Source organism: Danio rerio, chromosome 23 (assembly GCF_049306965.1).
Source record: "Danio rerio strain Tuebingen ecotype United States chromosome 23, GRCz12tu, whole genome shotgun sequence".
NCBI lineage: Eukaryota > Metazoa > Chordata > Actinopteri > Cypriniformes > Danionidae > Danio > Danio rerio.
Window position 1 is genome coordinate 34,577,898 of NC_133198.1, and position 105,707 is coordinate 34,683,604.

The window sequence follows — 105,707 nt, forward strand, 5'->3', positions numbered from 1 at the left end:
AGTGTTTGCATATAGTTCTTTTTGAAAGCTAAATAAGAACATTCTGTTTTTGTAACCAGAACGTAATTGTTTACAGAACATTCTGGAAGTGTTAGACTGTCTGTTTCAGGTCAGCTACTGTTACCAGTAGATTAAATACAGTATTCAGTGTTGGAAAAAAAAATAGTATATAATGATCTTAAGTCACCTTAAAAAAAATAATGATAATAAATAAATAAATAAATAAATAAATAAATAAACAAATAAATAAATAAATAAATAAATAAATAAATAAATAAATAAATAAATAAATAAACAAATAAATAAATAAATAAATAAATAAATAAATAAATAAATAAATAAATAAATAAATAAATAAATAAATAAATAAATAAATAAATAAGCAAGCGTGTCACTAGTCTTGTAATTGTTGCATTGTTGTAAAGTTGTAATTATTAATTTTTAGCCAACAACAAATCTTATTCAGGTAAATTTCATAAAAGCTCATATTAAGCAAGTTTGCCCTAAAGGGATAATTTACTGAACAATATTTACAACATTATTACATTATTATTACCTTTAATCCACATGCAGGGCAGCATGGAGAACTTGAGGCAAACACAGACATTTGCTGATGCTCTTTGTTTACACAGAAGAGAGAACATGCGTTGTTCATCAAAATGCTAATTGTTGTCATCCTGGATGCTGTAACCTCTAAATATATTGCAAACAAACAGCATCAGTGCACTTTACTATCCCTTATGAAAGTACACAACTGGTGTGACCCTAGCAAACACAGAATGTTCCCTTAAGGGTATTTTTGGATCTTAAATAAGAAAGTTCTGGACATTCAGTTGCTGTGAAAAGTAACTGTACAGAACCTTCCGGTAAACAAGTATCAAACTATTATCAACTATTCGGTATATACTGTCAAGTATTATTAAGTTTTGCTGCATAACTCAAAACTTACCTAGACACACACACAGACACAAATACATATATAAATACACATATACATATATTTATTTGTGTGTAAACAGCCATTTAAAAAATGTTTAAATAGCCTATTTGTATGAATGTGAAATCCAAATAACTTTTTAATTTATAATTTGCAGATATTTCCATCAGTTTTCTATATGGGAAATGTAAATGCATATATAATCTACACTAATATATAAAAATATAAATCTACAATAAGATGTTATATCAATAAGGTATATTACTGTGGCCAGATTTACATACATTTACATATTGGCCTGTTTGCTGCATCTCGGCTCATTTTAATAATTAATCTAATACAAATAAATATCCAAACAGGATTACATAAGGCATGTGTAAATTAATAATGTTTAATCTGATTGAAAGCTAATTTATGATTCTGATAAGGCTACTGACATGAAATCTGGCAGTCTGCTGTTTCACAGATAAGCTGACACTGTTTGAACTGCTGTATGTGTAAAACTTGCAATGGCTGAATTACAGCAGTGGCTTTCCAAACAAACATAACTGTACTTCAACGCACTGCTAATGAATCCACATGCCATGTCTTTGTGGATAATTTAGCACCAGCACCAGGCCTTTCTTGTTTTCATTTAAGAAGAAATCAGTTTTTTCCTCTAGATTCTAGAAGTTTCCCTTAATGATATAGCGCCCTCTAGCGGTCAGTGATGTGCAATTACACTAAAACTGTGAAGGTTGTGCTTTGACAAGGCGTTTTTTCATGCATTAAGTGCATGTGAAAATATTCAATGCATTCAAGTAGAAGAAAATCAAATAAATATAAAATGAATGATAAAATAAATAAATAAAAACATTCCTACATGTTAGTGCAAACACAAATCCTCCACAAACACTAAACGGAAAGAGAAATGTCCATGCATTTGGTGCGTAACAGCTTTATTACGCGTACCCTTACGAAAATAAACCATGGTTTTAAAAGAGGGGGGAGAGGGTGTTACTGTAATTAAACCACATAATACCAGTGGTTCTGTTGCACTAAGCATAGTTTAACAAACCAGAACTCAAACCCCCAAAACAAAAACAGTTTCGACAGTTTATTATAATAAAAGGCATTACTTTTTGCTTTTTGTAAGGTTACATATGCATGTACTAGACGAGTGGTACATTTTAGTCAAGTATTGGGTTAAAAATTGTCTAAAGGTTTTAAAAGCAACACTAGGTGGCGCTAGCTGATCATAAGATCTCAGACCATCCTTCTATCCATCCGTCCATCCATCCATCCATTCATCCATCCATCCATCCATAAAACAAAATAAATAAAAGTTCTTTAATGATTCATCATGGATGGTTCCATAAAGGACCTTTTACATCTAAAGCAGAGATGCCCAAGTAGGGCCTGCATGCCAAAGTTGGCCCATTTTAACCTTTGATATGCCATCCTATCTGAGAATGATAGAGGGTTTAACTTAAATCATCACTTCTAATTTGGCGTAACATTTTATGTTTGTTTTATTGCTGAGCTGAAAAAAACTGAAATGAAATGGAAATGAATCTGTGTTTAAAACCATAAATGAGATTGTTTTTGTTTATACTGTAGTAAGTAGGCTACATTATAAAATGTAAAAAATATATATATATTGAAAAATATTATAAGTTCATGTAAAGCAACGATTTTCAATATTATTATTATCTTTTTATGTTATTAAATAAATAAGGAAATTACCCATGGCAACTCTATTTACCTTCGGCCCACTAGTCTCCATAAAGTTTGTTTTTCGGCCCTTCATAAAAAAGAGTTTGGACACCCCTGATCTTAGGATCTTTACAATGCACAGAAAGTGCTCTGGAAAAAAGTTGTTTGGTTAATAAAAATATTTTTCATACAAGGAAACAAAATAAGGCTATTTGAAGAATCAGTCATTAAAAAGTTTCTTTAGGAAATCTAAAATTCTTTCCACTGCATCAATGTGTTTCTGCAAGTTATTGACATTCTGTATTGTATACAGTGCTATATTTAATCAACTTTGAATCTATCATCCATCCATCTATCCATCCATCCATCCATCCATCATCCATCCATCCATCCATCCATCCATCCATCCAACCATCCATCCATCCATCCATCCATCCATCCATCCATCCATCCATCCATCCATCCATCCATCCATCCATCCATCCATCAATCTATCTATCTATCTATCTATCTATCTATCTATCTATCTATCTATCTATCTATCTATCTATCTATCTATCTATCTATCTATCTATCTATCTATCTATCTATCTATCTATCTATCTATCTATCTATCTATCTATCTATCCAGATATCCAGATATCCAGATATCCAGGTTATTGCAATGCAGTGTTGTTCCATATAAGATAAACAAATTCAGATTTTATGACCAAACTTATCGGCAAGTTATTGCTTTGCTATACTATAGTGTTATAGTCACACAGCCATGTTAGTCTGTTAAGAGCAAAACAAGTATCCTCCTGTCTATGAAATCTCTTTTATCCCATTTTTAAGTTTACTTTTACCAAAGTACCAGTCACATCGCTGATGCGTGACCTAGTTTTAAAGCCTCAAGTGCTGCGCTTCTGGTGAACTTGCTCAGAACATTACCTTGGGTCTCAGAAAAGCCCTTCCAGGAGCCGCAGTTAATACACGCAAACATTGACAGATGCCAGAGAAATGAAATTATGGCTGGTTGAAAGTTCAGTCTGCAAGACTGGCGTGACCGCTGGCCTGGGAACAAAACAAATGACGCACAATACGGTCCTAAAAGCGACCTTTGACCAGCCGAGGTGACGTCGGATGACGTTTCACAACATGTGATGTTGCCTTTTACACAACAGTTCTGTCTGTTTCTTAAATCTGATGGGCCAATAGCCGTGTGAAATTCTGCAGATAACAGCCTCTTCACTCTTGTGTATTACTCCGCCGACATACAGCAACAAGTAGAGGACACTCTACAGTTTGACAAATATTGCTGCTATTGAACAACATAATGTACTTTTGAGGCTTCTTTAGTTGAGAAGGTAGTTGTTTAGACTGCAACTATGCAGTTTATTTTTAAGGAGAGTGCCTATTTTTTTAAATATTTATATTTCTGCACACATCCCAAGTCTCTCGGAAGTTTGTGGGTTCGGGGAGTCTCTATGCATTTGCGGGAGACTCCCGGATGCCCACAAACGAGTAATAATCTCCCTGAAATCACCTGTCTCTCCTTGCTCTGTCGTAAAATATGTTGCATACCCCTTTTCACCGCATTCATCCCAGCTATTCAGGTACGCGCAACTCACCCGCACCGCTCTTCAGGTACATCGTACGCACATGCCCCCACTGCTCTTCAGATAAGTCGCACGCAACTCACCCCCACTGCTCTTCAGATACGTCGCACGAAACTCGCCCCACCATGTCAGGTACATCACACGCACAAGCCCCTACGGCTCTTCAGTTCCATCGCGCACCATCAACCCCCCCCCTCCTAAGCAGCCATTAGCCTGTCACTGAGCAGACCAAAGACGGTTGACGTTGTTCATTCACAAGATGGACACAGATACCGCATAATAATCCCTGTAATAAAATAAGCATCTCTGTAGACTGATGGCATTTCATGCCGTTCAGACTTATAATCTTAAAATGTGAGCAAATCACCTTTGTCATTACTTTAGACAGAACGCTAGAGAATCATTAAAACACTAGCTCTAAAGTGACGTCTGACTTCAGCTGCAGATGTGAATGAATGGCGGAAGTAGCTGCTCTTACGAAAGGATTTTTAGACTCCGTGTTTGATTTTCTGTTTTAGACGCACGATCATGCTGTTGAACTGTTGTATAAATGCATTATCACACTTGTAACAGTGCGACGTGGCTGTATATTGTCACTGATGGGACAATCGCACACCTCCCACTTGTGCAGATACAGCCACATCGCACTGCTACTGATGTGATATTGCTTAGTAAACGAATAAATGTATATGCTCCGATGTGTTGTTTGTCACAACATTTCGTCGTCCACAGCAAAACACAAAGGCAATTTAGGGGAAAAATAACCATAAAGTTTTATTGCGAACCAAACAAGGTCACATAATTCAAACATTTTACAATTTTACAGTACATTTATAGTTACATATAAGCATACCCTTTTAAGTTTTTGTTCCATATACATTAAAACTAACACAGAAGACCTCAAAATATACAAACTTAAATAACCATACAGTCTTGTTCAATGGAATGTGTTGCTGAGACAGACTGGCCCGTTTCTGGATTACTGTACATCCAAGGAGGCTGGAAGACTAAAGTGAGCATTTCTACACACATTAGCAGCACATCCTTCTAGCACCTTCTGCTCAAGTCATAAACAAGGAAAAAAAAAGCATTAAAGGAAGTGCTCTTTAATTTAGGAAGATAAATGTGCAAAAAATTTGATCCCAGATGCGTAACTGAAAGGTCACAAAAACATCAGATGCTGATATATTTTAGTGGTTTTAGTGTCACGTTGACTGTTTATACCTGACATGGACTGACATGCCAGATCACATGATTTAGACTAAACAAACATTTGAACAGGGGTGTTAAAATGAAGGCACATACACACACACGCACCCACAAACAAGCATTCAATCCATCCAAAACTATGATGTCTAAAAAATGAAACGCAAGTAAGCTTTGAAATAAATCTAGTACATAAACGTCCATCAGCATCAATCTTCTCTCTCTTTTTCCCCATCTGTCACAACCCAGGGTGAAAGCGGAGGAGAAATCGTGCATTTGGATGAAGAGGAAGAGTCTTCTTCTTTAACGTGTAAAACTCAGGCCTTTCAATAAAGGCCTTTCGAGCTGCCGTACGCCATGTGCAAATGCCCCCGATCTGGAGGCAGGGAAATGAGACGGGGTTTGCTTTTCTCATAGTGATGCACTACAGGTGAGATTCCATGGGACAGCATTTCCCTGGTAAATGAGCTACAGGTAGGAGTCCATGGGATGGCGTTTCTAGGGAATGGGCTACAGGTAGGAGTCCATAGCAGGGGCGTAAGAGAAGCCCAGGAAAGCCTCGGTCGCTTCAGTGATGCTGGACGTGACCAGAGCGCTGTCCGGCGAGCAGCCGATTGAATTCGGCACTGGCTCATCGGTGAACTCAGGGTCAAAGTGTCGCAAGTCGTTAGGCCCCGTCTGAAACAAAACGATGTCAAAATGACATTGATTAGAAAGTGCAATATTTGCAAAGCGGCTAGCATGACTGGGAAGTTTTTATCTCTAACATCCAGTGCAATGTGCTCAAAACTCAAAGTCAGCAAAGAGAAAGAGCAGTGTGACGTACCACATTGGGGTTGAATGGTGGCGTAAGCTTCTTGGCATTCAGATCGTCCCAGTTGATGGGAGAGAAGAACATGTGGTTCTTGATTTCAGTCTACACAAGTAAAACAGAAGATTCATTAGACACAATAGCAAAAAACACACATAATAATATAAAGAGTAATGTTTAGTATTATTATATAACATTTTATACATATGTAATGCTCAGCATACGCGAGAACCTCATTTTGAAAATTAATATATTTATTAATTTCTAAGTGAACAGAAGTTATATTTTGGTGCATTTTAACAAAACAAAGTAATTAAAGAGATACATTTATTAAAAATATATTTTAGTCATCGAAAATCTTTCGAAATAGAAAGATAATACAATTAAATTCAATCTAAATATTGCAGTTTTTTTTTACAAAATTTCAACTAATGTATATATATATATATATATATATATATATATATATATATATATATATATATATATATATATATATATATATATATATATATAATTTATTTTTATTTTTTTCTCTTGATTATATAAATTTGAGTGAACTCTTTTTTTGGACTGTGATAGTTCTGTGTTAGATTAGCTCCAGATTTGGCTTCAGTACTGACTAATCTAATGTATAAATACAAAAAAAATATTGGGGTTCCCAAACTTTTCAGCCCGCAACCCCAAAATTACATTGCCAGCGACTCACGACCCCCAATATCCTCTGAGGTGGTTTTAATGTATAAATCTTACACACAATGGCGGACACATACCAATAGGCCAATAAGTCTATTAATCATTTAATTTTGTTAAACGCAACTCGGAGACCATCCTCCATGTTCAGTTGTGGCCTGTATTTATTTTTAATGTATGGTAATGGCATAAAAAAGTCAGAAAGTTTAACCTGGAGTTATAAAAATCAACTTGCTGTGTCGTTAAAACAACGTAAATCACCCCAGGATTCAATTAAAAAAAAATTTTTTTAATGTTTGTTTCTAACATTTTAACAATGTTACTATTAACTACCATTTTGTTCTGCAGTAGGTTATGGATAAAATATGGCAATTATGATAGTTTAATAAAATGAATTTGATTTATGTAAATCGCCAAACAACTCCCCCTTTTTGTCCAAACAACTTATTGGGAACCACTGCTGTAGAAACTATTCATTTAAAAAATACATTAGTGAGGGCTGTACGTATATATGCTGAGCACTGTATTGCAAAACTTTATATTACTTATTATTTTATAATTTTTGTAATATTATTTATAATATTCAATCAAAAACCCTTACAAAGTCATCAGTGAAGCCCAGCCTTTTGGTTCTGTCTTTTTGCAGCAGGCCCTCCAGCAGGTGTCTGGCAGCGTTGGAGATGTTGGGTTTCAGCTGCAGTGGCTTGTTCAAAATGTTATCGTACATCTCTGCTGTGTTACGACTGTAGAACGGAGGCTGTGGAGAGAACATAAAAACAGTCAGCCATCTTCTAAAAAGTCAGCTCAGCTTATAAGCTAAATATGTGCAGTTAAATCAGGTGTGCGCTGAATTTTCGGCCACTAAACATTATTGTGATAAAAACAAAAATGGCAAACTTTCCTCCACTCGTTCACTGTCTACACAATTTCACTGTCAATGAAATGTGGTTATTTAATGGTCGTTCAATTCAGTGTTTCCCAACCCTGTTCCTGGAGGCACACCAACAGTACATAGTTTGGATGTCTCCCTTATCTGACGCATTCCTTTTAGGTCTTAGAGTCTCTTCTAATGTTCTGATGAGTTGATTGATGTGTGTTTGATTAGGAAGAGGTTGAGAATGTGTACTGTTGGTGTGCCTTCAGGAACACGGTTGGGAAACACTGGTTTAATTTAAAAAGTCTTAAATAATTCGTTTAGATAATAATAACAAAGCTTTTCAGTTTTAGACTAAGTGCGTCAATCATTTTTGGCCTAGAATTTTCATTTGGGTGCATCCCTAAATTATGAATCATTGAATCATTAACTCACCAGGCCATATAACATTTCATACAGCACTGCGCCCAAACACCACCAGTCCACCGTTCGGTCATACGGCTGCTTGTGTAACACCTCCGGTGCCAAATACTGCAAGACAAACAGAAAACCCTTCAAAAAAGTTCACATACTGACTCCAGTTCAGCTGCAGTGTTTAAAACAAACTTCTGTGGACCAATAAAATGAAGTCCAGTATTCACCTCTGGCGTCCCACAGAAGGTTGACGTCGTTCCATTGGGCTCGATGTTCTCTTTGCACAGGCCAAAGTCAGTCAAGATGATGTGCCCTTGAGAATCCAGCAGAATGTTCTCGGGCTTCAGGTCTCGATAGACGATGTTCAGTGAATGCAGGTAACCCAAAGCACTGGCAATCTCTGCTGCATAGAAGCGAGCGCGCGGCTCCAGAAAGCATCGCTCTCTTTGCAAGTGATAAAACAGCTATGGAAGCACAGGGAGAAAGAGGAGACAGATTAGACTGTGAGTTCCACATCCTGAATGGCATACTTAATCAAAGCTTTCTAGACTCTCTACGATCCCGAACAATGGCAGGAAATGAGAACGTCACCCCCCCCGGCCCCTCAGAGACGTCTGTTGGGTTAGACCCAGTCTAAACCACCGCAGCTGCTAAATCTGGCTCTCCCACCTCACACACTTTCCCCTCCCAGCCATTTCCTGATGAGAGTTTCCTATTCAGAGCCCAGGCGCTCCTCTCATGACAGGATTTCCTTTTTTCTGTCTGCATCTACCTCGCTGTCTCTATTTTCTGTCACTCTCTCTCCTCAATCCTGATTGTTTGTAATGTCTTGCTTATTAAAGTACACACCTCTCCTCCATTGATGTAGTCCAGTACGAAGTAGAGTTTATCAGTGGTCTGGAAAGAGTAATGCAGGCCCACAAGGAATGGATGCTTGACATTCTTCAGTAACACATTGCGCTCTGACATAATGTGTTTCTCCTAAGGGTCAGAGGTTAAGAGGTCATGCATACTTACTGATTGACAAAAAGCTTAAGTGAATAGCTGTGTGCGTGTGTGATCTCATACCTCTTTTTTCTTTAAGATGGCTTTCTTCTGAAGCACCTTCACAGCATAAAACTTCTCATCGCTCCGGTGTCGTGCCAGGAGAACCTTGCCGAAGCTACCCTTTCCGATGACTTTCAGAAAGTCGAAGTCTGATGGTTTGGCGGTGGGGTTTGAGGAAGGGCCGAGGTTGATCTGCTGAGAGGGACTTGGCTGAGGAGCAGAGAGATATCATTGGATTAATAGGATTCAGACATTGTTTTGGAGTGAGATGCAGGCTGCATATAAACATGTTTTCTGCTGCTATAAACACAACATAAACACAAGCAGATTTACCGGAGGGGAAGGGTTGCTGTTCATTAGCTCCACATCTTGTGGTGGTGTCAGGTTTAGGATGGACTGAACCTCAGGACTGCAAGAACAACAAATCAGAGATGCACAGTGAGAAAACAAACGAGGATAAATCTATAAACAAGACAACTGGAAGTTAAAATAAATAAATCAATAAATATAATAATTAAAATAAACAAGAAATACACAGTTTGAATAATAGTTAAAAAAGTTATTTAAAACAATTATTGTTTTAAATAGATGTTTAAATCAAAAAGATGTATAATTGCTTGTTTTTAAATAAATGAGAATAGTTTAAATATAATAAATTATAACTGCATGTTTTAATAAAACAATTTGAATGAAATGACATATCAGTAATAATAATAATATACATGTATTCTATTTATTGTAATTTTATAGCTGAAATACATTTGTAAACATGCAATAAGTTACAAATAATGTGCATGTTTACAAATGTATTTCAAGTATAAAATTACAAAAAAATCGATACAGATATGTTATTTTTACTGATTTGTTCTACATGTGCACAGTTCCTTTCAGCATTTACATTAAACAAACTTACTGCTTGCATGCATAGGAGTTTGCAGAAAGCTTCTGGATGAAGTCATTCAGTCCCATCTTTCTCTGCTTCATAAAAGCTGCACATGAAAGACAAAACAGAGAAAGAAAACCTCCATTTAAAAAGCAGAATCACTTAATATTCTTCCCTTCTCTCACAAAAGTTGGCTCAAAAGATTCCATTCATCTGAAAAAAAACAAAGCGTACCACTCAGATTAGCTACTAGTCCTCTTGTTTTAGAGTAGGTCAAGTCTGGAGCTGAAACGCTCGTCTCCGTTTGGATTGTCATGGCTGTAGTTTTCCACTCTGGGCCCGAGACCAAAACGACACAAAGCGCTACTGAACTCCTACACTACAGTCCCAACTATTTAAAACACCGGAGGAGGAGCGTATGGATCGCGTAATGGGCGTGGCTTGTGTGGTGTTCTCGCACAGGGGGCGTTTCTTGACGCAACTCTCTGTTTGAGGAGGCGTGGCTTTGTGCATGTTCCTCAGCAGAGTCAAGCGTGACGTCTTTGAGGGGCCAACTGTGAGTGAAGGGAACATCAGCTCGTCACGCCCCGACAGTCTGATGTTATGTTACTTAACTTACAGTTGAAAACAAGATCTTGCCGGATCTAATAAGCGCAGGACTGCATGTTCTGTTGAGAGGAACGATCAAAACCAGAGCAAACCTGATCCAAATAGTACTGTACATTTTTTTTTATAAACAAACCTGCTTTGCTCCCTGGAATAGTCATAATACAGACGTCCCAGTCTTGTTGTTAACCAAAGCTACTTCAGAATAAACAGTTCACTACAGCTAGCCTACGAGTGCAGAAGTCAGTAACAATAGATTCCTTTGCAAATTTCTCTTGCTTTGTACCTCACGTTTTCCCCTCAAAGTCCCATTTCAAGCGTTGTGACAGATGACGCATGAATGAGACAAAAGAAAGGGAACTTGAGCCAAACTTGAGGACTCTCTGGAAAAGTACTGACTGGAATAACGCAGAAAGAATCATTCTTTTGTGTCAGATTATTTCAATGAATCAGTTGGACGATTCAATACCTGTGTTGTACCGAGAAACGTACCCTGCCACAAAATGCACACCCTCATAGACTTTCATTTGCACTCTCAGTCTATATTTAAAAAAATCAAAGGTCACAATTGATTAAAACGTAAAATCCTAATTATTTTGATGGATAAAGCAAGGAAGTGAACGCATTTTAAAACGCACTAGTTTTACAAATAAATGTAAAATAATAACATTGACTGTAGTGTAGCCTTTAGGCTTTTTGGTGGGTTTAAAACAGACATTTAGGCTATGCAACACATTTACTTTTACTTCTGTAAGGAAAGGGTTCCATTCATGAAACTCACCTCAGTCACTATCATTATCACAGTCATTATAGTGTCATATAACTCTATTAATATACAATATAACTGATTGGGCAAAACGTAATTAGTAGGACAAAGCTAGCTTATTATAATGAGCAAAATGAAAATGCAATAATCTTAAATTTTGGCCATACATGTGAGAGTTTACAGCAATAATCTACACCACAATGTCACGTAAATACGTTGAATCTCTTTTGAATGGGTGCTCGAATCGAACTGTTCGAAAGAACCGATTCGGGGATTTGAGTCAGACTTCACTTCATTAACTCTGCTCTAAGAGATATCAAACTTCTGCATTCATTCCTTGCCAAACAAAGCATGTTAGGGAATTTACGAAAGATTATGAAATGCCCTATTACACAAAGTTATGCAATGAAAAAACCGCAGACGGTTAATTAACTGTGCCAATCATGAAACTTAATAAGTTAGAATAAAAGCTGAGAACATAAGCCGCAAAAACATTTAAGCTCATAAATGGTTGGGAAGTCTCACAAATAATTTCGACTTAACCACTTATTACCAATAATAATATAAGAAGGTAGGCTATCTCTTTTAAACAGTAGACAGTGGAACTGAGCAGAAAACATTAAAGCTAATAAAAACATTCAAAAACACCAGCTGCTTTCAATGCATTTGCGAGTCTGAATGAACATGAACAAGGTCAATCAAACAACATTTGATTTCATGTGTATTTGTAGCGCAGTTTATGCTATATTTTGCATAAACTACCGTAATGTTTAACAGTTCTTATTATATTCCACGTTTAATACATCGTTATACTATAATTGCTAACAGGTCAGACATATTAATCAACATCAGACGTGTATTGTATTATTTTTCTCAAGAAAAGTACGAACCTTTAAATTCCGCCGAAGTTCTCATTGTGCTGTTAATCCTAGACTAGTCTCTTCTGAAAGCCGAGAGTGACTTTTCATATGTTTGATAAAGGCTGAGCCAAGTGCCCTTATCATCAGACTGTATCAATATAGCCCAGATACAAGTACAGTGTTAAAACCGGGTCACTGCCCGGAAGGTGATGCGCCTATGTCTCCGGTACATAAAAAGCGGACACCTACAGTGGACCGTAATTGTCAAAAAACAATTCCGTACATTTCCGCGAGAGCTTAATTCGGCGAGATTCAACTTACATGTCAGCGGTGAGGTTTTGTCTTTCATAGGGTCAGGGAAGAGAGTAAGGTGCCGCGCACTGGCTTGATGAGGAAGTTTTAAGGTGAAAGAAGAAATTTGTGAGTCCGCCGCATTCCACCGGGCTGATCTGACACCGGAGATCTGTGGGGCGGAGCTTCTCCAGCCCAACAATATGCTGCACTCTGAATGCGGAGCCACGGCTAAATGAACTTGGAAGCTGACCGTGGAAACAAAGCCAGCTGCCTACCTGAATGGGCATCATATGCTCGTGCAACTCAGCTGAGAACAACTGAAGGGTTTTCAGTAAGACTAGAGTCCGGCCCATAGCCAGCCTGGTGTTTATTTTTTCTTAAAAAGTAGACCTTTTTTGCAGTTGTTCGCCTCGTTTTCTATTTAGTTAGGAAGTTTTAATGGGTTGACATTCATTTATTTTATTTTCTGCTTAGTCCCTTTATTGATCTGGGTTCACCACAGTGGAATGAACCGCCAACTTATCCAGCATATGTTATATGCAGTGGATGCCCTTCCAGCTGCAACCCATCACTGAGAAACACCCATACACTCTCAGTCACACTCATACACCACAGCAAATTTAGCCTACCAAATTCACCTGTAGAGCATGTCTTTGAACTGGGAAACCAGAGCACCTGGAGGAAACCCACGCGAACACAGGGAGAACATGCAAACTCCACACAGAAACGGCAACTGACCCGAGGCTCGAACCAGCGACCTTGCTTTCAGGTGACAGTGCTACCCACTGTCCCACCGTGCTGCCGTTTTAGTGACATTTTAGCACTACCTTTTTGATGGACTCGCAGGTTGGATGATCATCATAAGCACACTTTATGATGTATCCAAAACATTTCCTAAAGATTTAGAATCAAGAAATATGAGAATAATACTTGTTTTTTTAAATACAAATTTAGTACATTATATTTCATTAGAAAATAAAAATATGAATCTGTTAAAGTTTTCAATTAAAAACTAGCATATTGTCATTTGAATAGCACTAATTTAAATAACTAACTGGCCAGCACATTTAATTTTCCTTAGTGACACTGATGTGACAGTCAAAAGAGTATTATGCTCGGTGTCAAAGCCTTCTTCGATGGGTTATTTTCACAATTTATTATGACATAGCAGTCAAAATGGGACAAATTAGAATGGCCTTTAAGAATTGCTAAAACTAAAATTATCCCACACAGTATCAAGTCAGGGGCTATTTGTCACACTGTATAAGATAAGCTGACAAAATGAAAATGCAAACGTTTATTTAAAGGTGTACATAATGAAAATGTGGAAATGCATTAATAAAAAAGGTCAGTACATCGAAAGGCATACCATGAGCTTCAAACACCATTGTTAGATTGTTCTCATGTAAAACCTGTAATTGTAGAAGCCCAGTGAAAACAGGCCCATGTGAACAAAACATAGACTGTTACTTTGCACATGGGATCATTAACATGCACATCTTAGGCTACATTTGATTGACTACAATGTTCACCCTCACCAACCCCACTCTTATTTTTTATTTAGGCTTATTTTAAACTTATATTGTATGTATGTGGGACTCTTATTTTGAACAAAACAGAGAGACTAAAGCCCATCATGCCAATCTTTACATGTACTGTTGAGTGTGTTCAATGCATTTATGCACAGTGTCATATAGCTCAGCTTTAGTGAAAGGATGGCAATACACTTTATTAATCTCATCTATGCAAAGATTGATATTACTTTCTGTCTGTGTTTTCATCTACATTAAAGCAGTGGTCTCAAACTCAATTCCTGGAGGGCCACAGCTCTGCACAGTTTATCTCCAACCACCTTAAACTCAATCCTGCTTAGTAGTCTCCGGTAGTCTTGAACAGCTTGATTATTTGGATTAGCTGTGTGTTTGATTTTTGGAGCAAAACTGGGCAGAGCTGCGGCCCTCCAGGAATTGAGTTTAAGACCCATGCCTTAAATCTTCAAAATACAACTCAAGCTGCATCTCTGTTGGTCCCTTTTATAAAGTATGATTAAAATTTAGCCTGTATTTCCTCTGGAGGAGCTCACTCACTTCAAATCCTTGTTTTACATTATGCAAAAATCATAATCATCTGACAATATAACTGTCAGAATGGCTTTTTCAGTTTTGCCACTTATTGTTCTGTTTATTCTCATACAGGGAAAAACAGAGAGCAGTGTCTATGAAGACTTGAAAATGCGCAATATGCAGATATATGTCTGCCGTGGTCCAGATGTGGTGGGCATCATCATTGAGGGCATCCCTGTGCTTACTCGTCTTGGAAACCCCGCCAGGGCTATGAACTTGCAGTATCCACCACAACTCAGCAAAACATTTCAGGTGTTTCAAAGACATTTTGTGGGACTTGACACACTGCGTCCAAAGTCTTCCTCCTGATTCATGACACAAAAACTTCTTAGTTAATTAGTTGCCGCTCAGAGGTTCTGTTTCTTTGCTTCATCACTTTTGTTCAATGGACAGTTTGACTTGGAACAATGTGGTAGTCACGCACCGACTTCTTCAGTTTCTGGATAAGTCTGCAGCAAATATGGGCATTTGATTTGCTTTTGTATATATGGGGCAAAGTTTGTTTTGTTATGTCAAATGCTGAGATCGGAGGCACTTTATTGTTTTTATTTCAATGTTGTAGTACATATGAAAATGTACTGTACTGCGTACACAACAGGCATCAGTTGGACACCTCAAACCCCCATGAGGATCCACACACACACACAAACACACGCTCAGTTTTAATGGGTAAAGTTTAGAAGGGATACAGCTGCAGATACTCGCATCATTCATTCATTTTCCTTCAGCTCAGTCCTTCATTTATCAGGGGTTGCCACAGCGAAATGAGCCACCACCTACTCTGGCATATGTTTTACACAGTGGATGCACTTCCAGCTGCAACCCAGTTTTGGGAGACACCCATACACACTTATATACTATGGCCAATTTAGTTCATCAATTCCCCTATCGCACCTGGAGGAAACCCATGCCAACATGGGGAGAACATGCAAACTCCAAACAGAAACACCAACTGACCCAGCCGGGACTCAAACCAGCAACCTTCCAAGGCCACAATGCTAACCACTGAGCCTACTTGCATAAATATAGCATCATTTTTGTGACATTGTACAACAATTATATGTATATATTTACCGTACTGTGAGGGTTGGGCTTAAGTTTGGGGTAGACCTTATTAAAATACTGTTTACTGGGTAATTTAATAAATGATACGAGTATATTACTGCTTTTACACTGTGAAGGTTGGGGTAGATGTTAATAAAATGTATTTAATTCAAATTTTATGGGTATTGTAATACAGAATCTAAACTATATGATAACAATATTATTAATTCCTCACGTCTATATAGCGCTTTTCTGGGCACTCAAAGCGCTTTACACACATTGAGGGGAATCTCCTCATCCTCCACCAGTGTGCAGTATCCACTTGGATTAGGCGACGGCAGCCATACTGCACCAGACTGCACACCAGCTGATTGGTGGAGAGGAGACAGAGTGATGAAGACGGTGATTATATGGGGATGGTCAGGAGGCCGTGATGGACAGAGGCCATTGGGCAGATTTGGCCAGGATGCCAGGGTTAAACCCCTACTCTTTTTCCAAGGATATCCTGGGATTTTTAACGAGCACAGAGAGTCGGGACCTCGGTTTAACGTCTCATCCGAAAGATAGAATGGTTCACTTGTATCGCTTGTTACAAAAATGTTTTCAATTATTTTCTTAAATTCATGAATGAAAATATACAATTACAATCAGGAGATCAATATAAGAGAGATATAAGAGAGGGAAAATACAAGTGACATTAACAGCAGGTAATGTCACCTGTAAATAAACAGGGGAAAAATAAACAGGGGGGCTAATAATTCTGACTTCAACTGTAATAACAAAAATTGGACACATTTTTTGTTGTTGCACATACAGAAGGATTTAAGCAGTCAACTTCAATCAGAAAATGTGGAAAACAAAAATTCCTAACAAAATAAAAAAGATAAAGATAAAGTCTTAAGATTCATGTGCAAAATCTACGTAATAATAAATAATTTATTTTAAACTTAAAGATAGGAGGAGTGTTTAAATAATAATGCAAGTCAAACCAAAACTTCACACATTCACACATACAAAATAAAAGTTTTACAGTTTCATCATCCTTACCACAAACTGGAGAACGACTCGGAATATCAACATATTTGTAAATAAATGAGATTTTTATTGCAGTATTTTAAAATGCCTTTATTTTTATTAGGAAGAAAGTATTTATAAGGCAACAACCAAGCTTTTCTCCAGTCTACATTATTAACTAATGCAACCCAACAGAATCTGCCTCACAGAACAATACGATGATTTTGCTGAGGAATTAAATGGATCTGTTCATTCATTCATTTCCTTTTCGATTTATTCCCTTTATTAATCAGGGGTCGCCACAGTGGAATGAACCGCCATCTTATCCAGAATGTTTTACTCAGCGGATGCCCTTCTAGCTGCAACCCATTACTGGGAAACATGCATACATTCTCATTTACACACACACACTCGTACACTACGGCCAGTTTAGTTGATCAATTCCCCTAAAGCGCATGTGATTGGACTGTGACCCAGCCGGGACTTGAATCAGTGACCTTCTTGCTGTGAGGTGATTGTGCTACCCACTGTGCCACCGTGATGCATAAATGATTATGTTTATTATTTTAATGTATTGTATATGACTATTGCCCAGATGCATTACACCAGTGGGGATATCTCTACGAACAGTATTATAATCTCTGAAGTGAGTAGGAAAGTCACGAACAGTCATAAAGCGTTCATAACACAGTAAGTTCCCCAAATCATCAAGTACAGAAAATAATCACTTGTAACAACAACTGCTGGCTGCTGGGATTGACGTCATTTTTGGAAGGCGCGTGCTGCTGGGATTGACGTCATTTTTGGAAGGCGCGTGCTGCTGGCCCTGACGTCACTCTCGGAACACGCGCGGGTTCTTTTAAACCGTCATTTCTCTGTCGGATTATCAAACTTACATTCCACTTTACTGCTGTTTACACTGTTTCCCAGCGCGCGATGGCGAAGACGATTGCGAGAACTGCGAGGTCCATCGCGGCCCAGATAAACGAGTGCTGCTCCTACATCCACAGCAAATACCAGCAGCTGCAGGCCTTCCGCCGACAAGTCAAACGGAGGACCAGACCCAAGCACTGGGACTGGATAGAAGACTTCGAGCTCAAGCACGAGCTGCGCTTCCCCACCCGCGGGCCCCGAAACCTGCTGAAGCTGCGGAACCTGCAGCACTTCCTGCGGGAAACCGAGCAGAACTGGTGGGACTTTCGGCCTCCGCGGGTTCCCGGGAGACCGCACCGCGTGTTGCGGATAAACCTCCGGGACCGGCCGATCAAAGCCCTGCTGAGCACCGAGCTTTTCCCTCCGAAGCCCGTAGACCGCACCGAGAGACACTACTGCCGGAAACTGCTGCTGATGGAGCGGCCGCTGGAGATCAGCTTACCGGCAGACATACTGGAGGAGATCCGTGCGCTGGAGCATCTGGAGGAGGAGCAGGGGCTACCGCCACACCTGCACTGCTCATCCGGTCAGGAGGACTATTATTCCGCGGATGAAGAGTGAACTTTAATAAAGCACACTGTAAAAAGTTCTTCAAGGGTGTTGTCCATAGGAATTCATTTTAAAAAGTATATTTCTTCCAATAAATTGATTACCTTTCCATTTTGAATTAATTTAAGTTTTACATAAGTAAAAATTGCGATTGTTTTTGTAACTTATTATTACCCATCAAAAAATTGTGTTTTACTGACCTTCAAAATAAATTGCTTCTACAAAACTCCATTTAAGTGTTTATATCCAAAGTAAAACTTCACGACCCGCCCACATGACGCAGCACGCATGCAGAGCAACGACACCGTTGCTCATACCTGTACCGGACCAGTTTCGACGTTCTGTGGAGTTTTTGAGGGCTTTATACAACGTGCAACACATGTAAGTAACTATTTACATTGCATAAAGTTAGGTTTTAGCCGACTGAGCACGCATTTATTGCACTGTAAAATGTAAACAAGTCGCCTTTCATGACAGTAACGGTTAAGTTTGTCAGTTTTGCAAGCGCCATGCGGCCTTACCGAAAGTACGGAATTTAACATTAATCTTGAAACAACTATCGCAAACGTAGGAGGACATTATATTTTTACCACCTATCTCTGTAATGTATCATAAAAATTGTTAAAGGTTTAACTTTATCTTTTGATAATTTGTTTGAAATATTTTAATTTGCCTTAAATCATTTGTTCAATTTAAAAGACTAAATGTTTATTTGCATTGCAATATTATCAATGAATCTGATGTTTACCTAAACTCTTCTTTTAATTTGTGTTGCTTTTTTAGAGAGATGTCAGAAGCATAAATGACATGATGGCTAGGACATATAGCTGGGGGAGAATGGAAGTGGTTGTCCAGAGCCCAGATGTGCAAAAATTAAAGAAACATGGCCTGCCCAGGTAAATGATTTATCAATGACATGCTGCTTGGCAAATAATGGTGAACAAAGATGTTTATGTGATGCTAGACACTTTTTGCTGAACACATACTGAAAATTTTACCTCACATGTTTTATGGAGGATTTCATTACATAGGAATAAAAGGTTGCCAATTCTTTACACATTTGGTTCCAAATAACAGACAAACAATTGATGTATTACAGATAAATGAAGAATTCCAAAGGTGTACTGGTGTTCCACAAGAATCGGTTTTTATGTCCCAGCTGGACAAATACACTCCAAAACTTCTTGACCTGTTTAGTGCGAAGGGTGCAGCGACTGGTGAAAACATCAATTGGAGTTATTGGAACTGATACAGGTAAGGCAAACATGGTAACAATGTGGCTGATGCATGTTTATGCAATAAGTACTTTATTTACTCATCTTGCCTAATAGGTAAATAGTGCAAAACAAAGTCATTAATTTTAAGGGTAAATATAAAAAAAGCGTGTGTGTGTGTCTCTGTGTCTGTGTATATGTACAGTATGTGCGTATATATATATATATATATATATATATATATATATATATATATATATATATATATATATATATATATGTATATAAATATGTATGTATGTATGTGTGTGTATATATATATATATATATATATATATATATATATGTATATATATATATATATATGTATGTATATATGTGTTATTTGTGTATATATGTATATGTGCGTGTCTGTGTGTGTGTATATATGTATGTATGTGTGTGTGTATATATATATATATATATATATATATAGATATAGATAGATAGATAGATAGATAGATAGATAGATAGAGTTGAACTCTGTTGAATAGGTTGTACAGAACCACACTGATAATGACATTTTACGTTTGTAGTTATATTGCCTGCAATATTCAGTTTTTTCATTATTCACTTACCAACTATAGGATTCAAGTACCTCTGTGGTGAGGAAGAGAGACGTGGCTCTGAGATGCCTCATTGAATACATGGGAGAGAGTGGGCAAAAGCTGATCTCTGACTACTATGTAAGTATTGTTTAAAAAGCATAGTTTGACTTTTTTGGGAAAGGCACACATTCCTCAGATATCAATCTTATGTCTGACTGAATTATAGTACAAAGATGGAGCTCTGTCAAACATTCGAAACACGCCTACAAACACCTAAATGAATATGCAGGAACCAGGGTCCCAAGTTAACCTTTTGGACTTTTAGTTGCTTGTAGACTGGATTTAAAAAATAATGTCATTTTTAACTGCAGTTTCACAAAAGTAAAATCCTTGTTTTACATTATGCAAAAATCATAATCATCTGACAATATAACTGTCAGAATGGCTTTTTCAGTTTTGCCACTTATTGTTCTGTTTATTCTCATACAGGGAAAAACAGAGAGCAGTGTCTATGAAGACTTGAAAATGCGCAATATGCAGATATATGTCTGTATATGTCACACTTAAGCTAGTCTGTTTATGTAAATTGCTCAGGTCAAGATTCACTGTATTTTATTGTTAGTGTACAGATTGCATTTAAAGGTCTTCTATGCTGCGCTTAAAGATGAGGTTAGAAGTTTCTGTAATTTTTAATGTTAATGTTTACAACATTAACAATAAAATTGATTATAGAAACTTTTGATTATAAATTGATAATAAGTGCACCCAGTTGTTTGTGTATGGCAAATGTTAGAGTAATAAACATTTGACAAATACCTCTCTTTCCTTATTAAAGTTGAATTAAAAAATAATTTGTATAAACTAAGAGTAATAGAGAAAATGATTTAATTAAAATCAAATAAATTAATTTTTTTATTTTAAATGTTACTTATTTTAATTAAGTATTATTTGATCAATATACTGATCTTTAACACTTTGGTTAAACTCAAAAATTTTGCTTTATATTGTAGACTCTACTTAATTTTTTTGCAAACAGTAAAATAATAATATTGATTTTTACCAAATCAAAATAACAAGAAGTTCACTAAACTTACAAAAAGTAATTGGAAAATGTTGCCTTAATTTTTTTTTAAGTTTTATTTAAATAACACTTTTTACAGTGCACCAAGGATATCTTTTAAAGCCATTTGTGTAAGAACATCTTACAACATTATGCAACAACGTTTTATAAACAGCAATTACACAGGCCACACAGAGGTTGCGAAACAATCGAAAGTACAAAAGGCAGCACTCTAATACAACATATCCAAAAATGTGAAGTTATCAAACTTTTTTCTGACTGCCAAAACTACTTGCTCTGGAACAAATAATAGATTAATTAAAACAAATTCCAGAAGAACTGGCTGAGGAAAGGCTGTTCTCAGTGGGGTGGCACTATCTTTATAAATAACCACTATAGCACTTTGCTGTGCTGTGCTATTAATTATTTTGGCCCAAAGATACTGTAATTTGTCAACTGTGTGAATAAAATTAAAAACATGTGACATCTTCTATGTGACAAGGCGCAGTTTCTTCTTCCAAACATCATGTTTCTGTATGTCATCACCAGTGTTAGGTAAGTTGCTTCAAAAGTAATTAATTACTCTGAAATAAAATAAACTGATTAATACAGAACAGCTGAATTTATGCACAGTGTTTTAGGCAAATATATTTTAATAGGTAAGTTAGTAATTACATTACTTAAAAAGATGAAAAACATTTTTTATCGGCAGAAAATTTGTGTAAATGCAGCAACTACTAAAAAAAGTAACCCAGGCTCATTATTAATGCGTACCCCTATACACATTTCTAGAGATCACGAAATACGTCCCAGGAGGTACGCTTTTTTAAAGTTTTTGTTTTCAAAAATCCACCAGAGGCCGCTGGGTACGCTTTTTCAGATCTCAAATTTCATCCGCTGACCTCAAAGATCTCCGCTGTCGACTAATGATTGACTGACCGACCGACCAACTGATCCACCCACCCATGTCCTTCTATAAACCCAACCGATAGTGTTTTCAAAAGCACTGATTAACCTGCCCAACTCCTTCTGTAAACCCAATCAAAAGTGTTTTCAAAAGCAATCCAAAAAAGAAAAGCCCTTATCTACTTGTTTATAAAAAATTTTCGCATTCGTTTTTGTTTTACCAGCTTTCTGGAATCGTTCTTCACCAGACTCAAACACCGTCATCATGGTCAACTCCTCTCTGCGTCTCAAGTCCACCGATGATGTACACAGCAAGCCATTGGGTAAACTACTAACAGCATTAAAGTCGTCCACACAAAAGTAAGTGGTCAGCTGATAGTGCAAAAAGAAACAGAAGCTTTCGCGGTGTCATACCGCCCCATATCGTTCACTTTAAAGACGAAATGCAGCCATCTGTAGCTCTGGCTATGTTATGATGATCAACGATCTCGTGGCTGCAGATCGTTGGTAAACAGGCACCTTCACCTGGACTACAATTCTGTCACTTAACGAATGACAAATTCCGTCATGCACTTCATACACACCAGTTCCTGTTTCACTTTGATTAAACGCTCACACTCACAGCTGGAGGATCGTTATGGACTGATTTCATGGATTTTAAATACAGTGCAAACAAACACATATTTGCTGAGTCTTGTTTATCTGTACTGTGAACATTACAACGCATCTCTTTTGCCTTGCCATGTTTTCACCCTCGGTCTGCTTTATTTGGATTGTGCTTTGCTGGATTGCCCTTATACATCTGTTTGTTCTTGTGTTGATCATTGCTTGCCTGACCATTCTCATAATAAATCCTGCATTTGAATCGGCAACTCTGTTGTTAGCGCCCATCACATTACAGGCTACATAATTCACGCTCTCTAGAAATGAATATGGGGTACATTTTCACAATGAGCCTGTGTTGCAACCAATGATTCATTGGATATGTAGTAATGTTCAATTTAATTTGTTTGTTTAAATTTAGCCCACATAAATTGTTTGAAACCACTTAACTTAAAAAAATGTGTAAATCCTATGAATCATTTTCTTCAGTCTAATTAAACCCACTTACTATACATTACACTAGTAGTTTCACAAACATTTTATGCAATATCTTAAACCTTTTCAACTTTTAGTTCTCAGTTAAGTACTCCCACATTTGACTCTCTGCCCCTTCAGTGTCCTTGTGCTCATCTCCTCCAGATCCTCTCTTTCAGTTTCACATTCTTTGTGTAAATAGGAAGTTGTGTGTGAGTGAATGGAGGTCTGGGAGAGGATAGAGAGAGCACACAGAGATCAACAGGGCTTCAGGCCTAAGTGTCCCAACGCTTTGTTTATTTATGTTGGAGGATGAGGATTACGTAAAATCTCATTTAAATGAGGCTAAGCATTCAATACAAGACCAAAACATTATGCATACTAATGTGGTCTTGAATCATAAACTGGTTTCAAGAGCATTATGCAACTGCCCTCAGACACACACATTCACATATTCACATGAATGCATACCGAAGTGTGTATATACACACACACCTGCAGTGACTCCGCCAAAAGACACTGAGGGTTATGAGATCAGGTAGACAGATTTAGCATATGAGCAATGTACCATGAATAACAAACAAACACATTAAAAACGTAATGTAGTTACAGATTCTCGGGCCTACATGGGGATTGTGCTCCATTATGAAACTGCTAAACATCAGTGCTCGCAAAAGCCATAATTTTTGGGGAAAGTACTTTAAATCCAGCTTGTCAGTCACATTTCACACTCTTCAGGACACTGTCAGCTCTCTGTACCTGTCCTATATGCTCAGCGTTGAGTTATGACAGGACATAAATGGAAAAACAACTTTCCACAGAAATAAGATAACAGCAATGAATTGATTATTTTTAGTGTTTTTCCCATGTGCCTTTTTCAGATAAGCTTATCATCATAGCCGTTAAATGACTGCTATTATACAACCAAGTCATGGTTAGTACATTTAAAAAAATATTATATCAGACCATTTATGTGTGTGTCATTAATTAGAGGCCATTCTGAGTAATTGAAATCATTAAAATAAGCTGTTGTTAGTTCTCAGTAACTCTAGTCTTTATCAGTATTGCATGATCCTAATATCTTATTTTTGTGGAAACCATTTTTCTGTCACAAACAGGAAGCTTAAAAAACAACCTTTATTTAACGTAGAATATTTTGTTAATTATATTCTACAATACTAATTCTTGCTTAATAAAAGTATGATATAGTATTATATCATACTATTTTTGGGTGAGGCATTAATTAGAGGCCATTCTGAGTAATTGAAATAATGAAAAATAAACGTTCACACTTTATTTTGATTGTTGGTTTGTTCAGTTTAAGTTACATTGCACCTACATGCCAACTAATTTTCATTAGATTATAAGTAGACTGTTTTGGTTGGGGTTAGGGTTAGTGTAAGTTGACATGTACTTGCAAAGTGTCTTATAGTCAGTTAAATGTCTGATGAAGGAGCAGTACCAACAGATATTAAGCAGGCAGTCTACTAATACTCAAATGAACCACCAAAATAAGTGTTACCAAATATGTTGTCTTTAGTTCTCAGTTACTCTAGTCTTTATCAGTAATGTATGTTCCTATTTTCCTAAATTTGTGAAAACCAAATCTGTGATAAACAGGAAGCTCCAGAGAACAGCCTTTATTTAACATAGATTAGTTTGTAGTATAATTATATTCTACAATAACACATTCTTGCAGAATAAAAGTATAAATTGATCTAAAGTAAAAACAAAAAAAAACAACATTTTTTTTATATTCAATATCTTTTCATAGCTAAATAATTCGTGCAATACAATACATTTCTACATGTTGTACAAAAGAAACATTAAAAAAGCCTAAAATTGATTCATTCTGGCAAACATAATGAAAATGTATTATATTCAGTCCTTTAATATTAGAACCATCCAGTGTGAGGTTCCTCTAAGGCAGGGATTCTCAAACTTGGTCCTGGAGGGCCGGTGTACTGCAGATTTTAGCTCCAACTTGCCTCAACACACCTGCAAGCATGTTTCTAGAAAGCCTGGTAATATAAGAGCTTGATTAGCTAGCCCAGGTGTGTCTGATTGGGGTTGGAACTAAAATCTGCAGGACACCGGACCTTCAGGACTGACATTGAGAACCTCTGCTCTCAAAGTAAAACAATGATGCATTGTGTTGCTAAAATGGTTCCCACATAGATGAAAATTCTGTCAACATAATCTTCTTTAACATGAACATTGCAATAGTTGATGTCACATTGTAAAGAAACACTATATGCAAGTGCACAAACAATCTTGTATAGTTCAACTTTTTTTTTTTGTAGTTTAGGTCACAGTTCATGCTATAAACTACTGGTTTATTACACTGTAAAACCCATAAATTTAAGGTAACTCAAACCATTTGAGGAAACTGATTGCAACAAACCAGTTTAAAAACTGATCCTAATGAGTTCTGTGAACTTAATCCATTTGAGTAAATGAAGAAATTTAAGCAAGGTAAAACCCAATAAATGAAGATACTCAAACAAAATGAATACTGTAAAACCAAATAAGTTAGGGCAACTCAAACCGTTTGTGAAAACCGATCGCAACAAACCATTTGAGTTAAAAAAAACAATCTATGTGAGTACTGTGAACTTACTACATTTAATTAAATTAACTCATTACTTAGTTCAAAACTCTTTTCATTAGAGTAGAACTTACTTTCAGTAAATTTTGAGTTAACTACACTCATTTAATTTAATAAAGATAACTGTTGGGTTTTACTATCATTAGGATATGAATTGTTCATTTATAGTTAAAAAGTAGGACCTGATTCTGCATCACTAATCCTACCTAAAACCTAAATCCAACTTGTACCTTACTAACTATTAATAAGCAGCTAATTGGTAGTTTATTAAGCTAGTAGCGTTGGATAATGGTTTGTTAATACCGTGATTTATGACCTGAACTAAAGTGTTACCCATCATGAAAATGCCTATACACTCACATACACATGTGCATGACAACATGTTTTCTGAAAATCTTGGTATTAACTACAATGCTATCATTTCTAAAAACATGCGCTTATAAATACATCATCAAAAGTCTGCATTTTCAGGCTTCCAAAATGCTACTGTCATCAAAATAAATGGTCCAAGGTAAATACTGCATCAAAGTTTTGTTTTTAGGTAAAACGGTGTCATGTTCACACACATTCCTAATTGAAAAATACCCATATATGTAAATCCTCATTCGTCATCAATGTCAAGGGCAGTTTAGCAAATACGACACGTTCACAAGCACTTCATGAAAGTGCGTGGTGTATTTGTACCACTATCAGATGACATCGGGTGTTTATGATTGAATAGTGTAGGAGGGTTTTATGCTCAGAAGTGCTGTTTTGAGCGCTTGCCTAAAAATAGTAATTAAAGGTTCAACTCTAAGCCTACATGGATCAAGGTGATTATGGGTTATGCTCATTCCAGCAAGAGAGATAAACACAAGGAGAAGAAACAAAACAATGCTCAGAGAAAGAGACAGAACTTTGTAGACCGATAACAGAGAGGTCCTAAAGTAATGAATGAGAGAAGAGATACAAAGAAAACGAGAGAGAGAGAGAGAGAGAGAGAGAGAGGGGGAGAGAGAGAGAGAGAGAGAGAGGGGCCATGAATGAAAGAAAAGAACTGGTTGAAAAAAAGGCCAAACTTACTGGTGTCAGACGAACAACAATAATCAGACTCAGGGTCTCCATGGTAGTAGAGGTCCATTGCCTGGAAAAAAAAGATGTAGGTCAGAGAAATGTGTCTTCAATGAAAACAATCTTTTGTAGTGCAAGTATAGCATGTCTCCTGACTTATAACCCATTTCATGTCAGAACGTGGATTGGGTCCTTATGGAAATTAGATCACTAGATGTGATACGTTTCTTTACATTTGTTTTTAGCAAAATTGCATTTCTAACATCATTGGAAGTAGGACTTTGCTTCATTAATATCGAATTTAACTTTGCTCACATAAAGATGAGTGCCGAGGAAATAAAATTAAAAAAGTGTAATGTTATTTTCAAAAAACCTGCATGGTGAAATTGTTTTTAAAAGTTTACATTTTCAGGCCCCCGAATGCTGTTAATGCAATAGGCATAGGGCCAGATTTATTAACAGCTTGCACCAATACAAAATATTTTTTTTGGATTTAAAACAGGGGCCTGTTTCAGTAAGAAGGTTCAACCAACTCTGAGTTTAAACTTGAACTCTGAATTGACTTAGTTTTCAGTTTCAGAACAGCTGATCTGAGTTAGGTCAATCAAGTCTGAGTGGACTAATTCAGAGTTAAGCTGTGGTCACACTGCACTTTTCTCCCCATAGACTTCCATTCATACGCACACGAATACTTCAGACAGGAAATGCAAGTTCATGTTTCGCAGTTCACTGCGGTGCAAAGTTCAAGCTTTGGTGACCTGCAAAATCGCATCACTTGAGTGCCTGAGACAAATCAAGGATCAAAACATGACCTCCCTGTTCAGAAATTTAAAATATGGAGCAATCGCTCACTTTTTTAAATGTCTAATCATCTTGTTTATTCCTGCCCCTTTTCACAGCACCGCACAACAGAATTCTGCTTTAAGCATGCACACCGTGACTATAAAAAGGCATTATCAATGGGGTGCAGATATTACGAGTAATCATGACAACATCTGAAAAAAGAGATCAGCATTTTTTTCTCCAGCTGAACTTGATGTGCTAATGCAAAGTTATAGCACATATGACCATATATTTAAAAAAAAAAGCAAAAGCACTGCATCAGTGAAACAGAAACAGTTAGTGTGGGAAAACAGCTGCTCAAGTATGCTCAAGTTTACATTTAAAATATTGAAAGTATTTAGATTTTTAAGTGTAATAATAAATAAGTCATGTAATGTGTGAAGTTTATTGACTTTGGACTTGAAAAAGTGGGGTATTGGCCATAATTTTTAAGTTATTTAATATGTAATTGCTTTAAATTACTTAAAATAGAATAATGCATAGTTTCTAAAACAAATTTGACAAAACAAGAAAACATATAACCTTAGCCTAACGTTTGGTAGAAATGTTGAATTTGAAGTTCCCACTTTTACACATGTTGATCAGTTTAAGATAAAGCGTCAAAAATTGTGTTTTTATAAGATCTACAAGTGCCTGCCTTTTTTATTGATCAATTGTTTTTAGAACAAGCAATAATTCAATATATTCAATATATATATATATATATATATATATATATATATATATATATATATATATATATATATATATATATATATATTTATTTTTTTTATTTTTTATTTTTTTTGCAGTTATATCAAAGTTAAGCTTAAACTATGGTATTAGTTAAACTATTGTCCCAATAAAGGACAAGCCATTCTCGTAACTTTGTTCTTTGTGTGACTGAAACGTTGCCAATGAATGACTAAGGCTAAGGCGAGAAATACCGCTTTGTCTTTAAAAAAGGGGAGGAGACCAACAGAAACTCAGAGTTTAGAGAATAAAACCTGCTCCTGACCAGGTTAGGGTCACAGAGTAAATTAACCCCGTACCACTGAGTTAAAGTTACCTCTCTTTCAGAAACAGGCTTGACTTACCCTGCTTTCTCGAGTTTGACAAACCTGCCATTTTGAAATGGAAAGCCCAAAGTTTCTACTTAACCTACTTAGAGTTTTTACTTAACCTCCTTTCTGAAATGGGGCCCAGAACTGTTGTTTCGTTTGTTCGTTTTTTGGAACATTTTTAATTAATAACATTTTTGTAGAAAAATTGCATTTCTCACAACATTGGAAGAAGGACTTCACTTCATTAATAATGTACTTTAGATTTGCTAACAGAAAGATGTGAGCCTGGAAAATTAAAAAAAAGTTTTATCACAAGCATGCACACTCATTACAGTGAAATTATGAGTTTCATATGAACTGTCACATCGGTCTCGAAATCATGTGACATCTGGCAGACAGTTTTTTGCCCAGGCAGCAAGCTTTGAGTGTGAACGAGAAAGGACAAACGGGAGCTTGAGAGAGAATGACAGAAAGAGCAATTACCCAAATCCACTTCTTTAATAAGCTCCCTGGAGAGCCAGCTAACAGAATGCTGAAATATGTGAGGGACAGTATTAACATCTTCACACGTGCACCTACGCTAAGCTTTCCCAGCCCATGTGTCTGGCTGCTCATTTATCTTGTGTAAACAGCTAAGTGGCTAAATCAAGCTCAGGCCAGAAAGACTGAAGACAAATGGAAAATGTGCTCAGTCTGAACAAATAATGTTTGCATGCGTTTCACAACATTTGACAACCAGAAAGTGTCTAAATATTTGTGGTGCTTTATTAAATCCACTGATTAATGATAAAAAAAAAATCTTTTTGTGAAATACCGGGTTCGAGAAGCACAATTTATTTCTTTAAGTAAAAGTTATAAAGGTTCAAAGACCAGAGTGCACGTCAGATAAATTAAATTATTCATTCATTCATTCATTTTCTTTTTGGCTTAGTCCCTTTATTAATCTGTGGTCGCCACAGGAATGACTGCATATGTTTTACCCAGTGGATGCCCTTTCAGCTGCAACCCAACAGTGGGAACCACCCATACAGTCTTGCATTCACATTCATACACTACGGCCAATTATTCAATTCATCTATAGCGCATGTCTTCTGACTGTGGGGGAAACCGGAGCACCTGGAGGAAACCCACATAAACACGGGGAGAACATGCAAACTCCACACAGAAATGCCAACTGGCCCAGCTGGGGCTCAAACCAGCGACCTTCTTGTTGTGAGGTGATTGTGCTACCCAGTGCACCACCGTGACGCCAAAATGAAACTATTGTCCAAAACAAAACAGCAAATTCTGAATCGTATGAAGGGATCCTCAGTAAATGCAGTTTTACTTGTTGCACAAACATGTTTATGTTTGTAACATATTTGCATGATGTCAGTCTATGGTCTGCAACATCTAACATGTATTTTGATCTTTTTTTAGATTTGCTGTTCGGAGTGCTGTTTTCTGCACAGTGAAGGAAAATCCACTTTGAATGTGATTTTATGCCATCATTACTGTTCATGTTCCTGTGTTTACAGGTGCAGAGAAAGCTTTCGCAGCAGAAATTCGAATATGACAATGAGGATTTGGTTTCTGTCACACACTGTAACTAGTCCAATCTAGAGCTGAAGGTCTTTGGGCTTACCTTCTTTTTTTTTAAAGAGGCTTGACTTTATGTTTTGGTTGCACCGGCAACTACAGCGAAGTCTTAAAATTTTGCATGCACACATTTGAATATTTTCAGGCTGTAAATGAGTTTGGGCTTTTTACAAAGCTGTCAATCAAAATATTGAGCTCGGGCTGAATTCTGTTGGGCTTCATTTTTTAATGCCCGATTACAGCTCTAGTCCAATCTCAACAGACTGGTCTATCTGACCAATCAGAGCAGGGTAAACTCTCAGAGAGGAGAAGTATACAGTGAGGAAATCATTAAACAAATCATTCTAGACAAACGAAATAGCTAATGCTGATGATGATGTATATTAGGAATGTCCCGATCAGGTTTTTTTGCCCTCGATTCCAAGTCATTTGATTTTGAGTATACCGATACCAAAACCCATTTTGATTCTTCTATATTACATTAATAAATTAAGAAGAGCGAAGGAACAGATCCAGGATGATCCTTATTTTTAATTGAATTCACCTTATTTTAACAATCAACAACTCTGTTAACAAACAGAGCACTTCTGTGAGGTAGCTTGAACAATTAAGTAATAAATGACATCAATTCTTCACTTTTGGACTCCAAGCTGCTTCCGAGTTCTACTTTGCCGGCATTTAACCCATAGCGTCTCTGCAACAAAGTGATGTCATGCCGCATTCTTTGCTGTTTCTGTGTGAAGTCAAGAAAGAGGTCTAACTCTGTGCCACTGCATAATCTGTTAAAAATAATGAGAATATATATATACTTGAGTCCTGATTGGGAGGTAACGTTCGATTTCGATCAAATCTGAAACTGCGGGATTGGGCTCCATTTCTGATCACATAATAGGATCTGGATATCCCTAGTATATGTCATGAGAAAATGTAAATAATTCATTTTTAGACTTTGAAAACATTGTAACCTATTGTAGGAAACCACTGAAGGAAAATTCTGAATGCGTAACAGCAAACACTTTAAATACAAAGCTGTATTTTGTTTTCTAATGCAAATACGCTCATGCGTTTGTGCATTAGATATGTAGCTGGTATGTGTTTATGTGCATGTGATAGTGTTTTAGTGCTGACCTGTGTGCGCTGACGTGGTTGCCAGGCTTCTTCATGCCCGTAAGTGATGTACGGTCCATTGCAAATGCAGCATTCCAGCAGTACAGGGCTTCCCAGCAGGGGCGACATTGTCCAGGGGCAGATCACATGCCCCTCTGGCTCTACCTCCTTCACTTTACTGTCGTTGAGATGTCGACTGAGCATTTTCCACTTTCTCGCCTGTGGTGAAACAAAAACGAGGTAGGACAAGCTCAAACAACTGATGGAAGAGGGGAAAATGTGCACGGACCAAATTTCTTTAGTAAATAAAAAGTTTCAAACAATCTATCTGAAACAGATCTATCTAATATGATTGCCAGGCCAGTAGGCAGCACTGTCAGTTAGTAAAGAAACATTAGATGTCCGTGCACTTGCAGTCCTGTGGTCCACAATTGTTGTATTAGTTGTAGATATGCATATTTATGGACTGAACTGTAATTCGCATGCTCATTCCATTATCACTTTAACAATTTTGGCTTTGGTAGTGTACATAAATCGATAGCGACATAATTTTCAAAAACACTTGCACCTTGAAACCTGTTTTCAGAAGTTTTACATTTTCAGGCCCCCTGTTTGATGCAACAGGCCTAGGGCAAAATATATACTAACAGCTTGCGAGAGGAACACATCGTCCAACATAACATTTTTAATTTGCTTTAGGAAATGTAAATGAGATATATCTATGTTTGATCATAAGCTCTCTGCAACTATCACATGGTTGCCCACTGAAGCTAAGCAGGGCTGCGCCCGGTCAGTACCTGGATGGAAGACCACATGGGAAAGCTAGATTGCTGCCGGAAGTGATGTTAGTAAAGCCAGCAAGGGTGCTCAAACTGCAAACTATGTGTGTCCTAATGCCCCAGTATAGTGAAGGGAATTCTATACTGCTCATTGAGTGCCTTCTTTCGGATGAGTCTATCTGTCCATCATGACCTATCATGATTGGCTTCATCACTCTGTCTCCTCTACAGCTGATGTGTGGTCTGGCTTTATATGGCTGCTACTGCGTCATCCAGATAGATGCTGGTTGTGGATGAGGAGGTTCCCCCCAAAAATGTTTAAAAAAGCGATTTGAGTTTCCAGAAAAGCGCTATATAAATTTAAGGATTTATTATTATTATTAATATTATTTTTATCATCATTTTAATTGTTTATTATCAGTAAATCATCTGCAGAAATATGTACGCCCATCAGCGCTGTTTGGGAATTGCAGTCTAATGCAAATTTGCCCTGTGTGGTGAAAAATATTTAGGAAAATGAAGTTGTTCGCTTAATATTCCTATTTTAATGTACAAAGACCTGTGTATGTGAGACAGTTTTATGCCACAAAGATGGCAATAATTGTTTACAAAAATTCTAACAACAGTAAATATGTATACTGTTTTTGTACTACATCTAAAAGTAATGACTATATTTTATCATTTCAAAGTTGGGGTAAGTAGGACTTTCCAACCAAGGCTCATTCTGAAAACGTACCACTATATACATTTCTGTAGAGTGCCAAATATATCCCAGGAGGTACTTTTTAATGCAGTTATTGTTTTTGCGAATCCACCAGAGGCCGCTTTGTATGCTTTTTCAGATCTCAAATTTCTCTCATGAGTGCCATTCGCGCCTGATGTTCTCACGTAAATCAATGGGCTCGACTGACAGACTGACTCACTCTCATCCTTCCCTAAACACAACTAATATTGTTTTCAAAAGCAATCCAGAAAAAGAAAACCCCTCGCCTGATTTTTACCATATTCTCACCTCGTTATTAACTTGTTTATTTTACTTTTTTCCATTTGTTTTTTTCTTACCCGCTGTCTGTAAAAGTTCTTCTCTGACATACATGGCGAACTACTGGATAAACTGGTAACAGCAGAAAAGCAGTCCATATGGAGGTAAGCGGTCAGCTAGTAAGTGTAAAAAGGAACGGCATTATACCTCCCCGTAGAGTTTATTTTAAAGATGAAATGCTGCCATACGTACCTCTGGCTACATAATTTGAGATCTCCAGAAATGTATTTAGGGCTACTTTTTCAGAATGAGCCTAAATTGGACTTTTCAAATAAACAACTGATTTTTTACTTATTTAAAGAATACATGATATAAAGTGACATTTTCATCGATTTATCGTCATTGATATAATATTAAAATGTACTAGATGTTCTTTTTGTTTTTAGAAGAAATGACTCACAGTAAACTTAGCACTGAAACAATCTCTCTGAGGCAATCTGCGATTAAGTGTCTTGTTCAAGGCCATAATCATAATAGTTTTTGAACTGACTATTGGGAAGTTCAAAACAACAAAAAATAGGTTTAGTTAGCAGTTCGGACTTTAACCACAACGTCACACGACCCACTGAGTAAGCATGACATGCAAAAACAACACAGTGAGTGAAACAATAAAGCATAATAAACAGAATCAACCATTTTGCTGCATTACCATTGTCATGTGCTTTTCTCAGTGAATAAATAAACAATTAAAAAAGGCATCCATCGTCTCAGGCGTCAAAGATTTATGGGATAATTAACAATACACTAAGAGTACACTATTAGTAATCGCAATGATTATTAACATGCACTGCATTCCTTATCAGATAAAATACAGTTTTAAAAGTGTCTTTTAAAGTAAGTTCACCCCTAAAGGTCAGATCTAAATTCAACTGTAACTGTTGATAAAAGCTCAAGGGTCAGTGAAAGACGTCACAGAACTGACTCAGGCTCAGTCTATAATCCACAATAATCAGCAAGACACGCACTTTGCTCTTTGATGCCAGGAATCAAGCACAGATTCCAGAGAAAGGTGATCCGGGAACTGTAACCAGCCTTTCTTTAAGTCTAGTCTTGTGCTCAAGCCTGGCCCAAATATTTCAACATCAAAAGCTGCTGATTATGTAAGCGCACTTAACAGGAAAAAAATGTTAAGATAAAAAAAATGGTTAATCAGCAACTCTCCCCTCCCCCCGCCATGAGTTGGTAATTTACACGCGAGGCTTTTTGCACTGCTATTGTAATTGTACAGTATTTACCAGGCAGAGATTTTCTTGTCAATACAAGGTTGTTGTATTTATAAAGCCCTGAGGTGTGTTTGTGTGTGTTTATGAGTGTATATGTTACCAGGGTGGGTAATATCATGCTTTGTTTGAGGAGATTAGAACCAAACTTTTGTATGGGATTGGCCTGTACAGTATGTTGGATTCCCTAAAGGCTTTTGTCTCTCCCTCTGCACTGCATCTTGAAAACACAGCTGGGACAAACGCTACTGAAAGTCCCCAGTCCTTCACCCTCTTGACATCAAAGTCTTTTGGGAAGTTGTTCTGCACATATGTCATGCGTTATGCAAAATGTTCCAGGCAAATGGTTTAAAATACATGCATTTACATGCGCTTGTCTTTGCTAAGCATTTAATTTGAGCAACTTGGTAATAATATACCAAAGCAAGCAAATTTGAGTATTTAGTCATTTACCAAACTGGATTTTGTATTCTTTTACTTATTCTTTTTACGTGAGCTATAGGTGAATTGGGTAAGCTAAATTGTCCGTAATGTATGAGTGTGACTCAGAGTGTTTGGGTGTTTCCCATCGATGGGTTGCAGCGGGAAGGGCATCCGCTGCAAAAAAACATATACTTTATAAGTTGGTGGTTCATTCCCCTGTGGTGACCCCTGATTAATAAATATATACAAAATAAATATATACAAAATTCATTATTGAACTTAAATGTCGTACATTAATTTAATCAATGTAAAGGCATTAAAAAATCTGATGTTTTTGCCACACAAACAATCGCAAAATAGGTCACCTAACAGAAAATGAAAATATTTACACTTTAATATAAAACATTTTTCACACTACACGACCATTTAGTTTATACAAAACTATTGGAGGCAAAAAATAGACAAATCTATGCAGAAGAAAAAAAAATATCAGCTTATAACTTAAACTTTGGCCTTTCATATAAACATCTCAACCTTCATTTAACAAAAAGTTCATGAATATATCAACTAACATTTATCAGCTCCATAAAGGCTAAAAATATTTTATGAGTGCTTTACAATGTACGCGTCTCGTCCCTCCAACCCAACCTATCTTAATAATGACATACAATACTATAAACCTCTGCTATTTTCATGTAAAGCCATTTTAAATTAACCCAAACAAACCACGCCATAAAAGGAAAAAAAAACCTTTATAAATCATATTTAACTCTTGAGATCATCCCCAAAGGCAGGTTTTCTGAGATTTAGCTCATTTCGCTGTGGCTGGTTTTGTTTTTGTCCCTAAAGTACAGCAAAGTAAAGCCCTGAAACGCTAAATCCTGTAAGCACAATTAAAGCCGCTCTGAACCAGGAAAGTATTCCATTCCTATAGAAAAAAGGTATTACCTCCCTCCTAAAACCTATCAGCGCGCCGCTGTGCTTCTTTGTAGCAGGATTGCAAAGCGATTCAGGAAAGATTACAGAATGATTCAGGCCTTTTCTGCACCAGCTTGTTAAATATAATAGCTCCTTCAACATGACTGTGAGAAAATATAGAAAGCAGGTGAAGGTCACAAACTTCCTCACAAGAACTTCTACCCAGCTGACACTGCTGGCCCACGCTTAGTCGGTGAGGGAGAATTTGGCTTTGTGCCACCGTAGGCTGGCACAGGACCAGAGAGCTAAACATGAAGCGGTGTCGATGAGGGCTGCAGAAAGACATGGCCCAAAACAGAGATAATGAATCAGCTGAACAAGTCTGACCGTAACTGACGCCGCTGTTGTCACTTCTGTGTGCAGTGTGTTTTCCCTGGAAACCCAGTAACCATTAACCTCATTAACCCTGAGCTGAGATTCATAAGGGACAAAGGGTTACAGAGCCAGAGATGAGACGCGTGAACAAAACAGATGAAAATAGTTCATTGCTAATTGGTCCATTGTTGTCTTGAAACTGTGATTTTATAATCTTAATGACTTGCATGACATTAATGCTGTTTTGTACTAGTTGAAACATGTAAAATAGATATTATTTTATTTATGTTATATTCATAGTAGATATTCATGTTATATATAATTACTAAAGCAATATTTTACTTTTTCATTTAGGTTAACCCAATGTACTATAACTAAAAATTACTCACTCACTATCTTTCAGCTTAGTTCCTTATTTATTTGGGGTCGCCACAACAGAATGAACTGCCTTAAGAATGTAAAAAATTAAAATATATTATAAAATATAATATAAAAGTACCGGTTATAAATTTACACTGGTACAGGCTTTTAAAGAGATGCTCCACAGTGTATTTTTATAGCTTGGCTGTGTTCTTAAAATGCAAAGCAACCTGTGCTCATACGTCATTTGTAGAAAATCACACAATTTTTAAAATATTTCGTAATATATTTTATATTTTTGTATAGTCATATTTCCTAGTTCCTCTAAAAGGCTCGCCCTCAAGAGGCTCTGATTAGTCAGCTAACATAATGTGCTGTGATTCACGGATTGGCTCCACGTCACTCCCCTACAAGCACGTGCTTTCACACTGTAAAAGCAGTCGTATCAGTTTGCCTGAATCAGACAGAAAATGAGGAGCACACAGTTTAGTCTGCTCTCTAAAATAAAATCTGTTTATAAATAAAGTTGATTTTATTACGTTTATTACTTTATTACGACGGTTGATTTTATTGCTAAGGAGATCATGAAATCTAAGACTTTCACCTGTTTACATAATCCCCTACCGACTATTTTAGTTAAGTCCTGTATTAATTCACTCTCATCCTTCATAACATCTATTGTCTGTTCTTCACTATCCACTGCTACCGTTCCTTCATCTCTAAAAATAGCCTCTATCACTCCAATACCTTAAAAGACTGGTGCATATCCCAATGATCTAAACAATTTTAGGCCAATTGCTAACCTCCCCTTTGTTTCCAAAATATTGGAAAGAACAGTAGCAGCTCAACTTCACTCACACCTGCTTACTAATAACATCTATGAGCACTTTCAGTCTGGATTCCATCCCAAACACAGCGCAGAAACAGCCCTCACTAAGGTTGTTAATGATCCTCTCTTAGCTGCTGATTCTGGCTCTTTGTCTATACGTATTCTTTTAGATATCACCGCTGCTTTCGATACCATTTATCATTCAATATTACTGGATCGACTGGCCTCAATTGGAATCGCTGATAATGCCCTCTGCTGGTTTACATCTTGCTTAAGTGACAGAAAAAAGTTTGTCCAGGTAAAGAACAGTCACTCTGATGCAGTCTCAGTCACTCATGGTGTTCCTCAGGGATCTGTATTGGGTCCTCTTTTATTTATTATTTACATTTTACCTTTAGGTCATATATTTCATTCCTATGGCATAAATTTTCACTTTTATGCTGATGATACTCAAGTTTATATGTCTACTAAGAATGCTCAATCTCACCCCCCCTCCGATCCTACTAAATGTCTGCGAGATATTAATATGTGGATGACCAGTAACTTTTTAAAGTTAAATGCCAGTAAAACTGAAGCCCTTCTGGTTGGCTCTAAATCGGTTCTTTCTAAAGCTCAATCCTTTACTATATCTATCAATAATTCTCCAGTAAAATTTACAGCTCATGTTAAAAGTCTCGGGGTTATACTAGATAGTATGTTTTCGTTTAATTCACATATCAGTAATATTTCACGATCTGTATTTTTTCACTTGCTTAACATTGCAAGACTGCGCCCTTCACTATCCCAACAAAATACTGAAGTGCTTGTACATGATCTGGTTACATCAAGGATTGATTATTGCAATACCCTCCTATCTGGTATCCCTCTTAACCAACTTCACAGATTACAGTTAATCCAGAACTCAGCAGCTAGTCACCCGCTCGCGTGCTTCTGAACACATAACTTCAATTCTCTTTCACTTGCATTGGCTTCCTGTTTTTTATCGTATATAATATAAAATTATTTTATTAACTTACAAAGCTCTTCACAACCTGGCACCCGATTACCTCTCTGATCCAATTTTAAATCCCAGGTAAAAACCTTTCTGTTCAGAATTTCTTTTAATGACTTTATGGATTAATACTATGTTTTATTACTCTTCTGTTTTTATAATGTGTTTTTATAATGTGCCTGTGACATACTGTAAGGTGTCCTTGAGTGCTATGAAAGCCGCCTATAAATAAAAGGTACTATTATTATTATTATTATTATTATTATTATTATTATTAGGACCAAGTCACAAGTCTAAAGGTTGATTTAAACTGTTTTCTCTCGAATTGATATATTAGAAATAGCTTCTATTTCTCACAGGTGAACAATAGGATAAACTGATCACCTCAGGTACACCTCATGTGCTTTATTAAGTGTTAAATGCTAATAATGTGAGTTTGAATGGCATTTTACATGACACATATTGCCATACTACCGAAAGTAGCAGCAGATAGAACTGTGAAACAGTGCAAACTAACACATACTTTATCAGTTATTCAGTATCTACATTTAATAATGTTAAAGAGGATTAATAAGTATTAATTAGATTGTAAACCTTATCATTTCATGAGTGCATATTCTGTGCTTCTGAATGCCTGTATTTAAATTAAAGTGGCTAAAGTGGCATTTGGCGGGTTAAAATAACTAAACCAAAGACAGCGTTCTGGCACGTAACAGACATTTTCAAAGCAGAATATCTGACTTCAGCATTGTTTTTCAGATGAACAAGAATGTTCACTTGGCATGTTTATTAAATATCTGCAAACATAGTATTTTAATGCTTTACAAGAGTTAAAAACTTACATACAGAACACTTAACAAAAACTAAAACACCTCATTTTAAAATGGTGTTACTTTAGAATGTCAGTGATACTAAAATAACACTGCAAAAGTCCACAACATCTCAGCAGGAAGAGGAGAATCTTTGTTTAATCTGTTTTTTTTTTTTCTTTTAAAATCTGAGTCAAAGCTCTGGAATCCCAGTGACTGACATCAAAACAGCTTAGAGCTTACTGGAACTAATGACACACACGCCGATTGTGGACTGATGATGGAGAACTGTGTGTTTTTGTGGTTGGGTTTGCACAAAACAATATTTATAGCACACTAGTTGCTCTTTCATTGCTCAGAAGCCATCAATGGATGTATCTGTTTCTCCTTAAAATAAATTAAAACAGAAGAGTTTAAAGCAATACAACTATTGTGGTTCGTTAGTGTCAGATCAGTTGGTCCTGGGAGAATTTATAGAGAAATGGTAACTTTTGACTTTAGATTGATTCTGAGGTACAGCTAAGGCATGAGAAACATCCAAGACAACTCCAACAAGTTTCCCTTATCGTCATTTCCATCTAGGAGCAATAAGTCAGAAAGTAACAGGTTCGCATTTCCTGTATTTTTGATGATGTTCTGCAGAAAAATGAAGATGTTTTGAGAAATATACCAGCATTTTGAGATATTTTCAATAATAAATGCTCACATTTCTTGTTCATGCATTGAAAATCAGTGGGGTTTGTTGTTTTTTCAGTTAACCTTTGTAACATTGTTGTTTTAGTCAAAGTCAAAGTCAAAGTCAGCTTTATTGTCAATTCAGCCACATGTACAAGACATACAGAGAATCGAAATTGCGTTACTCTCAGACCCAAGGTGCTTAACATTAATATAAAATATATATATAAAAAATAGTAGAGTTTAAGAAAAAAAAAGAAAATTTAAATATATATAATATATGTCCTGTAAAGTGCTTTGAAATATGCATATTTATTTGATGTTTGACATAATCTCAACCTAAAAACGAAAAGAGGGTTGGACACATTTATAGTCATTAATACTGATACTATCGTTTAAAAAAAAACATCCATTAAAAGTAAAAGGGATCCAATGCTATTTCTTTGTAAAAAAAAAATAAATAAATAAATAAAATCCTTAAAATTGTATATTATCCTGACTTCTGTTTTTGACCACAGAATAACAGTTAATGACATCAAGTGTTATTTTATTGCAAGCTTTTTTTTTTACACCTTCAATAAATATCTATTTTGTCCAGTGTTTACTTTCTTAAGATTATTTTCATTCAAAAACATTTTTTTTCAATTGGTTTGGTGTTGTTTTGTGTTGTGTTGTGTTGTGTTGTATGCCATTGGCTTTGAAAGGACAACATTAACAAAATATATCTTTAGTCTTATTCATAAGATAGAAAATCATTGATTTGATATGCCATGAAGAGGGCGATTAAATGATGCTAAAATTTTAATTTACAGGTATACACTACTGGTCAAAAGTTAATTTTTTTTATAAAGAAAACTATTCTGTTCATTAAGACGGCATTTATTAAATGTAAAAAAAAAAAGTTAAATAGTTGAATATTTATTACAATAAAATAAAAACTGCTTTCTTGTTGTCTGTAGTTTCAAATGGAATTATTACTCCAGCCATAATTGCTTTTATTACTATTATATTATTAATAATAAAAACAATAATAATAATTAATATTAGAGTGATTTCTAATTTCTCAAATTCATCTTTAAAATCACTGGAATAAATCATTATATTAAATGATGAACTACTTTTAAACAGTTATTTTATAGTGCAATAACATTTCACAATTGTACAATCTGTACTGTATTTTTGATTAAATAAATGCAGCCTTGGTGAGCTGGATAAGCTGATTATAAAGCATTTAAAAATCCTACTGACCCCAAAATTTTGACCGGTAGTGTAAACATGTTTAATTATCTACAAGAATCAAAAGGTATTAAAATGAATAATTTAATTGACTTCACTTTAAACCCTCTAGAGTTAAATAAGTCTTAATGCTCAATATCATCACAATGGCAGTAATAATCTGCTTGATAGAGTAATTATTTACCAAAGACTTCAAATATATCACACAAGATCTTATTTCAGCCTCACAACACTAAAACAGCCCCCTCAATTCTAAAGGCCAGAGCAATGTGGTTAATCAAACTTGATGCTCATATTTTAACCTGGTGAAAGCTGGCACTATAAAAACTGGCCCTGCATGTGTGTGCGTGTGTGTGAGACCTCATGAGCAATGAGTCATCGATGCAACCCCCCTGCTCCTCGCATCTTTCAGCCACATTAATTCCACAACACAAACAAGCACACAAACCCTCACGCCGAGCCAGAAGGAGCCCCACTGCTCTCCATATTTCCACAGGGCGTGAAAGAAAAATCTCTCCAAGCAGCATCAACTGTAAAACACGATCATGGTCTTCCTTTTAAAAAAAAAACAATGATATATTTATCCAAATTCATCACACATGATGGGGAGAGAGAGAGGGAGTTTGGAAGGATTTTCATTTTACAAATTTATCTTGGTACTGTTATATACAAAAACAAAATGTGCTGCTTGTTTGGATTTTGTGTTTTACTGAGATGAAATCTTGTGAAATATTTAATTAACTTTATCCTTTTGTGTTGGGATGACATATTTTTTGTTGGCATTACTAACTGGGAGACAGACGTGTAGTTCCTATCATGTATTTAAAGTGGAACTAAATTAAGAGGGGAAAATGTTGACAATATCTAAGAATGCTGAATTGTATTAACCCAATGGTATTGAATAGTGTATGTACAAACCTAACTGCTGGGTTAAAACATGTATTAAAAAATTAAATGAATGTTGGGTTACTCCATAATTGAAGTGGGTTAATACAAACCACAAACTAGAGTGTAACCTTACATTTAGTTTACTCTTCACTTATTTTGGACAATTTGAAGTTTAAATGAAGGTTTTGAGTTAACATCCTAAAAAAACTCTGTGCTGTTGTAACCCAACGTTGGGTCAAATATGGTCAAACCAAACTTTTTTGGAAAAACAAAAACATGATTTCAATTTCAATAAAAATTAACCCAACACTAGTTTACAACAACCCAGCACTTTTTAGAGTTTACCACTGTAAAAGTAGAGCTCAGAATTAGTTTACTGATGGCTTTATTAACAACAATACTAATTGTCAGTACGCTCACATCATTAGGATCAATTAAATTAGAAATTCCAAGAGTTCAGTCAAAGCAGGTTGAATTCACCTTCAGCTACTACACCCCCCACTGCTGGAATCAGTTTTCAGAAATCAGATGTAACCGCCAACTTATCCAGCACATGTTTTACGCAGCGGATGCCCTTCCAGCTGCAACCCATCTCTGGGAAACATTCATACACTCATTCACACACATACACTACGGACAATTTAGCCTACCCAATTCACCTCTACCGCATGTTTTGGACTGTGGAGGAAACCCACGCAAAAGCAGAGAGAACATGCAAACTCCACACAGAAATGCCAACTGACCCAGCCAAGTCTCGAACCAGCAACCTTCTTGCTGTGAGGTGACAGCACTACCTACTAGGCCACTGCGTCGACTATTTGTTTTATATTTATAGATTTTTTGTTTATATATTGCAGTTTAAGGACAGGTATCCTGTGTGTTTTATAGCCAACATTTCTGTGGCAAGGGATTCTCAAAATCAAAGAAAAAGCTTTGACTCCCACCCCCCAAGAAAAAAAAGTGGGCTCCCCCAAAGGCCACTGTATAGTTCAAACACTGCCCCTCCCCCTAGCCCCCCCAGCACTCCTTTAAATTTTTTGTATGATTAGCAATTCTTTTGTGTATTGGCTTTTCTTTTTGAATCACCGAATGCCTCCTCAATTGTAAGACGCTTTGGTCTAAAATGTCTGCTAAATGACTATTTGTAAAAGTAAACTAAAGATAATTCAATAAATTATGGTGGTGTTAGGGTCCGTTGGCCAAGACTGAGTTGAAACAACGTCATTCAATTGTGTGTCATAATTATATGAAGTTACACAAATGATAGACTTTTTGAACATTTAAATGATTAGCAAGCAACTTGCACTGACAATGATGAGGAAGGCAGGTTATGAGGATGAACAGAATGATATATTAGTCTGAGGTTGCTGAATGAATTCAGTCATTCACAGTCGCCGCTGCTGCTGATTCTGTCATTCTCAGCCTGATATACTAGGTTACATAACATCACCCTCAGGACCGGCCGGACACAAAATGATGTGTCATCTCTCTCGGTTTCTCTCTCTGCCATAATATTTCCTCTTCCCCTCTACTGCTCTCCCTGTCAGGACACATATATTTTTAACCCAGCCTTAACCTTGATATACAAGCCGCCCATTGTGGCTCCTACACAAAATTCATGAATAAAACAGTGCAAGCATTAGTATTGTGGTTATCTGAGAACTGCTTATCTATCTGTGGTAAAGCAGAGGAGAAGTAAGAGGTTATAAAATCAATCACACACACAAAATCCCACCCACTTTTTAGATGCTTAGTTTAGACAGTGATTTGTATTAGACACTGTTCATTAGGACAGATTTTTAGTAATCCAATAATAAGCGGATGACACTAAATACAGAAGTAAATGGTGTAAAATCTTTGGAGAATGCCCAATTTCAACCACTTTCAGCATCGATATCGCAACATGTGCATTCAGAATAGTCGCATCACAGTATCTTCAATGTTGAGTTGATATTATAATAAGACTATACAGTGTTTTTTTGCATTACATTTGCTTATTTAATTACTGTACTTAAATTTGATTGTTTAAACTACTTTCACAGAAAACCATAAAGCATTTCTTATTTCTCTTTTATCTTTGCTCTGTCTTATATATTTATGCTTTCAATTTGTTTGGTTCAATCAGCCACATAATGATTCAAGTCAATCTTAATTAACAATTTAATTCTAGCTATTCAAGTCATCTGCTGTAAAATTGTATTAATATCGCAATAAATATCACACAAAAAATGCATTTTCGCAATATAAGATTTTTCCATTATCTGGCAGACATAATTAGTGAACTAATGCAAGGAATAATACCGCTGGGTTAGTATCATGCTTTTAACTTTTACCATTTTTTGCTGTTTAAATTTTCAACAAAAATTTAGGCCCTTTGCTGTTTACAATTAATTAATTTATTAATTAATTGCTACGCCTGGGAGACATTATTAAGACATGGGATCAGCTTTCACTGCTATGCAGATGATACTCAATTATATATTTCAACTAAACCTGATAAGATATCTGAACTGTCTAAGCTAACTGAGTGTATTAAAGATGTTAAAGACTGAATGACCAACAATTTTCTTCTCTTAAACTGAGACAGAACAGAATTATTACTTATTGGGCCTAAATCCTGTACAGATTAGAGGGATACAAAGTTAGTGTTAGCTCTACTATAAAAGATCTGGGTGTCATATTAGACAGCAATTTAACTTTTGAAAATCATATATCCCATGTCACAAAATCTGCCTTCTTTCATCTGAGAAATATCGCTAAATTACGAAGTATGCTATCCATCTCAAATGCAGAAAAGCTAGTCCATGCTTTTATGACTTCTAGGCTGGATTACTGTAATGCACTGTTTGCTGGATGCCCACTGTCTTCTATTAGCAAACTTCAATTAGCACAAAACGCAGCTGCCAGAGTTCTTACCAGGTCTAGAAAATATGATCATATCACCCCAATTTTATCCTCTTTACACTGGCTGCCTGTTAAGTTTCGTATTGAATTAAAAAAATTGCTTCTTATATATAAAGCTTTAAATAATCTAGCTCCTGTTTATTTAACCGACCTTAGTCACCCAAAGCGTATGTAGATTTAGTTTAGCTTTACGAATGGCTTATATGCACAGAAGTGTTGTTCAGCCACTGAAATCTTCTGGCAAAAGATTGATGTGACTATTTTCAGCTTCAAAAGGAACCTTTTACAGCATCGATGATGTTGACTTTTATGTAGTTTAACAACAAAACATCAGAAAATAGCACTATTCCACCTAGCCTGCTTTACTGAGGTGGATTTAGTATTATATTTACATTGGTTCATTTTTAAACAGTGACAACCTGTGACACGCTCCCTATATTGTTTACCATCCACTCTGAATATTCGGTCTGAAATAGCATCCAAGTATGACTTAGTAATAAGTCTAATTCCTGCACCCCGCCAGCCAACCACTAAACATACAGTAGTCGCTCTAGGACCAAGCACATAAGAGAGTAAGACCAGCGATCCTTGCATGCATGAAATATTGCACATTATGACAAGTTTTGCTTGCTACACAACTGAAACATGCTAGATATAATACAGTTTTTTCATTGGGAATTGTAGTATTATAAAGCACTGTAAAATTTTCTAACTGGCGAATGACATGATCTAACATAGTGGGTTGTCTACTGTCATCTTTAAGGTGTGCGCGTTCGTGTTTCAGGAGACGTGGCTTTGATTGGCAGGGGAAGGACTGTGTTTCAAAGATATAATGCTAAACGTTTAGCATTTTGGCAGATCACCTACTACACCTTTAATTCCAATATAACAACTAAATTCCATTTAGACCATTATGTAAGCCATTTACACTGTCCAAACAACTGCCACTTTTTGTGAGTTTCTGGAAGTCACTTCATTAAAAATTAGCAAAGATTCATCTCTTTCTCTCCAAATATGATTATAATAGTTGATTAAATCAAAGCTGATGAAATTCTGTGATGTTTTGTTGTGCCATCCGCTTTGAGTTAATGTAAACCATACCATTATACTTGATAAAACCACAGGTATTAAATGAATCAAAATCCAAGTCATCACCCCCATGCAAGCCAAAAACAGTTCCTCATTGAGCAAAGGCTAACTTTAGCTCTTCATTTCCATCCTGTTAGTTTTCCATCCTATTAATTTCCATGAAGCAGTGACATAATCAAATGATATGCTAATACTAACCAGAGCCTGACCTGTGTGTGCGTCTTGAAGTTTGTCACATAAAAAACCCTCCTCAAATAGAAACACATACAATGGACTGCATTTCAGACTGTTACATAAAGCGTAGCGGGCAGAGATCCTGTCATGTGTGATCTCTGTAAAAACCCAGACTCCCTCTGAGCTCTGTGTCATCTTTCTAATACTCACTGTCCCTCACAGCCAGTCAAACAGTTGGAGGAGAAAGCGCTAGTCATCTCACCAAGTCCAACCCTTAGAAGCTGTTTAGCATTGCTAAATGGAAAGACAACATGCTTAGCCTGATAGCCTCTTATGCATCCCCACGGCATGCTAAGATTAAAAGCCTGCACCACAAGGGATACAAATAAACAAACTAAATGGAGAGAAATTACGTCTAGGGCATTTTCTAGGTCCTGAAATATAGATTCTGCAGCCGTTGCTAAACTCTTTTTTATGGTTGTGATTCATTTCACGTTTGCTGTAAACTGCAGTCTGCCATCCAAAGTTACAGCAATTCTGTGTTATTTAGTATCATTCAGATACTCTTTTTAAAATTAGAAATGTTTTAACAATTGTGTTTTTGTCACTTATAGTGAGTGACATCACTGTGACGGGTAGGGTTAGGGGTGGGGTTAGGTGAGCGCATTACAAAGCATTGGATACAGCTCAGATTGCACTGCACCAGGTCTACATCCAGACCCCTCTCAAATATTCATTCATTCATTAATTCATTTTCCTTCGACTTAGTCCCTTTATTGATTTATGGTCGCCACAGCGGAATGAACTGCCAACTTATCCAGTATATGTTTCATACAGTTGATGCCCTTCCAACTGCAACCTAATACTGTGAAACATCCACACTTATTCACACACACACAAACACACACACACACACACACACACATACAATCACACACTACAGTCAATTTGGTTTATTCAATTCACCTATAGCACACGTCTTTGGACTGTGGGGGAAACCGGAGAACCTTGAAGACACCCACACGAACATGGGGAGAACATGCAAGCTCTATTTAAAAATGCCAAATAACTCAGCCTGGACTCGAACCAACGACCTTCTTGCTGTTAGCCATCAGTGCTAACCACTGAACCACTCTGTCACCCATAGGTATATAATACACATTAAAAACAAATATTTTAGATTTAGCTCATTATAATAACCTTGACTTGATGATCACAGCTTTACTGCTGCAATCCGAATACCATACCTCTGCCAGTTACAAAAAAAACAACATTATTATTTAAATTCTGGAAACAAATTATAAACAATTGAGTAAGATTTATTCATATTCTGTACAATGAGGTGATATTCTACTCCCCCTTAAATTCATTCTTTCATTCATTTTCTTTTCGGCTTAGTCTGGAGTGGAATGAACCGACAACTTATCCAGCATTTGTTTTATGCAGTGAATGCCTTTCCAGCTGCAACCCATCACTGGGAAACACCCTAACACTCTCATTCGCACACATACACTATGGACAATTTAGCTTATTCAATTCACCTATACACATGTCTTTGGCCTGTGGTGGAAACCGGAGCACTCGGAGGAAACCCACGCCAACACGGGGAGAACATCCTTAAATTATCAGACATTTAAAAGTGTAAACACATTTAGAAATTACAACTTTGAACATTCAGAATGACATTAAGAAATAACACTTTATTTTGGTGGTTCATTTGAGTATTAGTAGACTGTCTGCTTAATATCTGTTGCTACTGCTCCTTCAACAGACATTTAACTGACTATAAGACACTTTGCAAGTACATGTCAACTTACACTAACCCTAACCCTAACTTAACAGGCTACTTATAATCTAACGAGAATTAGATGGCATGTAGATGCAATGTAACAAATGGACCATCAAAATAAAGTGTGACCAAATATTTATATCATTCTCTATTGATGTTTTACATTGTGATGGATTGGGACTATTTTAATGCAGACGTACAATTTGAAAAAATGGTTTCAGTCTTTTTGGAATAAAACTTCCCTGAACACAAAAGTGCTTCCTTTAATGTCAAAAGCAGTTTTGTCATGAAAAAGATCTATAATCTGCACATGCAAAACAGTCACTAAAAATAAAAATCAAACAAAAAACTATATACAAAGCACCATAGTTTTTGCATTTGAACTTGTGATCAAGTGAACTTTATGAATAGGTAGCAGCCATACTGTCCTCACATCAGTTTCAGAAAAAAAAGAAAAAAAATGAAGTACTATAAGTATTATCAAAGACTACAATACACAAGACTTGTCACACATATAGTTTTGAATGGGGAAGAGTGTAATGGTCAATATGGTGAATGAAGCCCCACCTTCTAGTAAAGGAGCCAATCAACAATCATTATTGACTGAGGATTCTCCTGCAAGGCTTCAAACCAGACATGAATGTCTGCATATTTTGTGTGATTCGAATGTTTAGAAATAAATGTAAAGAGACAGTTGTTGTTTAGGTTTATTTAGTGATTCCTAACATGTAACGTAATAGTAAGCTTGGCAAGCAAGTTTGGAGAATTAGATGCTTCTCTATTCAAACACAATGCCGGAGCTTACTACCCGAGAGGCGTTTCAAAGATGGCCACAAAGTGAAATGACTTTCCTTAAAGGGACTTTGGTATTTTCTACTAACACAAAAATAGCTATTTTTATTTATTTTTAAAATGTAAAGCAGACAAGCAAGACTTTAGATGCCTAAAATCTTCAGAGTCACTGGTGTAAGATGAATAAACACTTAACAGATGGTTAGATAGGTTAATAAAACGCCTGACCTTGCATGTCTTGTTCTTATCCGGCTGGCAGGGTGTGCAGGGGGCACAGGGCTGGCAGAGTGGGCTGGGCGGGTGCGGGAGGTAGTATCCTCCAGGACTGTAGTGGCAGCAGCCGTAAGGTGCAGGGAAGTGTGTGTACCACAGGTCCTGGCCCTCTTGACATTTGGGACAGGGAGACAGAAAGCCCTTCGCCTGGACCTTCTCCACATTCACCTTGGGATTCCTCATCCACCTGCGCACCTGAAGGCAAAGCATGACAGAGTTTGATATCTACACATCACATAATGGATGATGGCGCATGGAAATTGTGTGGTGATGACCAGTAGGTTGGGGGTTTTACAAATTAATTCCAGTAAAAAACATCTACTGATATATATCAGTATGGTTTACATGACATGATAATAAAACTAACATCATCTATGATGAATATGTGAATTCCCAGAGGAAAATGTTATGCTTATAAGTCAGGATATTTAATGATATTCTTTTATATTTTACTTCAAAATCAGCCTTTTATTCTCTATATAGCTCAAAATCCCTTATATATATAAAACAGTAACAAATGAGACTGAAGACATTTAGGGCCCTATCATACACCTGGCATAATAAGGTGCAAGACCTGTTTGCCACGACGTGCTATTTTCAGAACAGCACAACCCTAATTTTCTCGTTTTGCTCCACATTGTTTCAACAGCAAATCCATTTGCACCACTTTTGTATTTGAACTAATACAAAATATCAATCTGAGTGTTGTATATGTATATCGCGCGACTTACTCACTCCTACACCTCTCCGAGGCATCACTCAAACATGTCAGTTAACTGGACAATTTCACAAACATTGTTAAATCGCAAACTTTAGACAAGAGCATTAAACAAGCAAAACACATTCTCTCAGACTAGCCCTCGCAAGAGAGACTGTCCTCACAGAGACCCACAGAAAGAATAAGAGCGAGAAGTGGCGAGAAGGAAAGAGACAGAGAAAGAGAGAGATCGCCATTGCAGTTTGGGCTCGGCTTTTAAACGCTACGCCAACCAGCGATTGGTGGCGCAAACCCAGCGTCAGCGGCCAACGTCATCAGCACGAAATGCGGATCCTCCAATGCCGTTCGTACCTGTAACACATGCATGAAACGACACACCCACATACAAACGAACGCACACACTTATCCAAAATACGTTCTGCAAGGGAACGTTACAGTGGACTCATGGATGCTCCGGTCTAGAAAGGAGGTGTGTTAAGGTGCATTGTTGGTGCGTTGTTATTTAAAGGAACTAAAACAAACTGTGCAATAGACCAGCTGAAAGCAGGTCTAAAGTCCAGCGCACATCGCGGTAGTTGTGCGCCTCATTTAAACGTTGCTTAATAGACACAGGATGTACAGCAATACATGGCAACTTGCTTTTGTATAATGTTATTATTATTAAGATTTTTTTATTATATGCATATTAAAATTTGTTTTATTAAAAAACAATAATCTGTCCACCTGTCAGGTTTTAGACCATACGGGCATAGGATGTGTGTTTGGATATAACTCCGTTTTTTAACCACACTTTGTTATTATTGGTCATTTATTAATTTGCTGGAAAATAGAACTTAATTTAGAAACAGTTTTAAAACAAATCTTTGCTCGTAACAAAATAATTAATTATGTAGGCTAATGGATGTCTTCAGTGGAGTGCGTACAACACCATTTCCTAAACCATGAAAATGAGTAAGAGATAAGCAAAGGCCGATTGAAGGAGGCTGATTCTTCATCCTCTCGTTACATATGGTCTGTTTAATTGTTTTCTCACTAGTGAAACGTTCAGTTTTTCCACTTAAAGTCCACCGTGTAAACAGCTAATGCGCCATGGCACGGCGCAACTGAATCTTAAAGGGAATGGGGGATGATGAGACTTTGATTGGTTTAATGCATCTTATGCTCAAAACACACCAGAACTTATTAAGAGAATAATCTCAACCTTGTTAGACCATGTGCCGCAACGCAGAGCGTATTTTTCCGTCCTAAAATAGCAAAAGTGTATTCGGACACATCATTAATGCTTTTGCACCATGTGCTTTAGACTTTGCGCCTAGATCGTTAAAATAGAGCCCTTTAAGTTAAAACAATACAATGTGAAAGAGATGTGAAGCAAAAATAATAACAATAAATTCTAATAAAAATAAACAAAATGTAAACGGAAATGACGCTAAGAAGCATTAAGAAAAATATAAACATGTGAACTTAAGTGAAATTATTCAAATAAAATACAAATAACATTGTTTCTTAAAAATAAGAAAACAAGAATTAAAAAAAAACATTCTATTATGAAACATTACATACAATACAAGCAAAATGGTAAACTGGAGAACAGAGTTAAAACAAAACTATTGAAAATATAATAAGGAAAAATAGAAAATTATCAGGAAAATAAAATGTAAAATATTCAATACATTTTTGCATAATACTTAAGCATTAAATTAATCAAATTATGTAAAATATAAAAAAATATTGATGTTAACAAAATAATTTTACATAAATAATACAAAATATAAAATGATGCTCAAGACCAATGAGCTAAAACACAATCAAGTTAAAAAATAATAATACAAAAAAATTAAAAACCAGATTATGACCAGGGGTATTACAAAGACTTATTAAATAAAACAATGTAAAATACAGAAAAAAAATAAAGTGAAATAATAATAAAAAGCAGAAAAATAAAATAAAGAATAAAAAAATACAAATAAAATGTGGTTTAAATGTAAATAAAATGCCTTTATTAAGATGCATTTGCATTTAAATAATACAAATAATTAGAAATAAATGTACTGAAAACATAGTTTAAGAAAATAATGTAAAAAATAATAAGAGTAACATATTTCTATCCCTTTAGATGAGACATAATGTGAGATTGCATAATATTCACTGTACAACTTAATCTCATCTAGCAGAAATGAACTGATCTTCTATCTATGTGCGCTGGAGCACTGCGTTATGCAAAAGAGTCCATCTGTCAAATATCGCGCTTTTCAAAGCATCTCAAAAGATCATGTGGAAACATCTTGAGTTGTTTATGGTTTGAGGCAAATCTGCGAATGTGAATTTTGGATGGCTGCATTTTGTTCCAGTACCGCCAGATTACACAGCAAGCGGCGTCTCGGGGTTGAGTCTTTACAAGCTCAACAATGAAATGTGAAAGGCGTCCTCCATCGCCAGCAGTGACTGACTAAAAGAGGCAGGCCACGGGGTCATATGTCTTCTTTGTAGTTTACAATGTATTTAATGACTTCAATCCCTTGAGTGAAAAGCAATTTTCTAGGCCCCAGGAAATCCTGGAGCTCACGGGGAGCCCAGGCTGACAGATTTCCACTTCCCGCTGCAGTCCATCTACAGGCCAAAAACAATCTCAAAATCTATATGATCAGACCTTTGTTTTTTTTTTTATCCAGTGATGAAAAATATATAAATCCCTGATATTAATAAAAACATTGATTTCTAATGTCCTACATAAGTAAACAATCACAATGTATAGTCAGCAATCACAACAAATCACTGCTCACTTGGACGCTATCTTTAATTCTCCCTCTCTCTCTATCTCCTCCTATCTCCTTTGATGGGATTTTCAAAGTTATGTCATCACATGTGTTCATCAATGTGGCAGAACACGAAGACTCGGAGTCTCTTTGCTTTAAACTTCAAAGAACTTCCTCATCTCTTCATATACTGTATATTTGTTGTCTTCTGCATTTGAAATATTTAATATTAATAGTGTTACATGATTAAATTTGAACGACAAAAACTCCAAGTAGTTTTAGTTTAACAATAAAAATAGAATAATAAACAAATAAATTAATGTATATATATAATTTTATTGACCTTTATTTATAATGTTTAATGGGATTTTTCTCACATGATATTCATTATTATTACTGAGTTTCAGTCTTATATACTTTATTCTTCTACTTTATTTTTCTTTATTCTTCTTAGGAAAAATACAATAACACATTTACCACAATACTGGTCCTATATTTCCTTACAGGTCACATTAACAATAGCATATAAAGATCAGCTTTTACTGTGTAAAGGCATAAGTGCAATTCATTTCTCCTAACATTGCAGGTATTTGTCTATTTGTAGTTTTAAAGTAAAAGTCATCCTGTTTATATTTTGAACATTAAACACAATATCCAACCATTCAGATTTTGTAGGGGGTTTGAGTTTTAGACCCTTCCGAGATACAGTTTTCTTACTGGTTGCTAGAAGCTGGCTGCAATATTCCCAGGTAAATTGTTGTAAAAGAGAAGCCTATTCCATCATTACAATTTTACTTGCTTTACTTGCATTCCTGCCAGTATGACTAAATGGCTGGACAACATTAAAATATGAGAAAATGGTTTGCTACGTGTTCCCCACATTTTTTCCAGCACTACTGAGTTTCAGTCTTAAAAAAACTGTACAGAATAAAGGAGTAAGTCATCTGTTAAACATGAGCAAATAGTGAATTTATTATCTGTTAAGCATTAACTCTTCATTAATAGACGGTAGTAAGCAGTTTATAACTGCAGCTGCAAAAGCTAAATTATAAAGTGTTACCGAAATTATAATATTAATAATAATAATAATAATAATAATAATAATAATAATAATAATACATGTTATTTGTATAGCACTTTTGCTACATGCAACTCAAAATGTTTTACAAACATAAACAAATACTAAGAAATTACATCAATATCAGAAAAATATTAAACAAAAACGAATAAAACAATACAAAAAGACCAAATGTATAAACAAATAAAACAAAATTTTAATACATTATCTGAATTTATACACTATAACATCAAATCTAATCAGTTGTTCATGTTCATTTAATTTTAGAAGACAAAAAGTGCTAATGCAACACCAACTGTTCAAAAACTATATAAATACATAATTCATTCATTGTTTTCATATATCTACAGTAAATAGAGATTTGCATAAACTACAATGTTATCAGTATTAATTTTATTTGAAAAAGCAAAAATAACCATTCAACATTTTTAACATTAAAAAACATAAGTATTATATTACAAACATACATGCAACTCAAAGCGCTTCACAAACATAAATAAATGATAAGAAAAAAAATCTATATCAGGTAAAATATAAAAATAAAACAGGTAAACCAATACAAAAACAACAAATGTATAAACAAATAAAACAAAATATTGTTACATGATGTGAATATTTTCATTATAACATCAAATGTAATCAATTGTTCATGTTAAATTAATGTAATTTTAGCAGACAAAAAGTGATAAATTAAACTAAATGTTCAAAAACTATATATACAACATGGTTCATTTATTGTTTTTATACATATTATTATTATTATTATTATTATTATTATTATTATTATTATTATTACAATTATTATTATTATTATTATTATTATTATTATTATTAGTAGTAGTAGTAGTAGTAGTAGTAGTAGTAGTAGTAGTAGTAGTAGTATTAAAACCTTGATTTTATCAGGAAAGACACATTGAGATTAAAAATCTCTCTTACAAGAGCATCCTGGCCAAGATAGGCAGTACACGTGTCACATGGGTCTAACAGACAACAAACAAACAAACAAAAACAATTAACAGTTAACATGAATCACACATTGACAAACTATTCAAAACATCTAAAGACTGTGTTTCAATTTCCTAAATCATTTAAACTCTTTTTAAAAACATTTAGTGAAATCAATTATTTAACCCTTTAACTCCCCCACTCAGAAAAATGTTTGGATAGCATTTTTTTTACTCCTAATGCTGCTAGTTGACACTCTCAATGCATTTTTTACCATCACTTAAAAGTGCAAACTTTTTAGTTAACAAGCAAGTGGATAATTACACCAAATATTTAACATCAACAATCACAAACATCTTGTCTCATGTCATCTTCATCAGACATGCTCTTCTTCAGTGCATCAGCCATGTGGGTTGTGTTATTGTTATGAGGTATATTGTCAGGCAAATGAATCACTTCTTACAGGAATCAAACAGTCAAGCAGCAGCAGCTCAATAAAGGCCTTCAAACACACCGACTCCACTGATGACTCAGCAACACTTCCATCAAACTTCAGTCACAGGAGAAAAACACCAGTGTGTGTGTGTGTGTGTGTGTGTGTGTGTGTGTGTGTGTGTGTGTGTGTGTGTGTGTGTGTGTCTGTGTGCTGCTCAAGTTAACAAACCCACAGGAGCCAAACCAGGGTTGTGTTAATGCTACACACGTACGAGACAACACTGCGAACTGACCTACAAAAGACAAACATCAACCTTGGCTCTCCAGAAGATTCTTTCTCTCTTTGTTTTGGTGTACACAGAAATACATAATAATCCCACAAAACCATCTCACTGAGTCACTCTCTCTCTCCTTCACTCCATCTGCTCACTGTGTGTGTTTATGTGTGTGTGTGTGTGTGTGTGTGTGTGTATGTGTGTGTGTGTGTGTGGGAGTCTGGACTGAATCCCAAACCACACACACTTTCTCATCTATAACCAAAACAAATACATTCGATTTAAGTAAACACTCAAGAGTGGTCAACACAACGGTCACAATTCAAATCTGAACACTATTTATTTTATTGCAAACACAGTAAATCCAGAAATATCCCTAATATTAGTATGTACGTCTGGAGTCAATCTTGCATTTAGGACTCAAACAGAACACATCTCAAAATAATAATAATACTGAGGTTCATATTTGATATTTAACTGTGTGCTCATTTTTACTATTTTCTACCTTTAGACTATCTGTGCACATTAAAAAACAAAATCATATATGTCTATATTGTTATTTAATAATTTCTAATAAAAAATATTTTGTCTTTGTCATGATGACAGTATATAATATTTGACTAGCTTTATGCAAGATCCTAGTATTCAGCTTAAAGTTTGATTTAAAGGCTTGGTATAAATGCAGTTTATTAACTCATGCAGGCAATGGTCAAAACTAGGGATGGCTGATGTGAAACTAATGTTTTGACAGTGTCGAGATCCCGAACCGGAAGTGTTTCGAAACACTGCACTGAGGCATGATCCGAAACACCATGTGACTAAATAGATTTGGCATCGTTCATTTCATAAGCATTTCAAGACCTGGGGAATCTGCGTTTGACTGACAGGGTCGGAAATAAACCTCCGTCTCATGTAGCCTAGTGGACTGTGTGCACAAAGTAACTTTGTCAGACAAAATTGGTCCAAGTTTGAATCCCGACATGTACAAATAATCTGAAATTATGACGACGTATTTTAATGTTACTTTTTATGACCAAAACACGACATATTTATTCAAAAAGTGTTCGTTCAGACCAATGTAAAAAAAAAATGTTACAAAAACAGAGCCTTTAAAAACAAACCTGCATCACTCTGAAATCGAACCCATTATCTCAAAATTCTAGTGTGGAACTCTCACCGCATCACTAAACTCTACAACGTGGGGTTTAATACCTCAATCTGCTTAACTGTTTCTTTGCTGAAGCCGTTCCAGAGCAATACATAAAAATTACCACTAGGTGTCACTATAAAGATGGGTTTCGAAACATTTCGAAGCTTCGAAACATTTGTTTCAACTGTTTCAGTGTTTTATGACGCCTCGCTTTGCCCAACACTAGTCAAAACAGGAACAAACAGTATCATGAAGAAAATCAAAATCATCATCGTGGTCAAAGGAAAAGAGGTTAATACAAGTTGCAAAACAACATAAACAAGAAACAAGGCAAGAGTCAGAAAACAAGGCGAGGCTAGACAAGCGAGCGCTTTGTAATACTACAGGATAACAAGACTCAGAACTGTGTGTGTGCAAGTGTGATGCATAAATAGTCCCGCATATCAGTCCATGGTGAGCTTCCAGCTGTGTGTACGTAATCAGTGGTAATCTGGAACTGGTGTCTGAGTAAGGTGACTGATGGGTAATGTAGCGCAGTTCAGCGGCAGAATTGTAGTTTAGTGATAGTATGTGTTTCCAGCAAACTACAAGGGCTAGATCACTGGGGATAGTGACAGAAGGTTAACTTAGTTAGGTTAATTAAACAAGTCATTCATAAGAGGCTAATAATAATTCCCAAGAGAATAATAATAATAATAATAATAATAATAATAACTATTATTATTATTATTATTATTATTATTATTATTATTATTAATAAAATACATTTAAAAGTTTTTAATGTATTAATGTATAAATTGCTTTCTATTACTATTTTATTACTATTAAAAAAGTACTGTGAAAATTTCCTTGCTCTGTTAAACATTGCTCAGGAAATATTTGGAAAATACAGTATATACACACAATATACAGAATAAACAGAAATTTTATTTGTTATTTAAACAATTCTTAACTTGTTGCCTAGAATACTATCATTACAACCCTGTCTGAAAAAAACATAAGCACAATAAACCCAGACAAACTGTTTATACAATTTGTCAACACCCCCTATATCCTCAAATGAAACACACATTGCCAGAAATACTTTCAACAGCTAGAATTCTGTGCTCTTGTAGCTGTCGATCAAATTACATTGAAGTAAAGAAGAAGAAACACTCGGAACCCTGACTCAAACTAAGTTTATCTACATAAGCGGCATATTCCAACTCATCACAACATGTTCACTAGCATCTTCACCTGAATGACACTTTCACAAGTTCATCACACACACAAACAAACAAACACTCACCTTCCTCTTGACGAACTGGAAAGCGGAGCACTTCTTAAAGGAGAAACTCTGCTTCTCTGCATTATGGACCAGCCTCATGGCTTCTGTCCGGCCCGCGCACTCTGCGGACCCCAGTGTGACGTCTTTCACAAGGAGAAAACAACACGCTTTAAAAAGACATAACAAATAGTCTTGCAAAATCTAACATACGCCTTTGACTGTGCTCATACCTGTGCTGTCGTCCTCTCTGCTTCCAGCCTGTTATTATTATTATCAGAGCTGATGCTGCGAGTCCGTCCTGATGATTTTGATGATGATGATGCTGGATTTCACAGCATATATCTGCAGCTCTGTCACTATGTGTGTATTAGAAAGAAAATGAGACGAACGCAGAAAGCGAGATGCTGCTAATGCTCTCAGTCTCTCCTTCCCTCCCTCTGTTTTCTGCAGCAGTGGATGATGCTCTCTCTATCGCAGCGTCTCTCTCCCTCTCTCACTCCCTCCTCCTCCTCCTCTCCGCCGCTCTGATTGTGTGAATGGAAGGATGAGGCGAAGGATGAATGAAGGCTGATGGATTGGATGGGTGTGTTTTAGTGCTCTCGGAGGAACCGCTGCAGTGCTCGTCTGACTCACGCTCTGTGTTTCTCCTATACCTGTCCGCGTTTCTCTTGGTCAAGCATTGGTTGTGAATGAGCAAAGGGGTGAATGAGTCAACAGGTTCGTCATCTTGGATGGCGGAGAAAGGGGAAGGAGGATGATAATGATGATGATGATGGAGAGAATCGATTTTCCAATGTTAAAGATGTAAAGATGAAGAGACGCATTATCTGATTGTCCTTCTGAGTCAGTTGTAAGTATATGAGGAGGCTGAGAACATTTCAACACAGTCATTGGAAGATTGAAGATGGATTTTTTTTGTGGTTTACATATGTTGATAAATAGTGATCTGAATAAATTGTTTAAATATGATAATTTATTAAATAAATATGAATGAAATAGTTTTTTGGAATTATAATGTATTGATTGCTTAAATCACATTCTGTATTAATAATGAATACAATTCACAAAATGCACTCTAGTACCATTTCTGAGCAAATATGGGCTTAATTACTATGGAAATGAACGCATATATTAAATCTTTATGCAACTTTTAAGTCACTGGATCAAAAACAGGAGTGTAAATACAATTTAATAATATTATAAATAACCCTTGTGGACTGTTCAAATTTACTACTCTATTTTTCGGGATGAAAACATCCACTGAATTAAACTACTGTAAAAATGCATCAGGTAATTTTTTTTTCAAATGTTTTTGGTTAATCAACACTAGTCCTGATAAAAACTACTAAATTGTTTAGAAAATTACAGGATTTTAACTCTTTAATTGGCAAGTTCACAAATGATGTCATTGATTTGGTGAAAAAAAAACACTAAAAATGACGTATTTTCAATATAAAAAGTAATTGTGTACTGATTTTTTTGCCTTTTATCACAGTATTGGACACGTGAACCATTAGTAACAACACTGGCTTTGATGCATTGTTAGATAAAAAAAATTTTCTCCCTAATTTACTGTTGGCTGTTTTTGGTCCATTGACCTCCATTATAACCACATTTGATGGTGCATGGGTACACAGTCTTTGTTTTTGTTTACTCCATGTAGTTCTGATGCATATTTTGATTTTCTCAGACACATCAAGGTAAGAGCATAAAGGTCACTCTCACACGCTCAGACACACACAGACACACACACAAACACACACACACACACACACACACACACACACACACACACACACACACACACACACACACACATTATTCATTTTCTTTTCGGCTTAGTCATTTTACACACACTTTAACTAAAAAATTCAGAAACTTTGCTGTTTTTTGCACGGGGTTAATGGTGCCAACTGATGATCAACAGTAAAAATGACTCATTTTACCTCTTCCCAACATTGAAAACCAACAACAATCAAAAATGCATGATTAAATGGTGTGGTTAAAATGTAAGTCAATAGCCCCTTTCACAGAGTGATACCGGTAAATATTGGGAAAATTACCCGAATGATTTTACCGGTAAATTACAAAATGTGCTGTTCACACAGGCAATGACGTTCCTGAATTTTTCCAGAAAAGACCATTCACACATCCATTCCAAAATACTAGTAAATTCTGACATCATTAACCAAAATTAGCTAAAAACAGCTGCAATTGTATTTGTAAACGTAACAGGGACTTGGCTTGATGGTTTCACTTTTATTTAAAGCTTTAGCATTCATGCAGCTTATCAAAGAGACTACCAAAGGCAGAATGCACATGTGTCATGCAGAGCTTGAAAGTAAACAAACAGCGCTTTATCATAAGCATTTAAATGATATTTTTTTACACAGCTGGCTTTAAGAAGGAACATAGAAACGTCATGTGACTAATTGCTAGCAGCTAAATGTGTCTGGAAAAATAATCAAAGGCTTTTTATTTTTATAAACAACGTATATATGAATGCGTCTGAATGTTCTTATTAGCTGGAATAGACCTATTACATTCTAAGCATGAACGCGCTCTTCCCGGAAATCTTCCTTCTGCATTCACACAGATCAGCATTCTGGCAAATTACAGGGAATGTTACAACTTCTCTATTTTCGCAAAAATACTAACAAATTTACCGGTAGTTAAAAAAGGGCCTGTTCACACATATAGACCTTTCCGGAAAATTGCCAGTACTTTTCCAGTTAGAAAATAATTTTAAAGTTAGAAAATATTTATAATGTTAATTCAGTTCATCAAAAAGCTCAAATTAAAACAATAAAACTATGAAAACATTCACAAACAAATTAAGTAAAATCAAAAAACACACAAGTAAAATGTAAACAAATTCAAACTATTAATACAGATGTATAGGTTGTCCATATTTCACCCAAGTTTATGTTGAAGCAATCATTTTTAAGAAAACAGGCTATTAAAAAACACTGACTAAACTGTCACGCATGAATTAATTAAATGAGTGAGTGAGTGTTATTTATGAACTGACAGTTTCCACTAGCCTGGCACTGTGTATTGTGGCTAATTTTTATTCATCGTGCAAACACAGCTGGCAAAAGAATTTAGTGAAATCTCAGCGGTCATTTACTTGATTAGTGTGGATGACAAAACCTGAGTAGCCCATATGACTCACAGCTCCAGACCAACATCAAAGACATCTGAATCTCATGCGCGCACACAAAAAGAAAAATATTTTCTTCTTTTTTGCAGATGAAGAAAAGATAAAACGCCAAACAGAGGCAATTTCAAAAATTATAGATAAGGAGAAAACGCATTTCCCATCTTGACTGTGAGAGCGGTCTTATTAACTATAACAGACTGGATCCTTTCATTCAAGAGCCAACCTGAGAATGAAAGAAAGAAAACCGCCTTTCATCCCTAACAAAAGAGGTATTCATTTTATGCATATCACTGATCTTGCTGTCTGCTCTGCCCAATAAAACCCAAAATGCCCTGCAAAGAGCAAGAAGCCAGCACAGAATAAACTGCTGTTGAAAAAATAAGATTATTACATGCATTTTATGGCTGGTAATACATCAGACTGAGTCTCGTATAATATAACCAGCCTCTCCAAGACATATGAAATGCACACAAAAAAACAAGCAATTTCAAACATCCAAGAGTCAGAGAAATGTGCCAAATTTTCTGGTGGGTTGTGATATTTATATTAACATTGTATAAAAACAATATATAGTTAGACACTAGGTGGACATATAGATTTACATTAATGCATGCATTCGTGTAACACAATGACACACACATTCTAGTTTGACAGCCCTTTAAAATGCAGATTTGAGAGTATGGGCTTTTTTTAACGATCTAGGTGCAAAGTCTAAAGTGCATGGCACAAAAGCATTAAGGACATGTCCGAATCCCCTTTTGCTATTTTAAGGACAGAAAAATATGCTCTGCGCCCCAGCATTAATCCAATGAGAGTCTCATCTCACACACCCTTTAAAAGTCAGTTGTGTCACGCCATGGCACATTTGCCATTTACATGGAGAACATTGTAAGTGATCAAACAGATCATCTGTGCAAGAATAAAAGGTCCCACTTTATATTAAGTGTTAATAACTATTATGTACTTACACAGAAATTAATAATTAGTTACAATGTATTAATTGTATAAATACATGTATTTACTGTGTACTTATGCTTGATTAAATACCTGTATGTAATTACACCTGTAATTAACTTCTGTAATTACATTTGTAAATACACTGTTGACCATACTTTACACCTCAACACACCCTTAAACCTACCCATACCACCAAACCCGTCCATAACCCTACCCCTATCCCAACTCACGAGCACCACAAGTGTTCCCAAATACATTATAAACACAGTAAGTACGATGTATTTATTTTTTGATGGAAGTACATAGTAGTTAAGGACACTTAACATAAAGTGGGACCGAATAAAACATTTCTCTACTCTATTCGGTCACTTTCTCTTTACTTTACTTTCACTCTTTACTTTACTCCTTTACTTTTGTGAAGTAGGGAAACGGTGGAAACTCACTCCACTGAAGACATCAATAAGCCTACACATTTAAATTAGTTTGTTAAGCTCAAAGATTTGTTTCAGAAATATTTCTACATTCAGTTATATCCAAACACACGTCCTAATCTAATGCCCCATATGGTGATGCATACTTAACAAAACCCGACAGGAGGACAAATCTAAACTTGTTTATTCTAAAAGAAATATAAATATGCATATAATAAATACTTCTAACAATAATTACATTATACAAATTGTCATAAATAAACTGAAAAAGCCCCCGGAGATGAAAAAGGCATGGAGGTAGTGTTTTTATATTTATGTACAAAATTAAAATTTTGTAACAGTTTAATCCTATATTTTTTTCATATGTAAAGATATTTGTGTATTGCTATACATCCTCTGTGTATTAAGCAATGTGTAAGCGTTTAGACCTGCATAGGTGAATAAATTACGTGCTCTACGCTAGACTTTAGACCAGCTTTTATTTGGTTATTGGGTCTATTTCAGTTGTTCAAAATAGCTACGCGCCAACAATGTGCCTTAACACATTCTTTATAGACCAGCATACCCATGAGTCCACAAAGCGTAGCAAATGGATTTGCTATTTAAACAACATGTCACAAAACGCGAAAATTACTGTTGTGCTGGTGTGAAAATAGCAAAAAACGTGCCAATCACGTCTTGCGCCTGTATGCACCGGGTGTACGATGGGGCCTTATATCTTTAATCTTTAAAATCTCTGCATGGACCAAATATCACTGCTACTGGATTGTACCTTTAATCAATCAATAGTTGTATACATATATTTAGTAATCAAAGCACAGTGTAGCAGAAGGCATTTATTATTTATAGAGTAGCTTATTCATCAGCACACTACACTGGCCAAACAGTCATATGAATTAAGTTTGTCAGGCACAAAGGGTAGAAGCCAAACAAACGCAGCTCAAGAAAGATCTCTCTTTCTGTATGCAATATAAGTCAGCAATTTGACATAAACTGACACATAGAATCAATGTATTTACTGTCAATTATGATCAACATTCATTTGTCTCACTTCAAGATATAATAGATTTCTGCATCAAATTAATATGGGGGTTGTGCAACGCAAAAACAAATTTGAAATGTGTCTTCTATTTGACCCAAGAAAGCAAAAACATACGCAATTTTAACTAAATCATCTTCAACAAAGGTGTTGTGTTCTGTTTGTTTGCAGAAGATGCTCTGATGTGTTACCCTGTAATCAAAAGTGATACATATTACGCACATTAAATGATACTGATTATAAAGTTAATAAAGTAGGTGCAGGATGCAGGTTTTTTTCTGGTGCATAGCCCATTTATTTATATAGACTTGGTTTCACAAACAGGACTAATTCTTATAGTTAAATTTGTGTATTTAAATAGCTTCAATAAAAAACACATTACTGGTGTGCATCTGAAGACAATAGCTCTGGTGTATTTTAAAATATTGCATTGCAGGTTTTAGCTAAGACAGTTCAAACAAACAATTTAATCTATAAGACCAGACTTAGGACTTCAGCCTTGTCTGTGAAATTGGGGAGAGGGTTGGAATTAAGTTTATTATGGGTTTGTTCATATTTGCTCGTTATTTCAAGCAAGATCTGGCAACAATAATGAATCAATACTTAATTTAGTTTTTGAAGTCAGCCATGACTCCCATAAATTCCCATCAAACTGTGTGACTATAAAAAGATGAACTGACAACCAAAATTAGCTGCATTGTGCTGCCATTGAAATCCCATATTCTAATTAATAATGTGGCCAAAATATTGCTAAGATCTTTACTGAAGCTCCTATAAGGCTTTACCTCAGAAGAAGAACAAAAACAGATAGCTTCAACTTGCTTTTGACTTAATATCATAGAATCAACTGAAATAGGAGATCACCTTCTATTCTGTGGGGAAATATCTATCTCTAGCTAATGGAAATGAAATACACAGAATCATGACTAGTCATACTTATTTCTAATCAAGTGTTCTGGAGATAAATGTTCCCGTTTCTCACATCATTTCATATAAATGTTTAGTCATGCTCTTCCATATCCGTGTGAAATGAAATTCGAGTTGTGCTTCGTGTGAAATGATTTTGAGCAGTGTTTTGTAAAAAAAGATTAGATTATTTGTTGAAGCCTTCAATATCCCAGTCCAAAAACACCACAGGCAGCACGATACCAACAACATCATTTGCCCTCTTCTCTCCTCTACTTCCAAATGCTCAGCGTCTTTTCAAAGTTACTCTTGCTCTCGCACAAACACACACACACATACACACATAAAAGAGAGAGCGTGAGCCTTATAAAATAAACATGATTCTCCGCTCATCTCTCTCTGTGCTACAGGGAAGCCGAGATATCTTTGGGGATGCAGTCTCTCTCTCTCTTTTCTTTTTTCTTCCTCTCTTCACCCTCTCAGAATAGCTTCTTTCCCTCACGTGTTGATGCTGCTTCACAGCCAAACAGAATAAGCTACACGTGAGAGTGTGAAATTTCACTTTAACAAACCTGATATGTGAAATGTATAACGTGAAATCAGGCCAGACGGGTGGGAGTACTGAATCGGAAAGATAGACTTACACAATTATGAATTCAAAATAAAAGAGATGTACAACTTTGCTGCATTTTTGCTTTTAAAAAGTTTATAAGGCAGTGATGTAAATGGAAAGAGGGACAGATTTATAAAAAACATGCACAAGCAGAAACTCCTTTTGATGTCAAAACCTGCTCTCAGTATTTTATAGACATGCAGCTAAAAATGATCATCGAAAATGTTTTTGTATCTGAACTTATTCCATATGCAACAGGATTGTCTCAAGTTTGCAGTATCACTTTACTGCCATTATTTGATGCCCAAAGTTGACCTAATGTTTGTTTAACTCCATTCATTTATTCATCCTCATACTCATATCATTCCAAACCCAAAGACTTTTTGTTGATCTTCTGAACACAAATGAAAATAATTTTCACATGTAAATCTCCCACTGACCGCCCTGCATGCCTTTTTTAAAGTGACCACTATTTAAAACGCGTATCTTTGAAGTTTTTATGGCTACACGTCAAGTTTATCAAGTGACAAACCACCAAACCAATTTTTCAAATATGTGTAAGAACATAAAGCTGGCACAGTAGGAATTCATTCAGCACTGGCATACAGCATGTGTTCCAAACATGGCCCAAGTTTGGCAGAGGTGGCACCATCTTTAAGGGAGGCACACAATACTAAGGCCAGATGTAAAATGTAATATTTGGCCCAGTTGTTAATAATTGATATGTGGGCTGTGTAAGTTTGACCTGTCTTAAAATACATTTTTATTATTTTTGAATAAAGAAAAAAAATTCTACCAATCAGGTTGCTTTGAGGAAAAAGTACACCCATAGCATGGCTAAAGTGCAATGCTTCATGGTGTAAGAAATCTCACCCGACCCAACTTCCACTCTAAATGGCGTGTTGATGCTCATTTCCCAAAGGGTTTGAATTATGATAGAGAGGTAAGTGAACAGTTTGTTGTCTCTGCATTGTTTGAGATGACCACATCTTGAGCAAATGGTAGCAACTGTAGAATGGGGATGGGGCACAGAGAACCTTCTCACAAATGGTCTGGAAACTGGCCCAGTTCATGCCTAGTTATGGGTTATTAACTTGGCTGTAATTTGGTCCAGATATGGTCTATGTTTGGCCCTTGTCTGGAAGTCAGACTTGGTCTATTTATGTACCGTAATTCACTGCGGCATGTGGGCCAGGCAAATGCTGATTGTGTGGGCCAGAGAAATCTTGCTAGTGGGATATTATTTGATCCATGGTGGGTGCCACCATCTTAGACTGCGATAAAGTGGAGAAATTACAGCTGCTGGATTAACAACATGTTAATTGTCCTATGAAAGTAAGGCCGAGTTCAGACTGCATGATTTTAGCCCCGATTTTGACTTGCCGACAGGTTTTGAGAAATCTCACACAAATGCCTGAAATGACAAGCAAATCAGTTCTTGTTCACATGAGGGAAAAATCACAAAGTTCGAACTTTATCAAAAACGCCATCTGAGAGAATTACTGATGAGTCACTGATACCATTGAGATATTAGCATGCTAAATATCTGGAGATGTTGGTGATTCAAGTCATGCCATGTGAAATGTGTTCTGATTGAAAATAACATTGGCAATTACCTACAGCCAATGAGAGAGCAGCATCCACTAGTATGGGTATCTGCAGGCCAGTGGGAGCCTGATGGAGAAGTTAAGGGCTTCTTTTGGTATATTTGGACACAAGAAATGGAGGAAAATCTAGTGTAAATTTGACAGGAGCGATGTGTCTGTTTGACTTGTCATCTCAGCAATACCACAAACGAGTCAAAGAAAGAAAAAAAGATTTGGAGAAATTGCTAATTCCTTTGAAAAGCAAGGTGAGCTAAATAAGTGCATTTTCTACCCCACTAAAGGCTTTTTTCTCATTATGTAGTTAAAAACAAAAGATATATACTAGGTGTAAACAAAGCAGTGACAAAACGCTAGCCCAGATGGTCATGCAGTATGAAAACATCTGTGATGTGACTACTTTGAAAATCGTGCAGTCTGAACTCTGAGTGAACATTCTAGTAACCTAAACTGTCTGTATCTGATGTGAATAAATCACACATGTTGATTATGTTAAAAAAAAAATATTATTGCAAAGGTGTTAAAGGGTTCAATCAAATCTGAGAAGTTTCAATCTCTCTTTTGACAGTGTTCACCAAAAATGTTGATGTTTAAAAATGTTTGTAAGAGCTCAAAAATAAATAAATCCATGTGAATTAAGCAGTTTAATTAAATTCTTCTGGAAAGACATGATCGCTTTATCAGATGAATAGATATCATTTAGACTTTTATTTACATGTTTGTTTAAATTTTTACAGTATTCAGATTTGATCACAGAAGCTCAACAGGCTTGCTTAAAGTGTGAGAACAAATCAAGTTTATCCTTGCATTTCACACCCCAAATTTGAGCAACTGTAAGAACTGATGCTCATTCTCATGAGTCAGTCATGCACTGTTGTTCTTCTGTATATGTTTGTTGTTCAATGTTTATATGCGAATAAATCCAAAATGAAATCTGTTGATCCAATCAAGTGATCATCTCTGTTTAGATGACTTGGATTAAACAGCTGAGTTCATGCGGATTTATTGTTTAATCTATCTATGATCCTCATAAAACGTCAGCATTTCGATTGGCCCAAGATTTTGGCTTGATACACACTTGAAGATTCTAAGATACATTTTTGGCCTGATTTGCACACTTTAATGATCTGACTCTTTTTTTTGCACATATTCCTGTAAAGTCTGGTGTTGTCTTAATTATTTTATTGCTTGGAGCCTCGCCAATCCCAGTTCTTGATCCCAACACACTTGTTTAGATGGCCTCCTACAGGATACCCACTACAGCCAATGAGAGAGAGCAAACTTCACCAACTGGATATTACACATTTTTGCAGAAATTTTGAAAGCCACAATGTCTAAAAAGGAGAGTTTTGACAAATAAGTTTGACTTGTACAATGTCTATAGCATCATCTCAGTAAAAACTCACATTAGATTCTTTTTATCTTTAATATTTTGCGTGTTTGTGTGTGACGAGACCCAGATGATGACCTCAATCATCTTTCAAATTAGTTTTTTTATGAAACCACATTCGATTACGCAATTTTATGTGAGATTTTATGTCTGTTCAATTGCAACTGTAAAATCATTACTATCGGCAAGTGTGTGTATTCTTGCAGTCAGGATGAATAGTCTAGTTTATGTATGTTTGGAAAATTAGGGAGTCAGATGGAGTTAAGTTTAAAAAATGTAAAAACTAAAAATAATTAGTCAATTTCATAAATAAAATTAGATTAAAATAATCTAGATTGTTAAAAAAATACTCCTTCATGTTGTACCAACACAATTTGATTAAGTGAAGTTTATTTATAAACTAATTTTGAGAAGATCACGTGCTTATGATTGCTTGCAGCAGGTCCCGCATTATTTAAATCAAATCAAATCATGTCAAATCACTTTTTTTGTTATATCATCAGCAGCACGTGTGCTATGATGAGTGAAAAGCTTAGGTGCTGGCTCCAGACAGTACAAAAACAACTACAGTGCAAAATACACCAGCATACAGCAAATTTATGATTCTTTAAACTGACGATTCCTAAGCCACATTAAATACCCTGTTCCTTACAACAACCATATTGGCACTGCGGCCCAGTAGTTATCACTGTTGCCTCAAAGCAAGAATGTGACTGTTTCTAGTCCTTACCAAGCCAGCTGACCTTTCTGTGCGGAGTTTACACATTCTCCCCGTGCTCATGTGGCTCTCCCATGGTTTCCCCGTTTGCCTCCCACCTATTACAGCTGGGGAGTTCTCAAGATTTATCTGAGCTCAAACTCCCATCTCGCACTGCAAATGGGAGGGAGCCCCGGGCTTTAGGAGCTTGAGCATGCCAAACAAGCTTTGTCATCAATCATCAGGTAAGTGTGAACTCTTGAAAGTAACTTAATCGCTTTTACAATTTTAAGTGAATTGAACATAAAAAATTAAGTTGTCCCCCAAAAAACGTAAGAATTGTGTTGATTCAGCTCATTTTAAATCAGCAGTTTGAACAAGCAGCAAGAGTAATTTTTTGAGTGCTGCATTTTATCTAATTTATAAAAGACATTAATATACAAGAAACGATCAAATAAATGGATTAAAATATTCTAAAAAGATTACAACTGTAAAATTATTAAATAAGTCATTAAATGACATTAAAATAAATACTATATGCACAATTACATTCAAATAATTCAATACAAAATAGATTCACATAAATACTAGTTACTAGTTGCGTAATAACACTCGATTAAATTAGAGATTGAAAAGGTTGAAACCCCTGGTTTACTGCATAAAAGGATTTTCACACGGAGGACAGAAATCTTAAACTTAACATTATCATTAGTGTTCTCAAAATAAAGGAAACTGTTGTTATGGTTCTAAAACCACACAAGGGTGAGTAAATGATAACATGAATGCTTCTTTTGGGGTGAACTAATTCTTTGGTTTCATTTGTGCTTGACATGCAGTGGAAGTTGTTGTGGGCAAAGGAACACAGGAAACAGAAGAGAGTATTTTCTCCACTAGACAATGCTATTTTCACATTATTTTTAACTCAAACTGCTCTTGGGTAATTGCGTTGGTGATTATGGAAATGAGGTGCCGCCTCAATGTTCATTAGGGCTGCATGATATTGAAAAAATTTAACATTGCAATATTTTTATTCTGCAATATACAGTGTATTGTGCTATGAATACAATTTTACTAAATAAATGTAATATAAACTTGGAACGAATTTTTCATTTTAGATTGATTGGGATAATTCTGTAGGGGAGTGCATAAAATATAATACACTCAAATTCAATAAAGACAAATAAACAAGTGAAATAAACAGCATTTTGTTGTTTTCCGAGGAGTAGAACTGTAGATTTTGAATAACCAAATGTAAAATAATACTGCATAGTCTTTGTTTTATAAACTTTTATTTATTCATTCATTTTCTTCTCGGCTTAGACCCTTTATTAATCTGGGGTCACCGCAGTGGAATGAACTGGTCCATAACATGTTTTACGCAGCGAATGCCCTTCCAGCTGTAACCCATCACTGGGATACACCCATATACACTCAGTCACACACATACTCTACAACCAATTTAAGCTTACCTAATTCTGCCAATTTTAGCTTACCAACCTACTGTATAGTGCATGTCTTTGGGGGGAATCAGAGCACCCGGAGGAAACCCACGCAAACAAGGGGAGAACATGCAAACTCCTCACAGAAATGCCAACTGACCCAGCCAAGCCTCGAACCAGCAACCTTCTTGCTGTGAGGTGAGAACGTTACCCACTGCGCCACCGTGCTGGCGTTTTATAAACGATTCAATAAATTGTTATTAATTACAAGTTACAAACGGTTCATCTCCTTATGCCTGAATGCTTTTAAAACCCTCACACAGTGTCAGGCCTCAGAAAACACTTGTGAAATGATTGATTAGAATCCAGATACAACATTGCACACACTCGCGATATGTCTATTGCCAATGATAAGATTGTGATATTAAATATATATTGTGCAATCCCAATGTTCATAAACCTCCACTTTATTATAACACTGCAAGAAGTAGAGGTGCTCTGATCGGTCGGTCAGAGATCGGTATCGCCGATAATCACATTTAATAACTTAATCGGTACTTGCCAATCTGGCCGATCTCATGAACCGATTACATGTACTTGTTTACGAGTTTACAAGTGTGAGCTATTGCAGCTATAATATATACAGATGTGGAGCGACCTCTGTTTACAGTCTATTGGTGCGACTCGCTTGAGTGATGGTCTGTTGTTGCAGCCACTGTATATCCAGGGTTTTGAGCTGCTTGAGCTGTTTTATATATTATTTTCTGTAAAGCTGCTTTTGGCCATGATATGCTCACACCCGAATGGTTATAAGAGATGCGTTATATGCTGCATTCTTAGTTTATTCTCTTAGATATGGAAACATCTTCACTGAAGTATTATACTTAAAGGGAAAATGTGCTTTATGCATTATGAAGCTTGAAGCATCAGAATCGTTACTCAGTATCGGCCGATCACCATGACAAAGAATCAATACTCAGTATCAGCAGCACAAATCCTGATCGGAGCCCTGATCCCTAAAAAGCAATTAGTTCCTTTACTTAAGAACTGAGTAAACATATTGTAACTTGGAACTGTTAAGTTGACTTATAATAATGCACAATTCTTTTCACAATTCATGTTTTTAAGTCTAGAGTTTTCTCACATTTATTACTCAACCATTGGCTCAAAAAACAAGTTTAATTACTTTATAAGTTTAATTTTTTCTAAAGTAAAGTACAATTATCGCTTTTTACATTGTCATTAATCACTACTGATATTACTGATACTGATATGGAACTGCATTAATTTGAGTTGTTTAGTATATCTGGTACATATTTCTCAGGGAATAAAGAGAAAGAGATGGCATGGATGAAAGGTTGACAGGTGGAGTGGGGGGAGTAGCTATGACTGATGCATTGGCTCTATGTGTGTGTGTGTGTGTGTGTGTGTGTGTGTGTGTGTGTGTGTGTGTGTGTGTGTGTGTGTGTGTGTGTGTGTGTGTGTGTGTGTGTGTGTGTGTGTGAGAGAAATAAATGACTGCAATAGAAGGGATTCAAAGCTGTTGACAAGAAAGCAAAGTAAAAATGTAATTTCTAGCCCACAATATCCACCAATTTAAGCATGCATTGGCACCCCTCAAAATAGACAATTGCCGAACGCTGTTTAGCGCAGCTAGCGAGATGAAACGGGCGGCATCTTTAGCTGAACAGCCAGTATGTGTCAGCATGTCAGATTTTCAAGCATGATGAGTCATTAAGATCCTGAATCTCCCAGGATTTAGTGTTCCTCTGACTTGTGCGGTAAAAACGAGACGAGTGTGGGAGTGAAAAGAGCAGAGACGCATCATGAGGCTTCGACTGGGGCACCTGTGATAGCAGAGTGTGTGTGTTGGTGTGTTTGACACTTTCCCATATGCACACACACATTTTATTCTCACATTCTTTAAGGGTGTAAAGACTGACTTGCTCTTCCAAATACAGGGGTGCAAGACTTGACTCGATTTCTAATTTTCTCCTTTTGACGGTCTATGGTGAGTTTTAAAAAGGCAGACTCAAAATGTTTAAATTATATTTTTTTTATAAAAAAATAACAAACTTGCAGTCAAGTAGTTATTGTGTAGCATACTTAGGAGTGCTACAATATACTAAGAGTATAGTATACTGAGGAGAAATAAAAATAGATTTCAGAAATCCTTGGTATTAAAACCTTTTTTTTTTAATGATCTGAATTAATCAGTTTAATAAAGAAATTAATCAGATTTTGAATCACTTTAAAAATAAGTTTAGGATAAACTCATTTACATAAATTAATTATACATACAATCCTAAGAAAGGGCAGAAAAAATAAACGTAGTAAAATAAATCAGACTTTTCTAAAGGTATATTAGAAGACTGAAGTCTGGATAAGGATTCATTCAAATAAATCACTGTTTTCTAATATTATGAAGAAGGCCTGCTGAATGAATAGATTCACCAGAATAAACCATTAGAATTAATCACTCTTTTATCATGTAACGTATGCAAAACAAGGTTATCTGAAAAAATCACTTATAAATCTGAGACATATCTAACAATCTATTATACAGTTAAAGTCAGAATTATTAGCCCCCTTTGAATTTTTGTTTCTTTTTTAAATATTTCCCAAATGATGTTTAACAGAGCATGGAAATTTTCACAGCATGTCCAATAATATTATTTCTTCTGGAGAGACTTATTTGTTTTATTTCAGATAGACTAAAAGCAGTTTTTAATTTTTTAAAAGCCGTTTTAAGGTCAAAATTATTATACCCTTTAAGCGGTTTGTTTTCGATAGTCTACAGAACAAACCACCATTATACAATAACTTGCCTAATAACCCTAACCTACTTGGTTAACCTGATTAACCTAGTTAAGCCTTTAAATGTCACTTTAAGCTGCATAGAAGTGTCTTCAAAAATATCTAGTAGAATATTATTTATTGTCATCATGGCAAAGATAAAATAAATCAGTTATAAAAATGAGTTATTAAAACTATTATGATTAAAAATGTATTGAAAACTCCCAAGAAATTGGGGGAAAAATAAACAGTGGGCTAATACTTCTGACTTCAACTATACATCTCTGCAATAACTCTAATAACTTATTCATAAAGTAATCTGGAATTGCAAAGAAAGGGTTCTTGCAGGACTTCCAGACTTCGTGAAGATTATTTGGATTTATCTTTAATGCCTCCTCCTTCATGTTACCCCAGACATGCTCAATAATGTTTATGTCTGGTGACTGGGCTGGCCAATCCTAGAGCTTTTCGGGAACTTTGATGTTGAAAGAAATATCCATGTAGTCACTCTCCAAATATTCTGTTTTGTAACTGTGTCTTATCTTAAGTTGTCCCTGTACTAAGCGCCTTGACGTTGCGCCTTGACATTCTTGAGCACTGGATAAAATTGTTCTGCTTAGCTGAGCTGAATATTTGCACGTATTCATAGCCAATGTAACCCTGAGTATGATGTATAAAAGCTGGGAATACCCCAGTCTTCTTTAGAAGAGAGCAATAAACTGTTGGATTCACATCTCTCAGTTGTTGTTGCCTTCCTGGAGCTCCAGCTTACTGAGGAAACACACAGACGATCTGCAATTTATCCCAACAGATGTGGAGGCTGAAGTATGAGAAGGAGCACTATCCTGCTAAAGAATTTCCCTTCTCCTGTGGTTTGTAATATAATTGGCAGAACAAATTTTTTAATACCTCATGGCTGTTGCCATCCACTCTGCAGATCTCTTGCATGCCCCATTCTGAATGTAACCCCAAACCATGATTTTTCCTTCACCAAACTTGACTGATTTCTTTCAGAACCTTGGGTCCATGCGGGTTTCAATAGGTCTTTTGCTATATTTGTGATGATTGGAATGCAGTTCAATAGATGATTCATCAGAAAAATCGACCTTCTGCATTTTTCCAAAGGATCAACTAGAAGTCAAGTTGTTATTTGTTGCTCTTACAACTGAGATTGGCGACAAGACTTTTGTCAGGTAGTGTGCAAGGTGATTTCTGTACAATTTCAAAAAGTAAGCATGGTAACCAACACTGAATGTGTTGTTTTTGATTATCATATGATAGTCCAAATCTATTTCTCAGCAACTAAATAATAAACCTAAAATATATTGAAACATAAATACAGAATGGATAACATAAAAAAGCCAACTCCGCATTTACAAATGACCCTCTCCCTCCACAATTAAAACACGTATATTACAAAACCCTCAAAATATAGATATTTAATAGTATATATTACTATAAATTATAAATATTTATATAAACAGAATACTATTAAAAATACTACACATCTACTACAATAAAAATGCTAAATTAAAATGTTTACTCACCCTATTTGATCCCACTAATGAAAGCATGTCCAAATATTTCCTGGCATAACGCAACATTCTTTACATTAGTGGCATGATTAGATGTCTTTCCTAAATATACATTTATAACCCCATTAAAAAATCCATTTACACTCATTCAAAACCATTTTGAAGAGAATTGGACAGGCTTAAATGTCAGCATATGCGTACAGCAGCTGTTTTATCTCAGTGAGCATCAGGAGGATTGTTTGTCTGACTTTCACATTCTCTGCACATGGACAGAATGATTGAGGGACAGACAGATTATGGCCTGACTGACACAACAACAGCCTGCATGAAATGAACGCCATGTGTGTTTGACTGCATTTTATGCTTCAGACCGTGAAAGTGACCATGTTAAATATGACACGAGGTTAAGACACAGACATATGCTGCAGCACAGTCCTTACCTTCTCTCTTATCTATCTTTTCTGCCTTTCTCCCTCTCATACACACACACACACACACACACACACACACACACACACACACACACACACACACACACGCCTGTCAGGGCATGTGTATGTCTTCTGTAAATCCCTAAACTGTTCGGCATTTCGGAAAAAGGTCAAAGAACAAGATAAGACAGAAAGAAGGAAGGAAGGAAGGAAGGAAGGAAACTATGACTGATTTTAAGCAGGAGGGATATGGTGAGGAGAATCCCATTACTTTGGTATAGTCTATATTAAGCTTTTCACAGTTTAGCTTTAATGTCATATAGAAATATGCATTTAGGATTTTCCACTCACCCACAGTCATTCTTTCAGTTCAGATTATAATTAATATCATACAAAACTTCATTCATTAGATTGAAAAAATCTTTAAAAGACTATTTATGAACTCAGTGTTTGCATTTCAAGTACTTCACACTAAAACCACTCATTTAACTAGTCTGATTATCAGTGAAATACATAAAACTGAAATCTGAAAACTTGAGAAAAAAACATATATTTTTACTAAATATTGTTTACTCATAATATATTAATTAAATAATACTCTTTGCTCCAAATGATACTCTGAAGTCTAATAAATTGAAACATCATTACAGATAAAATTGAGTAAATTTGAATCTACGTCACAGCGATTAGATCTTTGTGTAAATTCCAGCATGTAGACTGGCTGTCTGTACCGACTTCTTTGAGCTTTCATCAATAATTCAAGAGATAGACTTGGTTAAATACAAATAAGCGCTCTATTGTGAATGTGGCACAACGTCATTGATATGCATAATAGCTTTGAGGACTGTTTTTACCTGTTACAATGTTCAGATGGCGAAGAGACAGCACGTCATGTTTCCAATCATAATTAAAACAAGCGAAAGAAGAATTATGTGGAGACATGGGTCATCAGTGTTGCATTTATAAATGTGCTGCAACAAAGGTTTTGTTTCCATTTCCCTGCTATGAGAGAGCAGCTGGACTCACGTGTGGATTACAGTGGTCTGCTAACACGCGGAAAAAACATGTTTGTAGGGAACATTTTTCACCCCAGAAGCTTTACGCATCTGGAAAAGGTGAAATCCTGGATTTGCCGCTCATCTCCATTTAAAAAAATCGTGGTGTTATTTGTCCTGTCACTACAGATTAGGTAAGTGTGTGATCAGTGATTCTTTGTTTATGTTTATTCAGACAAAGTTAATTAGTATCGTCTGCAGTACTCTTTCAGTTTTTAAAGACATACCTTAGTCAAAATGATATAGTTACTAGTTGATTTCTAATCAACTTTACATAAAGCCACTACAATATAATGGACTGAATGATCCGCTGTAAATGCTGCTTTCCAAATGTAAACATGTAAACTATTACACTATTACTATTATTATTATGTAGGATTTTCACCGCATTTTGTGACAGAATAGTCTATACACACACAGCTTTCTGACGCTACCTACCCAGTGTGTCTAAGTTACAGAAAAATGCAGAGGCTTTTTTTTCTCCCATTCACCGTGCAGTATCATACATTCCAGTAAAATTACACTCTTCCAGCGGTTCCTCGCATCCAATATATTGTTTGTCACAAGGGGCATGCAAGAAATACAACTTAATGAAAGTGAAAGTGGCAAACAGCAGTCAAAGTCGACAAATCATGAATTGGGCAAACATGGTAAACATGGTCACTGTCTTTTTCCCGTGTGTGTGTGTTGCTCTGCCTCTGTGAAAATCAGGGAATGCTTGAACTGGAACTCCTCTGTTCATGCAAATCCTTTCCTCTTTCACCACTCAACACTCCCACCTAAACAAAACTTACCCACTTTCCTGACTTTTTTTCAAACTAGAGGCGTGAAAACACCCTGCTAAGACAGGGGGGTTTCGTGGTCCTTTACAATGACCAGTAAATTACCATCTTGCACAGAGTAAATTTTGATATTTACAATCCAGGAGGACTTTAACACACCAATAGTTCTCTGGTTTCCATCCACATTTATTGGGTCAGATAATTCTTTAAAATCACTTGCAACTTTACTTTTTTTTTCTCACAGATTTTTACTGTAAACACGCCAAAACCTTGCAATGTGATTTGCACTCAGTATGCAGCCAATGAGCAACTTTTTGTAAACTAGATAACAGCATTTGACTGTAAGAGGATTGTAGCTGGACTTGTTTCAACGCTCATTTGTGGAAATACATCCACTGGCTTACAACTGATGACAAGGAGTCACTCACAGCCCAGACAAGACCGTACAAAGGGAATATTTAACCAAGATAGAAAAGCTAGAGAGAGAGAGAGAGAGAGAGAGAGAGAGAGAGAGAGAGAGAGAGAGAAAGAGAGTGATGAGTCAGAGAGATGAAAACAATAAATTTGAGACAGAGCAGAAAGGACGGCTTGTGTTAAAGTGAATTGGATATGAGCAGAGAGCTCCCAAAGGACACGGCCTGGATTCTCACTACCGAAAAAAAGAGAAACACACCTCAGCCTCACAGCTGATTGGTCCAAAGTCACCCCAAATTAACCGTTCCATAGGCGTCTTCATGCAAAGGGCTAAACTGTCCAATAACGAGAACAGTTAATGATAAAGTTAATGGCACAAGGAATGATAGAGGTGAACATCTTTTCGACAACTCTCTCGCTTTTTCTCGCACAGGCATGTCGTTCTCGCAGTTCCTTGAAACCTGTCAGATCTGTAGATTTTACAGCCTGAAGTGGGATCTTAACCTACTTTCTCTTCGCTGCAGTTTTGTGGCATCAGGTTAAGAATGCAAAGGATATTACACACACACACACACACACACATATACACACACACACACACACACACACACACACACACACACACACACACGCACACACACACACACACACACACACACACACACACACACACACAGACCCTTCATTGTTTCCTGAAGGCTTAGTGGTCAATCATTGTCCAGTGTGTGTGGAATGCCATTGTACAACCTTACATAAGTCAAGAAAGTCTTCCTGGCATTAGAGCCAGTGCTGATAACATTCCACTGCCCTTCAAAATGACCTTCAACACACACACACATACTCTGACTTCTGCTCTTTTATGATCTAACATGGATCTTTGGCTTACAAAGCTACGAGGATGCTTGAGCATGATTGGAATGTGTGTTTGAATGGATTTGATTGAGTGTGCATGTGTTTTATTATGCTATGCACTAGGGGTGGGAATCACAGGTGTTCACGATAAGATATTATCATGATATTTTGCTCTTGATAATGATATACCACGAAATCAGCAATTCTGCGATATATGATAAGAAAGCCACAATATATTACAATATTTATAAGTGGAAGGAGAAAAAAAATGCAAGTTATAAGATGTTTTTCTTTCATTAACCGCACATATTATAAAATCGCAACAAGTGCACAGGTGGTGAGTAGTTTGTGATTAAAAGAGTAGTAGTTTGTGATTGAAAAGCTCTAAATTAGACATATTGTACAAATTACATTTAACAAAAAAACTGTCACAATTAACAATAAACAAATTGACAATACCTGCTAGTTTTCTGTAAGCTTAAGACACTCGCTTAGCCCTGTGTGTACTGCAGCCAAAGTGGTAAATGGCTTAACTACAAGACTAATGAATTAATTTAGATTTTTTGTACATTTAAATAAATATTGATACTTGAAGGTATAGTATCGATAATATATCACGGCTGGAAATATCACAATATATCCCCATATTGATAATTTGTTTCATCCCAACTATGCACTATGCTTCTGATTTAAATGTGCAAAACTGGATATTTATAATTTTAAAATAAATAAATGAAGCATGCAACACAAAAATAATTTATTTACAGTGCATACAGAAAGTATTCATAGCACTTCAATTGTTCCACATTTTTATGTTACAGTCTTATTCCAAAATACCCCATAATGACAATGTGAAAAAAGATTTTGAAATTGTTGCAAATATAAAATAAAAAAAACTAAAAAATTCTGATGCACCTTTGGCAGCAATTACAGTCTCAAGTCTTTTTGAATATGATGCCACAAGCTTTGGCACACCTGCCTTTGGGAATTTTTGCCCATTTCTATTTGCAGTACCTTTCAAGCTCCATCAAGGTGGATGGGAAGCGACGGTATACAGCCATTTTTAGATCTCTCTAGAGGTGTTTATAAGGATTTAGGTCTGGGCTCTGGCTGGTCCACTCATGGACATTCACCGAGTTGTTGTGAAGCCATTCCATTGATATTTTGGCAGTGTGCTTTTGGTCATTGTCCTGCTGGAAGATGAACCATTACCCCAGTCTGAGGACAAGAAGGTTTTCATTCAGGATGTATATTGCTGCATTTATCTTTCCCTCTATCCATACAAGTCTTCCAGTTCCTTCTGCTGAATAACATCCCCACAGCATGATGCTGCCACCACCATACTTTACTATAGGGAGGATATTAGCCTGGTAATAAGTGGTGCCTGGTTTTCTCCAAACGTAACGCCTGGCATTCACTCCTAAGAGTGACAATTTTAGTCTCATCAGAGCAGACATCTTTGTTTCTTATGGTCCGAGAGTCCTTCAGATGCCTTTTGGTGAATTCCAGACAGGGAGTGGCTTCCGTCTGGCCACTCTACCATACAGGCCTGATGGGTGGATTGCTGTAGAGATGGTTGTCCTTCTGTAAGGTTCTCTTCTCTCCACAGAAGAACGCTGGAGCTCAGACAGAGTGACCATCGGGTTATTGATCACCTCCCAGACTAAGGCCCTTCTCTCCCGATCACTCAGCTTAGATGGCGGGCCAGCTCTAGGAAGCGTCCTGGTGGTTCCAAACATCTTCCACTTACGGATGATGGAGGCCACTGCTCAATGGAACTTTTAGAGCAGCAGATTTTTTTTCTGTAACCTTTCCCAGCCTTGTGCCTTGAGAAAATCCTTTCTCGGAGGTCTACAGACATTTTCTTTGTTTTCATGCTTGGTTTGTGCTTTGACATGCACTGTCACCCCTGGGAGCTTAGACAGGTGTATGCCTTTTCAAATCATGTCCAATCAGCTGAATTTACCACAGGTGAACTCCAATTAAGCTGCTGAAACATCTCAAGAATGATCAGTGGAAACAGAGGCTGTGTCCGAAACCGCCTACTACTCAGTAGGTATACTACATTTGAATTTTTAACGTACTACTCGGCCATTAGAAAAGTATGTTCTATACAGTATGAATGTGAAAAGTATGAATGGAATTCAGACGTACTACATCCGCCATTTTGTCATGGTCATGTGACCTACCTGTGTCAGTATCGTCGCCTCACTTCTATTCATGAATTCTCTCACGGGGCATTATGGGATAGCGCAGCGAGCATGGGAAGCGCACTTCAGAATCTCGCCGGAAGTAGTAAGTCATCGGGGTACTACTGATTTTCGAATTCGATGAATTCGGACATAATGTACTACTCGGCTCGCATACTGATTTCTGCATACTATATAGTATGGAAGTATGCGGTTTCGGACACAGCCAGAATGTACCTAAGCTCAATTTAGAGCTTCACTGCAAAGGCTGTGAATACTTATGTGCATGTGATTTTTCAGATTTTTTATTTTTAATAAATTTGCAACTTTTTTTCACACTGTCATTAAAGGTTATTGTGTGTAAAATTTTGAGGAAATAAATTAATTGAATCCATTTTGTAATAAGGCTGTTACATAAAAAATGAATGCTTTCCGGATGCACTGTAGGTATATGATAAAGAATTATGATTCTGGATAAAATAGGAATTTGTTTTTGCACAATATAGAGTTCAGGATTCAAAGCCACTGGAAGAGCATGTACTGCAGAATTAGGAATACAAAATTTTTAGCATTCATTCATGCTTTTTCCATTGGCTTAGTCCCTTATTTATCAGGGGTCGCCACAGTGGATTGAACCGCCAACTATTCCGGCATATGTTTCAGCCACAACTCAGTACTGGAAAACTTCCATACTCTCTTGCATTCAGACACACACTCATACACTACGGCCAATTCAGTTCATCCAATTCACTTATAGTGTCTTTAGACTTTTGGGGAAACTGGAGCACCTGGAGGAAACCCACACGAACACGGGATGATTATGCAAACTAAATACAGAAATGCCAACTGGCTCAGCCAGGACTCAAATCATTGACCTTCTTGCTGTGAGGCAACAGTGCTAACCACTGAGCCACTGTGCCACCATTATTAGTGTTGAATTTTTATTTTTCAAATATTTATATAATGTAAAATACAATATGTAGCCAGGAAACATTCACACAAATTCAGTTTTACCAGGGTTTTTTCCGCGTAGATAATAATGAAATTGCCACCTCTATCAAATTTTGTTTCCGTCTCCAACTTTTGAGAAAAACCATGCAAGCAGACAGAGCTACTGATAGACCCAATGTGATTCTCAAAGTCATGTATTTAATTACATTTGATATCATTTAATGTCAAAATAAGATAATGTTGTACTTGATAACATTAGAAGAATAATGCAAAATGTATTTGTTTCAAGAAGCAAATATTTAGTAATCGGAATACCACCTCCCCCTCATTTTGAGCCAGAAAAAAACACAGATTTTCCTATAAGATATTTTATTTGTAGAAGATTATTATTTTTGTTTGGAGGCTTTTTTTATTTTTTATTTTTTTAAAGTCGATATTATTAGCCCCTTTTATAAAAGATTTGTTTTGGCTACAGAACAAACGACTGCTGCCCAATGACTTGCCTAATTAACATACCCAGTTAACCTTACTAATTAATTAATTAATTAATTACTTAATTAATAAAGCCTTTCAGTTGCAAATACTAGTACTTTTCAAAACAACTAGTAAAATATTATGTTTTGTCATCATGGCAAAGACAAAAGCAATAAGTAAATATAAATTAGTTATTAAAACTATTATGTTTAAAAATAGCAGAGCATATTTGATGCATAAGAAGTTAAATGCACACCTGTAAATCCATTACTTCTTTCCTAAAAGGAAACAGACCTTTAACCTACTGTTTACTGCAATAATTATATTACAAGAAGTTATATTGTTAAATATTCAAATAAAAAAATGTTTTTTATGTTTTATTTATGTAATTTTCCAGCCAGGTTTTAGTGAACTTGCAATATTGTTAAAAACACAGAAGCTCTTTCAGTTCTTATATGTAAAAGTGCTTAAATACATGCAAGACCATTCAAATATTTTGCTCATCTCAAACTAACACAAACACTTGTGATCAGTTCATGATATCGGCCAGATCAGCGAGTACTGATTGAGTCATTAAATGTTATAATCGGCCGATATCGATCTACAGCTGATCGATCAGAGCATCTTTACCACCAACACAATATGAAAAACACTATATGCTTCAATAAAAATGCACAAGTCTGTACAGTATAGCATTAAAGAACACATTACACTAGTTTAAGACAGCAAGAAAAAGCTCTATTTTAGACACTGTTAAATATAAATCACCAAAATTTGATTCTGACATTGCATAATGCATAATGATAGTGTTTTGTTACTGGTTATGGTTATTGTGTTGAACTAATTACAATTACTTAGAAGCTTTTTTGCTGTTGTTGAATAATTTACATTGTGTACGTACCTCACAACAATAGTTTTGTCGCTCTTTTCATCAGACATGGATGTCAGCTGCGGTAGAGGTCCAGCAGGATGACTCATCGATTCCCTTTAGCATCAGTGAACATCCAGTACAGTTGACTTTGACATCCGGAGTTCCAGCTTCAGGCCGCACAGAGCTTTACCGGGACAGGATTTACAAAGCTTTATAGGCCTAAGGTCCTTCTACTGCAAACCAGAAAAGACTTATTCTGCAGTAAGAAAACAGAGAAAACACAGAAGTAGTTGAAGTATTGAATCACAAGACAGGAACGTATATAATCAGATCATCCAAAATATACCATAACAATTACAATATTCTAGCTCATTATAATAGCTAAGCTATACCCCTCACTAGCCACTTTATTAGGCACACCTGTCCAACTGCCTGTTAACACAAATTTCTAATCAGCCCATTACATGGCAGCAACTCAATGCATTTAGGCATGTAGACATGGTCAGGACGATCTGCTGCAGTTCAAACCGAGCATCAGAATGGGGACGAAAGGTGATGTAAGTGACTTTGAATGTGGCATGAAAATGGTCCGAAAAAAAATCCAGTGAGTGGTTGTTCTGTGGGCACAAATGCCTTGTTGATGCCAGAGGAGAATGACCAGACTGGTTCGAGCTGATGGAAAGGCAACAATACAAGCACAACACGTCCAACCTTGAGGCGGACGGGCTTCAGCAATAGAAAACCATACCTGGTGCCTCTTCTGTCAGCTAAAAACAGAAAACTGAGGCTACAATTAACACAGGCTCACCGAAATTGGACAATAGAAGATTGGAAAAATGTTATCTGGTCTGATGAGTCTCCATTTCTGCTGCCACATTCGGATGATCGGGTCAGAATTTGTAGTCAACAACAAAAGCATGAATCCATCCTGCCTTGTATCCGAAGTTTAGGCTGGTGGTGGTGTAATGGTGTGGGGGATATTTTCTTGGCACACTTTGGGCCCATTAGTACCAATTGAGGATCTTGTCAATGTCACAGCCTACATGAGTATTGTTGCTGTCCATCCCTTTATGATTACAGCGCACCCATCTTCTGATAGCTACTTCCAGAAGGACAATGCGTCATGTCATAAAGTGCAAATCATCTCAGACTGGTTACTTGAACATGACAATGAGTCCACTGTACTCAAATGGCCTCCACATTCCCCAGATCTCAACCCCATAGAGCACCTTTGGGATGTAATAGAACTGGAGATTCGCATCATGGATGTGCAGCCAACAAATCTGCAGCAACTGTGTGATGCCATCATGTCAATATGGACCAAAATCTGAGGAGTATTTCCAGTACTTTGTTGAATCTATGCCATAAAGGATTAAGGCTGTTCTGAAGGCAAAACAGGGTCCAAGCTGGTACCAGTAAGGTGTACCTAATAAAGTGACCGGTGAGTGTAGATAGATAATGCCTCAGGAAATAATGATCTGACTGTTGTCAGCCAAGCTTTGTGTATGATTTGGAGGATCGTAAGTGTGTGTTTTAGAAGATGGAAAACTGTTTGTTGTCAATGGATGACTCAAGTGTGTTACTTGAATGGTTATTCATGTGCTAATGAAGAGTTTAGTCAAATTTCTCTCTCACTCACACACACATGTATGAATCAAAGCTAATTAGTTAATTTCATCCTCTTGTTACAGCTATAAAAGGAAACATTTTTAATTCAGTGCTGTATCTATTTGTGTGTTGGCTGTTCAGTATTCAGAATGTTTTCACATTGAAGTCATTTGTATGCTCACTGTGTGTTTTTACCTCTTATGCAAGCGCTCCTCTGCTCATCCTGTGTGCTGATTGGCCAAAACTTTACGTCACGCTATATTGTAGAGCTCTCATCTGAGCACAGAAAGATACAGGCCACACGTGGAAACAATGGTATCCAGGCAACAATATCACAGCAACAGCATCCACTTCTCATTGGGCAGAGTGAAACAGTCAAGTTTTCTGAAGTGGAGAAGTTTCCACACTCACAATCTATGTGGTGATTGTTTTGAGGTATTTAAGGAATAATTCAGGCAAAATTTTAAATTCTGAAATAAAGAAAAGTGATTATTCAATCAACCTGTTGTATTTAATCAAGGGAATACAAAAAAACATACTAAATTTTAATAATCTTTTTTTATATCATGTCTATTCAATAAAGCCACAATTAGCTTAATGTAATACATAAATTGCATCAAACATTACTGATTCATTATTTGCATCACTCGAGCTATACAAGCTGCAGAGGAGGTGAAAACATCAAAGAACAATGACTTTATTTCTCTCATGTAAAACTATTTTGTGGCTTTTAGCGGCTTGGAAAATAATGGCAGAGATTTATGGATCACTTTTATAGTGCAGTTTTGGAGCCTGACAGCTCACTACTCTTGTCTAGAACAACATTAGGTTTAATAAATAATGACATAACACTCTTTACATCCCATTTTCATTTCTTTCTGCATGTTTGATAAAGAAACAATAGATTAAAATGACATAATGGCAACCAGTAAGGCCAAAAAGAATATTACTATGGAAATCTCCCTGTACTATAAACTTACTCGATTTATAGGTCTGGTTATCAACAGCAACTGCATAAATATGTGTTTAAGGTCTCTTGGTTCTTTGGATCTTTTTCTCATTGTCATCATTTTTTTGCAGGTTTGATAAAGAAACAGAGGGAAAATTACATTCTGGCAATCAGCATTGAGGCAAAAAGCATCTTATTTGTAGAAATGACCCTGTGTTTAAACCTACTTGATTTAAACCCCTGATTTTCAACAGCAACTCTATAGGTCTCTTTGTACTTGGACAAAGAACAAATATGAATTAATTTTGGTCTGATGTGAAACACCACCTCTCTGCAATATATATTTTAACATAGCAGCAAATAACAAATCATATAAACTGATTTAGGGTCAGACTCAGCAGATTTCAGAGTGACTTCAGACAAATCATTCTGGCAAAAAGAAAATCTAAAAAACAAGATCAGAGGCAAGAATAAAATAAAGTTTTGCTTGTTTATTACATTTTAAGATGCAGTTATTGCTGGATGCAGCATCAACGCAATAGCATCAAACTCAATTTCTGGAAGGCCACAGCTCTGCAAAGTCTAGCTCCAACTAGCTCCAACTCACACCTGCTTAATAGTCTCTATAGTCTTAATCACCTTGATTAGTTGGATCAGCTGTGAAGCAAAACTGTACTGAGCTGCGGCCCTCCAGGAATCCAGTTTGAGACCTGTGAAGTAAAGGGTCTTGAATCCCCCCTTTCAGTTCAAGTCAGCCTCAGGCCCTTTTTACACTAGTACGTTTTAGTTTTAAAATGGCAGTTTAGAACGTAAACCATCCACATCCACATTGGCATTTTACGTAGCGTTTTTGAAAAGATTTCCATCCACACTACACCACTGAAAAGACACATCACGTGACCAAACACACACTCTGGCATGTGCTGCAGCGTATGTGCACATCAGAGCCCAGGCAGTCAGCAAGTGCCTTGAGCACAGCTCCCCAGGTGAGAACAACGCACGTCGGACTGTTCATGAAGGATTTACCGCTGGATGTCATCTCACTAAAGTTGTTAAAAGTGATATTTAATTCATCTTGTCTCTATCTAACAACTCTTTGGTCTTTGGCTGAGTGCAAAGATAAGTTAGGCTAATATATTAATTTATGTAACCTTTAAGCTTTGCCTATATTTCCTATATTGCATACATTTATTGTATTATTGATTATTAAAATTGATATTCAGCAAAGGAGACAGGATATCTTTCATGTTTTTCATTGAAAATGAAAAGTGGCAGTTTTGCTAAAGGCTCCACTTTGTTATAAATATGCATACAGTGAAGATGACGGTCATATAAATATGTAGCTACATGATGCCTTAACATTTTTGGTGTCTGTTAACTTGTTAATATTAAAATGAAATAAGCAGTTCTTTATATCACGTTTTCTTTTTATTGTTAAGACAATGTAGCCAGGGAGATGTAAATGACTTTAGAAACTCCTTCTCGGGAGTTTGTTTTCTACATCAAACATACAAAGTCTTAACTTACAAGAAAAGGATGCAAGACTGAACTTTGTGTACTTAATATTGAGAGAAAGCCCTAATCAGATCAGGTGAATGTTGGCAGCCAGGCCTGTTTTTAGTCTCTGTTTTCCCCCATCCACACTAGCACGAAGCAACAGCGTTTTAAAATGAGAACGGCCTCTTCAGTGTTTTTACAACGCTCCGTTTTCGGGGTTCAAAAACTCCAGGGTAGTGTGGATGGAAGCAGGGTCGGAGTGGGACTCCTTTTCAGCCCTGGAGTTTCAAGCCTTAGACCGGCCCACCTCAGTTCACTACTGACTATATTAAAATAAGGTTATTTCCAATTCAGTTTTTAATGACTATCACTGCTTTTTTAAGGAAACAGTTGCTTTAGAACTTCAAATGTTTTGCAAAAATATGAGAAGATTAAAGGTTAGCCAAGTCTCCAACACAATTCTTTAAAACATTTTAATGTCCTTTCCTATATCTGAATATATACTGTGTGCAAAATTCTTTATGGATATCCAGTCATTTGTAACGGTGATCACAAAAAAAAAATTATATTTACACCTACATAAGTAACCCAAACAGTTTTATACACCTTAACACACACAAAAAATAAAAAATAAAAAAATAAAAAAATTATACAAGTAAGGTCAAACACGGGTCGGCGGCGTCGTAACGCAACATGCTGACCACTGGATTACAATGGCACCATTATGATGGTGCGTCTGGAATATTAATGATTTTATTAATGAAGTGAATCATCTAGTTTTCATTGAGCAAGTGTAATATTCATTAATATTAATAATTCAAATTCTTATTTTCACCAAGGCACGGCTGTTTGGGGTCGAATGACCTGCAGGCTGTATTTTGGGGCAGCGAGAAAATGAAAAGAGCGGAGCTGTGGCAATATAATGAAGCTATGGTCAAATAAATAAATAAATAAATAAAGTGCAACTGCTGAAAGTGCAAGCAGCTAGGGACAACAGCCCTCGCGGCCAAAAAAACGGACCGACCCAACGGGAGTTCTCCCGGTTCTCTCGATTAGTCAATCTGGGCCTGGATGGAAGGCAAACCTGTAGCAAGAGTTATGTGTTTTAAAACTAAATCATATTAGTGTAAACGACGCCTTAGAATCTATTTTTTAAAATGTTATGGGCATGGAGTGCTGTGAGATATAGAGGACTGGGCATGGCCGGCAGAGCAGCTTAAATGTCTGTCTATATGGGCCTGTGATCGAAAAGCACATGATATCATGAATAATTAAGAAGCAGGCTCTTCTCATAGGATAAGAAAAGTCAGTCTATGAATAATAATTAGGAACCGATGCATCATCACTGGACAAGCAAACCTGGAGGATGAAATTAGCTGACTAAAGCTTAAAATTAAAATAGTTTTCCCCACAATTGATGCTCAACACACTTAAATCTGTTAAAATCTTTATACATTTTCAATTATCTCTTATCTTCATTGTTTAAAATTCAAAAAACAGAAAAATTACCAACAAAAATCCCCAACAGATACATGCGTCTACTGCAAGAGATTTAGTTGTTACACCATCTTTTATTCCTCTCCTGTTTGTCTCTCTTTTATGGTTGCCTTCTTTTATTTTTAATCTGCAGAGTATCATCTGTAGGAACAAAAGCAAGCTAGTGAAATAAATAAAAATGACGGTAAGACATTTAAATTCCAATATCGCGTCCAGTACCAGACATTCAGGGCTTAATGCTGATCTGATCCTTAAAACACAGACAAATTACTGCCGTGAATCACTGCTGGTGGAGATCCTCATGTAACCTGTGTTTGGGGGGGAGGGATGCTGTGTTTGTTAAGAGGGCTGAAGAGACGGTAAGTCAGCCGGTTCCCTCAGCCCGAGGCCCAAGAGGCAGGAGGAAACAGGCTGTCCTCTCGCTCTCTATCAGCTAGGCTTACGTAAGACTGACAATCAGCCTTTACTTTATCTCCTACTGGTGAGCGAATATCTTATTTCCGTCTTCTGCTGTAATTCCTTAAATTAGTCTATCAATTATTACTTTGCTTAACATTGAAATTCACTTTTTTAAAACTAATGGAGTCCATGATTTCTCTTCTTTACTTTCTATGGTGCAGTTTGCGGTGGATTCCTGTGGTGTATTTGATTACAGTGTCTGGTTTGGTCCACTTTGACGGTCACTGGCCTCTCAGACTGCATGTACACAAATCAGACCACTAGCAACGGGATCCTCACTCCGCAAGCACATTACACAACAGCAAGGTCAAAATATATGTGCATGTCAACACTGAATTAGACAGCACTGGACATGATGAAACATCTTGTGCAACATCGTAACGATGTGTCTATTGTCCATGTGCATTTAATTTAGGGTTACAGTTACTTATTTGTATATATATTTTGCTATGTTTCTGCTTATCTTATTTTTTCTGGGGTTTTTCTTCGCCATACACTATTGTGGTCCTCTAGCTGGCTCAATTAAGGTTTGTAGGGCATCGTTATATTGTAAAACTGCACTGGAGATATGTGTATAGTGACATACTCTGTACTCCATACTTAAAATGATTGACTTCTCTCGGACATTCAAGCTTTTCTTCCATTATAATATTGGTACCAACATGAACATTTATTATAAAGATATTAAAGAGGATGTTGCATGTTTCAACTCTTTAAAAAAAGTTCACAAAAACGCCACTAATGAAAATTTTAATAATCTAAGGAATCGTGCACTATAAACAAGCTTTTTTTTTAAATGGAAAATTTTTAATGTCGTTCATTGAACTATTTATGTTTCCATCCACCTATTTGGATAAGCACATAAGAATGGTTGATGGAAACGGCAAGATGCGCATAAATTGTGAAAATTCGCATAACTGAGTAGGATAAAGTTTTTATTCTATAAGAAAAAATGAGCATAAACTACGATGGAAACACTTTTACCGAACAAATTTCAGTATGCGCATTAAAAAAGTCATAGGATTTTGTTATAAGAGATCAAATGGAGATAAAAATGTGTGTGAAAGGACAAACCAGCAGGCTAAGCACATCGTAAAACATCTGAAATGCTGTTTTGGTCATTATAAAACACCGAAACTATTTCAGTATTAGTGTTGTTTGTAATTACCTCCAGAACTGTCTCACGCCTTCAAATGCCACCTCGAGCTTATTATGTTTCAGCACAATAAATAAATAAATGTGCAAGTCATTTATTTAATAAAGAAAAAATTCATGCAGCTTCTCTTACCTATTCTGTTTTTATTTTTGATATTTGACACCGGTTAATCAGGAAATACCCTTTTTCCGTTCTCTTTGACTCATTGGATAGAAACACTGCTTTATTTGCATGTCTTTTATGTGATATCCCAGTTTTGCTTCTTTGGATGGAAACATGGCTAATGCCAATAAAGAATCATCCCAGCTGGCACAGGACGTAAACATGATGTCAGAATGATGTACTCTAATGTTTTGGGACATTGCATTTTATTTGGAAATGAAAATCAGGTTGACGCCAGATATTAATGTAAGGCCGGCACCAATGTCCAACGTCAGGTAAAGTTTACATTTTGGTTACGTTCCAAGGCAACAGAAGACCATAAAAATATCAATGTGTAATAATGTTACAGCTTGAAGTTGTGTAGACGATATCTATACGATGTCTATCAGACGTTGGATTTTAGTTTTTAAAGCTGATGAATAAATATCAGTATTTTACATTAATATGATGTTGATTTAAGATGTTGATTTAACATTGGATTTTGGTCACTTTCCAACACAACCTAAAATCAACCAAATATCAACATCGTTTGATGTCGTTAATGAACGTCAAAATAATATTGTTCTTAAATGCTGGCGACCTAAATCTAACCTAACATTAATGTCTTATGAGGTTGTGTGTCTGCTGGAATTATTTTTAAGAGGTTTCTGGAACAAAGTAACTTTATGCCAATCAGACCTAAGAGTCTTATTCTATTGTTTATACAGCAGTAACAAACCTCCTGAAAAGTTCATCCTGTACAGAAATATCTACTAAATACCTTCCACTTCCTTAACATTTCATTGTGAAATCACCAGTGTGTATTGTGACACTGTCGTTTATCACATCATTTCTACATTCTGTACATTTCTTCCTGACTCATGCACAGTGTGTTTGTTCTGCATCTGTGCAAAAGAATGACGGTGCTGATTTAAGCCATGGATTTCTTCATAACCTTAGTAAACAAACACATTAGACTTGACTAAACTTTCAGAAAAAGGAGAAAACCTTTGAACAAGTCAATCTGAGTTAGAATGCTCACCTTAAAGTCTCTACATAGAGTTACTGAGCATGTTCACCATTATCGCCTGGGAAAAAGATAAAGTTATATGGACACAAACTGATCTTTTGTGACAATATTTGGGCATGTTATCATCACCAGCCATTTTACAGTTTATTATGAACACAGATACATTTAAAATTATATACAGATGAATTAATCTATTAAATCAACAAAGGTGAAGATCACATCAAACCACTGCTTTGACCAAGAAAAAGTTACTAATCAATTCAATATAAATAATACTTCAACCTAGAAAAAAAGCCTGTTCACAGTTTATTTTAGGCCAAACTGTACAATAATTATGTATAGTTACTTCCAATACATCCCATCATGTGTTTTCTTGATTTTGTGTCAGATTTTTACTGTTGCACTGCAGTTTACTTATTAAAATGCTAAAGCAGAAAAACAAAGTGTTAAAGCATGGATTTTAAAGGGCACCTATGGTGAAAATCATCTTTTGGAAACTGTTTGGACCGAATTGTGTACAGGTATAATGTGTCCACAGTCATATTGGGGTAATAAACACAATAAGTGTCTTTTTTAAAAACAGGTGAGCAGGACGTGAGAAAAGTAACTGAAATTAAAAGATCTGTTCAGCACTCTGTGATCATCAATCCTTATCAAATGTGATTAAGATTGAGTTTTACAAACATTTTTTTTAAACAGTGCATGTTTGTAATGAATTACAGAGATTTTACCACCTCTACTTTATCACCACAGGTGCATGTCAGTACAATTTTAAAAGAAGATGCTTCAATCCCTGTTTGTGGACGTTAAATCAGGTTTATTTTGTACATTAACATAACGGATATCCACACAGCAGTGAATATTAACGTGTATACTGTCACATTTGCCATGCAAAAACAGTGCAAAGTTAAACGTGCGTGCAGTGTGTGTCTGTGTGTGCGTAAACTTTGTAACGACGTTGTGTGACATTCATTGTTGCAGAAAAGCTTGGATTAAATAAATAAATATATCAAATACTCATTGGTTCAATAAGTTTTTACTGTAGTATTTCCACAAACATTACATGAGATCTGCTTCCTTCATGTCTGTCACTGCTAATTATCTGACAAAGCTGAGGTGGAGATTGAATAAAAAATCTGATGGGTGTTTTGAGCTGAAACTTTACAGACACATTCTGGAGTCACAAAAGACTTATCTTAAATCTAGGTGCCGTTTAAATACTTTTATTTTAATCCTACTACAACAAAGTTATTATTTGTAAACTTTAAGGTACAACTGGGTCATTTTTACATGTGGTTATTTCAGATCTTGATAAATCATATCAACATATCACAAAAAAAATCTTTGAATTAAGCAGTTACTTCCTTATTAGAGGAGAATCGAGGCTGTACAGTGAGATCATCGTTCTCATCATCTCCTGATTTCCTCAATCATTACAGCCATGAAGCTGATAGAATCCTTCCTCACACACACACACACATACAGTACACACACAGTCAGCAGTCAGTATGTCTCTACTCTTGGCTTCTTTCAAGCCATTCCAGGCCTACGGTGGCTTTAAAATAGCTCCACTCTATGGACAGGAAAAGGGGTGTGTTTGGACAGGAAGTAGCAGAGAAGAGCTGGAGACGGCCGTCTGCACAGCACAGCTAGAGGGTCAAGAGTCACACACAACTCACAATGCACAGCTCTGCAGGAAAAGGACATACAGTGCAGTCTAAAAGTCTGAGATGACCAGTGGTAATGCTGCGGTTCTTAGTTTTTTTTTTCTTTGATTTCACATAAAACAGCAGAATATCATAACTAGTAAAAATGCTTTAGGGTGGCACGGTGGCTCAGTGGAAGCACTGTCAACTCACAGCAAGGTCGCTGGTTCAAGCCCCAGCTGGGCCAGTTGGCATTTTTGTGTAGAGTTTGCATGTTCTCCTAGTGTTCGCGTAAATTTCCCCTACAGTCTAAAGACATGCGATACAGGTGAATTGAATAAGTTAAATTGGACGTAGTGTATGTGTGTGTATGCTAGAGTATATGGGTGTTTCCCAGTGCTGAGTTGCAGCTGTAAAGGCATCCGCTGCATAAAATATATGCTGGATAAGTTGGCAGTTCGTTCTGCTGTGGTGACCCCTGATAAATAAAAAGACTAAGTTGAATAAAAATATTATTGCGTTTAATAACATTGTTATTAGGTTTACATATACTAATATAAGCTTACAAGCTCTAAATAATGTTGTGATCACTTTTAAAAATATGTTTTACAAGTACAGGGTCAGAATAAGAATGTAGTGTCATTTTTATAGAAAATCTGTTTATATAATGGAACATTATCTATAATCGGACAATTACATTTTTTTGAGTTTTAAACAATAAAGCTGTCAATTTACTTGCACTTAATATTATTTCTATGTGTATTACCCCTTTTGGTAAAAAATTATAATAACTCCACACTATGAACCATTTATTAAGCATTAGCAATTAGTAAATTCATTATTTGATAAGCATTAACACTACATTAACAAATGTTAGTAAGCAGTTTATAACTGCATACAAACGCTCTATTCTTGACTTATGAGCACACAGTTGGTCACAATTATTAGCCCCCCTGAATTATTTGCCCCTCTGTTAATTTTTCCCCCCAATTCCTGTTTAACAAAGAGAAGATTTTTTTCAACACATTTTTAATCATAATAGTTTTAATAACTTATTTCTAATAACTGAATTATTTTATCTTTGCCATGATGACAATAAATAAATATTGACTAGACATTTATTTTAAAGGCTTAACTAGGTTAATAAGGTTGACTAGGCAGGATGATAGTGTAATTAGGCAAGTTATTGTATAACGATGGTTTGTTCTGTAGACTACGGAAAAAATGTATAGCCTAAAGGGGCTAATCTTTTTGTCCTTAAAATGACTTTAAAAAAAACAACTGCTTTTATCCTAGCTGAAATAAAACAAATAAGACTTTCTCCAGAAGAAAAAATATTATCTGACATACTGTGAAAATTTCCTTGCTCTGTTAAATATCACTCATTCATTCATTTTCTTTTCAGCTTAGTCCCTTTATTAATCAGGGGTCGCCACAGCGGAATTAACCGCCAACTTATCCAGCATATGTTTTACACACATTGGGTGCTCTTCCAGCTGCAACCCATTACTGGGAAACACCCATACATTCTCATTCACACGCAAATACTACAGACATTTTAGCTTACCCAATTCACCTGTATCACATGTCTTTGGACTTGTGGGGGGATCTAGAGCACCCGGAGCTGTTAAACATCATTTGGGAAATATTCAAAACAGAAAAAAAAATTCAATGGGGGCTAATAATTCTGACTTCAACTAAATATAATGTGCTTGATTTTATTTTTATACTTTTTAAATTATTGTTTGAATTAATAAATTAACTATTTCATCATTTACAAACTAGTTATTTGAGAGCAGTTGGTGGTTATTAAGGATTATTCAGAATGCAAAAGTAAATGATTAATAAACTATTCAAATGAACATTTATATATCTTATTATTCAAGCATATAGTATGTTAATAAATGCTTTATTAACTCAACTTCTCCCAATTGTGTGAACTAATCTAATAAGGACTGTTTATGCTTTATAAATCCCTTATAAATGACAATTGAAGGCTTAGTTATATTCTAAAAAGGAAAAAAAAAAGCTACTTTATTAATTAATAAATTAAAAAATAAATCTTTGCAATCTTAACTGAAATAAAATTACTGTGCAGTTTAAACTTTGCTAAATAACATTGAAATGCTGTATAATAATATATCATTAAATTGTTATATTGTTGTTGTTTTATCCAATTTTATGTTATATTTTGACACTCCTGTTATTCTGCAATATTCAAACTTTATTATTAATATTAAATTAACTTTAATATTAAATTATTTTTAGATAAGATTGCAAAGATGTATTGTTCATTTGATACTGAGCCTTAAATTGTCATTTATTAGGGGTTTATGAAGCATAAATAGCCCTCACTTTAGATTAGGTCACAAAACTGCATGAAGTTGAGTTAGTAAAGCATTTATTAACAGAAACAATTAATTATTAGTATATGCCTGAATAACAATATATTAATGTTTATTTGAATAATTTGTAAATCATTTACGTACTCAATCTGAATGTTCTTAAAACCCCCAACTACACTTAAATACAAAGGATTTGTAAAAAGTGAAATACGTAGTCATGAAAAAATAATCGGTTTAATCACAAAGTAAGAAAGTACAATTATTAAGCACATTTTAAATATGCCCATAAGAGCATTTTCATTCGCAGTTATAAAAAGCCTACTAACATCTAATAATGTAGAGTTTATGCTTATGTATTCACTACTTGCTAATGCTTACTAGATGATTCATAGTGTGTACTTATAAAGTGTTACAATCTTTGAAATTAACTAAATTAATTGGAGCATTCATCATACAGTATACACAAGCGTATACACATAATTTGTGTAAATGACAAAACACAACAACTCCAGCCTTAAGCAGTATCAACATCAGACTCTCACAAATGTGTCATCACTCTTTCCTGTCTTTTTCATTGGCAGATTGTTGTTATTTTTGGTGCCTCTTCAATGTTGGACAAAGGCAAAGTTTGACAGTGCAATCCTGGTGTCTTTTTTAGTTAAGAATACGCTGGGAATTATCCAGGAAACCGACTTCTGACAGCTGAATGTCTGTTGGCAGATTTATGAGGGCTCTAATGACCCCATATATGTGTAAGATCAGGCTTCTGTGCACGATGAGTCAAAGGCCATCGTGAGTCATTTAGCGGTGGGGTGATTTTTACAAAGAAATGTCCTGAAAGGTCATGGGTCACCCCTAAATCAAAAAGGACATATTGCGCATGAGGAAAATTACAACTATTTTAGGGTAGATTTTCTAGGCATTACTGTCATACCATTGTAGCACATTTACATGTAATTACTTTGCTTGCATGGGAAAATTTTTTATGTAGTTACGTGAACAACCCAAGTTCATTCTGAAAACGTATCTCTATATACATTTCTAGAAACTGCAAAATATGTTCTGGTGGGGGTGGGGGGGTAAGGTTTTTTTTGCAGTTTTTGTTTTTGCGAATCCATGAGAGGCTGCTGTGAACACTCTTTGAGATGTCAAATTTTTCTCGCGAGTGCCATTCAAGCCTGCTCTTCTCGCATAAATCCACCAGAGGCCACTGTTGGCAGACTGTTTGACTGACAGATAGACTGACCCACCCTCCTCCTTTTTATTGATTGACCTGCCCACCCACTTCCCTAAACCCAACCAACAATTTTCATAAGCATCCCAGAAAAAGAAAAGCCCTTATCTGACTTTTACCACGTTTTACCAAATTCCTGTCCTGTTATTTAATTGTTTATTTTCTTTTTTGGATTCTGTATTGGTCTTTTCCATACGTACATCTGGCTACATAATTTGCAGTCTCCAGAAATGTATACAGGGCTACGATTTCAGAAAGAGCCTATGTTGTATTTCGACTAATGAGCAGTATTTCAGCTTCATCCGAGTCTGTCTCTGTGCTGTTTATCTGACGTATCGCATGATGAGTATCAGAAACGCTCATGGGAACGGTGGGCGGGGAGAAGCAGCTCATTTGCATTTAAAGCCACAGGCTACAAAAACAGCTACAATGTACTCAGTCTACAGAATAGGCGGATTATGGAGACTATAATAAATTATCTGATAGGTATTTTGAGCTGACATTTTACACACATTCTGGGGACACCATAGGCTTATTTTACATCTTGTAAAAGGGGTAAATAGGTGTACTTTAAGCGGGATCATATAATTGCATACGCGGTAGGAAAAGTAATTATTGACCTGGAAAAATTATATCGATTATAGGTTCTGAATTAATCGCCCAGCACTAAACAAGACAAAATACAGACACACACAAAAAAACTTTATTTAAGCTTTTTTTTTTAAATAAAGTGCATTTTAAAAATATTCAGTGTTATGTCAATTATGTAACAAAGCTGGTGTCACAATGAAAAAACAATCCCAAAAATAGGTAGTTTTGTGCTTTTGTTTGTTCAAATGTGTTTTTCTACACAGAGGTGTTGTCACAATGAAAAACTAACCATAAAAATAGGTAGTTTTGCGCTTTTTTTATGTTGAAATGTGTTTTTCTAGCAGAGTAATGACCTCATTAGCAAATAAAGCAACTGGCAGAATCTCGTTTTAAAACAACAAACCACACGTTTCTCTCCCTGCTCATTTAATGTGACTGGTCACCTATATTTGTAACCTCAATTGACCCTCAAAACATTTCACAAACATGTACTATCCATCAATAAAATGTGTAGGACAGGCATGTATTTTTACTCACGTGCTGGCATACCCAACAAAAACACAGCCTGGAAGGAGCCTGTCCTTTGCATATGGTCCGGTGACGTACGACAATACACACACTGAAAATCAAGCAAACATAAGAAGGGAATTAATGATTAGTAGAGGATCAATGAAGAATTTGGGAAGTGATAAGGAGGTTACTTTCAAAACAACAGTAAAAAAAACACTGCGTCATGCTGAGAGCAATATAGATAGCATCACATAAAGCTATGTATACACTGACTGTGAGGAAAACTCTATCTAGGCTGGTGAGATAAACATTAGATGGTTGTATTGGGTGGCACTTGAGAGCTTTTGGGAGCTTGTGCCAGTCTAGATTGACGTTTGGCTGTAGGAGGCCCTCTGAGATGCCCACTCATGCCTGTGGGTCAGCTGACTAGGGTGGAACAAAGTGTCTTTTGTTCACTGGCATCTTTTGTACTAGAACCACCTCCGTTTACAGAGGAAACGAACGACAAAAGCAAACCCGTTTTATTATGTGGCACGCACAACACACACTTTTTTTTTGGCTATGACCAGCAGTGATTGGTGATGGGCACACTTTGTACCCTGAGTAGTTCCTGAGAGAAATCCTTTCCGGGGGCAATCTTTCTTTCTGTTTGTCTCCACTGCAAAATTTAATTGCTTGGCCTTCCTTATAAGCATGCAAAATAACTGCCTTAGTAAGTAAACATAATCATTTGGCTCATTTAAAATCGGACAAGAAAGCTCAATGAAAGCACTTCTACTCAACTAAGTTTACACATCTCAAAAAAAAAACTTGCTTTGAAATGGCAAGATTTAAGTTTACGACAATGATAGAATATGCACAGCTAGAGTTTTTCAGCCAATCAACTTCTGGTGAAAGCTTTGTGTGATTATTTTCATTTTCAAAAGGTTCCTTTCACAGCATCAATGTTGTAATGTAATTCAAATTTAACCAGTTAAGCATCTGTTTAGCTGTTAGAGCATAAAAATAGAATAAAGACCGTTTAAACGCAGGCGCCATTAGCAGCAGGCCAGTGCAAAAACTCCATTGAAACTACTAGAGTAAAATTGATTTCTATTAAAGACATGATGCAGAGAAATATAATTTAATGCAGTGCTTCTTGTTTGGTCTGATATCCCACTTTATATCGAATCTCAGCCAGGCAGTGCAGATCACTGTTTTTTTTTTAAGAAATCAGATCTTAAACGCATCGATTTTGTATGAGATGACAATTCACCGGAAGGCCTGGGGCTGGCTGACTGAAATTAAAAATCTGTGTGCATTTAGCCCATTTACATCGACGATTGAAACATATTAGTTAACTAAATTAAACAGAAATAGACATAGACATTAAAAATTAAATAGATATACATACATAAAAAACATTGTAAGAGTCATAAAGGTTAAATGCAGAAAGGGTCACTTACTAAATAAACTTAATTCTCACTAGTAGCTCTATAGGCAACTTTGTAGTGAAGTTAGTAAGCCATGTGACGTCAGTATTTAGAAGAGGTCATGGCCCATTGCTTGGTGTTTTTACCTGTCAAGCAGAAGAGAAGTAAATCCAACATCTGTTTTTTCGTATATTTATGCTTTTTTCCTTCCTTTATTGTCTTTCTTTCTGTTTCCAAACGGACGTTTAATTATTTAAGGAACTGATGATATTTTCAACGCTAACTGGCTTGAATCCGCCTCAGTTACCGGTTGACCTTATATGGAGTTCCTGTTATGAACGACCTAAATGACTGACAGGCAAAATTTGTAAACAAAACAAATAGTTGAATCATCAGAATCATCATTCATCATTCTAAGCTCTTTGACTTAAAACGTGATCGTATTAAAAGCATGGTCAAATTATTAAAACTTATTTATTTATTTATTATTATTATATAGTCGTAATTCGATTAATTTTAAGTTGTTTTAAAAATTTAAATCACAGCTTTTTATTAAGCTGTTTTCTTTAATGAATCAAAGTGTAAATTAATCTTTCCATTTGTCTTTTTTAATCCTATTAAATAAACAGAAATTTGACACATTTTTAACAAATTTTTGACCATTTTGACTCATTTAAAAAGCCTAATTGAACTAAAAAGCCTAATTAAATTAAATTGCAAATGTAAGGAGAATATTCTCAAAAATCATAATAATATTCTCTTTAAAACCTGATTTATGGTGCAATTAATGTGATTCAAACTAGAATAATTTCTAAAGTTTATTTAAAAATAGAAATTGTTTTCTTTCTTGGGGTGAAGTAAATTATGGAACAAATGTATCCTTCAGTTTGTCTTTTTTCATGAAACTTCATGAAGAATGATAAAAACAAATCTGACCATTTTTATATAAAAATGCATGATTTGTATGTAAAATTAATGAAAAAATTCTCAATAATATTTTAATAATATTCTCTTTAAAAAATGATTTACAGTTTAAATCAGAGATGTCCAAACTAGGGCCCACAGGCTAAAGTTGGCCGATGGTAACCTTTGATTTGGGGATGGTTTAGGGATTGTGAATTCAAGTTTAAAGTAACCCTTTGTTTGTTTGTTTGTTTGTTTGTTTGTTTGTTTGTTTGTTTGTTTGTTTGTTTGTTAAAAGCTAACTGAAATTAAATGTTTCAATTAAATGGTGTAAATGAATCAAATTTTGTTTAAATGTACATACAGTACTGTCACCTGACAGTCCAGAGACTTTGGTCAATCAAGTCAAAGGCAGATTCTGCTGGACTGTATTCAGCATTGAACTCCACTGAGTTATTAATGTGATTGTTTTTGTTTTTTGCAATAAGTTATCGTTTAAAACCTATACTGCATTAGTTAATACCATTTAAATGAATGTTTCCTTTTTTTCTGAAATATGAAACCGATTAGGAAATTACTCTGGCAACTTTAATGTATTATAGTTTGGTATATTTACCTTCAGCCCACGGCTCTCGATGATATTTGGTATTTGACCCTTCAAACGAAAAAGTTTTGGCACCCCTAGATTAAATAAATGTGATCCAACAGATTAATATTAAGTGAAAAAATTTGTGTTCAAATTAAAATCACATACTTCCAGCAATATTCTTCCTTGAGGTGAAGTAAATCAGGACACAAATTTATCCTTAATTTGCTTTTGTTTTTTCTCCATTTTTAAAATAAATACAAAATTGATGTTTTAACAAAAGTATACTTTAATAGTAGATTTTTTCCCCCCATTTTTGTCTGTGGCATTTGAAGACGCCTTTGATATCTTCCCTGCAGTGTATTGTGTCTGTGAGTGGGTGTGTTTGAGGGGACAATGCAGGCCGTGAAGAATCTAAGGAAATGCTGCCTTCTCTACACGCTTTGTTCAGGTCAGGAAATCAGCTGTTGCATGTTCATTGAATGCAGTAATAATATAGACACATGGACTCTCATACACACACACACACTCCTCATGCAGTCCCTCACAGAGACTGCCTGTCTGAGGCGGAAGGAGTATAATAGACTAAAAGAGACAGTAACACAAAGCATCCACACACACACACAGGGGAAACACAGCTGTAGTCTTCAGCGTCAAGACGTCTCCCTCGTGCCTTACGAACGACACACACCTAAACACACCCTTCCAGCAATGGAGTCAAGATGTCTGTCTTTACATAAAACACAACTGCAACACTAACATGCCTTCAGTCAATCAGTCAGAGTAAAACAATTTGTACATCAAATAAATGTATACAGACATCCTGGAGACTGAATTTCCAACCTTTGTGTTTGCATGTCAAATCACACACACATCTAGATGCAGAATGATGGATATTTCTGTGGATTTGTGTGTCATTCTGTCCCGGGGCAATAGTAATCTTCTCTGTGCAGATTAAATAATGATAAGGTTCATGTGACGCTAAAGCAAGCATTATGCTTTGAAGAGATTTTGAATATCATCATGCACAAATATTTCTAAAATGCATACATATTTTGGTTACTACTATAAACTTATATTTAAAAAAAAAAGTTTAATGAAACAGAAATGTTTGAGAAAGTCTTTTAGAAAGAGAAAATACTGGTTAAACTTTATGATATGTTTTCAGATGTAAGGAATATAATGTCTAGGCTTTTGTTCTCGCAGAATAAATCCTGATGGACCTGGAGGACTTTATTCTGCAAAAACAACCACCTAGATGTGAATGTTATTCCACTTGTCACACAGGTACTACTTGCCACAAAAGTAAACAATAGGGTATATGCAGAAGGAGCCACAGCCATATCACCCTGCAGCCTAAGACCGGTTAATCACTGAAGCAAAGCAGGGCTGAGCCTGGTCTGTACCTGGATGAAAGACCACATGGGAAAACTAGATTACTGTTGGAAGTGGTGTTAGTGAGGCCAGCAGAGGGCATCAACCTGTGGTCTGTGTGAGTGATAATGCCCCAATAAAAGTGAAGGGGACACTGCACTGTCAGTGGGTGCTGTCTTTTGGATGAGACATTAATCCGAGTTTTTGACTCTCTGTGGTCATTAAAAATCCCATGGCACTTCTCGTAAAGAGTAAGGGTATAACCCCGGTGTCCTTGCCAAAGTCCCTCAATCAGCCCTTATGATGATGGCCTCCCAATCATCCCGATGCATCCACCGAATTGGCTCTATCACTGTCTCGCCACTCCACCAATAGCTGGTGTGTGTTGAGCGCAATGGCGCAGTTGTCCTGTGGCTGCCGTCGCATCATCCAAGTGGATGCTGCACACTAGTGATGGTGTGGAAAGTGGAAAGAAGTGACAGGAAAGCATGTAAATATCTATATGAATGTTCTAGCTGACAGTCACGATGAATCTTAAATAAGAGCCTGTGTCATTAGTTTTTAGGGGTTGTCATCTGGGAATAACCTTGAAATGCCGTGTTTGACCAATCAGAATAAAGCACTCCAGAGAACCTTCTAGAGGGCATCCACTGCGTAAAACATATGCTGGAACAGTTGGCGGTTCATTCTGCTGTGGTGACCCCTGATAAATAAGGGCCTAAGCCGAATAAAAATGAATGAATGAATGAATGAATAAATGAATGAAGGAATGAACGAACGAATGAATGAATGAACGAACAATATATAGCCATCTAATAACCATATGCTATAATCCGATCATCTGTAAATGACAGTAATCATTAATAGCAGTGTTTACTAAACTGGAGATAATAAAACGTTCATAGTAATTAATAAAATCCTAAATATGTCAAATTAAATCCATCTATCCATCCATCCGTCCGTCCGTCCGTCCGTCCGTCCGTCCGTCTGTCTATCTATCTATCTATCTATCTATCTATCTATCTATCTATCTATCTATCTATCTATCTATCTATCTATCTATCTATCTATCTATCTATCTATCTGTCTGTCTGTCAATCCATCCATCCATCCATCCATCCACTTAAATCTCATTTTTAAATCAGGATTTACATTTACTACAGATTTAACATTCTATTTACATTTCTATTTATATATAAATAAATGTATAAATTCATATATTTTATTAAAAATATAGATAAATATGCATTTAAAATATATTTTTACTCTATTTAAAATATTTTAATAAATACAGTACTTAATTTTTATGTTTTTAAACAAATTAAAAAGTTTACTCTTAAATGTTGTAAAAAATGAAAGTTTTGTGATGAATAACAGAGGCAAATGAATTCAATTAGAACACAATGAAGAATGTAAAAAATTGCATTAACTTTCGTGTGTGTAACATTTTTAGTTTCTTCATTCAAATATCACAATGTTTTAAAGATCAAAGTGCACAACAATTAAAGTTATTGTCTCCAAAAAGACAGACTGGATTATGAACTGCCTGAAATGACTCATCTGCAATTCCTGAAGAAACCTACACATTTTCACATTGTCAGCATAATATGATCTTCATTGCCTGCCTGTAAACTGTGTCTACTTTGACCCTCAAACACTTTGTTTTCTGAGGCCAGGAGGATTTTGGTTAATACTTAAGAAATATTGCTGGATTAGTTTTTTCTGTGCTGCAAATCAACTTTCATGCACTGTCAAACTGATTCCAGCTACTGTTTGTATCACTGCTTACAAGTGCTAAAGAAACCTCTGGAGCTAAAACTAACATAAACTGAAAAAAAAGCTTGATTGCTTGTTTCAACTACTTATTTAAAATGAGTCGAAACAAGACAAATCTTTTTTTTTTTTTGTGGGGACCGCTTAATTTATGTTCAATCTACTTAAATTTGTAAAAATTGTACTTAAATGATTTGATTAAATGATAATGATAATGTTTGTACAGTATTTATGACATACGACATTAAAAGTCCCCTGAAATTAAAATAACATTTTTTAGATATTAGTATTGTCAGTTTTTATAAACTAACATGACAAAATTCACGTTTAGAAGATAAAAAATGTATATAAGCATATAAAGCTTCTAGTTCACACGTCCGCCTAAATGGATTAACATTTATTTTCACCTCATACTTCAATTTGTCATCAAATTTTGACCAATCAGATGCTTTCTAGTATCTGAAATGCCCCACCCCCTCAAGACATTTTAATGAGCTTGAGCTCAAACACTCTCTCTAGAGTGATCATAGAGCAAAACACTATTGGTTGTTTTACAAAAAGGGGAGGAGATACACTGTCTCATTCTAACTTTGTGTTTCGGTTGAGATGACATCAAATATTAAAGAAAAATGCACATTTCAAAGCACTTTGCAGGACCTTTAAGTGTCTGATCAATCACATCAGACTGGACCATGTGACAAATTAAACAAACCATTTTAGGCACTGTAGCTAATACTGCAATGATGTAAACCTACTGTAAAGTAAACCTTAAAAAACAGATCATATTAAAAATGTGCTAAAAAAAAAAAAAAAAAAAAACCTCATATTGACTGACGATCCTTTTAAATATTGGGTTTGCCTCTATGGTCAATTTGGCCCAGATGAGAATGTAAATAAAAGTAATGACGCATTCAGTATCTAGGACAAGGTCAGCCAGTCACCTTTCTGCTAGCAGTGGGTGTGTGTGTGTGAGGGGAATGTTAAGAGAGGTGTGTCGCTGTCCACCAATTCAGAGAGAGGTCTTGCTGTCTGCCCGTATTCATCAAAGAAACCTAATGAAGTCTCCTTTTATTCAACGGTCAATCATCAATTCTGTGAATAGTCTTTGAAGGATCACATTCATTAGGAATTCCCTAAATTGTCACGATAACTTCCCCCCATTAACAATGGGAATTACGCATGAGCCGTTATCATTTCATCATAATTGCCTGTATTGTTTACACTGCAAGACAAATGTCCATTCATCTGAAGTGTGTAAGTGAGTTTTGGAGTCACTCGAGTGCATTCAGGTGCTGACTAACTTTCTTTTCAGAGGGTTGTGCTGGTTCACTGTGATGCAGAACTTTCATAGATGGATTCTGATGTCATGTTACATATGTTAAAACTGCATCTTTGTGTCATATGACTAAATGTGTGGGAGAATCTTGTGTGTGGGACACCTCTGGCTGATATATTTAATGATGAATGGAATGAAGCTTTAATCTAAATGATGAAGTTATGTGTTTTGGGGTTAGAGTTCAGTAAAATGCTATGAAATATTATTCGAGAAAAAGAATAGAAAATAAAAGTTAGGGTTAGGATTAATAATTAAATTATTGCATATTATTTATTATTGTATGTTTATTGTACATTATTTTAAATCATCTTGAGGAAGTTTACGGTACCTCCATTTAATGATGCCTTTCCAGCTGCAACCCATCACTGGGAAACTATAGGTGAATTGAACAAGCTAAATTGGCTGGGAGTATGGGTGTTTCCCAGTGTTGGGTTTTGACTGGAAGGGCATCCGCTGTGTAAAATATATGATAAGTTGGCGGTTCATTCCGCTGTGGCAACCCCAGATTAATAAAGGGACTATTAATCCAAAAAGAAAATGAATGCATGAAAGATCCAAATGAATACTTCGTCCCAAAATATTTGTACCACATTAAAATGGAAAAAAAAAAGTGTTCAATTGTTTCAATATCTAAATTACAAAACTGGCACACATTTGAGTCACCAATATTGAATTTTAACCTTAGAAATTCTTCATTCATTCATTCATTTTCTTGTCGGCTTAGTCCCTTTATTAATCTGGGGTCGCCACAGCGGAATGAACCGCCAACTTATCCAGCAAGTTTTTACGCAGCGGATGCCCTTCCAGCCGCAACCCATTTCTGGGAAACATCCACGCACGCATTCACACACACACTCGTACACTGCAGACAATTTAGCCAACACAATTCACCTGTACCGCATGTCTTTGGACTGTGGGGGAAACCGGAGCAGCTGGAGGAAACCCACGCGAAGGCAGGGAGAACATGCAAACTCCACACAGAAACGCCAACTGAGCAGAGGTTCGAACCAGCGACCTTCTTGCTGTGAGGCGACAGCACTACCTACTGCGCCACTGCCTCGCCCCCTTAGAAATTCTTTTGCCAGATAAATGTGATTCATAATTTTAAAGTGCACTTCTTTACATTTAGGATTAACAGGATATGAAATAAATCTTTTTCTAATATCATACACATTTTTCTTATAATAATAAGACAAAATATAAGCTCTCCTAACAAGTCCTGGAAGTTATTAGGGGTTATTACACTAATTCATTTGATTTACAAGAATCTTTTTTAAGGAAAGTGGTTCCAGACCATTTATACGGGCTGAATTTTAACAAACAAATAAAATTTAGTAATGTTCAACCTAATTTGTTCGTTTAAATTCAGCCTGTATAAATTGTTTGCAACCACTTTCCTAAAAAAACTAGTAAATCAAGACTTTTAAACTTTAAAGACTTATATATATATACTGTTTATAG

The 105,707-nt window shown here is 36.0% G+C and overlaps 1 protein-coding gene and 1 long non-coding RNA gene across 8 annotated transcripts; one reads left to right on the forward strand and one right to left on the reverse strand.

Moving 5' to 3' along the window:
- Positions 1 to 4,978: 4,978 nt before the first annotated feature.
- sgk1 (serum/glucocorticoid regulated kinase 1) lies at positions 4,979 to 96,961 on the reverse strand. 7 transcript variants are annotated; one of them, XM_073938097.1, is made up of 20 exons: positions 96,890 to 96,961; positions 87,763 to 87,891; positions 84,984 to 85,032; positions 84,788 to 84,857; positions 84,003 to 84,277; positions 82,230 to 82,455; positions 57,841 to 58,477; positions 57,632 to 57,753; positions 48,942 to 49,181; positions 31,442 to 31,639; positions 26,862 to 26,922; positions 10,189 to 10,264; positions 9,609 to 9,684; positions 9,297 to 9,485; positions 9,078 to 9,209; positions 8,456 to 8,692; positions 8,250 to 8,345; positions 7,542 to 7,697; positions 6,263 to 6,352; positions 4,979 to 6,114 (listed from the first exon to the last, which is right to left on the reverse strand). In XM_073938097.1, exons 8-20 carry the CDS (start codon positions 57,707 to 57,709, stop codon positions 5,947 to 5,949), a joined length of 1,797 nt encoding a protein of 598 aa, XP_073794198.1. In that variant the 5' UTR covers positions 57,710 to 57,753; positions 57,841 to 58,477; positions 82,230 to 82,455; positions 84,003 to 84,277; positions 84,788 to 84,857; positions 84,984 to 85,032; positions 87,763 to 87,891; positions 96,890 to 96,961; the 3' UTR covers positions 4,979 to 5,946.
- Positions 18,632 to 20,699, forward strand: LOC137489137 (uncharacterized). Its single transcript, XR_011008491.2, has 5 exons — positions 18,632 to 18,728; positions 19,131 to 19,243; positions 19,447 to 19,601; positions 20,188 to 20,286; positions 20,638 to 20,699. It is a non-coding gene; the product is annotated as an uncharacterized lncRNA (long non-coding RNA).
- Positions 96,962 to 105,707: the final 8,746 nt, after the last annotated feature.

Bases quoted from the DNA above. Each gene is read 5' to 3' on its own strand.
- sgk1 (XM_005162299.6), bottom strand. From the start codon at position 57,709: ATGAGGCTGGTCCATAATGCAGAGAAGCAGAGTTTCTCCTTTAAGAAG. The intron at 9,685-10,188 runs GTAAGTTTGTTT...TTGTTCTTGCAG, and splicing joins AACTCCTATGCATGCAAGCA to TCCTGAGGTTCAGTCCATCC. The intron at 9,486-9,608 runs GTAAATCTGCTT...TCTGCTCCTCAG, and splicing joins ACAGCAACCCTTCCCCTCCG to CCAAGTCCCTCTCAGCAGAT.